This window comes from Drosophila busckii, chromosome X, assembly GCF_011750605.1.
Source record: "Drosophila busckii strain San Diego stock center, stock number 13000-0081.31 chromosome X, ASM1175060v1, whole genome shotgun sequence".
In the NCBI taxonomy this organism is placed as follows: Eukaryota; Metazoa; Arthropoda; class Insecta; order Diptera; family Drosophilidae; genus Drosophila; species Drosophila busckii.
This window is the reverse complement of record NC_046608.1, coordinates 13,086,406-13,229,569: the sequence shown is the minus strand read 5'-3', so window position 1 is coordinate 13,229,569 and position 143,164 is coordinate 13,086,406. Positions and strand designations below refer to the sequence as shown.

At 37.5% G+C, this 143,164-nt stretch overlaps 12 protein-coding genes and 1 long non-coding RNA gene across 20 annotated transcripts in view; 4 read left to right on the top strand and 9 right to left on the bottom strand.

Moving 5' to 3' along the window:
• Positions 1-45,821, top strand: part of LOC108606250 (flotillin-2) — a 94,989-nt gene extending 49,168 nt beyond the window's left edge. For 2 of the 6 annotated variants that reach the window (XM_017996195.1, XM_017996196.1), the window contains exons 3-8: positions 39,958-40,145; positions 40,921-40,959; positions 42,104-42,212; positions 43,913-44,480; positions 45,114-45,297; positions 45,357-45,821. In XM_017996195.1, the coding sequence (XP_017851684.1) occupies positions 39,958-40,145; positions 40,921-40,959; positions 42,104-42,212; positions 43,913-44,480; positions 45,114-45,297; positions 45,357-45,536 (1,268 nt within the window). In that variant the 3' untranslated portion in view covers positions 45,537-45,821. Of the gene's footprint in view, positions 1-39,957; positions 40,146-40,920; positions 40,960-42,073; positions 42,213-43,686; positions 43,817-43,892; positions 44,481-45,113; positions 45,298-45,356 lie in introns of those variants that run through there. The other 4 variants (XM_017996198.1, XM_017996197.1, XM_017996200.2 and 1 more) reach the window with 4 other exon arrangements.
• LOC108606242 (glucose dehydrogenase [FAD, quinone]) lies at positions 676-11,076 on the bottom strand. Its single transcript, XM_017996186.1, has 3 exons — positions 10,415-11,076; positions 3,221-3,471; positions 676-2,575 (listed from the first exon to the last, which is right to left on the bottom strand). The coding sequence occupies exons 1-3, from the start codon at positions 10,870-10,872 to the stop codon at positions 1,200-1,202; spliced, it is 2,085 nt and encodes a 694-aa protein (XP_017851675.1). The 5' UTR covers positions 10,873-11,076; the 3' UTR covers positions 676-1,199.
• LOC108606253 lies at positions 16,331-17,010 on the bottom strand. Its single transcript, XR_001915433.1, has 3 exons — positions 16,970-17,010; positions 16,570-16,910; positions 16,331-16,511 (listed from the first exon to the last, which is right to left on the bottom strand). It is a non-coding gene; the product is annotated as an uncharacterized LOC108606253 (long non-coding RNA).
• On the bottom strand, positions 17,320-19,982 carry LOC108606248 (glucose dehydrogenase [FAD, quinone]). Its single transcript, XM_017996193.1, has 2 exons — positions 18,969-19,982; positions 17,320-18,269 (listed from the first exon to the last, which is right to left on the bottom strand). The coding sequence occupies exons 1-2, from the start codon at positions 19,939-19,941 to the stop codon at positions 17,377-17,379; spliced, it is 1,866 nt and encodes a 621-aa protein (XP_017851682.1). The 5' UTR covers positions 19,942-19,982; the 3' UTR covers positions 17,320-17,376.
• LOC108606245 (glucose dehydrogenase [FAD, quinone]) lies at positions 21,682-24,859 on the bottom strand. Its single transcript, XM_017996190.1, has 2 exons — positions 24,510-24,859; positions 21,682-23,496 (listed from the first exon to the last, which is right to left on the bottom strand). The coding sequence occupies exons 1-2, from the start codon at positions 24,825-24,827 to the stop codon at positions 21,880-21,882; spliced, it is 1,935 nt and encodes a 644-aa protein (XP_017851679.1). The 5' UTR covers positions 24,828-24,859; the 3' UTR covers positions 21,682-21,879.
• Positions 26,463-26,867, bottom strand: LOC108606252. The gene is made up of 2 exons (XM_017996201.1): positions 26,701-26,867; positions 26,463-26,640 (listed from the first exon to the last, which is right to left on the bottom strand). Exons 1-2 carry the CDS (start codon positions 26,852-26,854, stop codon positions 26,525-26,527), a joined length of 270 nt encoding a protein of 89 aa, XP_017851690.1. The 5' UTR covers positions 26,855-26,867; the 3' UTR covers positions 26,463-26,524.
• On the bottom strand, positions 28,545-30,632 carry LOC108604915 (glucose dehydrogenase [FAD, quinone]). The gene has a single exon (XM_017994485.1). The coding sequence runs from the start codon at positions 30,471-30,473 to the stop codon at positions 28,545-28,547; it is 1,929 nt and encodes a 642-aa protein (XP_017849974.1). The 5' UTR covers positions 30,474-30,632.
• Positions 32,062-34,147, bottom strand: LOC108606243 (glucose dehydrogenase [FAD, quinone]). Its single transcript, XM_017996187.1, has one exon. The coding sequence runs from the start codon at positions 34,120-34,122 to the stop codon at positions 32,137-32,139; it is 1,986 nt and encodes a 661-aa protein (XP_017851676.1). The 5' UTR covers positions 34,123-34,147; the 3' UTR covers positions 32,062-32,136.
• On the bottom strand, positions 35,502-37,899 carry LOC108606246 (glucose dehydrogenase [FAD, quinone]). Its single transcript, XM_017996191.2, has 2 exons — positions 37,518-37,899; positions 35,502-37,075 (listed from the first exon to the last, which is right to left on the bottom strand). Exons 1-2 carry the CDS (start codon positions 37,897-37,899, stop codon positions 35,577-35,579), a joined length of 1,881 nt encoding a protein of 626 aa, XP_017851680.1. The 3' UTR covers positions 35,502-35,576.
• Positions 45,822-47,294: 1,473 nt separating the features above from the next.
• On the bottom strand, positions 47,295-54,134 carry LOC108607090 (probable 4-coumarate--CoA ligase 3). Its single transcript, XM_017997715.1, has 5 exons — positions 53,643-54,134; positions 49,574-49,784; positions 48,408-48,950; positions 48,239-48,353; positions 47,295-48,170 (listed from the first exon to the last, which is right to left on the bottom strand). The coding sequence occupies exons 1-5, from the start codon at positions 53,910-53,912 to the stop codon at positions 47,528-47,530; spliced, it is 1,782 nt and encodes a 593-aa protein (XP_017853204.1). The 5' UTR covers positions 53,913-54,134; the 3' UTR covers positions 47,295-47,527.
• Positions 54,135-57,247: 3,113 nt separating this feature from the next.
• LOC108606576 (potassium voltage-gated channel protein eag) lies at positions 57,248-119,055 on the top strand. Of its 3 annotated transcripts, XM_017996799.1 has the most exons (17): positions 57,274-57,632; positions 75,740-76,174; positions 95,111-95,231; positions 99,442-99,554; positions 99,932-99,985; positions 104,205-104,336; positions 104,947-105,059; positions 105,200-105,343; positions 108,340-108,436; positions 108,503-108,849; positions 108,911-109,066; positions 109,130-109,202; positions 109,968-110,167; positions 112,891-113,143; positions 113,220-113,632; positions 114,852-115,139; positions 116,350-119,055. In XM_017996799.1, the coding sequence occupies exons 2-17, from the start codon at positions 76,096-76,098 to the stop codon at positions 117,520-117,522; spliced, it is 3,756 nt and encodes a 1,251-aa protein (XP_017852288.1). In that variant the 5' UTR covers positions 57,274-57,632; positions 75,740-76,095; the 3' UTR covers positions 117,523-119,055. The 3 variants fall into 3 exon arrangements, with proteins under 3 accessions (XP_017852286.1, XP_017852287.1, XP_017852288.1); XM_017996797.1 differs by lacking the exons at positions 99,932-99,985; positions 112,891-113,143; positions 113,220-113,632; positions 114,852-115,139; positions 116,350-119,055 and having other exon boundaries at positions 57,248-57,319; positions 57,413-57,430; positions 57,495-57,632; positions 95,111-95,237; positions 109,968-110,402; XM_017996798.1 differs by lacking the exons at positions 99,932-99,985; positions 112,891-113,143; positions 113,220-113,632; positions 114,852-115,139; positions 116,350-119,055 and having other exon boundaries at positions 57,261-57,632; positions 95,111-95,237; positions 104,953-105,059; positions 109,968-110,402.
• Positions 119,056-124,775: 5,720 nt separating this feature from the next.
• Positions 124,776-126,270, top strand: LOC108605888 (glycine, alanine and asparagine-rich protein). The gene has a single exon (XM_017995703.1). The coding sequence runs from the start codon at positions 124,842-124,844 to the stop codon at positions 126,048-126,050; it is 1,209 nt and encodes a 402-aa protein (XP_017851192.1). The 5' UTR covers positions 124,776-124,841; the 3' UTR covers positions 126,051-126,270.
• A 1,564-nt stretch (positions 126,271-127,834) lies between these two features.
• On the top strand, positions 127,835-128,270 carry LOC108605772 (maker303). The gene is made up of 2 exons (XM_017995576.2): positions 127,835-127,930; positions 127,987-128,270. The coding sequence occupies exons 1-2, from the start codon at positions 127,864-127,866 to the stop codon at positions 128,178-128,180; spliced, it is 261 nt and encodes an 86-aa protein (XP_017851065.2). The 5' UTR covers positions 127,835-127,863; the 3' UTR covers positions 128,181-128,270.
• Positions 128,271-143,164: the final 14,894 nt, after the last annotated feature.

Genomic DNA, 143,164 nt, shown 5'->3' with positions numbered 1-143,164 from the left:
TCCGGCAATTAATCAAAAAATCAAATCAAAATCAAAATAATTAAGCTTGCCTATTCTCTTCAATGTTTCCTTAACAAATTTGCAAGTTTTTAGCTTTCACAAAAAGTTTAAATAATAAATAACTATAATACTTATAACAAGTATATCTTAGATACTTTTTGTTTTTCTCACCTGAACTGGAACTGACTACAATTTACTTACCAATATTTATTAAGAATAACAATTTTTGTTATTTCAATTTTATAGTTGGAAAGATTTGATTGCTTAGAATATTTCGAAAAAATGTTTTAAAATGCCTACAAAAAATTATTCTGTGCTGCCTAAAACCAACTCGAAGTTGATTTTGTATTAGTTTGAGGTTGATTTAATAATAAATCTAGCGTTTAATTAAATTTCTTTTGTATTGCACTGACAATTTATAAAATAGTGGGCCAAGCCAATGGGAAGTGTAAGCAAAAATTAATTAATAGTTAATTTGTAGTGCCAAAAATAAAATGTAAGCATTTGATAAAAGTTTCGCGTTTGGTTTTTTTTGCTGCAACATATAAAAGTATATTAAATATGATAAATGCATATTTTTTAAATTTTAACTGAAAAATAAAAATATTCTTAGCTCGTTGTTAACTACGCTATCAACAGTAATTTTATTATTATAAAAAGTTCCACAACTCGTTGTTTATATACAGTTATTTGATGCCTTTATATGCAATTTATTTATTTGTTAAAATATTGGTATGTCAACAAATAAAACTAACTTTTATTTATTCACTTTTTTCATTGCAGGTGAGCTGAGCTAAGCTTTAAGCAAAGGCGCAAACTCTTATGGTTGCTGCATGCGCTAAGTGAGCAAGTGTACACGATCGGTTGGTGTAGCAGCTAAAAAGGTTTGACATTCACTGCGTACAAGTTATGTTTGCATTTATTTCCAAATTCATTTTGGCTTATCAACTAATTGAGGTACTCTAAGTGTTTGCAAAAAAAAAACCTTTAAGCTAGATTATAAACTAAGACAACTGATATACAAAAAAACTATTAATTGATTTAGTATATAATAGTTGCGTGGGTGTAGCATAAATGACTCGATATTTACAAGCAGCGGCGCTTAACTGACTAAGAGAAACGCACAGAGAAGTAGGAGCAAACAGCTTAATAAATTAGAATTTGACGAGAATTGTCTAACTACAGGGCTAAGACTTAAACTACGCGCTGGGCAGCGCCCATTGATGCACTGGCAACGCCTCAGGCTGCGTCATATTGATGGAGCGCTTCTGGCGCCATTGATAGCTTGCCGCCGGCTTAGTGCTGGGCGTTAGCCACAGCTGCTTGATAAGATCGGCGCCCTTCTCGCCAATCATAACCACAGGCGCATGGATGTTGCCGTTGGTTATAGCGGGCATAATGCTGGCATCAATGACACGCAGTCCGGGCACGCCATAGACGCGCAGCTGCGGATCCACCACAGCCCAGGGATCACTGGGTGGTCCCATTTTGGCTGTGCCGCTCATATGATAAATTGTCATCGTATACTGGCGTATATAGCAGTTCCAATACTCATCCGTGAAGAGCGTGAGATGCTTGCAATTGGGCAGCGGCTTGCTCCAGTAGCGTGCGCCAAAGCGTTTCATGGCTGCGGTCTCACCCATGGCCACAGCCGCCTTGACGCCCTCGCGCAGCACATTGACATCGTCGGGATGGGTGAGGTAGTTGTGATAGAGCAGTGGATAGCGCAAGGGATTCTTGGAGGCGAGACGTATGAAGCCGCGACTCTTGGGCCGCAGCATCATGGGAAAGATGCCGAAGACATCGCGATTGGTCACCTCACTGAAAACCTGCTCATAGAACTCATCGGTCAGTCCGTGGGCATTCTTAACCTGCGAGCCACCATCCGACATGACCGAAGCGGAGGTCATCATGAAGTTCATATCAGGCCAATCGTCGCTGGCATTGGCATATTTTGTATTAATGAAGGCGACCGCCTCCAGACCCACGCTCGAGGTCAGCGGACCATCCTCGGTGATGGCATAACGCAGCGCCGTGTTAATGTTCACCATGCGCTTCATCACAATCGAGATGGGATAGTCGATGAGAAAGGCAATGCCGCCCACTGCAATGTGATCCTGTAGATTCTGCCCCACGCCCGGCAAGTGCTGCACCAGCGGCACGCCCACGCGCGCCAGCTCCTCGCCATGCCCAATGCCCGACAGCATCATCAGATGCGGACTGCCAATGGCGCCAGCTGCCAAAATAACTTCACGCGTAGCATAAACATTTTGCAAGTGTCCGTCGCGTATGAACTGCACGCCCGTAGCTCGCTTCGTCTGCGGATCGGTCAGCACCTTGGTCACATGCGAGAAGAGCGCCACATGCAGATTCGGGCGCAGGCGTGCGGGACGCAGAAATGATTTGGCAGTGGAGCTGCGTGAGCCGCGGCGCATGTTGAACTGATAGAAGCCAAAGCCCGTTTGCTGCTCCCCATTGACATCGACAATGTCGTAGCCCATTTCCTCGCCCGCCTGCAAAAAGGCGGGACCCAGTGGCGTATTATACGGCGAGTCCTGCACGGTCCAGGGGCCGCCTGCAAGCAAAATTAAATCATTAGCTGGTGAGTCCAGCAGTTGGTTAAAGAAAAGTTGCGCAGCTTTGCTATTCAGTAAGCGATAATTGATTGACTGCAGATACAACTTCAATATATGCCAAAAGCTATATACATATATATATATATATCATTGCTTCAGCATGTGAAATATGCAAACGAAAAAATTTTTATCTTAAACCAAGCTGCAATTACAATTTTAGCAATTGGTGCTACTTTTTAAATAATAGAAATTTTTAAATAAAACAATTTGCACGGCTATTAATTTAATTGAGTTTAGCACGGCTCAAAATTTATGCAGCTGCTAAATGTGAAAATATTTGCATAGTTTTTACTGCTCAATTGTATTAATTTTATAATTCAGCTATTCAAATTCTATGCATTTTATTTAAGTTCTATTCTATTCTAAAAAAAATCATTTTAAATGCAAATTTTGCTTAGTATTTATATTCAAAATAACAGTTCTAATTGCTAAATTATATAGTACGACGTATAGCTAATTTTTATATTTTCTGCAGTTGTATTTGCAAGTTAAGTCGTGAAATAATTATAAAATGTTTGCTAAGTTTCTTACTCAAATATTTGTATCGCTTAATTGGCAACTTTTGTTAAATTTCAAAAACTCACCCGTGCCATGATAACGCGTATTGCGCGCCAAGTATGGATTACGCTGATCCTCGGATTTGCGGAAGTAGGGCAAGATCTCCTCGTAGCTCCAGCCGGGATTGCCGAATGCGGCCCACTGATCAAAGTCGCGTCGATTGCCGCGTATATAGAGCATCGTATTCAATACGGAGCTGCCGCCAATGACCTTGCCACGTGTCCAGCAGCAGCGCTTGTCCTTCATGGCCTGGCAAGCGGTGGGCTGTGGCTGTGTGCTAAAAGATTCAAGCATTAGGCACAAGCAATTTGCAATATGTAAATGTCAAACTGTAATTTAATACCCCAACATGCAAAACGCTTATGAAAGCGACAATAAAATCTCATTAGCGCCAGCGCCAATAAACAAAATGAGTTTTGTTTTGTTTTGTTCATTATCCAAATTAAACTCTTATGTCTATTGTGATATGACGAATTTGACATTTAAGCGTGCTCGACGCTCATTTTGAACTCCAGTTTAACTTTTATAACGAGTAGCATTTTTTGGGTAAACAGATTTGTTTGTCTTGTCTGCACGTTTTGTTGCAGTTGTTTGGCCTGCAGTTGTTAAACACACAGGAAGCTTTGCCAACTGCAAATTAAATGCCAACTAACAATCAACTGCTCAGCCTCATGACAACACAGGCCAAAGCAAAGAAAAACAAAACGGAAACCAAATGTCAGTGCGGAAAACTCGGCTCGAGCAATGATTAATGCAGCAATCCACAGCAACAACAGCAAAATATAATCAAAGAGAAAATTAGTTGAGACAGCTCGCCAGCAATAGGCAATATTTCTAGTTCTTAAGCAGCAGCTTTAAAAGCAATAAAGAGAGAGAGAGAGAAATGTAGAGATTAGAAATGATTAAAAATTTATTACAAAGGCGCTTAGAGCTCAGAGATGAGCGCGTGAGCTGCTCGTGATTCGTGCATTAGAATGGAAAAAGAAGAAATTATGAGTAAAGCAAGATAATAATAATTTTTAAAAATATTTAATATACAAAGGCCAAAGGCTTCTTCACAAAATCCTCAAACTCAGTGCGTGAAAATAAGCAAAAATTTTTGCAATTGATTAATAAAAAGAGCAACTATAATAATTAAACAAAATGAATAATAATATAACAAATTTAATTTTATGTTGGGACCATACAGAAATGGTGTCAATTGTGTTTGATTCAATTTATATCGATTGATAAAATGTATAATTCATAATAAATAAATTTCTGGCAATTAAAAAAAAATATATTTAATTTGCTTTTAAATATTTCTTCACAAATAACCAAGATTAGCTGCATAAATATTAGAAGCTGCTTTGTCAATTAATTAAATTGATTGATTATATCGATTAATAAAACTTAGGTAATATAAATTGCAATATCGAGTGTGGGTTGGTTCGGCTTTCTTGAGTCTGGTGCGAGCCCTTGCCCATCGCTATTTTTATTAACTGCGATTTCATTCAAGCCAAAGCCTAATTTATTAATTTAATTCATTAGTTTTTGTTGTTGTTTTGTTGTCTGCCTGGAATTTGAAAGTGATATATGCGTGTTAATTTTGTGTTCAATTTGTAGCTGATAATCGGCTAAGCTTATTTATTAACAACGCCTCCTCCATTTGCATTTGACATCGACACCTGTTGACTTTACTATTGTTGTTGTTGTTGTTGTTGTTGTTGCTGCTGCTGATTAATGTGTTGTTGTCTTTCGCTGATTCATTTTCGCACCACTGTGCGGTGGCTTTGTTGGGCTTGGGCGTGTGTCTAGGCTTGAAATTCATAGACAAACTTTCGCTTAACTCATCTTCGCCCTGCTTCAAAGTCAAGACTTTAGTTTAAGGTTTCGGTTTCAGTTTCAGTGACACAATTTTTTGCTTGTGTGTGTGTGCATTTGTCTGTTTATTGGCCATTTGACAGTTGGCGCACATTAATGTTACCAATTATTGTGTTAGCTAATTTTGTAGCTTGGCCCGCTTTTAGTGCAATAATTTTGCACATTACAAATTTATGGGCTTGGGTTGTTGCTAACCCACAAAGCGTTGCAAATTTTAAACGTTTCAAATGCATAAGCAAGACATAGCGATAGCTGAACTTTCATTTAAATAAATTAACTCTCATTATAATTGCAATATTATGTTATAATTAAAATGCAAATGAATATGAATTTATTTCATGCTACATTTTGCTTATTAGAATATTCAAGTGTAGCTAATCTTGAGTCAAGATTCTTAAGAGAACTATTATATTTATATTTATAGCATATACTAGCTAAATGAACAAAGATTTTTTACATAATTTTGCTACGCTTGACGGCTTGACCCATTTAAAAATTTGTATATGCTACACAACTCGTTTATTTTCAGAATAATATTGAAGCTTCGCTCTGAAAATTACGCCGATCTTTGCTACAAAACTAATTAAGTCGCCTTAAAGTTCTATAAAGATTTTAATCTTTGGCTATGTTAAATGCATTTAAGCTGCCTAAGTTTATTATTGTTAAGTTTTTCCCTTTGCTTAATTCTTCTTGTTGATAAGCTAAGTAGCCAACCAAAATATCCAGAGCGTAGCCCGATCTAATATATGAACATAAGTTTTTTGTTTATTGATTAAATTAAAGATGCACTAAAAATTCAAAGTCAAGTCTTCAGCTCGAGCTCGTTCATGCAAGTTTTGACTTTTAAATGCATTTTAAAACAAACTGAAGATACATAAAATAATTATATTAAATAGCTATATGCATAAAAAAAAACAACTAATAGACTTGATTAGCTCATCACTAATATCGGAAAATTTTACGCACCTTAAATTTGAACACGCTTGTGTGCTAAGTCTTTCGTTTTAATATGAATGAATATGAATTTTAAATTTTATATAAATATTTAAAGCAAATGGCTTTATTTATTCATAACTAATATTTGAAAAATTTAATTGTGTGCAAAGTTTTTCAATATTTGATGTGCATTTAATTGAAAGCAAACTGCACAGCTTTAAAATTTCAATAAATATTTTTAAATAAATAGCTAAAATTATAAATAAAATAAAATAGTTTTGATAATCGCAGCATAAAGTTATGAAAAGTTAGCTGTAAAAACTGCTGAGCTTGCGCACGTTTGTGTCCTAAGTCTTTTGAATTGCTATGCTTGAATTGAATTGAATTGACAGCAATTCGCGCGCGCTCTCTCTCATTCCCTCTCTCTGCTGTATAACTCTCACTCTGACTCAGTCAAGCCTGTCAAGCGCCGCTCACCATTGTCTTTGCCTTTTGTTGTTGCTGCTGCTTTTGTTTGCATTTTCTTTTTGGCAATTGTATTCATTGCAATTGGCAAGCGAGCGCGCTGCAACTTTTAATGCTGCCGCTGTTGCAGCAGCAGCAGCAGCAGCAGCTGTTGTTGCCTTTAACTTGGTCTGGTGTGTCTCGTTTTATGCCAAACCTGTGTAACCGATTAACCCACTTAATGCCCGCCGATCCGGTTTGTCTGCTTGCCGACTCAGTGCATTTGTAGGTTGGGAAACCTCTGCCAAGTAGAATCTACTCTCCAGCCAAAATATATTTGCTATATCGATGGCATTCGCGGCACCTTTCAGCGCTAACAATTGTCAGTTGACATTAATGACGTCACGCCCACTCGAGAGTTGCATAAGCCACAGAGTGGGTGGAGTTTGCAATGCTGGGAAATTTCGCTTAATTGATGGTCAATCTTTTGGGTTTGGGCTCTCAGCAGCTTATTACGGCGGGGTCTCCCCTACGGCGCATATGTTAAGTGAGCGCTGCTAAGGTGCTAATGGGCATGCTAAATTAACAGTTAAGCGCAACAAAGGCAAACAACAAAGACTTGTGCAATAAGCTAGCAATCAAAAGTTGGCCTAAGCGCTGCTAACAACATAACCGACTATTATTAATATTAGCTAGCAGTTCAGTTAACAGCCGTCGATTGCAGCTTATAGCAAATTTTAGCATATTAACTGTTAACAGAAACTGTTAGGCAACAGTTTTGTATAAATGTTGTATGTGCTGAATAGAATTTAGCTAAGAAATTTGTTAGCAGCAATGCTCAAAAACTGTTAACAGCAGTCTGTAAAGCCAAATTTTAGCACACATGTTAACAGAAAATGTCAGAAGGCTTTAACAGCAACATAAGAGTAATATAAAAATAATGTTAGTTAGTCAAAAAGAGTTTTAAAATTTTTTTTAAAAATTTGTAATAACTAAGTAAATTTTTTTTAGAATTTATGTCAGTTAAAAACTTTTATAGAATGTTAATTAAACTTAGAAAAAATATTGGGGAAATACAAAAGTAATTTTAATGATTATTTGAAGAAATTAGCTAACAAGTGTTTGTGAATAAAAATTATTAGTTGGCAACTTATTACAGTCAACACTCAGTTAAGTGGTTGGTGAACTTTTCGATGTAGACAAAAATTATTGGGCTAATACATTAAATTGTAAAATGTTGCGTAGTCTAATTTTGTTAAACAAACTGCTGGAACGAATTATTTAAGTGAAGCGTCGGGTCAACTGTTTATGAAAAATGTAAAGAGCATTGAGAAAATGTCATTAAAATAGAAACATTAATTTGAAGAGCATTGCTAACATTAAGTTGAGAGGCTTGCACTTAACTAAATTATAGGTTCAAACGTATTAAGTAAATGTTGAACTTTATGCAAAACACTTTTCAAAGTGTGTGTGTGTGATGCAATTGCAAGCGAGATAAATTTGAGAAGGGAGCGAAAGGCGGCAACACATATGCATATGAGTCGAAGATTGCGGCATGAAATGTGATTAAAAGGCATTTAGAGAGCGAGAGGGAGAGCGAGAGAGTGAGACTGGCCTTAGTGGAGGCTAAGGCAACAGGTTGCAAGTCCGGCATGCATGCCACAGTGCCACAAAGACAAAGATACGGAGCTACAAATGATGCAATGGCGCGGAAAACGGGCGTTGATTGCTACACACTCAACTCAATTTCAATTTAAGTATTCATGTGTGTGTGTGTGTGTGTTTTGTTTTTATTTCGTTTGCATTAGCCGGCAGCAGCGCTCTGTTGCATTCAATTACAAATAGTCTGCGCACAACGAAATGAAATGAAATGAAAAAAATATAAAAAATGTGTATTCAATATGGAAATAGTTATGGCCACATTAGCATTTGGCCAGTCGAACGAAATTCTGTGCACACACAGCAACAAAAGTGAAATTTGTTTTGTTTAGACCCAACGCCCTGTTGAGTTAACTGTTAACTCAGCTTACGGTAGAAGCTACGCTCATGAATAATAAATTGTTAACATTTAGTATCGAAATTGAGTTATAAATTCTTAGCTAACGGTAGCGCGTTCTAATTTAAAGCAGCTCACACAAAAATTATCGAAATTTAAGTCATCAACAGCACAAATTATGTGTTTACATCGTAGGCAGTTTAAAAAAAACTTTCATAACTGTGCACTCGCTTTTATTTGCGTGGCCAACAAATAATTGAACAAGCCGACAGCGCAGCGCAGACTTTGGCTTACTAATTTATCTGGCAAATAGACAGAACTGTTGCCCAATGCTGCAAAGCATTTTTATGCGCACATAACTGTCAACGCAACGTATACGTAATATTGCTTGAACTGCAAATTTAGACAGCTCATTATTCATTTTGTGTTAACTGTTTATCAATTTGTTGTTGTCGTTGTTGTTGTTATTGCTGCTGCGCTGATTAAATTCGATTTGCGGCATATTAAGTGTTAAACTCATTTAATAATTAACAATAAATTATATAACAATGCCTCAGTGTTTATTAATTTCATGCACAATTGAATTGTTGCTGGAATACAATTAGCCGGGCCAGGCCAGGCCGTTGCGGGCCAGAAAAGAAAGTGAATTCGTTGTAGAAATTCGCTCGAGTTGGAGTCTAAAATCTGCTTAAATATCAAATTAAAGCTTGGGCGCATTAAATGTTAACTATGTTGAAATAACAGTTCATTTATGCAAACACTATTGTGTTTAGCCCAAGCTACAGTTATTATTTACTTTTGCAAATATAAAACTTGAAGAAAAAGTAAATAAACATTATTATTGCTGCAAAAATAAAATATGTTGAAAGCCGGAGCGTTGAACAAGTTTTTGAAAATTATTATTTTTTTTTTAAAGCAAGCGTAAGAAGCTTAGCTCAATGCTTTAATTGTAGTTTAAATTAAATTATGTGCAGCAATTTGAATTAGTTATTGTATTTATTTGTTAAGCAAATTCAATGTATTTATCTGTTTAATATTTAAAAAAAAATTCTGGCAGGCTTTTAAAAATATTTGGCAGAACAAAAGCAAAAGAATGATGAACTTAAATATTTTTAAATATTAATTTGAGCTGAGTACACTAGAAAATAATAAAGAGAGAGTAGCAGCAGCTAAAAAAAATATGCCTACAGCATTTCTAAACATTTAATAAAGCTTCAAATGGTAACAGGAGTCATAAAAAAAATGTTAACACGTTATTCATCAATCAATCATTTTGCTACACTTGAAATTAAAACGATTTTTATTTGCAAATAATTGAAGCTTGTGTAATTAGCTTTTATACAAAATACAATCAAAGCTTTGATGGCTCAAAAGCAGTGCAAGTAATTCAAAAAAAATTATTGTTATTATTATTTTTAATATTTAAGCAATCTTACAATGAAAGTTATATATGTTGTATGATTTGCTGCCAAATTTTGTTGGCTAGTGTAATAACAAAAATTACAAAATTAGCATTGCATACTAAACTCGAATATTTTGGATAATTGCATGTTTGTTATATTTGAGGCTATGCAATTAATTTCTTTTGGGTTCAGCACAACACTTGGCTAATTAACATTAAGACGTGCAATTGAAGCAACTAAATTTGTGTGTTAAAGCCAAACGCAAATTGAGCAATTTCAGTTAACTGAAAGTTACGCCGCTCGCTAGTTTGAAATTGATAAAAGGCGCAAAAGCAAAGAAAATAAAGAGTTAAGGCCCAGTTTACTAAAAAAATGGGCAGCGTCATTGGCAAACAACAAAGTGCCAGAGGGCGTGTGTTGTTGGCTATTTGACCGTAAGGTGGCAAAGTGAATGACAATTGTTAGCTTAACGATTACATATGCATGAATAGCATAAATGCCAGTTAGAGACTTTAGTTGGTGACTATGTCACTGCGAAGGTTTATTGCTTTTTTTTTTTTTAGTATTTGTTAGCTCACCGGTACTTCCAGTCCATTTTGCTTTTGTGCAGATAAAGCGAGAGCAGCGGCACATCGGAGATTTCAGTTTCATGTCCGCCCGCTTCGAGCAGCAGCACCTTCCAATGCGGCACCTCGGATAGCCGCGCCGCCAGCACTGTGCCCGCCGAGCCGCCACCAATGATGACAAAATCATACGCCAGCTCCACTTGCTTGACATTGAACGGTCGATTCTCCGGATCAAACAGATCGTAGTTGTAATAAGCTATGGCGGCTATCAAAAATGGCAATATGGCTATTTTGCCCACACCCACAACTGCAGTGGTTAGCTTAATGGCCGTCGTGATGGCCAGTCCCAGTTTGGTGGCACCCACAGCGGCAACGCCGGCGGTTGCTGCCGCCTTCGAAGCGGCGCTCGCCTTAAACAGCAGCCCACCCACCGATGCCGCAGCGGCGCCCAAAGCTGGCACCACAACCATTCTTTTAATTGTTAACTATGCTCTCTCTCTCTTTCTCGCTCTCTTGCTCTTGCATTTAGCAATGCATTGCTTTTTAGGCTTCACGCACTTTCATTCACGTACACACAATTTTTTCTTTTACTTTGGCGCACTTTCATTTAAGCCAAGCTCAAATACTTGAACGATTTTCAAATTAAATTCGATTGAATTGCTTTCGCGCGTCGCACAACAAAAAAAAAAAATATATAGTATGCTGCTTATTTATTTGTTTAAAAAAATATATATATTTATTTCTAATTTGTTACAAAAGGCGCAACCGACTCGTTTGGCAGCCGCTGCGTTTCTGAGCCCCAAAACCAACTCGTGTGCGACGTTTTCGTCTCCGCTTGGATTTTTCTTGCTGCAAGCGGCAGCGACGACGGCGACGTCGCAGTCCACGTTCGCCAGCGACAGTTGCGCATGCGCTCAGCTCAGCTGAGGCCTAAGCAGCTACACGCATGCATTTGTCTGTGTGTGTGTGTGCGTGTGTACCAAGCTGGAGTGAAGCGCGTGCTGCGTGCGTGACACGATTTGAAAGCAAAGCGTGTGAGATTTTGTGCTGCTTGAGGTTTATTTTTGCTGAAGCTATTTTTAATTTAAAAACAAAAGCTTCGAACTTTAGTTCGATTGTTTAATTGCATTTGATATTCCAAAAAGTGTGTTTTCATTTTGTTTAATTTATTATTGAAGTTGCAGCCTGTTTAATTATATTTTTTTTAAATTCAAACATAGTATAGTAACTTAAGCAAAAATGTTTTAAAGCTCTTCACTTTACTTACAAATTTACAAATGAATGAATTAGTTAACACAAATTGCATAAATTAAAATTAGCTGCAATTTGTATTTTGCGAACGTTCTTAATTCTTATTTGTTGCTCAGTTTTTCACAAATTCAGTTATAGCAACAACAACAACAACAACTAAAATAACAACAACACATTTTTCATACAAAAATAAAAAGTAAATGTTGCCGGCGTGAAAATTCTCAATTCGAAATTGCTTTAGAGCATTTTTTTTTAGTATATATCAATTACTGCTTAGATCTTTTGCAGCCATCTTATAATTATTCTTATTATTATTAATAATAAAAACTGCCCTTTTTGCAAAAAAATGTTTGTTGTACAACAATTTAATTTATGTCTTTATTAAAAATTCTAAAAAGTGTGCTTATTATTTATATTAAATATTTATTATTTATTTAATTAATTTATTTATTATCAACAGTCTATTAGGAATATGTTTAAGAGAAGTCTATAACAAGTGTTAAGAATTAATTGAATTAGTTGCAATAGCAAAAGTAATAACATAAATTTGCTATTAAAAAACCAGATATAAAATTGAATTAGCTGTCAGCAGAGTCAAAGTGTCATCGCTAATTTACAAATACATTTGCAACTCTCCGTTGTCCGTTGTCTGTTGCTTGTGCTAAAGACTTGGAATGTGGAGAGCGCACGCGTTCCAGCTTGCTGGTCTCCTTTTGCTGCTGCTGCTGCTCACATAGCGAATGGGAGCGGCAGAGAGGGCGAAATTGCGAAACGGTTTTGGAGATTGCATAGCGGTGAGCGCATAACCGTTTGCCAACCGTTTCGCATGCTCCTGACTGACAATTGTTAAATTCACTTGGCTGCTTGGCGTTTATTTTCAACTATTGCTGCTTTTGCTTTTGAGGCTGTTTGTATCTCTCTCTCTCTCTTTATTGTAGTCACTTAAGCAAACGACCTTCATGCTCAGTTAACAGTTATGTGCACTTAGCTGTCGCTTGTCGCTTGTTCGCTTGTCGCTCTCTGCGGCATCACGTAAGCCAAGGCGCTGACTCAATGGGAAGCTGAGCAGATAAGGAACTGCAGCTAAAGAATGAATATTATTAAATTATAATAAACCTGTTGGTTTAGTTTTTGAGCTCGATTCAGTTGCAACATTTCCTTATGACAGTCGACAATGCAATTTATAAATAAATGTAAATTGTTTGTGTCTTTATTGCATTTAATGTTCAAATTGCGCAAACAAACGACGTTAAGTAAGCATTTGGGCCAACATCTAATGTCGCACTTGTTGTCCCAGTCTTAAAGTTAATAGAGCATCATTCAATGCGACATGAAGCAGACGAGACAAGGTCAATAATTTAATTTGATGTTTGTTTTGTTTGTTTTGCTGTCGAAGCCATGTGAACAGCTTGTCTTGGCCCTTAAACATTTATGACCAAGCTATGTGCTCAAGGGCCATTCGAAACTTGTTGCTAACTGGGCAAAGGACAAAGCCAAGCAGCGTGTGAAATATTTGTATTATTTTTTCTTTTCTAATTAAAAAAGTTATGATTACATTAAATATTTCCGGTAATTAAAAGTGAAATGCACACTCACTCTTCACATTTACTGTGTGTTAATGTTTATAGAGCAAGCATTGGTTAAAATTAAAAAAAAAAGCAGATGAAATCCGGGTGACATAATACGTAATGCCCCAAAGTAATTAAAGCAAGCGCGTCTCTCATTGCGCAGACAAACAATCGCTTGCTCTCTCTCTATATAACAAATACATCAAAATTCAATATGAACTTTATTAAATGACAATAACAATAACAACAAATGACAAGCAACAAGTGTAGCTGTCAAAGTAGCTGAAACCATATAAAAGGCCACGCCAAAGAGCGCAACAACTAATTGAATCAATTTTGAATAGCGACTACTGAATGCGCTTAAAATAAATTAAAAATATGTAAAAATAAATATGTTGAAAACATTTCACATTTCCTTATAATTTATAATTAACTTTTGTCTGCAATTATAGCTATGCTTATCATTTAAATGCATTAATTAATTATATAGATTATTTATTATAATTTCTATATAATTTATTTAATTGCAATGAATTAATTTTTTACTTATTTAATAGACTTGCTAAAATATTAAGAATATATATTGTTGAAAAATAAAATTTTTTGTCTATTTTTCATATTTTCATAATTGTTTCTTCTACATTTGCTAATAAGGTAAATTAAAAATAGTTATTTAACCTCTAAATATGCAGCGCATTACTTTTTAATATAATTTATTAAATATGCTTGTTAAAATATTAAATATAAATATTATGTTATAAAATCTATGCATTAAAAAATAACAAGAAATACAATGAAAACATTTGTTTATAAATATTTATTTTTTGTGTATTCTGTGTATTTTTTTTGCATAATACTTGACTTTTTGGATTTCTTACTTTTAACTAAATTTATATTACATGCATAGTATATTTATTATAAATACAATTTATTTAAAATTAAAATTAAATTAAAATTCTTGGCATACATTTAAAATTTCTGCTGCTTAGTTACAACTTTAGTTAAATTTATATTGCTCACATAATATATTTATTATAGCTACAATTTATTTAATGACTTTTTAAATATTATAAATGATGTGACAAGCCCGCACAGCAGCGTTCAAAGTTAATAAACAAACTACCTAACTGGGCTGGGCGGGCACTCACTCTATGGAGTGAAGTCAGAGACTCTCACGCATGCGCACATGTTTCATATCTCAGTGGCAGTGGAGCATGGCCAAAAGAGTAGCTTCACTCCATTTGTGTGTGTACGTGCCCCAAAGCTGCAAGTCATCGTATGTAGGTTACACACACACACACACACACAGAGCAATAACTGTCAGTGGCTTGTCGTATGCACTACTGTTTGCTATTAACCGGCATCTTTTATTTAATCTATTGCCTAAATGTCTCGCCAGCAATTTTGTTTGGGTTTCTGTGTTTTGTAAATTTATTTTCCATGCCAGCTGCTCATTCGCTTATTCATCGTACTCATAGTTCACTGTCAAATCAGCGTAACGCATCTCTCAATCTCTCAATCTGTTATTTCATTGCTTACTTTCGGTTTTTTACACAGTGCTTGGCCTTATTATTTCATTTCGATTTGTGTTACACTTGCTCACGATGTCTACACCCCCACCGCCCTCCTCCCTGGTGTTTCTAATTTGTGCGGGCTAATTGCTCAACCCTTTTCGGACATAGAGTTTGCCCTTTTTGGCTTAAGCTTAAATTGGTTCCGTAATCTTCAGAGCCTAAGCCCAAGCACACAAGTTGTGAAACTTTTAAGAGATCTTAAATCATTGCCAGGGCGGAAATACTTTTAGTTAAACTATAACATTTAATGGGGAAAGCATTTTTAATTATTAATTGCAGCGTTTTAATAAACGTTAAACAAATAAATAAAGTTCAAATTATGGAGCAAATAAATAAACTAAATTGCTGCTCAATTCATACAAAATTTATAAAGTAAGCAAGTTAATAAAATAAATTAGTATATTTCAGAATTTTTTAGTCGTGTTGCTAGTTTGACAATTGAAAAGCTAAAATTTCTATCTCTGAATTTTTTAATAATTAATTTTAGTTGTACATGCTATTGCCTAAATATATTAACGCTTAGAATTTAATAATAATAAATTTTAGTTTTAGAGATAAAAAATATAAAAATGCTGTCTTAGCAAAATCTGTCATTTTAATAGATATAAATTATTTCTGCAACTATTTCTGCTTGCGTAGCTTTTATTCCGTGTTTACTGTAGCCAAAAATATGATAATTGCTTTCAATCAATTCGCACTTGATCGCTTCATATCGTGGGCGTTTGTTTGAAACACTTGTTTCAGTTTGTTTCCAGCCACTTGGACTGCGCCCACAGTTTTGTATGCACGGCCAGGCCAGGCCAGGCCAGAGGGTTTTCATTGGAGCAACAGCAACAATGAGTGTGCAGCTCCATGGCGCCTCTCTCGGCTCGGTTACATGCATTGCGGCATAATAATGAGCCGAAATTTGTTGTACAAAGCAGCAGCTGTCATCGATTCGAAAGTGAAAGCGATCAATCTCAATCAACAGCATTATCAATGGTCCCGCCCCCAAAAGCCGAAATATGTGCGCATAGCCACTGACCGCAAATAACAGTAATTGGTTTAAATTTTAACCAAAAAAATGTAAACACTAGAGCAAGTTGAAGCTTTTGTTTCAAGTTTAAATTTTTTATATTGCTGCAAAAATAATTCAAATTGCAATTTTATTATATCTAAATAGCCAAAATAATAGCTATAAATATTTTATAGCTAGATACTTTTTTAGCTGATTTTAGCTAGCAATATTTATTTCAGCATAAAATAAATAAATTCTAAAATGCAAACCAAAGTAAGCAAAGTATTAATATTTTGTTTCTACTTAATTTTTTAAAGCAAAAAGTCTGCATAGGCTTTCAATTGTTTATTAAATTAAATACTTTCGCCACTGTAAAATAAATTTACAATATTTTTTGCCGCTTTGACTTTTAACCCAAAAATTTATCTTTACCAAAATGCTGCAAAGAAGTTGAAAGAATTTTTAAATCTAAAATAATTTTCAGCAATTTTTTGTAAGCAATCAATTGCTGCTGCATGAATAATACTATTGATTAATATTAGGTTTTAGCAAGGTTTATATTTATACATTGATGCAAGCATGTTAACAATATTGATAGTGTTTCGATCAACAAACAACAAAGAGTAGAGTAGAACTTGCCCTGGCAGAGTTCAGCAATTGAATTGAATATTGAATGGTGGCGAAATAATCCCCAGGCAACGATAAGAGATATTAATCAGCTGTGAGTAAAAGCGAGCAATATTAATTAAATTAAATAATTATGGGAATATTAGTTACCTTGAGTGAAAAGAATAGAAAATATTTCGCATGGCAAACACAAGCTTCAAAGTGTGCGGAAGCTTGGACCTTGCTGCGAATTTAATCAAAATTGTAAACAAATAGCTAATGTGTTAATCGATTTGATAAATTGATGACTTGATTTGTATTGAATGTGGAAGGGATGTCAGCCCATATGCGAGAAGTGTGCGGAAATTCACATTCAGCATCATTATTTCCTTTTTGATTGCAAAAGAAAAGAAGTATTGAGGTTGATATTGATATTGATTGCATTTTTATGCAATAGCTTAAAACTTCAAAACAATTACGCCATATTTTTTTTTTACTGTGTGGTCCCCATACTGAAAAAAAATATAAAATTTATTTATTGCTTTAATTTTTTAGTAGCTGCAAAACTTACGTGTTTTATGCTTTATTTTGAAAACATTTTTATAGTAAATATTATTCCATTTCATCAAAAAAGAATTTTACACAAACATAATTTTAAATGTTTAAATTGCTTTTACCAAAATATTTTCTATACATGTGTTCACAACAAGATTTGGAAATGGAATGAATAAAATCTAAGTCTGTGCTGAGCAGCTAACGAAATATGCAAACGTCGCTTGCTCAGTTTTATTTTGTTTCAAAAGATTGAAACTGGCAGCAAAACGAGTTGAGCTTGCAGTTTGAGAGCAATTGTGTCTAGGCTAAGCGAAGCCACAAACCGCCAAAGCTGCAGCAGCTGGCAAAGTAAATGGGCACAGACTGTTAGCAAAAAATGCTTTTATTAATTAAAATTACAAAAAAAAAGAATATATATATAGCTTATAGCTCTGTATGCTGCTGATAATCCTGCTTGATCATATCGGCGCCCTTCTCGCCAATCATAATGCAAGCAGCATTTGTATTGGCAGCCACAATATCGGGCATAATGCTGGCATCCATGACGCGCAATCCTTGGGCGCCATGCACACGCAGACGCGCGTCCACCACAGCTGTGGGATCAGTGGCTGGTCCCATGCGTGCTGTGCCCACCGGATGATACACAGTGGTGGTCATGTGGCGTATATAGCAGCGCCAATAGTCGTCCGATTGATAGCTCAGCCCATTGCAGGCCTCCAGATCGAGCTTGTGCAGCGCTGCCTCGCGCTGGCTAAAGGCACGAGTCTCGGGCAGCCGCTTGTAGATGTTCAGCGCTCTTATGTAGGTGTCCACATCGCGCTCGTCGCTCATGTAGCCCGCGTCAATGAGCGGCGCATCGCGATAGTCGCCGCTCTGCAGCGTTAAACTGCCGGCGGAGAAGGGCTTGAGATGCAGCAAGTAAGTAATGTACGTGTTGGAGTGCTCATTGGCTTGGAGTATGCTCTTGGCCACGCGCTCATTGAAGCCCGTGGCGGCGACATAGCCGCGCAGCTCGGGACTCTGCATTAGGCTAAAGAAATTCGTGGTCTGTATATCCGGATTGGGGCCCAGCAGCGACGTTGTATTAATGAATCCCGTCAATGCAGTCGCCTCATGATGCAGCAACTTGCTGTGCCGACCCATCAGCAGATTGTACATGGCATCCACTAGCTCCTGTTCGGTGGGTTTGCGTGCCGTTGACTTGTCGATTTGGAAAATGACAGGCAAGCTGGCATGATCCTTTAGATTGCGTCCAACGGGCAGATCCAGCTTGACGGGCAGGCCCAAGCTGCGCAAATGCTCAGCGGGTCCAATGCCTGAAAAAGTGTAGGCGATTAATTTTGAATCAAACTCAGTTACAAATGCTTGCAAATCAAAGCAACTTAAAGTCAACTAAAATTTTCAATTGCACAAATAAAATAGCAAATTTTTATTTGGCATAAAATATATTTATTCTAATTTCTCCACGCTTGAAACTAAAACAAAAATAAGTGTGCAGAATTTTTTTTTAAAAATTAATTAACTGCCAAATGTTTCTTTAGAGTCTTTTGAGTCATAAAACTTCATTGTTCGATATTTTTTTACTGAATTGCAGCTTATCAAAGCTTGAAATTGAACTAAACTCATGTGTGCAGCATTTTGTCAGTTTAAAATCACAAATATTGTCAAAATAAAGAAATTTTACAAATTTGAATGCATTTTAATCGAGATAAGTAGAAGCTAAAAAGCTCTGGAATCGAACTGCATTTGGCTGAGCTATGGCAACTGATAGTTTGATATTTGCTAAATAATTTTTAATGCAGACAAATGTGCACTCATTTTAGTCGTAAGTGCCACGCCCACATACAGTGGGCAGTCAAATTTCGCTGAGTTTGAAATTGATACGTACAAATTAATCAAATGCTCGAACTGCAACTTGGAATGGCTGATGGAATATTTGGAGCATGGATTGCACCCAAGTTAGTTACAACTGCAAGTTGCCCTCATTGGGATTAGTAATTGGCTGGCGGACTCACCTGAGAGCATCAGAATTTGTGGCGTGCCAATGGCGCCGGCAGCGAGGATAATCTCCTTGCTGGCACGCACCGTGTACTCCTTGCCGCCGCGATGGACAAAGGTGACGCTCTCGGCGCGCTGCTTGGCGTTCAGATTGATGCGCTTGACGTGCGCGTCCCGCACAATGTGCAAATTGGGCGTGTCCTTGCGCAAATGGGAGCGAGCGGTGGTGATGCGACGACCGCCGTCCTGGGTGCCCAGTATATCCATTTGGCCCACATACGAGCCCTCGGTGAAGTCCGGAGCACTGCCATAGCCCAGCTCCTGCATCCCGGCGCGTATGGTGCTGCGGAATTCGTTGTCGGAGACGTAATTGTTGAGACCCATGGGTCCGCCGACGCCGTGATCGCCGACCTTGTAGTCGCTGCGCGTGGAGCGCAGATCCTCGGCCTTACGAAAATGCTGCAGTACGTCATCGTAATCCCAGCCCGGGTTGCCGCGCTGCGCCCAATCGGCAAAGTCCGCGCGTGTGCCGCGTGCATAGATCATGGCGTTCATGCCATTAGTGCCGCCCAGCATCTTGCCACGCGGCCAGTGGCAGCTCTCGCCGCGCATGGCCATGCAGGCGCGTCCATTGGGCTGCGTGTGATACTGCCAATCCCACTTGGAGAACTGTGTGGCCATGTGCCAGGCCACAAACTCTGTTTCCACCGGCGGATCACCGCCCGCCTCCAGCAGCAGCACGCGCCACTTGCTCACCTCCGCCAGGCGTCCGGCAACGACGGCGCCGGCGCTGCCCGCACCCACCACAATAAAGTCATAGTCATGCTTAAAGCCGCCCGCCTGATGCAGCTGCTCGCCATAGTCCGCCGGCCACTGCTGCTCGCCGCTCAGCTCGCAGTACTTGCTCACCAGCGTGCTCAGGAGCAGCGTCATCAGCGTATTCGCCGGACCCGCCGAACGCGCCGCACACTGTGCGCTTAAAAATTCCATTGCAACCTCACTCAACGCCGCACGCAGCGCAACTGTTCGCCGTGGAGCGCTGCTCTACGCCGTTTTGTACGCTGCGGCGTCAACTGTTTGCGCATGCCGTGCGCATAGCCGTAAATCAAAAGCGCTCCAAGCAATTTGCATTGCTAAACAGCGAACAGCGAACAGCGGGCACCGCTCGATTGGGCTTGGGCCTGGGAGTAGGTGCAGCCGCTGGGGTGACATCCAAACTGATAACCTGATAAGCGGTAGTGTCCAAAAATAAACTCGCACTAGCAAATAACTTAATAAGCCCATGACCTCACCTTGGCAGCGATAAGCGCTGCTCACAAAGTCAAGAGCATTCAATTTATTTTGGCTGCCGGTTTGCGTCTGGGCTAACTGTGCGACTTGGGTTGGACTTCGGCTTTGTGGGTTGGGTGCTTGGCTGCTATCCAGATTTGCTGTCAATTGAACGATAAACGCTTTTTAATTTTGTAATCCGCACTCGATTTGATTAACACGCATTGCACGCCTGATATCTGCCTAGATTCTTATATATATTTTATAATTTGTTTACAATTCGCATTATGTCAGCGCTATAACAAAACAACTCAATTGTTTAATTAACAATATAAAGATTACTTAAATTACAAGTAACTAAAAATAAACTTGCGGCATTAAAGATTATGCAATATAATAATTAATATTTATTTCAAATATAGTTAATCAAAATATTTGAAAATTGTTAAGTTTTCTTTTCTAAATTTGCTCAACAATTTGAAATATATTTGGTTATTTGCTATATAATTTTCAATTATTTTTGCTTATTTGCAATAAACTGAAAATAGAATATTTAAATAATTGAGATAACTGAGTGTTGTTAAAATGTTATTTATTTTTAGATAGTTTCACTATTTTTTTGATTATTTTAACTACAAATATATCACAATTTATATACAAAACTTAAATATGACAGTCAAGAAACGTTTTTAAATAAAAATGCTGCTGGAACTCAATTTGGGCATTACCATAGTTATTTTCCACAAATAATTTAATTTATTACTCAATGTTAATGAAAACTTAACAGCTGTGCAATTCAGCAATAAACAAAAAACCAAATAAAATTAGCAATGTCAAGAATGTCATTTATCATTTGATAAAACTGAATACTAAAAACACTTTAGTCGCTACCTTTTAAACAAATAAAGATTAGTTCTGCTTCGCTTGACGATAAGCTTGCAATAAACTTTATCTTTGGCATACATTTGTTTTTTATTTTGCGTTTCTTTTTATACTTAAGGCGTATTGCCTGTCATTAAGGCCTGAGGTTAAAAAATATGAACTGCGTTTGTTTTACAAAAGCAACAAGACAACAAATTTTAATAAGAATTAAAAAGAAAACAACGGAAAAATGGAAGGAAATAAAACATAGTATTCTCTTTCAACTATAATCGAAATTGCAAAAGAAAAGTAAACGCAAGATTTTTTTTTACTTATTTGTTGCTTTTTTAATAAATTTATCATTTTAAGTTGACTGCAAATGAAAAATAATCGATAAGAACATTGATGGATTCCTAATTGCATGGGGTGATCCATGTATATATACAAAAATAGATGGTTATACATATGTAATTGTTAAATTCAAATATATTAAATTAAATTTTTAAATTAAAAAACATTTTTTTATTGCTTTGGTATTCATATAATATAATATAATAATATATATAAAAAAAATAGAAAATTAATGTATTTCTTTTCTCTTTTCTTTTTTATTAGGTATGGCCAATTTTTTGACAATATAAATGGAACTGCGTATATATAGCAAGTGTATTATTTTTATTTCCATATAACTTAGACTAAAAAAAAAAACATAGACAACCAATAAGTAAATTTGATTAGCTGAAGGTCGCACAATGCGGGGGGTAACGACTAGTTATATATATGGGCAAGGAGTGGCTACTAAAGATCCTCATTGAGGCGACGCTTGCTATTGGATGACAACTCGCTTTGCGCCCAATCCTGCGCTATAAACTCCGCAGCCCGCTCGGCAATCATAACGGTGGCTGCATTTGTATTGGCGCTGACTATGTCCGGCATGACGCTGGCATCGGCTACACGCAGATTGCTCATGCCATGCAGCAGCAGACGCGAGTCCACGCAAGCGGCCTCATCAGCCGCTGGACCCATCTTGAGTGTGCCGCACTGATGGTAGCAGGTGACGGTGAAGTGGCGCGCATAGCAGCGCCAGTAGTCGTCGCTGCTGAACTCGTGGGCGGCATCGCAGGCGGCAATGGGCAGATGAACGAGCTGCGCCTGGTGCGAGCGATAGGCGCGCGTTTGTTGCAGCGCTTCGACGTAGCGTATGCCACGCAGCAGCGTTGCCACATCCGCCGGCTGTTGCAAGTAGTTGCTGATCAGCAGCGGCGGCTGCTTGTAGTCCGCGCTCTGCAGTCGCAGCTCGCCCTTGGACTGCGGATGCGAGAGCAGCACAAAGAAGCAAAGCAAATGGGACTGGGCGAGCAGCTGTTGCAAGTGTTGCACGTACTGCGGCTGAAACGAGAAGCCGGCGAGAAACACTTGCAACGTATCGTGGCGTCCACGTTGCACGAATATGTGATGATTCTCCACATCCGGATAGCGCTGATCGCCGCTTGGCTGCGTGCGATTGACAGTGTTGATAAACGACACAAGGCCAGCGGTGCCGGGCGTGGTCAGGCCGCCCTTGCGGCGCAGCAGAAACTCGTAGACTTCATCCAGCATCCCATGCTGGTCAGCGGGCTGCGCTGTGCCCGCATCCAGTTGCATGAACAGCGGCACCAGCACATGATCCTGCAGATTGCGACCCACGCCCGGCAGCTGCAGCACCTGCTCCAGCTGCAGTGCCTCCAGCTGCGCGGCAGCGCCTACGCCGGAGCGCAGCAGCAGCGCTGGCGACCCAATGGCGCCCGCCGACAGCACCGCCTCCTTGGCCACGCCCACGCTGTGCTCACGTCCTTGGCGCACAAAGCTAATGCGCTGCACACGCTCGCCCGCCTCATCGAAGTGCAGCCGGGTGACCTCCGCCTGCTTGATCACCTGCAGATTCGGCCGCTGCGCCACCTTGCCCAGATGCCCCTTGCCCGTGCTCATGCGCTGTCCGGCACGCACCGAGCCCGGCACATGCGCATAGCCCACATAGCTGCCCTCCTTGAATTCCGCCACTGTGGGCACGCCCAGCTCGGCGCCGCCCGCCTTCAGCATCTCCAGCATCTCCGGATCGTTGCGCTCGAACGGGCTGAGCACCAGATAGCCCTGCGGATGCGTCTCATTGCCCACGGGACGCACCGAGCGTTCATAGTACGGCAGCACTTCGTCGTAGCTCCATCCCTCGTTGCCCAGGGCTGCCCAGCTGTCAAAGTCGCGTCGATTGCCACGCAGATAGAGCATCGCATTGGCCGCCCCACTGCCGCCCAGCATCTTGCCCCGCGGCCAGTAGCAGCGTCCGTCCTTCATCGCCTGGCACGAAGTCGCGCTGGGCTCCGTAAAATAATTCCACATTACGTGCGTATGCTGCAGAGCGAGAAACATGGCGGGCAGCTACAGAGAGAGAGAGAGAGAGAGAGATGGAGAGAGAGTTACCAATCGATTCTTAGTTTCGATATAAAACGAAAAACATTTCGATTGATAAACGCAGCGAATTCAATTGAACAACTTTAAATTTTGAAATTGAAATTCGAAAATCTTAAGCATATCTTTTCGAACTTTAAAAGCTTTCGGTGCAGCTCGATCCGCAGCGCAGTCAATTGAACAACTTTAAATTTCGAAATTGAAGTTCGAAAAATGTAAGAATATCTTTTCGAAATTTAAAAGCTTTCGGTTCAGCTCGAAACTCAACATTTTCTTAAGGGGGCCACGCAGCTAAAAAAAATTGTTTATATAAAATTGAATCTTTATCTTATTTAGTTTAATATTTTTGAATTTATGCTTTAAGGCTATGTGAGAAAATTAAATGCTGGCAATTTATGTTATCGATAAGTCTAAAATATAAATGCAGATAATTTAGCAAACGACTTATAAATAAGTCTAAACATAATTTAAGCTTACAATTCTATATAAAGATTTTAACTGCGCTTGAAAATTAGGAAATTCTATTAGCTAGCGCTAACTTTCTTGGCCAATTTCCTAAGCAAAACTATAAAATATCACTTACATTTTATTAAAAACACCAAGTCAACAAATATTTTCAATTGTCCCATAATTAGCGCAAATGCCTTAGCTGAGTTCTTAACTTTTGAAGTGCATCCAACTAATTAAATTCAAATGCGCTGTGCCACTTGAGCTACCCGCTTGCCAAGCTTCAAGTGTGCAAAGTGTATAACGCAGCGAATTCACAGCAGATAAGCGCAATCTGATAGACTCACTTACGCAATGAAACAAGCAAAAAAAAAAACAATAACAAAACAGCAAGCACATATTAAAATCAATACTAGGCTCAATATTTAGTTTTTTTTTTTTTGCTTTGTTTGCATTTTGTGTTTTGAATTGCGAATTCCGCGCGCTTGTTGACATTGCAAATAAGCTAGAGCAAGTGCATTTTAAATTGAACTCACCTCGGACTCAACGGGCGGATCGCCGCCCGCCTCCAGCACCAGCACATTCCAATTGGGATTCTCGCTTAGTCGACTGGCGACCACGGAGCCAGCACTGCCAGCTCCAATTACAACAAAGTCATAATCCTCGATTTGTGTCTGCTTACTGCTCAGCTGTGCGCCGTAGTCCGCTGGCCACAGGCTAGGTGGCGCCACTGCGCACTGCGCTGCCAGCAGCGTTTGGATCAGCAGACTGACCAGGCCGCTCCATATGCCCAGCCCATCCGGCGTGCACTGCTGAGCGGCGGCGGTTGCGTTCAATTGACTCGTGTCCAGCATCTTGCCAGGCTGTCTCAGTTGTGTTTGGACGCGTAAGCGTAAGCGCGACGCTTTTATAGATCAGGCAGCGTCTACATGGTTTACTACAATTGTTAACAAGTGGCCAGTGGCGTAGTCGAAGGGGGTAGCAGTAGTGGAAAGTGTTATAGAGTTTTCTTAAACAAATTATTACAAAATTATTGCAATTAAAAATATATTTAAATATTAAGCTATTTATTTATTTTAAATGCAGCATTTTAATTGCACTTAGCTACAAAATAAAATGTCATAAATAAATAGCTTACACTTATTTAGTTTACTTCAAAAGTAAAACGTATAGAAATTTCATAAAATAAAATAAAATTTGAAATTTTAATACTATAAATTTAATATTTTATTTTAAATGCAAACTAAACTTGTTAAAAAATATTTTGCAAAATAAGCTACAAACTAATTGTAAATTGAATATATATATTGTATATATTTTGCTTGCATATTTATCCCCTGCCTACGCCCCTATTGCCATTACAAGCACTAAACAATGAGCGAGAGAGCAACAGTTAAAGAGAGAGAGAGAGTGCGAATCGTTTATGGTGCGCTCATCGCTAAAGCACGTGCCAGTTACAGTTTAACTTCTATATAAAGAACACAACTGTATGTTTGCCATTTGTTTACATTTCACGTCGTTGTTTTTTGCAATGTCAGCGTTTAAGCTTGTAAAAATTTAAATTATCTCTAGCTATAAACTATATAGACGTTGGCATGCTCTACAAAATGTATGCAGATTTTAAATTGCCATAAGATTTCAAATTTGTATTCCAAATAAAAATTTACGCAGCGCTTACTACGCAACTTTATCTAATCGGCTGTAGTTAGTTGATTACAGCTTTTGGCAATCGTAAGCGACCTCAATATGCGTAATTTCTGCTATCAGCAGTTCGCACTCTACAGACTTGTAGACTGGTCTTCTGATAATAAGAACAGACCAACACAAGTCAACGCTCTCAACTAAAAACTGCACGTGTTTTTTTTTTTGTTCTTTTCCTTCTCAAGTTATTAAACATTGTTTAACAATTTGCTTGGTATGCATATAAAAAGTTGTTAAACAATAAGCTTAAGCTTTCTTTCATTAAACAATTGACACTCAAAGTGAAGTAACAAGAAGTAGAGTATAAAGAAATTTATAATCAGTTAACAAGCGACGTAAAAAAATAATTTACAAGCTGAGCAGTTTTAAAATTGGTCAAATGTTATATAAAATAATTATTTAAGCGATAGAAGTTCTTTCAATCTACCGATTTATAAATTAATTCCTATGCTATATAAATAGTATATAATTTTGGCTTAACACTCTTCAACAAGTTTAAGCAGCTTGGGCTTGTATACATAATTTTTTTGTATATATAAAATTTAAATATTTTTCATCAAAGTTTCCAGCAGTACACAAGACACGAAAATTTCAAATTCTTGAGCTTATGATTGAAAATTTAATTTCATATTTTTTTTATTCACAATTTGAGTTAATTTTATTTATTTATTATAATTTAAATTCCTTTCAGTTTTAATTTCCTTTTAGCTTCACTTGCATTGCAATAAAACAAACTTGAATATTTAACAGTAAATTGTTGCATATTTTATTATTACACAATAGCTTGTTGCACATAAAAAAAAAGTCACTATAAAGTTTAAAAACCATAAAAATAAGCAAAAAAAAAAATTTATAGACCGCTATTCATAGCAACGCGTATGAATTGAACGGGGGCGGGGGGCACAGCGTTGGCGGCAGCGGTAATTAAACTGCCCACAGGCACCAGATTGAGGCCAGCACTTAGATCTGCATATAGCATATATATAATATCGATTTCTATATATATATACAGCTTGGCAAACTTACCGGAGAGATTGTTGAGCGCTGGTGCAGCGGGCGCTTCTTCATCCTGCGGCAAAGGAGCAAAGAAGAGATCCTGTGGCCAGGCTAATATATAGCTAGGCAGCAGTGTTATTAACAACACTGCTAGCAATAGCAACGGAAGCTCACAACGCGTCATTTTCTAAGCAGCAGACAATGCGTACTGAAAGATCTAGCAAAACCTTTTAGAAAAACCTCAAGCGCAGCTCACACACACACAGCTAAGTGTGTGTATGTGTGTGTGTTAACTGGTTTAACTCGTAGGCGCCACTGGCTTACCATAAATACCAGCAAAATTGCCAATGTCGTTGTCGTCGGTACTTGCCACAGCTGCTGCGGCTTGACATTTGCAACGGTTTAAGCCATCAACATATGAAAAAATAAATCAAATATGAAAGGTTGACAAGCTTAACTAATTCTATGAATGAATTGGCAAGCAAAGAGTTAATGCAGAGCAAGTTTAGCAAGCCACAAGTATTAATAGAATAGCTAAAGCAAATAGTAAACATAAAGTCTTAGACTTAATCACAATCTTAGCATAGGAATTTTATAAAGAATTTCATATTCAAAGCAAAGCATTTTCCAAATAAGTTTTGCTGACTTGATTCTTTTATGAAATATTTATAAGGAAAACTATTCATTAATTAGCTTATGTTTGAAAACTAATCGCAGCATAATTTATTATTATCAATTGATTAGAATTACACAGCTAATCAAATAATAAGAATTGGAAATTTTATGTATTTCTTATTTATTTGGTATATTACAAAAATATATATAAATATTTAAAACTTTATATAAAACTTTAATTAGTGATCAACTTTCTCATTAATGTTTTGTTATTTATTCAAAAATAATTTCGATATGAGTATATAAACAAATCATTTGAAGCTATATCAATTTTTGTGTGAATATTTTTAATATTAATAAAAACAATAATTTATTTATATATGAATTTCTTTATGAAATTCTTAACCATATAAATGAAAACGTTGAGGCAACTTCAAAGTTTGTTTATAATAAATATTTCAAAATATGCTGAACGCCTTTCAACATTTTAGAAAATCAAAAAAACCTCAAAAGGTTTAAAATTTGTTGTCTAGTATAATAGATAATCATCCCCACTCTTAACATAATTTATCATATTTCACTTATCATGATTTAAAAGCTCTGCTGTAAACTTCTATATTACATATGTGAAATAAATGAAATGTAGTTTTTATTTAAGCAATTGGCTTGGCAATTATTGTTGCCCAACTGTGAGAACCTTGGGGCTGGCACAGTTATGGAACCATAGAGACCAACTGGTTATGGAGAGAACTTCAATTACCGCAGCGCGTTTGACAATTATCCAAACGAATAGTTTTTGTCATTTATCCAATGACCTTCAAGTTCAGTATAAAGCAAAGGTTGAGGTTACATTTTATTCGCTTTTAAAGGCAAATAACTTTATGCTGCACATAAGTTTGCCAAAAATAGAGCTGCAAACAAATATTTCGTTTACTATTTTAAAAAATATTTATGACATTTTTTCTTTGCTTAGTTGTGCTATAAAAATATTTTAAAATAATAATTAAAAAACATTGGGAGCTTACAAATATTCTGTTATTTGAAAATTTGAAATTTATTTTGTTTGTAGTTTGATTTTAATAATTTTACTTGCATTATTTTTATATAAATTTGAATGCAAGTTTTTAATATAATTTATGCCCATTTGATATAAATTTTGTTTTACATTTATCTAGCTATAATATTGACTTAGAACTCAAAGCCATTTTTTGTTTGCTTATTTACACTTTAATGTTTTTTAATTGTAATTTATTTAAATACTAAAGCCAACCGCCTTGGGGGTAGTGGTGCCAATCCTCCTTGATGATGTCGGCACCACGTTCGGCGATCATAATGGTGGGGGCGTTGGTGTTGCCCGTGGGTATGGTGGGCATGATGCTGGCGTCGATGACGCGCAGGTTGCGCAGACCGCGCACACGCAGGCGGGGATCGACGACGCCCAGGGGATCGGATTGGGGCGCCATTTTGCAGGTGCCGACGGGATGATAAATGGTCTGGGAGTAGTAGCGAGCGAGGCACTCCCAGAAGGCATCGCTCAGATACTCGACCTCGGGGCAGTTGCGCCACTCGTAGATGTTGAGCGTGGCATTGATGCGCTGGAGCGCGGGCGTCTGGGTGAGGCGATGGGCGAGCTTGAGGCCCTCGACCATGATGGCCATGTCCAGCGGATGGTCGTAGTAGTTGGCATGAATGCGCGGATGGACGCGCGCGTCGGCGGAGACGATTTGCAGGTAGCCACGTGAGCGTGGACGCATCAGCAGTGGAGCAATGACAAAGCTGTCCTGGTAGAGAACCGGCTCAAAGGTTTGCGCATAGTTCTCCAGCGTAATGGCGGCGCCACGTCGCCCTACCATGCCGCCATCGGCGCCATAGCCATAGCTGCCCATGAACAGCTGCAGATCGGGCCAATCCTCGCCAGCGCGCCGCTGCTGCTGCTGCTGCTGCTGATAGCGCGAGTGAGCAAATCCCATGACCTCGCTCACGGGCATGGCATAGAAGAAACCTTTGCGGGACTGCACAAAATCCCGCACCGACTGCTCGTTGAGCTGCTCCGGCACAATGAAGCTGAGATGAGTATTCGGCTGAGCGCTCTGCACGGTATAAACGGCGCCCGAGGTGGAGATGTGATCTTGGAGATTGCGCCCAACGCCGGGCAAATGCTGCTGCAGCTGAATGCCCAGCGGCTGCAGCTGCTCCGCCGGCCCAATGCCGCTCACCAGCAGCAGCTGCGGACTGGCCAGCGCGCCCGCTGCCAGCAGCACCTCCTTGCTGGCGCGCACCACATGCCGCAGCGCCGCATGCTCGAAGCGCACGCCCCAGACGCGCTTGCTGGGCGCCGGCTCGACGAGCAGCTGCTCCGCAAACGCCTTGAGCACAATGTCGAGATTGGGTCGCCGCCAGCTGCGACGCATGTAGCCCTTGTTGGCGCTGCAGCGCAGTCCGTCGCGCAATGTGCCATGGGGTGGAGCAAAGCCGCTCTGGGTGCGTCCATTGAAGTCGCCGTCGGGATGCTGCAGTCCCAGCTGCGTCGCCGCCTGCATGAAGATGGGCAGCAGCGGCGACGGCGTGCGATAGCGCTCGACGCTAATGGGACCGCCATGGCCATGATACGGGCTGTGCTGATGCTGCGGATCACGCATGTCCTCCATTTTGCGGAAGTAGTGCAGCACTGTGGCGTAATCCCAGCCAGCGTTGCCCAGCTGCGCCCACTGGTCGTAGTCGTGGCGATTGCCGCGTATGTACATCATGGCATTGATGCTGCTGCAGCCCCCGAGCACCTTGGCGCGTGGCCAGAAGCAGCGCTGATCCTCCATGGCCAGGCAGTAGCGATCCGACGGCTCGACGCTGTACATCCAGTCCCAGGGACTGCGCTGGAACAGCGGATACAGCTGCGGCAGATCGAACAGAAACGGCTCATCGCCGCCCGCTTCGAGCAGCAGCACGCTCCACGCCGGATTCTCCGATAGACGCGCCGCCAGCGCGCAGCCCGCCGAGCCGCCGCCCACGATAACAAAATCGTAGCTCTGCCGCAGCTCCTCGATGCGTATGGAGCGCACGCGATTCGCTTCGTCCACAATATCGGGGCGATAGTCCTTAACGCCATTGTGCAGCATTAGCAGAAACACAGCAGAGGGCGCCAGTGTGAACAGAAACCGCCACATGGTTACAAATGTTGTCATTGTGGTCATTGTTGCCGTTGCCGTTGCCGTTTGCGGCTGCTTGCGCTCCCAGTTAAAGTCAAACTACTGTTGGCCCTTTTCACTGCACATTTGGGTGCTGCTTGCTGAACATTTTGCTGATCTCGGCAAAAGAACTCAGTGCAATGACCAGCGTGCTCTCTCGCTTTTGCCATATTACCAAAACATTGCTCAAGGGCGGACAAGCAGAAAAAGCAATCGGCAACAATTTTTGCATTTGACTTTAGCTGGAATTTTGTTACTAAATAATTAGGTCAATTATAAATTGCTGCTCAGTTTCGGAACCTATTTAAAATAGGCTTGCAACTTATGATTTTATTATATGATTTGCATACAACGATCCAGAATTAGCAGCAAATTCGTTGCGTTCTTGCTTATAGTTTGTATGTTTTAGCTGCCTCTCCAGTGTTATCCTTCTATATGCGCAAAAACAGTTAAATTTTCGTGCTTCTGCATATCGAATCTATCGAACTGTGTACCAGAATATGCTCTATTTTCTCTAGAACAGTTAAAATTTGCTCTTGTTAAGCAGCTGCCTTTGCTGGTATGCAACGTTTTTTTCACTTTGCAACGCCAGTTCTATTTGGTTGTTGTCTTGGCTAAGCTGCTTTTACAAACATGTTACATCATAAAAATATGCAACACATTTTTTAAGCGCTAAGCCAGCGCAATCCTCTAAAGTTAATAAGCCATATCTTGACAGGATCGGCTCGCGTTTGCAAAATTTTTGGTTTGCAGTGCTCACAGCACTAGACTCTATCGATCTGCATCAAAAAAATATGCGGTTATCTAATTGTGCATTAACTTGGAATTTTGCAGCCTGAGGCGCGAGAAAACTGGCCAAAAACACAAAATCCTTAATAACTCCAATACTGAAAGGACCACAAACGTGTCCTTTACACAGTTGATAGTCACTTTAAATACGCATTGTATGGCACTAATTTCGTCCTGCTGCTGCAAAGGATTTAGGAGTTAGAGCCTTTTTTCTGTATACGAAAAATGCTGTTTTTCTCAGCTCCTGTAAGGACTTTCGTCCTTTGAGTAATATATTCTGAAAGCTCTCAAGCAGCACTACCAGTACACCCAAGCACATCCTTGTAGTCCTTGTAGTTTCCGAGTAAAAGGACATTTTGTGTTTTTGGGCCACTTTTTGCGACCTACCACCTGTAAATTTTTTCAAGAAATTTTTTTGTGCAATCCTGAATATTCTGATATGCAGTTCGATAGATTCGATGCCCAGGAGCACGAAAATGCATGTCCTTTTGGTAACGGAAGGATAATCAAGAAGCTGTAGTTAAGAATCTGTGTAATTCTGGCCATGCAATATATAAACAAAAAATGACTTAAGAAACGAACTTGCTGGCTAACTTTATGTGCAATTCAAAAATAAGAAATGCAAACTATTAAACACGGTTTTAATTTAAATTAAATGTACAATTTAAAATGTATAAACTATCTTTTTATATTGCACAAGTTTTTTTTATATTTTTATACATATTAAAATATTACATTGTTGTTAATCATTTGTTAATTATTTGCTTGAATTTCTTACAACAAATATTTTATATGCTAATGCTTATAATAAAAAAAAAAGTGTTGGAGGCTGCAAAGCATTTGGACTTAACTGGGTCAGGTATACAATTGAACTGGCGCATTAGTCATAGAGGGGAATATCGTTGGGCTGCTCAGTTGTCTCTGCTAGCGTCGCTGCTGCTGCTGCTCTGTTGTAATCCTCGCGTATCATGCGCGCTCCCTGCTCGGCAATCATCATCGCGGGCGCATTGGTGTTGCCCGCTGTAATCTCGGGCATAATGCTGGCGTCCACAACGCGCAGTCCTTGAACGCCAAACACACGCAGCCGCTCGTCGACGACGCCACGCGGATCATTGCGTGTGGCCATGCGACAGCTGCCGACGGCATGCCAAGCGCCCAGAAACATGTGGCGTATGTGGCAGAGCCAATAGTCATCCGAGTCGGGGGTGAGAGCGTCGCAGGCGGGCAGCGGTGGCAGCCAAAGCTGCAGACCGCAGCGCTGGAACGCGGGCGTGGTCAGCATAAGTTGCACGTAGCGTATGAAGCGCAGCAGCGTGGCACGATCAGCGGGATCGGCAGCATAGGCGCTGCTGATCAACGGCGGCTGCTGCGGATCGGCGCTGCGCAGCTGCAGCTTGCTGCGTGACTTTGGCAGCAGCAGCGAGCCCATCAGCTGCAGCATTGGCGCCTGAGCCAAAGCAGCGCGCTGAGCTGTCACCAGCTCGGGACGCAGTCCGAGATACTCAAAGCTGCCGGCGCTGCCGCGTGGCATAAACGTGTGCGCCACAATATGCAAGTCGGGCTGACCGTCGCGGCTATGCGGCGCACTCGAGTTGATGAAGCCCATCATGGAGAAGCCAGCAGCCAGCGGTCCACGCTGCTGCTGCAACAAATACTCGGCAACGGAGGCGGGCGCATAGGCGCTGCGACTGCTGCTCGCATTCAGGCCGCAGTCGTTGCCAAAGCGCAGGAACAGCGGCAACATGCCATGATCATGCAGATTGCGTCCCACTGGCAAATCCCGCAGCGGCTGTATGCCCAGCGCGCGCAGCTCGGCAGCTGGACCAATGCCGGAGAGCAGCAGCAGCTTGGCGGAGTTGAGCGCGCCGGCGCTTAGCACCAGCTCGCGTTTGGCCAGCGCACGCAGCGTGCGATTGCCCAAAGTGTATTGCACGCCGGCGGCGCGCTGCCGCTTGAAGAGCAAACGCTGCGCCTGCGCTGCCAGCAGCACGCGCAGATTGGAGCGCGCGCGCACTTGCGGCTGCGCCAGATACTGCCGCGCGCTGCTGCGGCGTCTGCCCTGCTGCACAGTTGCCGGCACATCGTGCGTATAGCCAAAGTCGCTGCCCATGAGCAGCGGCTGACGGGGGCGTGGCAGCTGCAGCTCACGCGCGGCGGCATAAATAAGTTTGGCCAGCTGCGCTTCGAGCGGCTGCAGCGGCAGAAAGTTCAGCTGCAGCTGCTGCTGCAGTCGCCGGTAAGCGACTTGCACCTGCGGCCAGTCCCAGCCCTTGAGTTGCAGCTGCCAGCGCCAGCGTCGAAAGTTTGCTGCGCTGCCGGGCACATAAATGTTGCCGTTCAAGCTGCCGCCGCCGCCCAACATGCGCGCATGCCACCAATTGCAGCCGCTGCCTGCGCGCCGGGCCAAGCAGCAGTTGCCATTCGGCTGCGCCTCATCCAGCCACATGTAGCGCTCGTCGTGATGCAGTGAGCCACTCAACGCATAGATATCCGACTCCAGCGGCGGCTGCGCGCCCGCCTCCAGCAGCAGCACGCTCACATTGCGCTGCTCGCTCAGCCGGCTGGCCACAATGCTGCCCGCGCTGCCGCCGCCCACGACGATGTAGTCATATGACTCGCTCAGCTGTCCAGGCTCATAGCTCGCCGGCCAATCACTGCTGTTGCTTAGCGCTGCTGCTTCGCTTAACAGCGCTGCGCGTGCTGCCTCGATAAGTGCCACGCCCACGCCATTGCTTTGCTGGGCGGCAACGCCGCCGCTGCACGTTGCAAGCAGCAGCAGCAGCCACAAGCTCAATGCAACTCTTTGCTCCGAAGCGCGCATCTTTGACTGATTAGCTCCGCACTGAGGCTCTGAGCGTTCCGACATTCAAATTCACTCGTTTATATGCATTAATATATATAAAATTATCTGTCCGCTGAGCTGTCCGTCCGCGCTGAGCTGCTTTTGTTTACGCAGCGCGTCGCAGCTGCAAAAAAATATTAAAATATAAACAAGTGTGCAGTTAATTGTTGAGCGCAGCCAATGCGCTGATACACTTTGCTACACAAATATTTAATTATGCAAAATATATGTAAATATTAGCAAAGCTATAATTGAAATTTGTGCTGCATTTTTAATAAATTAATTAACAATTGTGTGCTCTGAATACGAAATTATTCAATTGAGTAAAATATAAAATCAATATTAGCCACGCTATATTATTCGAACAGGCTAAAATTTGTGCAGCTGCTTTTTAAATAAATTTGTTAATAATTTGTTTAAATCAACTTAATCTGCAGTATAAATAGTTATGAATACGTATCCTAATTTAATTTAATGTCTTTAGTATATAAAATTTGAGTTATGTTTGCTCATACAGACGGACAGACGAAAACATGATATTTAAAAAATATTTATAGTCGCAGCTTCTAACTTTAACATACATTTGCATCATTTTGATATACCCTACTCCCAAACCTATGACAAGTGTATCAAAAAAGACGTAAATATGCTGAAAGCGACTTAAGCATTGTGTGCAAACCTTTAAAAGCTTAAAGTTATCAAGCGAAAGCTTTCGTTTCATTACTAAATGAAAGTACGCAAATAAATTATAATAGGCTCAGGCACAGATTATTTAAACATTTTATGTGTGTGCAGTTTTTAAAAATGCCAGCAAATATAATATAAAATAAAAGATAAAAATATTAAAGCGAGACAGTACAGTAAAAAAGATTCCAGAGCAAGCATTAATCTTTGCTAATTAAATGTTTAGTGTTAAATTTAATTTTGGCTTAGTTGATTGTGAGACACTCAAAATAAAAGAAATTGCAAATTGCTCGGGCTTGCCAAATGCTACAGAGCTTGCTATATATATCTTCATATATATATATTTGCCTTTGCATTTGAGAAGTTTGCGTGGAAAAAGTTAAGTGTATCGCATAAATAAAAGCTATAGCTTACTATTAGGCTTTTGCCTAGATATTATTTGCAGTTTTAGTCAAGACAACAACCAGCGTATGCAACTTTATTTCTCGAGCTTAATTTCTTTCTGATTTGGCTGTGCGCCTGGTATTTCAGCTTTGCTGGTACAGTTTGCTTTTAGCTGTGTTCATTTATGTATCAATTATTTATTTGTTTGTTTACGAAATACTTGCGTCTTGCTTATTGTCATAAAATTACAATAAATATATAAATAAATCTTAAAAATAACAAAAAAAAAATACAAAAAAAGTAAGAAAGAAAAAAGGAATACATCCATACATTCACACACACATACACATGCACACTTATAGAGAAAGGAATATACAGAGTGAGAGAGAGAGAGAGTGTGGATTCTATTATCAGACTATGGTGTTTTTGATCCAGAACTCTTTGATCATGTCGCTGCCCTTTTCGGCAATCATAATGACAGGCGCATTGGTGTTACCCGAGACCAGCTTGGGCATAATGCTGGCATCGATAACACGCAGTCCACGTACGCCATAGACACGCAGCTTGGCATCCACAACGGCATCCTTGTCCCAGTAGGGACCCATTTTGCAGGTGCCGACGGGATGATAAATGGTCGAAGTGTAGCGACGTATCATGCACTCCCAGTAGGCATCGGTGAAGGGCATCAGCTGCTCACAGCCGGGCCAGTGCAGCTGCGAGAGACGCGAGCCAAAGCGTTGCATCGCTTTGGTGCGTGAGAGCGCGACAGCAATCTTGACGCCCTCGATGAGCGTCTTCATGTCAAAGTCATCCGTCAGATAGTTGGGAAATATATACGGATAGTCGAAGGGATTGCTGCTGCGCAGTCGTATGCTGCCCACGCTGCGAGGTCGCAGCAGCATCGGAATAATGCTCCAAGCATCGCGATTACTGATGGGCTCAAAGACGGCGCGATAGAAGGCGTCGGTCAGGCCATGAGCCTTGCGCAGCTGTGCGCCACCGTCGGAATTGGTTGAGCCCGAAACAAAGTGGAACTCAATGTCCGGCCAGTCGAGCGAGCTATTCGCATATTTGGTATTGACGAAAGCCAATCCCTCAACACCTCCCAGTATAGTAAGTGGTCCTTGGCCAAAGACTGCATATTGCAGCACCGTCGACATGGTATGGAATCGATTCTCCACTATGGACACGGGTTGATTCACCAGAAAAGTCAGTCCACCCAGCGCTACATGATCCTGCAGATTCTCACCCACGCTCAGCTCCTTGATTAGCGGTATGCGATGCTTGGCCAGCTCCTTGCGCGGACCCACGCCGCTCAGCATCAGCAGCTGCGGACTGTTGACGGCGCCACCGGAGAGCACCACCTCCTTGGTGGCGCGCACATGATAAAGCTTCTGATCCTTGACAAACTCCACGCCAAAGGCCAGCTTGCTCACCGGATCGATCATAATGCGCGTCACATGCGAATTCATCGAAATGTGCAGATTGGGGCGCAAGCGTGCGGGTCTTAGAAACGCCTTCGAGGTGGAGCAACGTGAGCCACGTCGTGTGGTGCCTTGGGCTATCATAAATCCGCCCATCTTCTCGCCATTCAAATCACGATTGTCGTAACCCATTTCAACGCCCGCTTCCACAAAGCTCGCAGCCAAGGGTGTGTGATAGGGCGCCTCACCAACTGTCAAATAACCGCCTTGAGCATGGTACGGAGTGCTAGCCAAATAGGGATTCGTATTGTCTTCGGACTTCTTGAAGTAGTACAGCGCATCGCGGTAGCTCCAGCTGGGATTACCCAAGGCCTCCCAGTTGTCATAGTCGTGCTTGGAGCCGCGTAGATACAACATGTAGTTCAGCACGGAACTGCCGCCCAGCACTTTGCCCCGCGGCCAGTTGCAGCGTCCGCCCTGCATAGCTGTAAAGTACAAGTTGAACCTTAGTATGGTGGCGCCATCTACAGAATACGAATACGTTTCCAGCAAAGCTTAGACTTATCACTCTATTCTGCTTGTGTTGCTCATTATGCGAAACAGAAATCTATGCAAATTTTAATAAGGCAATATCTCGATCCAAATAATTAACCTATATGATTAGAAGAAGAATTTTAATCCTACATGGATTTAATGGGAAGATTACTCCTGCCCCGCAAATGGAGAATCTATGTCGCCTGCTCCATCATAAAATAATTTGAACTATTCCACTAAATTAAATCTAATTGGATGGGATTACTCCTTAGCCACAAGATAGGAATCTTTGTCGCCTGCTCCGATTCGAAACTGATTTTAGTTTTGTGAAAGTGTCTATAAGCTTTGCCTTTTCATTTCGCATTTCCTATTTCCTATTTCCCATATAATTACCCAAGCAAGTTGTGCCCGATGGTTCCGTCTTGTACTGCCAGTCGATTTTGGATAACTGCAGATATCCCGCCATGAGCGGCACATCCGTTAGCTCGGTTTCATCCCCGCCCGCCTCCAGCAGCAGTACATTCCAGTTCTCCACTTCGGTTAGACGATTTGCGACCACGGCGCCTGCTGATCCCGCGCCAATGACTATAAAATCATAATGATCTAAAATTTCATCGCTGCTGACATCACTTGGTTTCGATTCGGGATCCATAATCTCCTCATATTGGAAATAGGCCACCGCTGCCATCAGCATGGGTATGAACCAACTGTTGCTCGTCGCCGCCGTCACGGCGCCTCCAATCGCCGACGCAGCGCCCACAATAGCCGAGCTCATGTCTTGCGATTACGTTACGTGTCTGCAATTGAAAATGCTTTCCATGATGAAAACTCAAATCACAATTCACGATCACGCCTCAAGCTGCCACAAGCTTGATTATGTATGTAATAGGGTTATCGATTAATCTGCAGCGCGCTCACGAACAACGGTACTTATATTTTGTTGATCGGTTTCGTAATCTGTGTGCCAAAAAGTCTCGGAACATGTAACCCAGCAACGAACGTTTAATAAATTTAAAGTCAACAAAAAAAGAAGAGAATTTACTTTACTTTAATTGTAGTGGCAAACAGCTGGCAGTGGCAAACTAACTGCTTATTGCGCTCTCGCTCTCTTTACATTGCAGCCGCTCGCTCTCGCTGCATTTTGTGAAATTGAACACGTGTTAAAGAAAAACAACAACAACAACAGCGAGTGTAGTAAAAGGTGTTTGGTTGGCTTTGGGGGCAGCAACTTGACGCCCGCATAAAAGTGAAATCGAAATTATAAAACTTTAAAACTCAACACTTGGAGTTGGGCCCGCCGCCAGTCAGTCAACAATTGTTTGTTAGTACTTTGTACAACTTTGGAAACTTGTTTTTGCTATAGTATTTGCCACGCCTTTCACATGTCGCCTACCCTCTTTGATAATAGACTGTGTGTGTGTGCTGCTGCCAAAAACATTTCCTGCCGCCTGACTTTGCATAATCTCTAAAGTTGTTGCACAAATGTTGCTGTTGTTGTTGTTATTTTTTATTGTTATTGTTGCCTGTTGCGAGCAATTACAAACTTGTTGCATTTGTTTTTAGCTGCTGCTGCTGCGGCTGCTGTTCAAACTGGTTGAGTTGAATGTGCGCTGCGCTCAAGTTCAAGGTACTTAACTACGCGACGCTGGCAGCGCTGCTCTCTGCTGCTGCGGCTGCTGAGTTTTCGTTTTGCTGTTATCGTCTGTATAACGGCGCTAAAGGCTTAAGCAAATAGCAGCGCTAAAGAGAAATGCATAACAGCGAAAAAAAAAATTCAAACGAAAAACGTTTACAGCGAGCGGCGCATGAATCACTTTCGTTGAGAAAGCTTCTCTGCGTAGGCGTCGCGGCGCTGCCGCTGCTGCTGCTGCGCAAGCGCTGTCCGTCAACGTTTAAGTATTTTCGTTGTTGTTGTTGCTATTTATGCGCGTTCTTTTTGAGCCTTGTTCTTTATGGCCGCGCTTACTGTTTTGTTGACTTTGATTTCTTTTTTTGAATTTTGCTTTTGCCGTTGGCACACTTTTGCATTGTTTTTGCTTTTATATTTATGCACACACACATACACTGACACTTACGTAAATTATTTAAATTCTTGACGCTGCCAAGGAGCCGCTATTTAAAGTTAAATATGCTTTTTGTTTGCTTTCGTATAATTATTAAACTTTCTTTCGTTGCGCGATGAATTTGCGGCCGCGCGCTGCGACGTTCGCTGGCCAACTAACCAGCCTGCTGCCCCGTTTGCTGCTAGAAATGGCCACTCCACTCCACTACACACTCTCTTAGTTACGCACTCTCACTCTCCCGCTCTTGCGCTCCAAACTCTACACACACACTTCACTCCACGCGCAGCCGCTGTGTGTGTGCATTTGCAACTGCGCAGTCGGCTTAGCCCTTTACTTATTTTTTTTTGGCGAGAGTGGGAGAGAACTCAAGACCTTCAGCTGCAGTCGTAGGTCATCGCGTGTTTTGCTTTTAACCGTTAGGCTGTGCAACTTAAATGGGCAATTGCTTCCTGCGCTTTGACGTGTTTGCCGGCACGTAGTCAACACAAAATGCTTTCACTCTCTTACTATTTAAGCGACAGTCGCCTGCCAAAAAGTGCGTACACCAGTGGCGCAATTTGTGGGTCAACCTGATTATCATAATCAGCAGCAGTGCTGACATAGTAGCTTATTTCAAGCTAGAGTTAGCATAGAATTCAAGTTTAAATAATTCGACAGTCAAGAGTCACAAAAAATCAATTACTTGCATATAGAATTTTACAGTTGCTAAGTACTAAAAACTCTATATAAGCCATATATATGACTCAGCATGTTCTTTAATATTTTTACAGGTGGCTGCTGTGGCTCTACGAAGAAGCGCACCATAGTCGGCGGCTGGGCATGGGCCTGGTGGTTGGTAACAGATGTGCAACGTCTCTCTTTAAACGTAATGACTCTTAATCCGATGTGCGAGAATGTGGAGACCGCTCAGGGTGTACCGTTAACAGTTACCGGTGTGGCTCAATGCAAGATTATGAAGGTATGTTTTGGATTTGAAAACTGAACTAAGCGCAAAACTCTGCTTAGCTTTTGATCACTATAAAAAATTTTAGCAAACAATATACTGTACTTAACGTTTTCAAATCTCTTTCGTTCATAATAATAATAATAATAATATTATATTATAGTACATGCTCGTATCTAGCGATTATAGAAATATATCTATAACTAAATTCTAGTATTTGATGCTTGCCTTTGAGTTATTTAGTCTCAAATTGAAATATCTATATGTATATTGATCTATCGCATGCAAATATATCTGAACTTTGGCTTGAAATTCCCAATTAATAATTCTCCATATCTTGTTTATTTCCCTATATATGCAATTTCTTATGTGTTTTATTTCCGAGTACTGTACATTTTGATTTCCTTTCGTTGATTTTCGATTTCCACAAGCAACACTTAAATTGATTACTTATTTAGCCTTGCAAGCGCCTTAGAACTGATCCAACAAAAGTAAGTGTAGCTCTCTCCCGGAGCTCTAGCTCTCTATCTCAAATAACGGTTTCAAATTCAAGCACCTAGCAGCTTTATAATTTTCCAAAAATTGATCAAAGCACCTCTGTGTATTACAATCTCAACTCAAGTAGGTTTCTATTCTCTCACTCTCGCCTTATCTATCACACACAATTTCATTATCAACTACAGCAGTTACGCCATCTGTTGTTGTAATTGTTTCCACAATCAACCCAATCATTAACATTAACATTTATGTTCTTCTTTCTTTATATAATTAATTCATTTCATTGTTGCAGTCATCTTCGTATAAAAATAAAGATTACTCTAATGACGAGGTATGTCGATTCAGTTCAAATTTTATATTATTTTCTAGCGGCTGCTTATGGGCTTTTGTATTGGTTTGTTTTACAGTTTTTCGCGCCTACTTTATTTGTTTCATCAACTCAAATCTATTTTGTACTAATTTTGCTCTTTTATTGTTGCTGTAGCGGTTCTGCTCTGTAAATTTATCACTCACACACACACACACACACACATACACCAACACACACAAACCTGCAGTACGGCTCACATTGGTGAAATTACACCAATGAATTCACCAACACTCGCTGCTGCAAGCTGGAATTCAAAATGAATTTATTGTTGAATTCATTCGTATGAAATCTCACCAACAACACATTGGTGAAATTACACCAATCACCTATGAACCAATCACGCACTGCCCCAAGCTGGAATTCATTGTTGTTGTTGCTTTTCATTGTAAAAAATCTCACCAACAATTTCACCAATGACTGATTGCCGTACTGCAGTGAATTTAATCTCAACACTTTAAGCTTGTAGTTTAGTTCTAGTTTAATATGTATAAACTGCAAATACATGCATAGACATAAAAATACAGTTGGAAATTTGTTGACATTTGTGTTTTCTTAACGTTTTTTCTCTACTCTTTCTTTTACTACCACTACCAACCATTTACTACCCTGCGCTCGATCGTTCTCAACTCAACTTCAATCAACTCGACTCATCAACTGAATCCGCAAAAACTAAACAAAACCAATTTGTATATGATATAACAAAAAAAAAACTCAAAATTGTATCGAAACTACATAAATCATTTTTGTATCTGTGTGTGTGTGTGTGTGTGCCATAAAATTAATCGTATTTACATATAAATAAATATATATATTATATATGTTTTTGGCTATGGCTATGGCTTGGATATGTCGCTGTGCTGGGCTGATCTCTCCCTATCTGTATAACTCTGTGTGCTGCGTGTTCGAATCAACAATTAATCAATCAATCAATAACATATATATATATATATATATATATATATCCATCAAACCAACAACAAAATAACAAACAATAACAACACATACATTTAACCAATCAAACACTCACACACACACACATACACTAACACTTCTAACACTAACACACTTTACACAGATGATGAATGTTTATTATTTTCATCATCAGGCCGATGAGCTGCTGGGCACCGCCAGCGAACAATTTCTGGGCAAGAGCGTCAAGGAGATTAAGCAAACCATTTTGCAAACCCTTGAAGGACACTTGCGCGCCATATTGGGTAAGTTGGCATTAACATAAGTCAATACTTTTGGTCTTTGGCTGCATTTGCTGCATACAAATAAAAGCTTCAATAAAATGTTTTCAAATTAAATATAGATAAAAAAACATCAAACACAATTACAACTTTGTCAATTCCTAATACGTAAGGTTCATTTATTCTACTATAACTTCAACTTATTGCTGATATTGCTAATCTTTGCCCGGATCGATAATATCTTTCAATTTGTACGAATGGATAGGTTTTTAAATTACCGCATTATTATTATATAAAAATAATTGAGTATACATTTTTTAATGACTTCCGTAAATTCCAAAGATGATTACACAGATAGTTAAAAATATGCCCCTAGGTCAACACTTACAAATTTAAGTATTCGACTTAGCGCATTTAATAAAGATTAAATCTGTTTTAGAATGAGAGACTATAACATATAAGACTAAGATTTGAAGAACCTTTTAGCTATAACAGCAGTAGACTAGTTCAGAGCTGTAAATTATCGTATGGTATATGATTATATAGAGTACAAATATTGGGCTAATTGCTGCAAGACACTCAATGTAGAGTAAGAATGGCTATATAGCGATTACTATAGTTCAGTAAGAGTTACAAACAAATCTTGAACTTAGATTTTAGACACTCTTTAGACTCTAAGACTGATTGAGAGTAATCGCAGCTTTTCAACGAGCTTAAAGACAGAGCAGAGTCATAAGTGGTGCACACTAGATATTCTAATAAATACAGTGTTCGCCCCCCTAAATGACATTCTGGGCTACGCCCCATAAGCAAAACTAACTGTGCTTTTCATGCCCCACATTACTGAATGCGAAATCGTTTGGGGTTTTTTGTATTTATAAGAGCTCAAGGCTGTTTCTACTTTGTCTAGATTAAACCTTGTTTGTCAATTGGCCATTTAAATTAAACTAGACTTGAGCACACTTTAATGGGTGCATTGAACCAACAATAAAGCAAACGCTAGAGCTGCGACTTTATATGCATAATTGCTTGTTAGTTATAGCTCGAGACACACACAGAAAGACAAACTTGTAGTTGTAATTTAATGAAATGAATGAACGTGTACGACAATCGTTAGGGCTGGTCGGTCGGTCGGTCGTTATATCTGAATCTCAAGGCGTTTTGCCATATTGTTGCGGCTTGAAGCTTTGCAGTCATGTCTACTGTCTGTTCAGTTGTAATTGCGACGGAACAGACAGCAGTCGCAAATAGTTTTCCCGCCCCGATAGAAATTTAATCGCGTGTGAACTCAAACACTTTGTGTGGGGGCCGGGGCTGGGGCTGGTCTTCAACTTGACCTTGTAGTACGGCATACACTTGAGCTCGGTGACGTTGGAGGCGAAGATAAGACCTATCTATTGATAGCGCACTGCGACGTTAGCAGTGACGTCAGCTGCGAGCTTTTCACATTTAATTAAACTTGTAAAAAATTAGTTGATGGTTTGGTTTAAATAAAAACCAGCACGACCAGTCGCGCGTTCGCCAGTTGAGCGATAGGTTTTTAGTTGGTTTGTTGTCATGTCTGTTGTTTGGCTGGGCACTTTTAAGGTGGCCATGATATTAGGCGTCACCTGTTTGGTGGTAAGACGGTAAGCTCAAGCAACCTCCCCACCCCACCAACCTCCATTGATTACAAATTTAGAACTTTTATTGATTTTCGGTTTTGTCGCTCTGTCGCTTTGCAGGAACTCTTACAGTCGAAGAGGTTTACAAAGACCGCGACCAATTCGCTGCGCTGGTGCGCGAGGTGGCCGCCCCTGATGTTGGTCGCATGGGCATCGAGATACTCTCGTTCACCATCAAGGATGTCTACGATGATGTCCAGTACTTGGCCTCGTTGGGCAAGGCCCAGACGGCGGTGGTGAAGCGCGATGCCGACGCGGGCGTGGCCGAGGCCAATCGTGATGCGGGCATACGCGAGGCGGAGTGCGAGAAGAGCGCCATGGATGTCAAGTACTCCACTGACACCAAAATCGAGGATAATACGCGCATGTTCAAGCTGCAGAAGGCGAACTTTGATCAGGAGATTAATACGGCCAAGGCCGAGTCGCAGCTCGCCTATGAACTGCAGGCGGCAAAGATTCGCCAGAAGATACGTAACGAGGAGATTCAAATCGATGTTGTCGAGCGACGCAAACAAATCGAGATTGAGTCACAGGAAGTCCAGCGCAAGGATCGTGAGCTCATTGGCACCGTCAAGCTGCCGGCCGAGGCTGAGGCCTATCGCGTGCAGACCATTGCCCAGGGCAAGCAGTAAGTAGCAAACGAAACTTATATCGCTATCGATAGTATCGATAACAAAGCAATACGTAGAGCAACTAACAATTGTGCTGTAACTAGTTTAGTTTCTTTCTTTCATATCAGTTGCCTTTTCATGTTCAGCATAGATTGAAATCGATAGTATCGATAGATACCCTTTAATTACTGCAATCAGTAATCAATTGACAACTGCTAAAAATTTATAAGCAATATTTTAGTAATGAAACAATTATAAACTATAACAAATATTTATTGAATTTATTGTAGCGTAGACTTTCATATCAGTTTCTCTTCATATTTGCATCAATATGTATTGCAATCGATAGTCAAGCGCAATCGACATAATTGATTAATTACAGAATAGAGTCTACCTTTTGCAATCGATACTATCGCTAAGCATGTTATAAGCGCAATCGATACAATCGATGCCATGCTTAGACTTATTCTATAATTTAAGACTTGGCTTTGCAACTCGCTACCAATAGTTTATAATTTAGTTTCAGCGCAGAGTTTCCCTTTTGCAATCGAGACTATCGATAAGCATGTATTAAGCGCAATCGTTGCCATGCAGGCTCATTCTATTGAATTTTGAACTCTCTACTAAGCTAAGCTCTAACTCCATTTCAGATGCCAGACCATTGAGGGCGCCCGTGCCGAGGCGGAGCGCATACGCAAGATCGGCGCTGCAGAGGCGCACGCCATCGAGCTGGTGGGCAAGGCGGAGGCGGAACGCATGCGCATGAAGGCAAATGTCTATAAGCAGTACGGCGACGCTGCCATCATGAACATTGTGCTCGAGTCACTGCCCAAGGTAAGTTCCCCCATATAATATTAAAGGCAAACACTCACCTGCTTCTCCCTCTTGCATAGATTGCTGCTGAGGTGGCCGCTCCGTTGGCCAAGACGGATGAGATTGTCTTGATTGGCGGCAACGATAATGTGACCAACGATGTGACGCGTCTGGTGGCGCAACTGCCGCCGTCGATTAATGCGCTAACGGGCGTCGATCTGTCCAAGGTGCTGGCGAAAATACCCGGCGCCAAGGCGTGAAATCTGCTGGAATGGGATGTGCAACAAATGGCGGCGATGATGACGAACAACGTAACGTAACGTAAAATGAAAAACGGAATTGTAACTGTAATTGATGGGAGAAATGAGAGAAATGAAAGCGAGCGCTGTATAACGAAAATGACAGAGATGGCCTGACAGTGAAAGCGAGATAGTGACAGTGACAGAGACAGAGACAAAACGCAAGAAAGAAAGAGAGAGAGAGAGAGAGAGAGAGCGAGCAGGCGAGCGAGCAAGCAAATCGAACACAGCATCATCATCAAAAAATTAAAAAAAAAGGAAACGAACGATAATCTTTATATATATTTATATATATATATAGCAAAATGTACTCCGATATTATGTGTATGTGTGTGTGCATTGTGTGTATGTGTAAATCACACACACACAAACGCACGCATTTGCGCACAAAAAAAAACTCACATTTTGTGGCCTTTTTCTCGATTAGTAAGCAAGCAAAGAATATAACAAAATAATTATATATGTATAAAAAATCAGATCTGTGCTGATTCATATGCAATTTTCTCAATGTGCTTGCTGCCATAGATTTTATACCAAAAAATCAAATTAAAATACACAGCACAGATCTTAAAAAGTAAAAAAAAAAACTTAATTAAAATTGCAATGTTGATGTAGCAACTATTAAAAATAACTAAAAAGCGCAGCAGGCATTTGGCTAGAGAGCTTTTGGTACAGTCACGCGCACAAATAAACGCAAATTGTCATGTTTTTATATCAAAATTCAGACTACAGTGCCAAATGCCAGGCAACTTACAAAAAAATCAAATCAAACAGACGACACTTTGTTTCTATATAAAGTTTATAAATTCTAATTCTTGCTCTCAGACCGCTGCTCTTCCACACACACACACACACAGACAGACAGACAGATCGTTCGCATTTATAACTGTATATTTCTATATATACATATGTCTTATATTTGTAACTATTATTATTGTACTCACTACTTTTTTTAAACTATTTTGTTTGTGTTTTGTTCTAGTTTTTTTTTTATATATGCGCACTTGTTTAGTTTATAGTTCAAATAATGTAACAAAAAGAATTCTATGCAATTTAAATTTAGTTAAAGCAATTTCTAAAATTTAATTTGTCAGCTTAAAAACTATATCCTCAAGATATAGCTAATTTTGTTTTGAACTTTTGTAACTGTTTCTAGTATAATTCACTATTAAAATGAAAAAACAATTTCTTGCTGCCCTTAAACAAATGCATTTGTCTAGCAACTGAAACTTAAACTTAAACACAACTATATACAAAAAAAAAACCAAAAAACAAAAAAAAAAAAATACTATATTTTTTTTCTATTGTATGTATAAACAATAAAACATAAATTTAAAATGCAGCCGAGCGAGTTGATTAACAAGTGCAAGAGAAACTAAATAAATCGAATCTACATTTTTGTGTATTTTGTCGTAAATAAATTGATATAAATAAAGAAAATCTATAAAATATAAATAACTTACAATATATTTAATGGGAATTGGTTGCTAATGATAATGATAATGATAATAATAGTTATACCTATGTTTTGGTCAATTAGTTTTTATTATAAAAAACATCAGATACATCAGTTTATAACATACATATAAATATAGATATATAGCATAACATATATAGACTTAACTTAGCCTTAAGAATTTATTCAAAGTATAGACGTATTATAGACAAATACGCTTCGTCAGTTATCAAATAGGTGTAGTTGGGGTTTCTTTTTTTTTATGATTATAAACTATAGTAAAGATTGTTTGGGAATAGGTACACGCAATCCTAAGCTAGCTTAACGACTATGGACCAATCGAGCCTACGATTCTAAGTCTAAATGCAAAATGCGTACTATGCATTTGTAGAAAAAAAAAAACAAAAAAAATTGCATTTGTTTATCAACAAAAGGAGCTTAGCTATACTTACAAACAAGTGTGAGGGGGGAGGTGTGGGAGCGTGGCGACTTTTGCTCAGTCCGAATACTTTGCCTTGAGATCCTTGCGCATAATTTTGCCTGTCGGATTCTTGGGCACCTCATCCACAAAGATGACGCCACCCTCAAGTTTCTTATAATGCGCCACACGCTCGGCCACATAGTTGGCAATCTCTTCGGCTGTGGCCTTTTCATTCTGACGCAGAACGACCAAAGCACGCGGCGCTTCGCCGTTTAGCTCATGCGGAATGCCAAAGACGGCAGCTTCCAGCACTTTGGGATGATCCCGCAGCACTGCCTCCAGCTCAGCGGGCGGCACTTGAAAGCCCTTGACCTTGATCAGCTCCTTCATGCGATCGGTTATATAGAATAGACCATCCTCATCGAAGTAGGCCACATCGCCAGTGCGCAGCCAGCCGCCCGGATAGAAGGTCAACTCATTGGCCTCCTCATTGTTCAAATAGCCGGACATGACCTGCGGCCCACGCACACAAAATTCGCCAGTGCTGCCGGCGCCCACGCCCTTGCTGTCGCCGCCATCCAGTGGCACAATCTTGGCCTCCGTGCTGCCAGGCAAGACGCCGCAAGAGGCGTAGCGCGTGTTGCCCTCGGCCGTCATTAGCACCACCGGTGAAGCCTCCGTCATGCCATAGCCCTGCATAAAACGCACGCGCGGGAATCTGTAAGCAAATGGCAAAAGTTTTAGTTCAAGTTCAAGTGAGAGTTGTCAGTAGGGCATGTGACTTGCTTTTGTAGAAAACGCTCCACATCCTGCTGGCCAATGGGCGCAGCGCCAGTCATAACAACACGCAGCGATGGGCAAAGCTCCGGCGTTAGCTTGGGATTGTTTAGCATGAAGAGCGCTGGAGAAGATTGCAACGTTATTAATATTCATTTTCTTTATTTAGATCTGTTACCTATGGGCGGCACCAGATTGAGTATGCTGCCCTGGTAGTGATCCAGCGACTTGATAAAATCATCTGGCTTGAACGCTGGCATCGTCGCCAGCCGACAGCCCAGACTCAGCTTCGATAGCATCACCACAGTCAGCCCATAAATGTGGAAGAATGGCAGCACCGCCGGCAGCGTATCCTGGAACACCAGCGAATCAATGGGCAGAGCACCCGCCACCTGCTCACAGTTGCTGCCAATGTTATTGTGGGACAAGACGACGCCCTTGGGCAGCCCAGTGGTGCCCGAGCTGAACGGCAGGAAGACCATATCCGTGCCACTGGCATCCTTTGGCACACTCAGCTCATCGTAGCGCACATTCTCGGTGCTAATCAGATCCATGAAGTCAATGGCGCCCGCTGGCAGCGACTCCTGCGCCGTGCTCCGCACCACGGCAATTGGTATTTGCTTCTTGGTCAGCTGGCAAGCCTCACGCAGCGTATTGAAGCCACCCACGCTGCCCACCAGGAACTTGGCCTCGCTAAAGTTTAGCTGACGTGCAATTTCCTCTGCGGCGAAGAATAGAGAGAAGAGAATTAATTTCAGATTTCATATTTACAGAGCAAATAATTGGCAAATTCTTAGTTTATTCTAGATATATAATATAACCTAAACCTAAACCTAGAGCTCGCCTATTAACATTTACATAAGTATTAAAATTATTTTTATAAAAAAAAAAATTTAAATTGTTGCAAGCTTCAAGTTGCTTGTAAATAAAAAGATTTAATTAGAAATATTTATGTTATGCACCAGTTGAAAGTCAGGCACATTACGCATTATGAAACTTTGTATAAATAATAAATAAAGTATCGACTCAGCTGCTCAGTCTGATCAATAATATAAATACTTTATCCGATCTAGCAAAGCTAACTAAATTATAAGACATTTTGCTGTACAGACTCTAATTGTCTTATTTTTATCTAACTTTTCTCTTACAAAGATTAGCAAATTAACATAGCTTAGCCTTATTATCCGTTCTAGTATCATAACTATATACTTTTCATATAGCATTCTTTATCTTTAGACTTTAGATACAAATAAAGATTAATGCGCCCTGCTTTATAAACTTTATTACACTCTCCTGATAAGCCCAACACACTTGTTTACCATTGAGATTAGTCTATCTGCTCACCTGCGGTGTAAACCGGATTGATTGTGGTCACGGCTAGGCCAGCCTCAATGGCGCCCAGTGCGGCGATCGGATACTCCGGCATATTGGGCAGACATATGGCCAGCACATCGGGCTTGGCCAACTTAAACTTGGTCTGCAGCCTTACGGCAAGAGCGGCGCTTGCATCGCGCATCTGGGCAAATGTATACTGGCGATCGGTGATAACGCAGACCTGCAAATGAATATAACAAAAAAAAAAATTAGTGAAATGTAGACACTTTAAATATAATTTAATTAATAACAGAACTAATAACTCACAGCTTAGCAAGTCAAGTCGCTTGTTATTTGCTAAAAATTATATTAATTAAATTAATTGTTGCCATTAATTTACATTAGTCAAAATGAAAACATTTTGACATTTTTTGTTAGCAATATATGCAATATATAGTAACTGGATTTTGAAGAATTTTAGCTTTGCTTACTATCAACATATTCATTATAAATGTATAAATTCACTTAGTGTGCAGCACTTCAAATAAATTGTTAAAATAAATGGAAAATGTTTGCTTTAATCTTTTAAATTTATTTGCGCAAAAACAAAAATTACAGTTAAGTTAAATAAATCGCTTGTTACTAAAATATGTCAAGGTTAGTAAGTTGCTTGTTTAAAGCTAGTTTAATTTAATAATAGAGGATGTCGCCACAACTTAAAAAATTTAAATAAAAATATATAAATAAAATTTAAGAGCAAATCGCATCAAACTTGTTTTGTTTTAATCATAAAAAAAAAACAATCTTTAAATACATTTTTTATATTTTTAATTCAATATTTTGAAACTCAAATTCGCAAAGATTTTGGCTAGCCTTTGATGTCAGATAGCGCTTGGACCAATTTGTTTTTAGGGTACACCCTGTATATATGCAAATGAAATGATTTGTGCAAAACAATATCCGAAATTTGCGCACCCTTTGAGCAAATTCAAAAGTTCACTAGCTCCAGCAGCCCCGTAATTTGCATGAAGTGGGAAACTTTAAAGATCGCAAGCATTACCGTTGCTAATTTAAATGGCAATGAAAATAACAATTTAACAACAATTTACATGCATACATGAATACAAAAATATAAATAATGCGCAACATTTGAAAAAACGGCAGCTTATACGTGAAAACAAGCATTACATGTAGGCAGAAATGTATGCACAAATATTTAAATTGACATTAAATATAAAATTAGCAAATTATAAACAAAGCGGTCAAGAGTCCGCGTAAACAAGCGCCTATACTATAAGCAAATTGCTAAAATTTATTTAAAAGCGTAAAATAATAAAAAATAATAAGAGCAAATAATAAATAATTTGGAGCATTTGACGGCGCTCAGCGTGTTCCGCTCATCAAGTGGCGACAACGAGACCACTGATCAAAGTTCAGTGGGGCAAAGTACAAAGTCTGCAAGAGTCTCAAAACAGAGAGGCGTGTACACTAGTAAATATGTATGTGTGTGTGTGTGTGTGTGTATGTGTGTCGCTCTCCATCGTTTGTTGACTTTTTTTTCGTTGCTTCCAAAGCAAGAGAAACCGGCTCGCGGCTCCCCCGCTCTCTGCTTGAGGCCGTGGCCGAGGCCAGGCCCACAAAATAATACGAATAACAACAACAAAAGAAAACAAAAACAACAGCAGCAGCAGCAGCAGCATAATGTGCTTATGTATGTGCGTAAGTATTTGTGCGTAAATTATTTGCCGGCAGCCTCAACAATCACCGAATTAGCTAATAAACATTTCTATTTATGATCGTATTTTTTTATGTATGTGTGTGCATATATGTGGCTATTATTTGGCAATTAAAACCAAATTATGCTAAATTACTGCGTCAGAAAGACAAAAAAAGGGAGAGTAAAAATAATTTAAAGCGCTCTTCGCTCTCTTCACACGCTGCTGCTTGTAAGATTGAACAGTGCTGCGCATAATTATGTGCATAAAATATGTTTAATTTATGCAAGTAAAGTTTTATTTAATTTATAGCGCTGAACATGTAATACAAATTTGTTTAAAATTAATTAATTTACATTGAACACAAGCCTAAAAACACATGATTAGAATAAAGACTTATAATGATTACGTTGCCTGAATAAAATAATTAAAAAATGCACATACTATATTTATTTACATATAAAAAAATGATAGGCATTGATTAGCATTAATTGAATATTTATAATATACTTGAATATGCAAATACTGATTGCATTTAATAGCAAAATTAAGTAAAAACAGGTACAAAATTTAAAATTTTGTTTCCTGACTGCTTTTATAATTTTAAAATAATAATCATAAATTTTATAGTTTTAGCAAAAAAAAAAAAAGACAAGCTATACAAAATTTGATAACAATAAAACAAAACGATCAAAGTTTATAAATATACTCAAGCAGATTTTGTTAACTGCCTGTCAGTTAAAATATACTTTATACTTTATTTTAGTAATGTTTAAGATTTGGTTTGCGCAAATACTTTTGGCTGGCATTTTATGTAATATTGCAACTGATTTTATCATCACTTGAGTAATTTCTTAACTGCACATGCAATCAAGCATACATATACATATGTATGTAACTGTACGTATGTGTGTATGTATGAACGTGAGCAAAGCAAGTTTTTAGTTTTGTTTTCATTTACGCTTTGTTTTGTCTAACTGGAAATTGGCATTCAATTGGCGCAAGTCGCACTTTGCACCTACACACACATACATACAAACATACGTATATACAGGCAATGCATTTAATTGCATTTAATTCAAGACACTTACACTTACACACCCACATTGTTTACCGGCATTGCTCAGTTACTGCTGCACATACGTACATATATATGTTTGCACATGTGTAATTTAGATAGAGCAGCGCGCCCGTTATGCCCCCGCTTATTGCACAATTGCTGGCAATATAAATTTTAAATACATAGTATATAACATTTGTACTTTGATTTTGTCAGCAAACCAACAACCGTAATAGTGAAAACTAAAAAGTGTCAACAAATCCGCCAGAGGGCGCTCGAAAACGAAAGCAAAGAAGCGGCGGCAACTGCTGTGGGCAAAGCGTGGGCGACGTCAATGCATTTTGGGCTATTTTTATACCCAATGCATGCGCACTCTCTCTCTTGATCCACTCTCGCTCTCGCCTTGCTCTCTCTCCCACGCTTGCTTTGCTTTATTGCTTTTGATTTTGTTTGCCTGCTTGGGCTGTCAGTTATTTTATTTTTGCATGTTTTATGTGCTATTGTTAGGCTTAACAAAGCTTTGCGACGCACATCAATTATACTTTGCCGCTCTCCCGCTCTCGCTCTCCCCCTGCCCCACTCAATCTGTCAGAATGCTTATCAGCTTTGTAGGCAATTTGATGCCATGACTTGAACTTGAGCGGCGCATACAGTTCGCACTGACTAAAAATGTTAGTAGTAAAAGTTAGTAGTAAGCTCCATATAGTATGAACGTAAATTTTTGCTCGTTATCTGGCGCTTATCAGCTTTATCAACATTTTAAATACAGCGAATATGAAGTCATGTTCACTTATCGGTGCGTACATACTTAAGCCTCATTACTTTTACCCATAGAAATCAATGACCCATATACTCCAACCCCATATGTCTGGAAATTCCCAAAGACTTATCAGTTATATGTACATATATGTACATACATATGTCGTACAAATAGCAATGATTTTTGCAAATTGCAGTTGGTGGCTCGTGATCCGCAACTCTTATACTTCTGATAATATTTTTGAAGAGCATTGGCTGGCATAATTGGCATAGGTTCAGGTTCAACGAACAGCCATAAACAACAAAGCGAAAAAAATTTTAAAAGACAGACAGAGAGAGAAAGAGCAGCAATAATAGTATGTGATAACAAATGAATATGGGTGAAGGTATTATCTGGGGTTAGGGTTAATATATGGCAGTGTTTAGTGTGCGGTTCAAATTTCAATAGTTCCAATCGATTAAGTCCCGAAACTAGTTGCTATACAACAAATGTACAGTTTCAAAGTTGTTGATTTGATTTATATAAAAATAAAAATTAAAACAAGTTTCTGCTTCGTTCACTTACCGCTGCAGTTTTGTTTTCCCATTTCTTAAAGTCGCGCCAGACATATTCATGCAACGGTACATTGGGCACCTTGACGGGCTCATAGGGCGAGGTCTTGTAGTAGCCCTCGACGGGACTGTAGAGCAGACACTTGTCGCGCTCTCCAATGCTTGGGGCATGCTCAACGCTGGCCGTGTTCCTCTGCTGCCAACTGGTGGCTATGGAGCGCGTGGCGGCGACAGAGCGCTGGCGTAGGCGTAAGCTGACGGCTGCAGCAGATACGAGGGACATGTTTGCAAAACGGGTTCTCTTTTTCCAATTGAAATTGCACTTGAACGATTCACTTTGTTACACACGCACTTTGATTTGAATTTTATTCGCGTTTACTTTATGGCTATTTGGTTTTCTTTTTAAGCGTCGGTGGGCTGGCTGGCTGGCTGGCTCTCTTCTCTCTCTATGTGTAAGTCTGCACGTCTGTTAGTTTGAAGCGCTGGGACACGACTGCCACCAGTTGGCGTCACAGCAGCAAACGTAGCCGGCTATAGGCATACAGAGATCGCGTTGGTGTTTGCGTCGGCAGCGGCGTCGCATGCAGTGTGTGGTTATTGCGCTTGTCGTTTTCACTTTGCGCTCGCTCTCGCTCTTTTACACATGTACATGTGCTCAGTGCGTTATTTTTGTCGTTGCGCAGCAATAACAACAACCACACTAACTGACGCTGACGCTGGCTCTGGCTCCCTCGTGTGTAAAGTAAACTGTAAAGTTTATGATCTCTGCTTTGCGCTGCTGCTGCTCTCAATGTTGGCGCTCTCTCGCTGCTTTCGGAGTTGGGTTGCATACAGTTACATGCAAAATTTAATTTTAAGCAAGCAGCGTTGTTTATATTTTTGATTTGCGCATCTGTATAAAGTAAATTAAAAACAATGAGCATGAATATGCATGTATACCGATTTATGTGCATGCAATTAATTGCCATATTTTTTAGTTTAGTCAACTAGTAAGAGCTGTTTGCGTTTTAGAAATGTTTGTGTACAGTGCACACATTCAAAGTAAAGTCAAGTCGTTCTCAATCGCAATTGTTTTGCTTTTGCTTTTGGCACTGTGACACCAACTGATTAGTTTGATAAGCTAAATATTTAATGGCCTTGTTTAGCACTTTCTACTTAGTACATACCACTGTTCGTTGTCTTTTGTATAATTTGGCAGAGGGAGCATGACTTGCATGACTGCTTATCAAATTTTATTTGAATAGGCTTAAAAATTATTATTATTAGCTCTGTATACATTTAATAACTGATTGCATTGGCTAGTATTAATAAAAATACGCTTGCACATTATCAAAATCAAGTCGAGTATATGATGCATGCATACCACTGTAGGCATTTGTGTACGCATATGTAGATATGTTTGTATTGAAACCTGACCTGAGTTGGGCCTGAAACTAAGCGCAGTCAGGGCATTCAACTTTTGGAGCTTGGGTAAAATGAGGCATGTGGCAGTGGCGGTAGCAGATACCACATGCGGATCGTGCATTTTATTATAAACATTTAAATGCCAGTCCAAATACAAATACAAAAATGCCTTTGCACGCGCACACTTGGCGGCTCAGCAGTAGCTCAAGGCCAGCCCTTAAAGTATTCGCCTCCCGTACCCCCCTTTTAATTCGCAGCTGTACATTTAATCTGTGTGTTTGCATTTTTGTTACGCTTTGCTCTCTCTTTCTCTCGCTGTCTCAAACAGTTTCTCTACTTTGCCATAAGTTTTATTCAACAGCAAGCTAAAATATAAACTAATACTTTTTCCATATAATTTCAGCGCAGTGTCTGTGACTAACTATGAAACTGATTGTACATAGGCATAGAACTTGTGACAAATTTCTTTTTTGTACAAAAAATAGATAAGACTAGCACTTAGACTACAAGCTGAAATAGTTTTTATCAAACATAGTTTTGGTTATACTACATACACAATTTCACAATTTTATTTGGTTTCATATGATTGCAAGCCAAACAATGAACTTTTGACCACGGTAAGGGTTAGCTCATTGCTCTCAAGCATCGCTTTGCTTTAACTGTTTAACACAGTGTGATTGAAAGTTAAGTTTAATGTACTTGTCAACAAACTAATGCAAATTCAAAGCGATACAATCAATAGTAAACCACGGTAAGCGCTAGAGCATTGCTCTTCTTTGATATAACTGTTTAAACAATGTGTAATTGCAAGTTCAATTTGAAGTGTCAACAAAGCAATAAAAATTCAAGCCATTCAAACAGCTTTTTACCACGGTAAACGCTAGCGCTGCAGTTCTCTTCATCTCTTTGCTCTAACTGTTTAAAAGTGTGTAATTGAGAATTAATTTCAATTGTCAACAAACCAATGCAAATTCACATGATTACAAACAACTTTTGACCACGGTAAACGCTAGCGCTGCAGCTCTCTTTGACTTTTTTATTTTTGAACTCTTTTACGCTCTGCTTTGGTAAGAGCAAACAAAGTGCGTGGTTATTTTACTTTGGTCAAGAGACAGCTGCTTACTTTCTTGTTGTTGCGCTCAACTGTGTATTGTGAACTTTGGACTCAGCTCCAGCGCTCATCTAAATTTTTTAACTTGTGTCCGATTTCAGCGCATTGCAGCAGCTACAACAACCACAAAGAGTAAGAGCAACAACAACAACAATAAAATAAATAGTAATACGAGTCAAAAGGGAACCAGTTTGACTTGCTTAACGTTGTTTTGATTTTATTTATACAGCCTTTTGGTTACTGTTGCCATTTCATATGTTATACTAGATGATGTTTATATATAGACACAAACACAGTTACAGTTACATATAGATTATTTTAATGTTGTTTGATTTGCGGCGTAATTGTTTTTAAATAATTTATTAAGGCTGCTACTTTTCTGTATAACAGGCCACAGGTTTGACACACACACACACACATATACAAACTTGGGTACACATACGCACATGCGTAAATCTGGCGGGTAAAAATTCTAAGCGCTAAATGCGGCGTAGCTTGTTGTCTTCTTACGTTTGGCTTGGAACTGTGGGCCATGCTTGTTGTTTTGAAGTTCAGGGGGTAGTTCAAAAACCTACCCGGATATCCCAAATGGGGGTTGGGCGCTGGCAGTGGGTTTGGCACGCAGACGCCGATTGAAAGTCAGCACTAGATGGCGCTGCTGTGCTGAAGCTTTAAATGGTTGTAAGACCAGAGTGGCTGAGCTTAAAGCTGGCAAAGGAAACTTTGTCAGCTGTTCCTGCAAGTCTACAAACCAAACGCGCGTAAGTGCGAAAGAGAGAGCAGGCAAGCGCGCGTAAGAGAGAGAGAGACAGCGCAACTGTGAGTGAGCCAAAGAGACTGTTGGACGCCGTTGAAGCTCCTAGCGAACTCGTAGTCTACTTATAGGTGCGTAGCCGCGCGCAACAACGACGCATGAACAAAAACTGTGAACAAACAAAAATATTCTCATAAATTTCTAAAATCAAAACTAATAACTTTTGTGTTTGACAACTCATTTTTGTTTTTTGCGGTGGTTTATTTTTTTTATGTGAAAACAAAACATAAGACATAACATAAGTGTATGCCAAACAAAAAGAAAAAAGAGAAGAAACGAAAGTATAAATAAATTATTAAATTCGCAAGCAAGAGCGCGACTTAAGCGCGCAGAGACAAAAGCAAGACTCTGAGTACCAAAAGTCGGCAATTGTTGCATATTTGTTATAGCTAAACTAACGCAGCTTAAAGTGTATATTTTTGGCTCTTCTTTTGTTTGTTCTTTTGTTAAGCAGTGCGAGAAGTGTAAGGTGGTGAGCAACGCGTTAAAAGTAACCGAGAAAAACATTAAGTAAAATCAAATATAAATATCAGCAGCAAAAGAGTGAATACAACAAGACATACAACAACCAAAAAAAAAGTATAAAAACAAAAAACACGGCCAAGCAAACAAAGTAAACAAGGAATACGTTGTACACCACATAGAAGCAATCAAAAAAGCAACAGCAACAAAAGGTAAACCAAAACTAAACTAAACTAAGGAGTCAGCGGCAGCGGCAGCAGCGCTAGCGTAACAGCGACGCTGACAGCGACGCCGCTTATTGTGTAATGAAGTAGAGCTCTTTTTTTTTGTGTGTTGTATTTTTTTGCTCTTCTTGCCTTGTGCCTTTTTGGGTGCCGCGCTGCCGACGCCAAGTGTGCAAATTGATACGCACAGTGGGGCTTGGCAGGCACTCAAGCCACACAGAGCGAGAGCAAAAGGCAAAGGCAACGGGGCAGGCAAGGAGGCTTGTTAGAAGAGAGCGCGCGTATAAGTTTGTATGTAGGCATATAGGTATGTATGTGTGTGTGTATAAGAGCGCGACATAAACAACACTACTAATTGTTGTACGCTGGCTGTCTGTCGTCGTCGACGTCGACGTCGGCATTGTTATAAGTGTAGAGTTCTTCTTGTTGTGCTTACTCCTCTATTGTATGGAAAACGAAATTTTGCATGCGCCTCTGCTGCTTCTTCTTCTTTTTTATTTGTTGTGTTGTTCTTGTTGCTTTTACTGGTTTGAGGCATTGAAATGTGTGTCATTGGGTTCGCCCCCCCCCTCGCCACAGCTTTGCGCAATTATGTCAGCGTGAACAACTAAAAAAATATATATAACAATAACAATAAAACTAGCAAAGGCAACAGCCAAAGCTTTGCATTTCAAGTGCAGGCAACAGCAACAGCAAAAAAAAAGAAACTAACAAGAAAATCAAATCAAAAACAGTAACAAAAACAACAACAACAACAAAAGGCAGAGTAGCGAAAGAGCTGCGCTGTGGTTGCATAAGTGTCAACCACAAGGCACGCGTACAGTTTGACAGCCATTGATGCCAGAGCAGCGCGCCCCATAGTGTTGTTCAAAAATTGCGTGGCTTTAAAGTTATTAAAAGGCTTGCGCCAACAGCAACAACAATAACAATATAAGCAACAAAAACCAAACGCTTGTGTGTGTGTGTGCGTGTGTGTGTGTGTGTTGGAGCTATGGGGGGATAAGAGCAGCGACCCTGCGGTTTTAGCTTCGCACCACAAATTTGTTTTAGCTCAGAATCTCTCTAGTTCATTGCCTTATCCACAGTGGTGGCATAGCCATTGTCCAGTCAATGTTGAAGTTTTTCAAGATTGTTATTAGTTGTTCCACTGTGGACAAAGTTGGATGCTGGTTGCATGGCAAGAACGATAAGCGTTTTTCTGCTTTTTATGCTCTTTAAAGAGTTGGTTGGGCTAGGTCGTCGTCGTCGTCTGTTTCAGTTGTTCATTTTCAAAGGTCGTTGGCTTCAATACTGTAAAGGGAACGGTTAAATAGATTTGAGCAACTATATTTCTATAATACTTAGTTTAGTCATAGTTCCGAATTACTTTTTCTAATTGAAATACAAACTATTAAAGCTCAGTCAGTCGATTCAAGAATTTTTTTCTCGTCGTAAATACTAATGCTTAGTTTTCTCTTCTTGGTCCATTCTAGTGAGAGTAAAAAATATTAACACTTCTTGGTCTTTCGTTTCGTCCATTCAGAGATGTCTATATTTACAGATATAAGAATTTTTCTAACCTAACTAACTAACTAACTTCATACGTTCGAATTAGTAGTGAGAATAAAAAATATTAAAATGGTTTTTTCTCATTAGCACTGAAAATACTTAATTTTACTTACTCAGCTCAGTTACAAGAACTGGTCTCTACTTGCTCCATTCAGATGTCCGAATTAGTTCTTCCAGTTAAAATGAAAAATACCTAAGCGACCAAATTTGATCTTCTTATTAGCATACAAAATACTTCATTTTACTTACTCCTTGTTCCATTCAGACGTCCATTCGGTCGTCCATTTGGACGTCCGTTCGGACTAAGTTATGTTGTTTTAATATCAGTTCATATTTCACCAATTAGACTAGTCGTATCACTAAGCTTAGTTCGCCTACAGAACCGCAGGGAAGTAAAAGGCGACATGACACATACAGACAGTCTGTCTGTACTCTTGTCCGTCCGCCTCTCCGTCCGCCTGTCTGTTTTTGTGTTTTTGAGAGCGCAACAAAGGAGTAAGTGAAACAGCAAACTACTTAAATATTTAAAGCAATTGCAAAAAAGGACGCACCACACACACACAGCTGCTCAACTATGCATATGTGTGTGTTTGTGTGTTGCTGTCTCTGTGTATGTGTGTGTGTGTGTGACAAACACAATGACAAAAAAGAATAAAAGCAAAAAAGCAAATGACAAGCAAATCTATATAGCAACAACATGAACGACAGAAACAGAAACAGAAACAACAACGGGCAATGCAAATAAAGCAAACAAACATATAAAAGAGAATAAGCGTAAGCGGCTGGTGTAGGTTATTTTTTGCCTTTACTGTTAACATCAAAATAAATAAAATAAAATATGTCACATGCTGTTTTGCCTTTTCACGAAAAATGGAAAATGAATGGAAAATGTTCTCTTCGTTTATTATTATTGTAAATTTATATCATCTTGCCTGCGTTTTTCTTATGATGACTGACTTTGACAGCTTTGGCTTTTCACTCGTTTTGCATGCAGTTAAACTATTGAATGCTTCACCCCCCCCTCCAGCACATCTGAATGCATCAAAGAGTTTATTCAATAAGACAAACATTTAATAAAGCGTCCACATATCTCTCGCAAAAATAGTTCACAGCATACAATATTGAAAAATATTTCGCCAATGGAAAATGGAACAATGGGCTTACTTTTTTTTGTAAAACAGGTGGCAAAAATATTTAATAAATGTACTTTTGATTTTTAATATTTGTCGCCAGCATAAAAGAAAATCGCACAATGAAATTCCAAACAGCAGCAAAAGGAAGAATTGTAAAAATTCTTAATAAATATATTTTTTATTATTATTTAATACGCAACTCGCTGTATGCGAAAATAATAATAATATGTATTGAATATCAATAGCAATTGAATAATATGTACGTATACGTAATATTTATAATTTAGTTATTATATTTTTATTATAATTTAATGCTCAACTCGCTGTTAAAAGCACAAATAATTTTAATATGTATTTATTTTATTTTTTATTGAATTTCAATAGCAACAAATATTTAACGTATACATAATATGAAGAAATGAGCTATTAGTTATTATATTTTTATTATTATTCAATGCTCAGCTCGCTGTTAAAAGCAAAAATAATTGTATTATGTATTTATATTCATATTTTCGTGCGTATACGTAATATTTAGAGTTTAGCTTTTAGCTATTACACATATCTAATATTGTTAAGGCCTTTTAAGCAGCCAGTCATGCGGACTGTCGGTCAATTAGTCAGTCAGTCAGTTGGGACAAACATCTATCCATACATACATAAATTTTAGCTGACAAATCGCAAATTAGCTGCGAGAGTGTGCGACAGTTGCCTTTGCCTAATGAAGTGTAGCTTACGCTTATTGCTTGACTGACGCTGCTAAAATCACACACACACACACACGTATACTTAGGCCTTGTGTGTGTGTCTGCTTGTTGGACATGTTTATTTATTGCATAACCCGAAACGTATGCAGTAGCCGCAGCTTGTTCAGTCGTAGGCAGATTCTCATTTGACTGGTTTTAAGTCCGAAACCAATGCCAAAGACTCAAAGCAGTGCACAGTGGGTAATTTAGATGCGTTTATGTAACAAATTATTGGAATCTATAATAAAATATTATATTGTTAATAATTAAATTAATAAGCAAATAAGTTTAAAATGATCATTAATTAAATTGAAAATTATTTCTTTATGCCATTGCTAAAGCGCTTAAATCAAGTTTGTAATAAAATATTATATTATTAAAAAATGCAGATCAAATATTAATCATTTTTCAATCTATAGCAATGATTTTGCTTATAAAGTAAATGAAATTAATTAATTCTGTATTCAATTGCTAAAAATTCAATGCAACTAAATGAGCAAAATATGTTTTGATTACATTATAAGAATATATGTTAATTATTTGCAGTCTAAGCACTTGAGCAACTTTCAGTCTTATCTAACTAACCTTTGACCTGTGCTGCTCTAAACTTTGCCATTTAACTTAAAATGCCACTGCAAACAAACAAAAAGCAAAAACAAAAAAAGTAAAAGCAAAAACTTTAACCACAGTGCACCACTAAGCAAAAGCCAATCAATCAGCATTGTAGGCTAGCCAGGGGGTGGGCTGGGGGCTTTTGGGAAATCCGCAAAAGCAATTTGTGCATTCATCTACGATGACTTGACTGTGAGAAATGTGTCCGAGAGCTTACATTTATTTTTTTGCTTGCCTTGCCTTTGGCCACTCGCCGCGCAGTTAATTTAAGTCATAGCTGGGACTGGGACTGGGGCTGGGGCTGGGGCCAGGCAGCGAGCAGGTGAACCCAGGCCAGGTGTTTTTACTCCAAAGGATACTAATCAATGTTAGCCTGTAACTTGCCACAAACAAAAAGCGTTGCACAAGCTTGGGGAACACTTTGCGCTCGTGTCGCGAAATTGCAACTGCAATCGCCTGTGTGTGTGTGTGTGTGTGGCAAGTGTGGTAAGTGGCACGACCACCTGCTGACCTCCGCACACTTTTTGTTTGTTTTCGACGTTGCCGTTTTTTTTTTTTTGCATATACTTGTCCTTGTTGACCTTGTGTCAAACGCTGTGGCTGAAGATATTGTCGGGGCTGCTGTTGGCCCGTATCAAAACAAGTTTATTAACAGTTGGCCCACACACATTGCTGCTGTTACATGTGTGTGTGTGTGTGTGCCCAGTTGATTTTATTACTCCAGCGGGATGGCAGCGCCCAGCGCCCCATTTAGATCGACGACTCTGACACAGTTTGAGCAGCACTGATGAACGCGCGCGACGTCCTGTCGCCTTAGGCAAACAATTTCTGTTTTGTTGAGCGACGCTCGCTCGGTCAAGCACGTGCGCGATATGTAAATTTTTGGCAGATTTTTTTTTTTTTCTTCTACACATTATTTGGCTGCCTGCTGTGCTGCTGATTCTCGCTTTATATAAATAAAAATATTCGTACACTGCCAATCAGTTGAATAGGAACAAACCAATTGCTAAGCATAAATAATAACAAATAAACATTAAAGCGCCTATATAATTTATTTTTTAGTCTGTTTTGTTTTTATAAATTACTTAAATTTAATAAAATGACAAAAAAAAATTATTTTTGAAGTTTTCAATAATATCAAGCCATAGAAAATTGTTAAAAAAAAAAATAAATTTGAACACTTTTCTAACAGTAAATTAAGCTAATATTTGTTTTAAATGCCAAAGCTTTAATGTTTGATATATAAATTTTAATACTAATGCTAAAGCAACATAAGACATGAAATTTTTTAATCTTAACTCTTATTTTTGCACTGTATAAAACAAATGATAAATAAAAATTATTATTTAAATTTTAAATAAATGCAAGCCATAGTAAATTGTTAAAAAAAATTAAATTTTAACATTTTTCTAACAGTAAATTAAGCTAATAATTGTTTTAAATGCTAAAGCTTAAAATTTTGATATATAAATTTTAATACTATTAATAAAAAAAAAAAAACATAAAATATTTTAGTCAAATAGATTTTTGTGCTTTCTAGCTTTGGGTCTATTGTAAAGATTTAGATATTATTTAATAAATAATTGTTAATATACAAAAAAATTCAATTAAATAGCTGCATAAATTATCTTAGAAATCTAAAAGAGTTTCGTACTATTGCTAATGCTGCTAAATCTTGAAAAATTCTAACAAATATTTATAATAATAATAATAATAGGCTTGCAGCATAGAATTGTTTCAATTGAAATTAATATTGATTGCAAAAATCAAATAAATAATAACTTTTTGTATTAACAATGCTATAGCTTTTAAAAAAGTTTAGCTCCGGTAATGAAATTTGTGCATTAAAATGACTTAAAACAAATTTTCTTGCTTTAAGCTTGAGTCAACTTGTTTCAATCGCAGCTCATAAGCTGCATTCAAATTATTTAGTTTATTGCGTCTTGTTTTTTATGAATTTAAAGCTTTACCAAATTTGTGTTGCTTGTGTCAATTCTCATTGAAGGGAAATGAAAGAATTTCCGTTTTTATCATTTAAATTTATGCTATGCCCCATTGATAGCATCTAAATCTTTGAAATGTCTGCCAAAAGTTATAAATCGAGAAAAAGAAAATGTTGCTGCCGCTTGAATTCAATTGATTTTTTTGTTGTTTGTTGCTGCTTTTCATGAATTTAAAGCGCGCGCTGGTTTCCAGTCAAATGTAGGGGAGTGTTGTGTTCGCCTGCTGATGTTGTTTTTATGGAAATGCGTATGCTATCACTCTGTCTGTGTGTGTGTGTTTGTGTGTGTGTCTCTGTGTGTGTGTTAGTGGCTTTCTAAGCAGCTTGTACGCTCTCATGCGCTCGCTTGCTCATTGCTTTTAATAGCCAACAACACGCTACGCATTAATTTATGAGTTTCGTGTTTGAACTTGTGCCCATAGTTGGGCTGAAGCGCAAAAGCTTTTAACATTTTCGCCTGCATTGTTGTGTAATTAAAAATTAAAGCAGCAGCAGCAGCACCAGCAGCAGCATTGCCAGTGACTGCCAAACTGTTGACGCCGCCACTTTGGCGTCTGCCTAAAAGTATGCTGTGCTAGTTTTTAGAGCAAAAACTAGCAACAGCCAAAGCACAGCCCAAGTCAAAATCAAGTCGTTTGCTATTTTCAGTGGGCGTGTCTGCTGCCCATTGTTTGCTTTTCTCTTCTCTTTTTTGCCTGCAGCCTTACTCTATGTCAATATTTTTTGGCGTGAGCCTTTGCTTTTAGCCACATGACAAGTAAATATGTGACAGCAAACCAAAACCAGCAGCAGCAGCAGCAGCAGCAGCAGCAGCAGCAGCAGCTGAAGCTAAAACAAAGGCACCAAAAATTGAGCCCGAGTGTGTGGCTGTCCGTCCGCTTGTCCTGTTTGCTACAATAGATTTTATTATATTCCAAGTTCTTGCTGCTCTCGCGTCGCGTCGCGCCGCGCAATGGAAAAAGTTTTTATGACACAATTTGCCATTGTTGCCTTTAGCTTCAGCGACGTCTTTTTGGCACACTTTCGATTTTCGATTTGGGATGACTCACATACAATCAACCCAAGTTGGAAAAACAAAAAAAATAAAAGTTTTCATTTTTGGGCTGCTGCAGTTCGCCGCTGCTATTTTTAGCTTTGACTTGGCGGCGTCATAACTGGGCGTGGCAGTGGCACAAGGACTGCAGCACAAGTTGCACATGCAACCGACAAAAAAAAAAAAAGAAATAAAGAAAAAACTCAAGAGAAAATTATGTGTTGCATACTTACGTGCGCCGCCAGCGTTGCTGACCTTGCGTGCTAACCGTAGCAGACGCCGACGCCGACGTTGACGTATGTGGACTACGCCAGCTGCTTGCTCACCTCTCTGCCTACCTATGTGTGCATGTGTGTGTGTGTGTTTTATTGCTTTGCACGTTTTGGACACAGTTCTAATTGGATAGGGAGACGACGCTGATGTTGCTGCTGCTGCTGCTGCCTTTAGACCCAAAAAGCGAATCAATAAGCAGCAGAGAACGCAAGAGAGAGCAACGCAGAGAACACGCAAGTTGCTTCGCAGGGTCATGCAGCGAATGCAGTCAAGCGTATTGGCCTTAAGGCTGATAAGCTGCCGCAACAATAAAATCAAATCAAATGAAATCAAATCACGTTTCTAACCCAAGCGCCACCCACCCACCCACTATTCATTACTTAATCCACAAATGCGCGCATTCAAGTACGCTCAATAGCTGTATATATATATACTATATATGATTGATATAAAAGTCTTGCCAATCTTTGCAAAAAAATATTTAAGCAACTTTATTTGAGCTGCTTCAGTTTTCTTCGTTCGTTATTGCGAACTAATATTGACAGCAAATAATTACGCCAAACTCAACTTTCAGCAACAAAATTAATTTAGTTAGTTGCTTTTATTTTGATTGACATTAACTTTGTTGCGAGAGAAAGTAAATGAAAGTTGAATTCTTATTTATTTACTATTCAATTATATTTTAATATGAAATTGCTTATTTTATTTGATTATTTATTTTATTGTGCTATTAACTTTAAAAAGTATTTTTTTATTATAACAAACATTTGTCTATTTATTTTCAATTATTTTCACAAATTAAATATTAAAAAAAAGTTCACAGCTATTATAATTAGCATACAATATTTAATATATTATTTATTATAAATAAAAATTGCTTACAAATTAATTTATTTATTAACTTTCGTTTATATGCATTTTATTGAATTTTAATTTGGTAAGAATAGTTGTTTATTCAGCTGAAAAGTTAACATATTTTTCTTTGTTAATAATACAATACAAAATTTGTATCTAATTTGGAAAAAAAATGCAATAAGGATTCAAAATATGCAAATAATAGTTGGGCCTTTTGTGAAACTAATTAACTGACTCTTATGCGCTGTTTCGCTTTTTCAAGCGAATAATAAAATTTGCATAAAATTGTTCGCACTCAGTCAAACGTGAAATTCCACAAAATTGTAATTACGCAAATTTTTGATCTGCTCGAGCACTTTTCGCCTTAAAATGGCATTTATATATTATATTAGCTTACAAAAGTTTTTAATTAGCCTCACACACACACACACACACACATAAGCAGCTAAAAAGTTATGCAGGCAAAGGCAGCAGCTGCAAGGAAATTTGTTACAATGGCAAATTGGTAAAAGGTTCGCAAAAATTCACAGTAAATGGCTCGAATGCAGTTTTTACACTTGTTGAGCAATTTCAAGCGAAAGAGCTTGTGGCTCATTAATTGACGAGCCCAGCTGTTTATTTGTTGTTTGACCAACTGTCGCACTTCATTAGCCACAACACATATGCGAATTGCATTAAAAATGAGAATTAAATGAAATGAAAGAGCAAAAATTGCAGTCGAAGCTCAAAGTAAAAGAAAATCGAGCAATATATCGAACAATTGCAAACTCTGCTTAATGAATTTTTATATGTTGTATAACTATATGCTCTAGCTAATATATAACTGAATAGTTATATGAATTTAAAAGAAAAAAAACTTTGAAGCCAGCAGTTCAGCAAAAATTGCAGCCAATGCTGAAATTAAATAAAAGAAATTCTTTGCTTAATACGTCAAGTATTTAAATCTTATTTATTTTATTAATTTGTTTTCTATTTTATTTTATTATGCACAAAATCTGCTAAGATGCATTTTAATAAAATAAAACAAGCAAATATTACAGAAAATGTTCATAATTAATAATAAGAATTCAATATTTTTTATTTTTATATTATTCTTATATATTATTTACTTTATTTTACATTTATTATATTTTATTTCATATTTATTTATTACAAAAAAGAATTGCTAAAAATTTCTAACAATTTGCTTAACATATTTATTTACTTTCAAACGCTTTTAAATCAATTTCGATATTTTTGTTTAACTTTATTCCCTTGCTAATAAATTTCTGATATAGATATTTCGCTATATATTTTTGTATTATGTTTACTATTTTATATTATTATACATAAAATCTGCTAAAATGTATTTTAATAAAATAAAACAAAAGCATAATTAATAATAAGAATTCAATATTTTGAATATTTATATTTATATTTATTTAATTTTATTTTATATTTATTATATTTTATTTATTTTATTTTATATTTTTTTATTACAAACAAAAATTGCTTACAATTATTTGTTTACTTTCAAACGCTTTTAAATGAATTTCGATATTTTTGTTTAACTTTATTCCCTTGCTAATACATTTCTGATATAGATATTTCTCTATATATTGAAATACGAGCTATGCTAATTTTTTGTGGCACTTTGACCCACTTTGCTAACAAATTTAGGCCAGCTTGGGGTTTTCTTATTTCCTTCTTTTTTGGCAACATGCACGCAGCGTTACCTCAAACCATAAAAACATAATAATCAAATACCCAAAGGTAGTACCAATGGCACCAAAGTCCCCAAACGCAATGTCGTGACATATATATATATATATAGAGTCAATTCTATATGCTGCTGCTGCTGTTGTCGATTTGTTAGTCAGTCAGTCTGTTTGACGCATATGCATAAATTAAATATTCAAGTTTGGCAGTAAACTTTCTTTTGAACTGCAAATTGTAATTCAATTTCGTAAAATTTAGCTGGCATGTATTTTATATTTATATAAAATTTATTAGGGTGCGCTCTTGACAAATGAAGATGAAACGAATTGAATTATTCAATTGATAAATATTTTATATAAAGTTACATTAAATTGCAATCAAGTTATACATTTTAGCTATTTATTTATTTATGTGCGCGCTCTCTCTCTCTCTCGCTCAGCCTTGTGCTTTTTAAAATCTATTTTATCCTATTTAGTTTATAACTATTAACAGCCAACGAGCTGATTGGATTTTTGGGCTTCACTAATCCGCTTAAAGGATTTTTTCTCTACAAAATAATTTTAAATTTTCTTTGTGCATTTTTTTCTTTGAAGCAGGCACTTTGCCAAGAATCACAGATTTCGATTTACAAAAAATAAACAAAAGCAACGGCAACAATGATTGTAGGGTTGCCACAGCAGGGTTGTGTGCGCAAGCTGAATTTTTAACTTGAATTGTGCGAGCAAAAAAATTTGCAATATTATTTAATGTCACACAGTTGTATGTTTATTAATTTATTATGCAGCACATTTTTAATTAAATTATTTATGCATTTACAATAATTTAATGTATGCAATCAGCATGCGAGATGCACTGAAAAAAAATCGTCTGTGGATGCTTGAAAATTAATTAAGTTATTAAGAGATATTAATAAAATTAAAATAATTAGGCGTATGGATTAAATTTTAAATGAATTAATAATTAATTCATTTATTGAAAATATAAAATAAAATGTTTAATTATAATATTGAACTTAATTTCATTAGTAAAATAAAAATAAGATTTATTAATTATTTATTATTATTATAAATAATAGTTATTAATAATTATTAAAATTTAATTTTAATTTTTAAATTAATTTATCAAATGAAATACAAATATAAAACAATTTCTTTAGCAAAATAAAAAAAAAATAATAATTAAATAATTAGTTATTTAAACAAACGTAACAATAATAATTTGAAAATCAATAATAATAATGCTTAAAAATTATTAAGCAAACGTTGCTTAATTTTTTTAACTGCCAACTGCTGCATATAATTGAAAAGTTAAAAGCGCTGAATACAAATAAATTTTGTGTGCGGTTTGTTGTTGTAATCAAAATTGCTTGAAATATTTAACGCTTGCTGGGCTGAATTTTAAAATTGCTTTGGCTGCTGCTTATCAATCAATCAATCAATTAGTTGAGTCGCGCCGCAGCTTCTCGCTTAACGCTGGCGACAGTTGCTCGTCCCAGTTTGAGCGACAGCTACGAGGCAAGCAAATGGGGCAAATGGGGCAGCTGGCCCCGCAGCTTGCCCCTTTGTGGAGGCGATGCTGAGTGGCATTGTCTTTGTGGGCGCTTTTGTTGCTCTGTTTGTGTAATTGTTGCAACAATTGTGTTTATGTTTCTATATATAGCTATGTGTGTGTGTGTGTGTGACATGGCCAAAACAAATAAGCAAAGCATATTATGCGGCACTAGTATTTGTATTTGTATTTGTATTTGTGTATTACATTGCCACTGGCAGCAGCAGCAGCAGCAACAACAACAACAATGCAGTTTTAGTTGGAACTGAAAAATGTTTTGATTGTTCAGGCGAATTACGCGCGGCAGGACGAACTTGCAAACAGGACACACTATGCCAGCCAACAACACAACACACCCCACCCCACCCCACCCCCCTTAGCTACATTTTGCTGCATGCTCAATGCTGTGTTCTTTTTTGTTCTCGATTGTTGTGGTTTTTTATATTTTCCCATTGCAACTACAGCGCATCTGAACTGAACTGGCCACTCTCACCCCCACCCCCACTCCCTCGCCCTTGCTCTCTCTCCTGTTCACATTTCACACACAACGCACTTAATTGAATGTCACAAACATTGACAGAGCGACAACCTGAGCGTCGCTAGAGATAAATACTGCCAGGCAATAAACTGAACGCTGCCCAGAGCGAACTGCACGAAAGCTTTGGCATTACAGCTGTTAACTACATAGAGCATTGTTATACTAAGGATACAGATCGATAGTTAGGCTAGGCTATGTGCAGCTATGTGTGTGTGTGTGTGTGTGTGTGTCGGACTTTAGCCTGTAAGCCTTGAGTGCCAAAGCAAAAGTGCAAAGAGTAAAATGCTTTGGCAGTTTTATCTAATTTCCAGCTAGCTACATTTACAGTAAACGCTGGCTAAGCGCGTCTAAGCTTTAAATAATGCTTAAGCAAACTCATAAAACTTATATAGTATCACAATATTTTACAATTTATTTCTCATTACTTATTTATTACTAAAACTAAAACTTCCATTCATTAAAAATTTATTTTTATATATATTAGCTATGATTTATTTATGCTAATATTAATTTTATTTATATTTCATTTTATTTTAAAAATTATGTCTTATTATAAGTTTAATTTTTAGCTATTTTAATGCTAAAAAAAAGGCTAATATTAATTTTATTTATTAGCATTTATTAAATATTTCTTTATATATATATTAGTTATAATTTATTTAAAGCTAAAAAAGATTAATATTAATTATTTATTTGCATTCATTAAATATTTAAAATTTAGTCTTATTATAATTTTTATTTATAGCTTTTTTAATGCTTAGCATTTATTAAATATTTAAAAATTATTTCTTTTTTTATATTTATTATTTCTAACGTATTTATTGCTATTGCAGCAATTAAAGTATTTATATTAAGTTTCTGCTAAGTTTGTTTGACTGTTTTTAAATTTTGCATTTGAAACTATCGGCCTACTGAGCGTATGCGTAACTTTAACACGTATACGCCGTGGCAGTTAAAGCTAGTCGAGTCAAGAGTTGTGCGCCTTGCAGCTAGCAAAGCAGCAGCTTATACATTTTTAAGTCGCTTGCCCCAGCAGCAGCAGCAGCCAAAGGTAGCAAATGAAATGGGCAAGGAGCTGGCAGTTGGGATTGGGATTGGGATTGCCAGTTGGTTGCTTCATTTAGTTGATGACACTGTCTTATGAATAATGCAAGTGCTCTATTAATATTTGAAGTCGCAATGCTGCGCACCGGAAATTAAATGTGTGTGTGTGTGTGTGTGTGTGTGTCTGTGTGTGTATGTGCCACTAAATCTGCGGCAACTTCAGCGCAATTTGTAGTCCATTCAAACACTCGGCCTTGCCGCTCTTCTGTTAATTTTTATGACGCACTTTAAATGCGGCTATAAAAAAACAGCAAAAGGGGCAAACTGCAGACAAACAAAAGCAAGCGGCGGCGCCACAGGCAGTCGCAGCCGCAGCCACAAGGTGGCATATTAAGGGTTCAAGCAGTAACAAATTAAAGTGTCCTGTTGTTGCTGTTGTTGTTGTTGCTGCCATTTTGTGTTGCAAGGTAAACGCGTCAGGCATTGACGCGTGGTTGGCTGCTGCTGTCGCCAGACGCTCTGCGGTTGGTCATATCGTCAGCGTCAGCGTCAGCGCCCGAACGTCAGCGTCAGCGTCTGGATCAACGTCAACGTGGGTTAAGTAGCAGCTGCTGCGGTTTTGCACACACAGCTTCCTGTCCTGCCTTAAAGCCAAGCTGTCACTCTCTCTCTCTCTTTATCTCTCCCACTGTGTGTGTGTAAAATATTGACAAGCACTGTATATGGCTATGGCACTTTTTATGCCTCGGGCTCAAGCATTAGCCTGCATTAAGTATCAGCAGCTTTTTGCAGCCCAAAATCTCTGGTGCATGCAACATTTTTGTTTTTCCCAATTTTTTCTCTCTCCCTCTCTCTGTCTTGAATTTTTAAACACTCTTAAGCGCTTATAAAGTTTTCGCTCGATTGCATTCGGCTTTGACATATTTTGTGCACTTTTAATTTTTGTTTAATTTACGCTAAAAGCAAAAGCTTGTTTTTCTTTTAGCAACAACTACTAGAGAGAGAGAGAGAGAGCACCAGATTGCCTTGAATACTAAACTCTTGTAAAAATAATTCATGCAGTTTGCTTGAGCTGAAATTCTTATGCAATTTTAATTTTATACATGTTAACTTATAGTCAATTGTTAGCTTTGAATTAGCGCAAATTTACAATCTACAAATTAAAGCATTAATGACTAGTTAATAACTAATAAATAAATAGCAAATTTAGCTTGGAGCAGCAACTTGGCACTTTAATTTTAAAGCTAAATATGCAAAATAAATTTCAAGAAATAAAAAACAGGCAACTAATTTTAAAAGTTTTTAGAGCTGAAAAAAATGTGTTATAGGAAAATATTTTAAATATTTTTTAATTATAGCAAAGATATAAAAAGATTTTTTAATATAGATTTCAAGTTCAATAGCAAAAATGTCTTTTGGATAAATTACAAATAAGAAAAAAATCTTTAAAAATTGTTGTTTGTATAGGTTAATAAACAAAAAAATTTTAAGATTTATTTGCTTACATGTCATTCATTTTTTTTTAAATTTTATTGTATTAGTTACAAAAACAAGCTTCGAAAAAATATTCAAACTATGTTTTTATTTATGCTACGCAGCAGCGACAACAATTTAAAGTTATTAGTTAAAACAAAGCAAGACAGCAACATTAACTACTTTGTTGCTTATGCTATAATATAAACAAAAGCAATATTTAATTGTTAGTTCACACGAAGCACAGAGCAAGCAATGAAATGCTTTTGTTAAATGAATAAAATGTCGCTTGTCATCAAACGGATTAAAATATTTAAGCCAATTATAAATGTTGCTAACATGTGTTAGCTTTTAATATGGCAAATTACACTTAATTACGCAGATTTATTAATAAACATTCAATCGACAGTTATTGCTAATAGCTGCAGCTTCGTCCTGTCTCGAGGGCGCTGTAAGCAAATTAAATAAATAAATACAAACAGCAGCAGCAGCAGCAGCGTCGCAGTCATTGGCAAGCTTAATTAACTCTTATTGCTTATGAGTTAATTACATAGCGTTGTGCTTATTATGACTTAAGCACCTGTGTAATTAAATTCTATTTTTAATTATCTCAAGTGGTTCGCTCTTTTTTTCAAAACCTAACGCGCGGCCAGCTACGCTCAATGAGCTTATTTGTCTTACTCTTTTTAATTGCTCGTTAGGCAGTTGAGAATGCAAGCGATGGAGCGTTAATTGGCTTTTTTTAACTAATCTAACTTGTAAAAATTTGAGCAGTTGCTATTCAAAAATGCGCGTTGAGCTTGAAATCCACAGCGTTGATTAAATTCTTTAAAAGTCAGCAGAGTTAGCTAACTTATAATATTAGCACTAATAATATTAAGCTAAGACTCGAATCGTAGCTTAAATTTTAATACAAATTTTAGTGAATAATAAACGTGCGAATAATTTTATCTTAACTTTTTATTATCGAGCCATTAAGCAAGATTTATAGGCCCGTAATTAATTTACAATGGGAAAATATTCGAGCTCGAGTTCGGCTATTAAAATATTCGAGTTCGACTGTTAAAATATGCGCGTTCGAGTTCGACTGTTAAAATATTCGAGTTTGAGTTCGACTATTAAAATATGCGCGTTCGAGTTCGACTGTTAAAATATTCGAGTTTGATTTTGGCTGGAGAGTCAAACTAATTATAAAATAAAATAATTATTAAAATATACCGCGAGCTAATTAAATATATTTTGTTGCTATAAAAATGTTTGCTATTAAATTAAATTATTAAATGTTGACTATGCACAATCGACGGCAAAAGAAAATGAAAATAAATACAATGAAGCGAGATACTTTACATAGCTGCGGGGCAATAATAAATGCTGGGTTGGAGTATTATTAACATAATAATTAGCAATTGATTAAGCACTTAATGCAAATGGTATCAAGTTGCTTATAATAGCTGCTCGATTAAAAAGTGGGTGGCAGGCCCAGAGCAGCGTCAACTGCTTTCTTCATATTGCAATGTCGCTGACCGCAGCGCATGACGTCAGAGTTGAAGCTGCAGTGGCAGTTGCAGTTGCAGTTGCTTAAAGTTAAAGCTTATACTATATGCGCTGCTTTGTTAAGTAGTAGTTCATTAAGTTTATAATATGTGGTATGCTACGCGTAGCTGTGAAGTGAAAGTTGCACGAACTGGGTCATGTTGCATGCAACTTTATCAGCTTGAGGCAATTTGCTTTTGCTTTTGCTTTTGTTGTGGCCCACAACGCACTAAGCCAGAAATTCATGAATGCCTGAGAGCATTTCACTAAAGTGCGCTCTCTACTAATAAGGCACTAACTAAAGCAACAACAACAACAATAGCTAACAACAATAACATTAAGCGTAGCCTCTTGTCTGTTCCTCGCTGTGTGTGTGTTGCTTGAATTTTAATGAAATTAAAGATTACTGAGCAGCGCTCTCCCACTCAAGTTCGCTCGCTCTCGCCCTCATCAGCATAAGTAGCAAGAACAACAAGCAGAACAAAGGTTTAGTCTTCGGTCCAGCAGCAGCAGCAGTAGCAAACAAATGAACTGCGAATAATGCCAAAGCCAAAGGCAGCAACGATAGAGAATTACATACAAACGATTTACGAATTTTTAAATAATTTCTAAATTGAAAATTCTTTATTGATAACAACAAAAAATTTCATCAGCGTGTGGGCGAGAGCAATAAAAAAATTTAAGCTGCGGCCTTTCCAAAAATTAAATAAAAAATTATTATTATACGCTAAGCATTGTATAGAATTTTTAAGTGGCGTTCATTTGGCCGCTTGACTAGCGTTAACTTGGCGTATACGTGTTGAAGTTACGCATACGCCTTGTATGCTATACTACCTTTTTGTACGATTTATGCGTTACTTATGCACAATGCTTTGGGCTGCTAATGCATTGTATGAAATATTTTATTTATTAAATTGCAACTTGCTTTGCTCGTTTTATTTTAAAATTCAATTAAAATACTTTTGCAGTTAAACTTTTAAATCTAAAATTAATATATCTTTTATATAGCTTATTTGTAAGTAAAATTACAGCACGCGCTTTATAATTTTTTTTTGAAAACTGCTTAATTCAACTAGAAATATTTTTAAAAACTAAATCTACAAAGATTAAAAAAAAATGTTCTTCTTACAAAAATAATTTTCTTGCTTCGCTAAAAGAAAAATGTAGCCAGCTTCGTTAGTCATTCTTGTTCTAATTTCATATATGAATCGATTGTGTATTTTCTTTCACTTCTTTCTGTTTTTAAGCTCTTATTATAACAAATTTTTAGAGCTACAAAATGTTATAATGTATCGCTGAAAGCAATTTTATGCGCTCTAAAATTGTGTTAAGCTTTAAATTTGTTGATAAGTTTTATTTATTTCTTCACTACTAGCGCAGTCGCTTGTCAGCTGAGCGACTTAACGAGCGTGCAAGAATTTACTTTCACTCAACTATTACTAGACGCTATTGAATTTGTATTGTGCGTCTAAATTGAGCGACAGCACAAAAAGCTAAAATAATCCTTTTCTATATTATTAAGCTGTTATTTAAATAATGAGCTTGGCTATTGAGTTACTGACTGCATTGAAATGGGCTTTAGTCTATTGTGGCAAAAATGGCAAATTATAAGCGAAGCTGAGCAGCGTTAAATTTCGTTGAAATTTTCTGCAGCGCACTTTTCAGCTGAAATTATAATTGACAATGGCCGTGAAATTTGTACGAAATGTAATCTCATTAAAATGCATTGGAAATGACATTGACAATGAAAAGTAAAATTAATGACATTTTCTATGAAATATATTTTGCTATTAACTGACACTTTGCATATGGTTAACAAGTTGAACACGCACTGTTGGGCCTACGTCAATTGTTTGCTTGTGTGTGTGGGTGCAAATTGCGTATACGAACTGTTTGCCTGATTACATAATTAATGACACATACAATTTGTGTGTGTGCAGCAGCTGAAGCATGAAATGCAATCAAATCAATAAAGGGCGAGGCCGTGTCATGCAGCAAATCGAATCTCAATGCTAATTAATGTGCGCCATATAAATTAATAAATTCTTCTTCTTCTTTGCAGTGCCATATGCAACCGATAAGACTGCAAGGCAGCAGCACAACTTAAGCGTGTGTGTGTGTGTGTGTGCTGGTTAAAATGGCGTTTGACGAGTGCCAAGCCGCGCTGCTGCTGCTCAGCAAACTTCACGCGTTGAACACGCATGTTCATGTCTAAATGACCAGCCCAGCCCAAGCCCAACATTCAATACGCGTTTAGCACAAGCCAACAACAGCCAACGGATCTAGCAAGTCATTCAGCTCCCAGCGCCAGCTCCACACACACAACACGCTCAGCACACTCAGTAAGGAGCGAGCGCAACGCTGAAACTCACACACACTTTGGCGTAAGCAGCGCAGCAGCAGAGCAGCAGCAGCAAAATGCCGGGCGGACGACGTGGACTGGTTGCGCCCCAGAATACATTTCTCGAGAACATCATACGGCGTTCCAATTCCCAGCGTAAGTACAACATAAATTCTATCAAAAAAAAAAAAAAAACATAGCATGCAAAATGAAATTAGTCAGCCCAAAGTTTCTTAACTTTATCTTGGGCTGGCTTGGGGAGGGGGGGCAGCTAGCTAGTTGAATGATAAGCATTTAAGCCGAGACTGATTATGTCAGCTAATCTATTGCACAATAGCTTTGAAGTGGCTTCGACTTTGCAACAGCTTTAAGTTTAATTGCGCGCCCAGCAAGGCAAAAGATAATGCAAGATATAGCGAAAGAGAGTTAGCGTGCCAAGCAAACTTTTTATTAACTGCCAGCACTTTAGCTAGCCAGCAATTAAATATAAATTCAAAATTTTAATTGTAACTTATTAACAAAATTTAAAGCTGATTTAATAAAGAGAAATAGTTTGACATTATATACTAACAATATATATAAGCTAATGACTTAAGCAACCGAATTCCCGCCAGCTGCAAGCTTATGGCGGGAAAAACTCAGCTTCATATTTATTGCTAAACATTTTATTGCTTAAACCTATTAGAAGTGAGCAAAAGCTAAATTTACGCTTAAGCTAGAACTAGCTTGTTTTTTTTTTTTTGGACACTTTTTTTTATATTCGAAGGCAGAATTCCCGCTAAGCGCAAAGTTAACAACAATTTGAAAGAAACAATGGCACAGCTTAAATAAATAAGTAGTGAAAAAAGCTAAAATAATGTTAAAGACGCTTAGCAAATTTTAAAAGCAAATACGCCAAAACTTAAAGCTAGAATTCCCGCTAAGCGGGAGTAAATGAACAAAGATTTGACAGAAAATTTGGCAGCTCATTTTAATTGTAATGTTATTTTATAAATAACAATGTTTAAGCTATAAAACGAGCCTTTTTATATTTTGCTGCGCGCAAGAATTCCCGCTAAGCGGGTTTATTTGAGCGCAGAAAGTTTGAACTAAACTAAACTTATATAATGCTATAGCTTGCTGCAATTTATTGTAAGCCACATTTGAAAACTATAATTAAAGTATTGTTATTTATTTACTTTGAGTGCAGCAGACACGTCAAGTGCAATTCACCTGCGTTTTGACGGGAAAGCAGAAACAAAGAACTTGAAGCTAGCAACACTTCTAAACAGAACTGTAACTGCAACAGCTGGCGCTTGATTCATGCCGTGCCAAACAGATTTGTGGTCAGCTGGGCACGTAGAGTGGGTGGCTGGGTGGGTGGGTGGTTGGGCTTGAAACTTCTGTGGTTGCCACTGTGAATGGCCAAATGTCGAAATGCCTGATGCCAAACAGCATGTGAAATGATTTTCCGGCTAGGCTGTCAACGCGAACGGTCCATCAAAGGTTAAGGCCAAGCAAAAGGGTGTGATGGGGGGTGTTACACACAATTGGCGCTATTTATAGCTGGTTGTGGTCGCCAGGCCAGGCCAGGTCGCTATAATGCGCTTTGTCAGCTGCAATTGCTGCCGAGCATTTGGTTCATTGGGATGCTTTGTGTGCCAATTAAAGCGTCCGGGTCTGGCAACCTGTTGGCCAACGCTACCAGCAGCACTTGAGTGTTGCTGCCCATGCATAAATTAGCTGCAGCAAAATGTTAGTCCCCAATTAGTTGACATAACATTGCGTTCGGGGTTACACATTTTTATTTTTGGAGTCTCGACTGTGCATAAGATTCACATGTTTTGACTTATTCTTGTGCTTTATATAATTTTCAATTTTAGATTAGCGTCTGCATTTAGCTTTGACTAGTACTTTGTATTATTAATATATTCATTTTTTTTATATATCAACTCTCTATATATATTTTTTATGTTGCTCAACACTTTAAACTGTTTTGAATTCAAAATAAATCACAGTTTTCTCTATGGTTTTAGCATAAATTTAATGGCTTCTAACAAAAATTCTTTCATAAATGTTGCCAATAAATTTGTACGATTATTTACCAAATAGCATTATTTTTAAATGTTAAATAGCAGCTTTTATTTATTTTGTACCAGTCGCTAGCCTAAGATGCGTTAATTTCAAAGCTTTCTTTTATTGCTATTATTATTGCTTTGATTGCTATTATTATTATTATTGCTGATTTGATTACTGCACTAAAATTATTATTATTATGATTATTTTTGCTATTTGCAAATGTTGATTTATCAAAATCAAAGAGAAAACAATCAAAATTCAACAACAATTCTAACAGTTATTTTTATATGAAACGTATACGTTATTTTCATAGCAAAATAAAGTTAATAAATTATATTTTTATTGTACTATTTAATTGCACATAAAATCTATAACTAAACAAAAATAGCAGCTATTGAAAAATGCACTTCCAAAAAAAAATTGTTGCTATAGCAATTAATGTTGCTAGTGCTTAGTGTTACTATTATTATTATTTATTTAGTATTATTATTACATTATTGCAGCTTTTTCTATTTTCTGCTGCGATCAGCTTGTTGGCTTTAATTTTTGAATTGACTGCTCATTGCTCTCTCCTCTCTCTCTCGCTCTCTCTCGCTCTCTCTCTCTCACTCTCTGTCTCATTAAAGATCTAATGTTAACATGGCATGTTAATTGCAATGCGTAATTATCCAGCAGCTGAATCGACAGAGAGAGCGAAACTGAGACTCACATTTGCCCTCAAACGCACATGAAGCTAACGAGCTTGTAAGCTCGTCTAATGTGCTTGTTGTTGTTGTTGTCGATGTTGTTGATGTAACTGTAACAGTTGCTGTTCGTTGGCTGTCAAATCATTAGGAGAGTAAATCCAAGCAACTGCAGCTTGTTTTGTAGTTGCGGCTTGCTTCAAGCCGAAAGCCAATCCCAATTAGAGTGAATTTAAAACAAAAGTGGAGCTTGTTAGCCCCACAGAATGTGGACCTGTGTCTGTGTGTTTTCAATGGAAGGAAGTCGATGTTGGGATAGATTTCATATGCGAGTGACTCTAACGTGAGTCAATCAGCTCTGGCGCTGCCTAAAGCGGATTACCCAGCAGCCAAATCAGACATTAAGCCCTTTGCCAAAGGATTTTGTAGCTGTGCTGAGTGCTGCCTGACTAAATGCAAAAAGGACCAGGGAATAAAAAAATATGTGAAAAGCGGACTGATGATGGCGCAAGCTATTTTCCATTTTCCTAAGAGCGCCTAAGAGTGTAAATGCCATAAACGAAATGCACACACACACACACAGAGTGAGTGAGCGAGAGAGCGAGAGTGGCAAATTGAAAGCGAATGACAAGACGCAGTCTAGGGCGAGAAAATTGCGTTTGCCGTAGAGCCGGAAACTGTAGCCAAAGTGCCATAGATTCTAATGTGATTTTCATGCCAAAGACAAATAAAAAGTTTTGCAAATAAATGTGCAAAAAAGGCAACAACAAAAACAACAAACAAAAGCAAAGGCAAAGGCAAAGGCATGCTAGACGAATAGTCGCGTTTGGTTTACATAACCTCAACATATATATACATATATACATACATTATATATTCGCTTGTTTAGGCTAACCTCGAAGCCAACGTTCCGGCACATAACTCACCAGCCAAAACAATCCGATTGCTTCCTGCTGTTTAGCAGCAAACCCCACCCCACCCCACCCCACCCATTGCCACAATGTGCCGCTGCCTCTTTAAGTAATTCAATTCAAGTTTACTTGCTGCTGCTTTTGCCTTTGTCGCTTGCCCAAAAATACATTTGCATATCCGTAATCGCATGTTGAAATTTTACTTTGTACAGTGCAGAGGCAGCACACTACACTATATTACGCATACGTCCTGTTTGCCACAACAAAACTCAACGCTTTTTCAATCACAAATGGGCAGCCAGCCATTCGCTCTCGCTCTCGCTCTCGCTCTCACTCTCACTCTTGTTTGCCTCCATTTCGTGGCTACGTTAACAAATTTTTGCTGCCAAAGATTAACTGCTTGACGTTGTTTTCGTTATAAATTGCTTACGTCACATTCTACGAAATTTGTTTACATTCCTATGGGCTATGGATTTTTCCCAAGCTGAATACACTTATTAGCCCCGTTTGGACTTTATAGTGTGTTTTAAGTGCGCTTGAGACTCTTAAGTATAAATCAATTCTTCGTTTTAAAAAAGTTTGTTTTAAATACAAATGAAATGTAGGCGTAAGTATTGAGTTTGAAAGTTACTTGAGTCAAAAAATAAACGTTAAGCTGATCTATTGTTCAAAAACTTTCATTTGATCTTGCGATATTTTCAAGTTGGGTCAACAACACGTTACTCAACACTTCGCTTATTAAGCAAAACTTTAATTTGTAAAAGCCAAAAATGTTTTATTATATTTTAATAATTAGCTACGTTTTTTAAAAATTTATAAATCGACTTATTAAGTTATTTTCTAGCAGAAAACATAAAACCTCAGTAAGCTACAAAATAAGTTAATAAGCTCTAAATATATTAAAAATGCTTAGACTAATTATACACCGAGTCTCTTGTTTAAGCTGCAGCTATGTGTAATTTTGTATAGCGTCTGCTGCTGTCGTCTGTGCCCAACTTTATTGGCGCTCTAACTTTTAAATAGTATCAAGTGCAAGATACAAAAGCTTGCGGCGTTGCATGTTTTATTAATTGCTAAACTGTGATTTCGATTTGTAGCCAATTACAAGCTTACACACACACACACACACACACATGCATACGTATGCGTATATGCGAGCTTGCAAGTTTGTTTGTTAGCAGCAAACTCATTAAATTTTGAAATTGCTACCACACACACACACACACACACATTTGTGCCCCAAAAGCTAAGCTAACCCCAAAGCATTTTTGTCAGCGGTTTATCTGCTGACACACACACACACACTGACAAATGCTTAAACGGTTACGTTTTGTGCTGGGCCAAACATTTTTGTTTTGGCTCTAAGCAAATGTTTGTTGTCGCCTTTTTGCGGTGCACCTCGCACGTTTATCTTGCCACGAGCAGGCGGGTCGGGTCGCCTGTTGTTTGATCTTCTTTGTCAGCAGACAGCAAGTCACGCGGTTCAGAGCGCAAAACAACAACAAGCACAACTTTTTAATACACTTTAACCTAACAGTTGACCCGCCAGCGCCAATTAACGGTAAAGCAGCATCAGCATAAATGCTTAGCTGCTGCACTCGTGTACATGCTAAATTAATTAATTACAAAAGTTAAAGTTCAAGTTAATTATCGGTTTGAACAACTTATTAAAAATTGTTGTTTTTTTTTTTTTTTAAAGTGGATGGGAGTTTAAGCTTTCAAAATACAGTTCAGCTGCTGCTTTTATAGAAGCTCTTGCCGCTTAAGATCTCAAGATCTCAAGATCTTGCCGCTCATACAGTCTAAATGACTCAGTTTCTCTTGCTGCGCACTTTATAGTGCATCTAGTGTGCTTCTTCTTCCTGTGCCCTACAGTTGGCGCAACTTTACTCTTACAGTCTTCAAGATCTTGCCACTCATACAGTCTAAATGACTTATTTTCTCTTGCTGCTCACTTTATAGTGCATCTAGGGTGCTTCTTCTTCCTGTGCCCAACAGTTGGCGCAACTTTACTCTTACAGTCTTCAAGATCTTGTCGCTCATACAGTCTAAATGACTCAGTTTCTCTTGCTGCGCACTTTATAGTGCATCTAGTGTGCTTCTTCTTCCTGTGCCTTACAGTTGGCGCAACTTTACTCTTACAGTCTTCAAGATCTTGCCGCTCATATAGTCTAAATGACTCAGTTTCTCTTGCGGCGCACTTAATTGCGCACTAGTGTGCTTCTTCCTCCTGTGCCCTACAGTTGGCGCAACTTTACTCTTACAGTCTTCAAGATCTTGTCGCTCATACAGTCTAAATGACTTATTTTCTCTTGCTGCTCACTTTATAGTGCATCTAGGGTGCTTCTTCTTCCTGTGCCCTACAGTTGGCGCAACTTTACTCTTACAGTCTTCAAGATCTTGTCGCTCATACAGTCTAAATGACTCAGTTTCTCTTGCTGCGCACTTTATAGGGCACTCAGTGTCATTCTTCTGCCTGTTACATACAGTTGGCACAACTTTGGTATATCCCTTTTCACTTTCTATACACAAATTTCAAAGTGTATGCAAAGCATTCAACAAATAAGAGCCCAGCAGTCATGTAAGCGCGCTTTGAAGTTTTATTTATGTACAGCACATTTTCTGTTGGATTTATATAAATTTTGCAATACTTTAAATATTTTTTGTGATTGTGTTGCTTCAATATTTATTTTGTGCGCCGAGCTACCTCCCTCGCTCTCTCTCGCTTTGTTTGCTTTTTAAATTTGCTGCTAAAATATTTGTTGATGCTGTTCCGTGGGTGCTTAGTTTATTTGTTTGTCAACATTGATTATGTATACGCCATGTGGTCAGCTAACCACAAAATTATCCTTAGCCATATTTGCTGTTCGGCGGTCAGCAACTCTCTCTTAGCTGTGGTCACAGTACTCAACAAGAGTATGCACACGCACAAACAAACAAACATTTTAATTTTCGTGTTGCAAAATTCTAATTAAAATGTATGCGTTTAATATTTAATAACTAGGGCAAATCTATGATGAGCTTAGCAATTTTGAAGCAGAAATTGAAAGCAAATAAATAAATTACAATATAAATGCATTGGCATAATTATAAATAATTCGAAATGACAGTACTTATTAAAAATGCGCAAGTTTCAATATTAAAAATAGATTTGAATAAAAATAAATAAATATTATGCACTAGCAAGTTTGTTAATATTTAAAATACATTTTTAAATGCATTAGCGGAAAATAATAATTTTATTTTATTTATGCATAATATAAATGAAATATAAACAGCAAATTTAATGATTGCTTACATATATAATTAAAATAAATTGCATTTTATAAATGTTGCATTCATTTTTTATAAAGCTTTGCAGACAAAATAAATAAATGACATAATGTAAAAAAATAATATAAATAAATTTAGAATGCTTATTGTCTTAGAACTCAACATATTAAAGAAATTTATTTTATTAATAAATGCATTTGATTTTTCGCATAATATAATTAAAATGTAAATAATAAATTTGGCAATTGCTAATATTTATTTTAACATGTGCTTCTAAAGTTTTGCTAAAATTAAATTAATTTAGAATATGGCTTGACAAATTAAAAAAAATTAAATAAATACCAATTTAAATCAAGAAATGTAAAACGAACTTAAATCTATAAATACGTAAAGGATTTGTTGCTTTTAATATAAACTTAAGCTTATTTATTTGACTCTATATGTATAAACAATGAGATTGCATTTATTTTTATACACTTTATGTACTTACTGCTACTACTACTGACCATGCCACATGCAACACACAAAAAGTAGCGACCGGTGCCATGCTTTTTATTGTTAGTTACAGCAATTTAATTGCATTTCATTTTCGTTGCTTCGTTTCGTGTGTGTCGATGTGTGTGTGTGTGTGTGTGTGTGTGTGTCGATTGGCGACGGTCAAGCAATCAAACAATCAGCAGGCAGCCGTATGTGCAACAAGCGCCAGCGGCGGCGTGCTGCGGTGCATGTTGCTCCATGTTGCATGCAACACAATGCGAGCTCAAAAGGGACAAATGAAACGCAACGGCAGTTAACAATTGCAATTACGATACGGCAACAACAACAACAACAACAACGACCCACTGACCCAACACACTGAGGCAAACACACACACAGACACACACACAGACACACACACACACATGGGAGCAAGTGTAAACCCTTGACTGCCTTTAGCCAGCGAGTTATTGATTTTACTTTTGCTTGCTTTTGTTGTTGCTGCTGTTGTATTTGCGCTCTCGCCGTGTAAATTAACGTTGACTATACGAGGCCGGGGCCATAGCCATAGCCGTTGCCGCTGCTGCCTTCAAGTTGTGCCATTACGGTTTATTGATTTTTTTTTCTACAACGTTGGTGTTGTTGGTGTAATTGTTGGTGTAGCTGTTGTTGTTGCTGCTTGTAACCTTTGCGTTTGCTTTGCTTTGCTTTTGTGACACTTAACTTTTTGACGTTGTTGCGTCTTTGACCCGTTTTGTTGTTTTTTTGCCCGGAAATGCGCGCTCTCTCGCTCTCGCCAGCAATGAAAAGGAAAAAAAAATTTGTAGCTTGCTGACTGGCGAGAAGGTCAAAGCAGCGCAGCAGCGCAGCAGCGACAGCAGCAGCGGCTATAATAAAGGCCAGGCTAACCCGTAGGAGCCGTTTTGGGCTCTCTAATGAGCTGTTTACTGCCCTTGGCGCATTGTTGTTGCCATAAATCATACGCCATGTGAGCCAAACTGCCAGCCAGCCAGCCAGCCCGCAGTAGTAGTCGCAACCTTTTAGGACCGACCGTTCGTCATAACAAAACACAATCAAGATTTCTTGCTAAATATTTTTGCTGCCTGACCTTTGGCATTGTAATGTGGGCGTGGCACACGCCTCTAACGTTAAGCAACTTGCGTAAGTGCATGGAGCAGGGGGCGTGTCAATCATATGCATAAATATCATTCGCATTATTGACAAGCTCGGCGAGCTCGACTTAAATTAGACAGCCAAAGCGCTGTGGGGGGTGGTGGGTGGTGGGTGACAGTTCAAACGACACTTAGCATTAAATAAAAGGCCATTTAAGAGCAGCGCAGCAGCAGAGCAGACGGGCGGGCGGGCGGTCGGTTAGTCGGTCGACTCATCAAACATTAACAGCTCGTGCATGCACCTGCCGGGCCAATCAAATTGGATTAAGTTGTTGCTGCCGCTTTTGTTTTGCTTGCCAGCCCAGCCCAAAGCGGGCTGTGCTGGGGGGTGGGTGGGTGTGTGTGTGTGCATATTATTTGCCTATGCTGGAGCGCACAGCTAGAACAGCTGGCCATAAAACACGCTTGTCATGCGTAAGTGCAACCAGCGACTTATAATGAGGCGCCAACGCCAAGGGCCAGGCCAGGCCAGCCGTGGGCTAAGGCTAAGGCCAATGTCTAGGCGATCTGACTGACAAGTGCGTGCATTATAGAATTTTTATATATACAGTAAACAAATCCAAGTTCAATATGCAGCCTTTTCTTATAATTTTAGACGCATAAACTTTTGTTGCTTTTGTATGATTTCATTTCGTTCGTTGCTTAATTTTAGTTTTCTTTGATTTCTTTTGCCTGCAGCTATTTAAATTTCTGTGTGTAATTTATATGAATTTGTTTGGCTTGGGGCTTAGCAATAAATTTAGTTAATAGCTTAAGGAGCTACTAAAATATAAGTTGGCATTTTCTTATGCGTTAATTCATAGCTGCTATATAATTTATTGATTGCTAGGCATTGTTAATTAGCTACGCTTATAATACGAAATTATTTGAGCGTCGCTTGAGACACATTCGTATAAAATAATGCTTATAAATATTTAAAACAGACTTACAATCTTTGCTATAGATTGTTAGTTTATTTATTGATTATTGCAACTAAACATTTGAAGCAGTTTAACTTTTTATGAATTAAAGTTTATTTTGTAATAACAAATAATATTAGATTAAATGAAAATAAACCTATTAACTTATTGAAGCTTTATTGTGTTTTTGTTTAGTTAAATTTAAAATAAAACTGCAATTTCCTAAATTTTGGGCAATTTCAAATAGTAGTAGGTCATAATTTAATGTAAATTTATATGTAATTATAATGTTAAATTAAAAATATATTTTTGTAAAGTAACGTTAGCAATTTGCCTGTATTGAGTTCAAAAGTGCTTGCTATGTTTATTTTTTTTTATAAATAATTAATTGCTGAGTAATGCTAACAAACAAGTTAACTGCATTGATATGCGTTAACTATATAATTAAAAGTCTGCTGCGTTTCGCTTGCACTCAAATGCAGTTGGTACGCATATTTATGGCTCTAACTGTTTGTCACATGAGCTTGCTGCTTAGGGAGGGGAGTGGGGGGGTGGGTCAGCACGCTGATTCAGTCGCGTATACTTTTCGCACTTTTTTTCATGAGGGGCTGTGGGCGGTCGGTTGGTGGCACCTTCGTGACCAATGTGAAATGTGAATCGCGTGCCAGCGCGTTTGGTTGGCCTTAAAAGCAAACTAAATGCGAGACACACACACCAACACCAACACCAACACACACACACATACATATAAACAGAGCATGCGTGTAAGTGCTGCCTAATTTGGTTAAAAACATTGCAGAGGGCTTAAAGCAGCGTTCAGTGCACGCAACGCGCGCGCAAATAAAAAAAAAAATGCAAAGCACACACACAGACACACACATACACATACACTTGCAGCTGAAATAAGTATTACAATTTTAGCTGGTTTTATTTTTTGGTTTGCTGCTTGGAGTTTGGTTACGCTTTTGCTTTTTTTTGTTGGTGGCAAGCACAAAGTTTACGCAATCAGCTCTATATATACATTATTTTTTGCGGGCCACCACACACACACACACACAGACACATAGACACACACATTTTATGCTGTGGCGCTAGTTGAAGCTGAAAACTTTAATGCGCCATCCAGCCAAAAGCTTTGCCAAGCATGAAAACCAATGGCGCCGCTTGCTTCGCTCTGCATTACACATACGCCGCGTATTACAATAATTCAAGTCGCAACAGCAAATCTTTGACTAGTTTTTGTCTCGTTGATGAGTGGGCGTGGCTTTAAATTAAAATAAATGCCAGCAAATATTTTTGTACATTTTCCGTGTGTGTGTGTGTGTGTGTGTGTGTGTGAATTTATTTATAACTCAGCTTGACTTTAAAATTTCATGCACATACATATTTGATTTTATTTTTGCTTTGCTTGCTTTTGCCTTTTATTTGTTTATGGCCATAAAATATGCAACAGAAATTGCTGCCACAACATCCGCCCCCACCCCTTTTTTTGGGGCGGCTCAGCTGCTTTAATTCATCTAACAAAACTTTCTACAGTTTTCGCCGAATTGTGTCAAAATTCTAATTATGAAAAGGCGCTCGGCGCACTCAGCTCGACGCTATGCGTCACAGCTCGCACTTAATTATGCAAATTTAATAACAAAGCCAAGTACCAGCCACACACACACACACACACAGGTGTGTATATGTGTATTATAAATGCCATTACGCGACAAAGCTACAGCAAAAAAAAAGTTGGTGGCAGCTGTAAGCGAAGAAAAGCAACAGCAACTGCTAAAAGAAATGTGAAGTTCGTTCTACAGCTAAACGTAGTGCGAGTTGGGCTGGGGGCTGGGGGCTGGGGCTGGGGCTTGAGTATTTGGGATTTTGAAACACGAGTTGTGCGGTTGCAATTCATTTGAAGCATGCCCCAAGGAGTTGTCATTGTGGATGTTGCCGCTTACCTTTAACCCTTTCAACTGGAGACTCTCCATGTGTGGCTCTCATATCAGCAATGTGCATTCATATACTATATATATAACAGTGTTGAGTCGACAAAAATAAGTTAGATGCATGCTTATAAAGAAAAGCAAAAAAGAAACTAAAAATTGTTAGACAAAAAGTTGAAAGTCTTAAATTATTTCACATTTTTTATTGCCAAATATTTTAGCTTAAATATTTTAAGCTTGCAACATATAGAATAATGAATAAATAATTATTAAGTATTTTTTTATATATATAAACTATAAATTAGATATATACAAATTTGAACATCAAATAAAATTTCTAGTATATTAAGCGCTCTCAGTTTCTTTTATTTGTTTAATATAGAAATTTTATTTATTATTACTAATACTTAATAATTATTTATACAATAATCGACTATAAATATAAATAAATTAAATATAGAAATTTTTTGACTATCAAATAAAATGTTTAGTATATTAAGCGCTCTCAATTACTTTTATTTTTAATATAGAAATTTTATTTGATTATCAAAAAATTTTTATAATTTACTTTGAACATTTATTAGAATTTTAAAAATACAAAAGCAGCAAATACAATTTGTTTAGTAGCCTAGGCATCCAATATAATCAATTTTATACTTCTATTGATAACTGCGAGCAACTTCTACTTACATTTCTAACTCACTACATATCACTTTGAACAGCAAAAGAAAAAGCTAAATAGTCAAAAATTTGGCTAAATTTGCGTCTTCATTTTTCTTGCTAACTGCAGCAAGGTCAAGTCTAAGCGATAAAAAGACTAAAGCGACAACACTGTTTGCTACACATGTTCCACTATCTGTAGCCAGGTAACTCTGCTGCTGCACCTGAACTGAATGTGTGTGCCTCTAATGTAATTAAATCGCATTGCCTAAAAGGGTTAGGCTTTGTCTTTGGCTTTTAGTTTGTTTTTTTTTTTTGTGTTTCGCTCTGCTCTGCGCTGCTCAACAATAAAATGTATGCACTCGACTGTGTGTTGTGTGGTCGGCAAAGCAGGCTAAGTACACTGAAAAAAAAAAAAAACAAAAGCATATGACAACAGTTTATGGCTATAAATTATTTATAGCTGCCATAACTTTTTTAACATAAGCAATGACTACAAAAATAAAGAATGAATTCTTAAAGCTAAAAATAAATAATAAAGTTGCAACATTTTGAATTTTAAATATAAAAAAAGCTTTTAGAGTAGCAATATTATTTTCTTTTAAACCAAAAAAATTAAATAATTAAAAGAAAAATGTATTTTAGCCTTTTTTAGTTTAAAATAGTTGCAGTAATTTATTTTATTAAAAACATTATGTCTTAATTAATAGCTTAATAAAATATATAGCATACTTATGTGCTAATTTTTTTGATGCCACTTTAAGCATAAACTAAATAGAAACATACAAAATCTAAAAAAAATCTATTAAATTTTATTTTAAGCGCATAAAATAATATATAAATTACAATATTTAATTACTATGCGTTCAGGCAAATTATTTCTAATCAATAGCTAACATTTATATAAAATAAAAATTTGTATTTATTGTCGAGAAATTCACTTGATTTAGTTCAGTTTAGTTTGCAAGTTAATAAACAAAACTATTTAGCTTGCTGCCTTGCTTTTCTTACAGTGTATGTGCTACACTGGACACTGGTGTGGGCTTGGGTTGGGCTTTGCTTTTGGTTTTGGGGTGTGGCAACAATGCACAACTAAATGACATGCCCGGCTGGCAATCTGTTGCCTAATCGCAAGCTCGCGCGCCAGGCACTGGGGGCAGGCAGCTTGCCATTGTTTCTGCCCACTTGTGTGGCATAAAAATGTGTGTGTGTGTGTGTGTGTGTGTCCCTGCATAAAAGGATAATTGTGAGGCACGTGCTGTGTGTGGTGGCAGCAGAGGAACGAATGCTCGCTAATGTCATTAATACCAACTGTGCCTGTGCCTGTGTGTGCTCGTTCGTGTGTGAGTGCATTGTAAGGTGTGTGTGTGTGTGTGCGCGTGTGTGTGTGTGAAACAAAAGGCAACGACGACAAGATGGAAAATGCAAGACCACACAAAATAATGACACAAAATGGCTTTAACAGGCGCAAGCAGGATGAGGGCAACTAAAAGCGTCAGCGAGAGAGTGAGCGTAAGCATGAGAGAGTGAGAGAGTGAGAGAGTGAGAGCGTGTGCGAGCGAGAGCGCGCTAGTCCGCACTGTAGGGAGATAGCAGCGCGGCCAAGCGGAAATGAAAGTTTTTTTACCAAAATTTGTTGCCACATTTGCATGTGTGTTTGTCTCCCATCTCCCTCTCTCTTTTTCTCTCTCACTCTCTCTCGCTCCAGCTGTGCATTTAGTTAATGGACTAGTTTTGTTTTATATTGCGCTTTAGGGCCAAGCCACTGTTTTCTCTCTTGCCACAGCCACTTAGATTGCCCCAATATCCTAAACCAAATCAATCAACAAACTGCTCTGCATGTATGTGTGTGTGTTTGCCCCAAGTTTGTGGCATGAGAGGCACCCAAAACTCTTGTGGCAATTGCGGTGGCCAATTCAGTGGCCAGCAGGTAGCTCATCAATCATCTTGGCAAACAGCAAGTGGCACGTGCCACGCCCCGTCTCAGTCCAGCCCTGACATTTCAACAAACTTGTCACATTGCTGCAATTTCACACTGTGCACAGTGTGCCCACACACACACACACGCACAGTGGGTGGCAAGCTTAGCTTAAGTTATAACTATTACAGCTAATCGTAGTTTTTATTGCTTTTTAGCCTTTTTTATTCACATAGTACAATTCAAATCTTTATTTTAATATTAAAAAGCGTTGTCTACATTTTTGTTTTTATTTTAATTATTTTAAGCTTAAATATTTATTTGCTTTAAAGTTTCAAATTAATTATTATTATGTAATTACTAGTATAACATTTATTTATTTTTGTTTATTTATCAATTATTTGAAATTAATATTTATTTACTTTAAATTTATTATTTATTATATTATATTTTATTTACTAAAAATTTATTTTAATTATTTTGAATTTAAGAATTGCATAACTATGCAACTTTAACTTTTAATCTTTATCATAATTTTTTCTTATATTTTTGTCTTATATTTTTGCTTACTAAATATTTATTTACTTTAACTTACTTTGAACATTACGCAGTCTTTGGAATTTATTTTAAATTATTTTCAGAAATTATTTATTTTGACATTTTTTTTTCAAAATATATCTTTCTATATTTTGTTTTTATTTAAATTTTAATTAGTATGCTTTTAAATATTTTAATGTTATAAATTTATTGCTGTGTCTTACATTTTTTTACGTTTAATTCTAAATTATGCCATTTTAAATATTTATCTATCTATTTGTGCTATATTTGCTTCACTGTGCGCTACTTGCGCCAAGGTGGTCAAAGCTGCTGCTACTGGCTGCAAATTAATCACAAAATGATTGCCTTGCTTTTGCTTTTATGTGTTTTATGAATCAACAGCTTTTTGTTATTGTTTGTGTGTGTGTGTGGCGTTTTTTATTCGCAAATCAAATACACATTAATTAGGCTTGTTGGCTCAACAGTTGACCTTTTGTGGCAGCAAGGCGAGCCCTTCCAGTTGCCAATTATTCATTCGTTTTTTATTCGTGCCACACTGTTGACATTTATGTAATCATCTTAATAATAATAAAAGTGTACAAAGAAATGAAAATATGCGTTAAATTTATTGCAAAGCATAGTGAAATGAATATTGATAGCATCAAAAATTATATTTTAAAAATTTAGTTCACGCTCTTTGCATTATTTTTATATTAAACTTTAAGCTTATATATGCCAAACATTTTTTTTATAAATTTTAAATATAAAATATAAATAAGTACTTAAATAAAATATTTAGGATATTTAGTGCAGAATTTAATTTTAAATAACACACATATGCAAATTAAATACGCAAACGCGCTAAAGTTTCACTTGGCTTTGAATATACTACGGTTAAAATTAATTTTTAATATATGCTCATGAAACATAAATAAATTTTGTATTATTATTTCGTACGTGTTCATACTACTTTTCAAATATGTGTAGGCTAGCAATTTATTTTTGTTAGCTAGTGTAGTGCTCATGCTTGTCCTATAATTACACTAGCAATAAGCTGAAATAAAAAATATTGTGTATATATATTTTATTGAAATATAGCCGCTTCTCGCTGCTGATATGAACGAAATCGCGCGAGCAAATGGGGCCGTAAACAAATTCAAATCTTTAGCTGCCCCGGACATGGAAAGCCATTAAGACTACCCCAACCCTCAGACCCCCAAGCCCCAAACCCACACCCAGTCAGCAGCCCCAATTAAAGCTTTGGCTCAGTCAACATGGCTGTCTCTCTGTAGAATATAGTGACGTTGACATAATGGCAAAATCAAACTCACACACACACAATGCCACACACACACATGTGTAGCGCTCTTGGCTGAAGTGTGTGAGCGAGTGCGCACTCTTGGAACAATATGCAAAGCGGCTACATTTAGAGAGATACGAGAGACAACCACATCAAAGTGACACGAACACGCTCCTGTCACACATATGAGTCCATATCACGCTTATAAAATATTTATGCAATCAGCTCTAGACGTTAGGAGCAGCAGCAGCAGGATCTATCTCAGTCTGCAAGTTTCTTAGCCAAATAATTGGCTTTTAATATTTATTTTATTGTCCCTCGACTTTCGCTTAGAGTTTTAATTAAATTCTGCGCTTTCATTAATAAGACAAAACGTTTGCGTAAATAAATGATTTTTTCGGCGCTGACTCATTGCTGAGCAACAGCAAAAGCTCGAATGCGCAGTTTGCCTTACAATTTTTAATATTTATGTTAAGAAGTTTAAACAATTTATTTAGTTGATAAGTTAGACGCACACATTGAGACGTATTAAAATAAAATTTGCAACTATATTTAATTTTAGTACTTTAAGTATATTTAAAACAAATAATTATTTAAATTTGGTAACTATTTAATATATAATATTAAAGCGCCATTAATATAATTTAATTGTTGCATTAATTAATAAAATATATTATGCATTAATATTGCGTAATTTTGTAAGCTGAAGAGCATAAGATTTAAAACAAAATAATTTGAGATATAAAAGAATTAACTAAACTAATTTAATTTTGAGAAACTTTATCAATTAAAATTCTAATATGTGAGTTAATCAAATTATATTAATCCTAATGTGCATGTTTTAAAATTACAAATTGGAGAATATAAATAAAAAACTAAACCAAACTAAAATTCGTACTCTAATACATTTAATTTTCGTCTCTTGTTGGCATCAAGTTACGTTTTAATGGTGATTACATTACACTTAAAGAATATTAATTAAAAACAATGCACATATATATTAAAGCACAATTTGCGTATTTGAGTTAAAATAATTATTAAAATATGCAAAATTAACAAATTAATTTGCAATTAAAAATATTGCTAGTGGAAAACTTAGTTCCTAGCAATTATGAGCTAACTTTTATAAATTTGTAGTTAACTAAATTCAAATTAATTATTTAAATGTACTAATATGTATATAACTTTATTATAAGAGCTGGCTATTTCAAAGCTCATATTATAATAATGCAATAAAGAATCTTTATTTGTAGTTTGCTAAACATTTTGATATGCAGCAAGTTAATTTAAAATTTATATTCAATTACTGCAGCAACTGTTGTTTGTTGTTTGCAGTTGTTGCTATTGATTGCTGCTGCTGAAACAAGTTTACAGTACAGGTTACAGTTAGTTCCCAGCGCCAAACGGCAATAGCCCCATAGTTAACGCTTTGCTGCAAAGCTCTAAGCCCAGGCAGCAACAACTGTTGACATAACAAAGTAGCAACTGTTGTTGTTGCTGCTGTTGCTTTTTATATTGCTGTTGTGCTGGTTGTTGTTGTTGTTGTTGTGGCAAAAGCGCAAGTGTAGAGCAGCGTATCGCATAAATATGCATTTGCCCATTTGGTTGAGTCAAGCGATTGATGCGGACATTTAATTACACACAGCTGTGTATGTTGTGTGTATTTATGCATGTGTGTGTGTATGTAATGTGTTGGCATTGTGTAGCTTTGGCAGCATTCATTGCATACGACAGTGAAAAAAAGGGGGGCCCCACATTTTTGGGGCCAAGCCTACTCTTAAAAACCCTTAAATTTTACACTCAAAACTGGGCTTCAAAATCAGCATTACCTTGAGCTTAATTTCCCATCCAAAAGCAGACCCAGTGCATTTATTGTCATTACCCCAATATAATGTGTGCTAGTATGTGTGCGTGTATATATGGACCTACTACATACACATAGGCATGTTAACGTCAACGTCAGTTATTCACATGTCGGCATGTCGAAATATTGTGCATTTACTGAAGTTTTTACCTATGGGCAGTTCGCTTCGTAGCTAGCTCAGAACAGCTCTGCTCAGTGTATGCGAAATGAAATAGGTTCTTTTTTGTAATGACAATTTAAATATACAGCAAGCTATACTTAAAGTCACAGCTATCAATGAGCGATTGTAGCAAAAGTTTTGTTTATAAATGATATAATAAATAAACTAAATATTTTTTTATTATTTTGGTTATGGCAAGAAATTTGCAGTATAAATTTTATAATGGTCAGCGATAAGCGCAACCTAAATGAATTTGTTATATTTAGTAAATTAAATAGAAAAATATTGAAAATATAAAAGCTACTCATTGTGTTTTGTAATATTTTTTTAAGCTTATTTTGTATTGCGTTTTCCAAATTCCAATGTAAATAATTAAATAATAAATAAAATTATTATATTATTCAGATGTGTATATTGCTGTTAAATTAGTTTGCTATTACCTATGTGGGAACTGTACCTAATTATAATAGTTTAAGTTTTAAAATCAAAGCATTTTTCTTTAATTATTAAATAATGACAATGTATCGAGCGCTTTTTAATATTATTGATAGCACTACTTGAATGTTTAGTTAAAGAATTGTGTATACAAAATCAAGTTGAACGATTTAGATCTAGAATTATCAATTTATTAGCTTTTTGCACACCCAAAGCTTTCCTAACATATTTAAGCAATCTAATTTAAACAAAAACACAACGCAGCAACTATAAATAGAATTTTAAATTCGCTGCTGGCTTAATTACCCAATTATCGAATATGCGCGCATGTTTAAAAAAAAAAAAGTAAGCTATGCTTTGTTGGACAAACTAGTTCCAGGCAAGAGTCACAACAGCGAAGCAATTACCCGGCATAACGCTAACAATAACAATAACAACATTGGCCCCAAAAGGCAAACAAGCAGTCAGCTAATGCCACCAGGTGGTTTACACATGTTTCGAGCATTCAATGGGCTGCGACTGGGACTGCGACTGGTGCTGGGGCAACTTTAGATATGCGTGTAAGCTTGTGGAATTTCAAACTGCATTTGCTATGGCGGGCTTACCGCCATTAGTTGAACTGAACTGTGCGAGGGGCACTTTGTTTTTATTATGAATGACAACATTTGAAATGTTGCAATTACGCGCAAATATATTTTGATGGCAGCGCATTTGTTCTAAACTGACAGCTTATGGCTTGCAATAAATCAAATAAGCTGATGAGCTGTTTAAGCTTAAGCTGCATACTAATCAATTGTTTATAATTCTTATTTTACAGCGGACAGTTCGTTTCTGTTGGCCAACGCACAAATTGTTGATTTTCCAATTGTTTACTGCAATGAGTCCTTCTGCAAGATCAGCGGCTATAATCGAGCCGAGGTCATGCAGAAGTCCTGCAGGTATGTGTACGTATTGCCCATTTATTCTCAAATGCTCTTCTTGTTCTTTCTCTCTCTCTATATCTCTTTTTATAAATATATATCTATATATAAATGTATAAATATATATTAAAAGCTTAATTTAACGATGCTGCGCAGCGCTAACACAAACTAATTCACTTTACTAATACACACACACATAACATGTGCATGTGTGTGTGTCTAACAATTTTTACATCGAAAACTCATTAGAAAACTTTTTGGTGTTGCGCTTAGTTTGACAAAGTATTTAAATTAATTGAGTAATCTATGCATGTGAAACTCTCATAGTTTGTGCACAAAAAAAGTTTTACATTGAAAATAACAAAATATTAGTTGTACGCACATAACATGCATAAAACATTCATTGGCTTTTGCTTCAAGTATAAAATGCTTCTCACATGCCCCAAAATGTATGCTACGAAAATAGTTTTGTGTCAGCAGCAACAGCAAAATGTGAAATGTTGTCAAGTTAATTCGCATAAAAACATAATTTTTAGCTCAAGCTCAAGCTCTTTAAAAATATTTATTTATTTATTTATTATTTTAGGCTGCAATGCTGAGTTTATGTTTGCAAAATTTCGCTTATAAAATGTAAACTTGCATTAATTATTTTTGCAATATTATTTATACAATTTGACACACATTTTGCTAAGACTAAAGCAATGCTTTAAGATTGAAAACTAAAAGTTCAAACATTTCTTTAATATTTTTCTTTTTCAATTTTTAATTGCTTATTTTAGTAAGAAATTTGTTTAATATTTTGTTTTTCAATTTTTGTTTGCTTATTTTAGTAAGAAATTGCTATAAAATATTTTAGGCAACTAGCGCTAAATTTAAAGCAACGTGTTTGAGCTAAAGCTGCAGCTATTAAGCGAATTGTTAAGCGTGTGCGCTCAACTGCTTTGAATATTTGTTGCCAAGCAGCATTAGTTGCACTTGCTGATTAAGTTTTAGTCATGCGCCTTACTCATAAGAATAAACAGGAAACGCTCTTTTAATTATTGGCCACATTTGCTGGCGCTTGCATATTTCATAGCAGGTTATTTATTTTAACAATAAGCAACTTGTTTTCGCGTAATTCTTCCATCGAATACATTACTCATCAACTGAGTACTGAGCCATGTACGATTCGTAATCATTAAACGACTTATTGTGTTGCTTATTTACCAAAATGAACTTTCAACTGTTGTGACGAGCGCACAACGCTGCGTATAATTAATGCGAACCGAACGAAACAAAAGAATGCCTTCGAAGTGGTGCGCGTCTTCAATTGCCCACGTTTGAGCTGCTGCTCGCTTCCCCCCTCTTGTTGCGGCGTTAACAAGCGCATTAAACTTTAATTAAAAACCCAAGCAGGCGACGTTAATGAAGTTCATTGTGTCAGCGTTTGCAATTATGATAAACGGCGGTGTGTTTTTAATGGGGCTTTGTCTAGCAGGACATGTTAAGCCTTTAGATGTGTGCAGTGTGCATGTGTGTGACCTTTTGTAAATAGCTGGTAATGCAGAGCAAATTAATTTGTTAGCAACGGGCGGCAACGTGGCCATAATAAATCAGCAAACAGTGCTTGTCAAACTGCAACTGAGGCAATAGGCAATCTCTAGCGAATTGCTTTGTAATTTGCAACACACACACACACACACACACATACACACATACACAGACGTAGCATAGTAGCAAGTTGAGGCCAAAGTTTTGTTATGCTAAACTCAGGCGCTTAGCTAACGGCCCCGTATCTCTGCCGCCCCCCCACTTGCCACACCCACTCGACTGCAGCTATCTCTATTGCACTTGGGTGCACTATGCTGCGCTTTGACCTACTTTGGCCATAGAGCTCTATAGCCGCGTATAAAAAGCAAAGCCAAGCTAAAGGTTGACCAACCACAAAAAAAAAAAAAAACGAAACTGCACTGAACTGAAAAGAAAAAACTGCTGAAAATGATTTTGTTATTGTTGCTGGCGCTACTGTTGCTTACTTTTTAGTTAGTTTGTTGTTGTTGTTTGTTTAACAGCGCGCACTTTCTGTCAATTTGCCATTACTGCTGTTTGTGGCGCCACAAAAGCAGCAGCAGCGGTAGCAAAAAAAAAAAAGGAAAACGAAATTTGGCCAGGCAAGCTGCAAAATATTGAGCAGACTGCGGCCATTTATGTTTGCTTTGTAACCTAATTTAGTGTGCCTGCTAAGCTAAACACACACACACACACACATACAAGCAGTTCATTGCACAAAATGGCCGCGCGGCGCTAGCGGAAATGAGAACACTTGCGCCTGTGACGTTGCAGTTTGTTGAACTTTTGTCATGGCATAAATACAAGAGCAACGCTGTAGCTGTGTCTGTGTGTGTGTGTGTGTTTGGCAACACAAATTAACAGTTTTTATTGTGTCTGCAATGCATTTGCATGCGGCGCTGCTCATTGCTGACGTCATAGCGCCAAATGGGCGCGCGCCTCTTGCTCACTACTTTGTAGCCCTTAAAAGCATGCAACACTTTTTTGTATTTTATAATTCTTTGCATATTTTTTTTTGCTTTTTTTTTTCTTGCTTTGGGGCATGCAGCACGTGCGCGCGCGCTGCCTTAGCAACGCTTTTTCTTTTTTTTTTTTGGCTAATATATGAGCTTATGCTTTGCTGCTTTATATTTCTTCTTCTTGCTTTTGCTTTGCTGTGTCTGCTGCTGCATTTCTTAGTGCCTTTTCGTAAGTTATTTTTACAGCACTGGCGCCCAACTTAAAGTAGCATACACACACACATGCATATGGGTGTGTGTGTGTGTGTGTAAGCGATATGGTAATTTCCATCATCACTCGTGCCTGCAGGCCATGCAGTGTCAACGTGACAAGCAGCCAAAGAATTAATGACTGCTTGCCAAGCAAACAGACAACGGCCTACTTTATATATCGTACATACGTATATAGCTACATCGTACTTGCATAGCAGTTGCTATAGAGCAGTTTGTTTGGCGACTAAAGTTGTGCAAAAATTATAAACAAAAATTATAGTCAAGTGCCAAGGCAAAGTGGCCAAGTTATAGATTTTTGCATTTCAATTGCTTCTTTTTTTTTTTTGAGCAGTAACTGAGCCAAACTGCGCGCTAGCTGTTTAAAAAGTTAGTAACTACTTAGACTAGCAGCTGCTTAAAAAATTTGCGTTTTCGTCTAGTCAACTTGGCGTTGATTTCAAATCCTTTCCACTTTAATTTTCATATCAAATTCGTTAACTTATATATTAAATTAATAAGTTATTATGCTGCTTAGGCAACTTAATTAGTTCGAGATTCATTTATTTCTATTCTTCAACTAATTAGTCGCTTTTTATTTTACTGACCATTTATTTGGCTCTTTGAGCCACGCAAACTTAACAAGCTGAATAGGCAAAGCTTAAGCAGTCAAAGTTAAAGCATCGACAAAGAGTTAAGCATGCAGTCAACTTGACTAGTTTGTAATTTAAACACTGTGCTGATTAACAAAAATATCTAAAGTAGACTGCAAACTTCTTCTTCATTTAACTTCTTATCTTAGAAGCTGAAACTCAAGAATCATTCAATTCTATTATTACCAAAGCTGAGCGATTAAACAGCAGCTAACTGAATTAAATCTTTGAGGCTTTAGCCGCTGAAGTATTCATTTCATTATAACATATTTAATATTACTTTACTCATAATTCTTGCTTATTTTAACTCAAGACTGTTTGCAGCGCATCATTAGTTAAATATTTGTTAAGCATTAGAATAGCATTAGAATTTCTTGCAGCTCTAGAGCTAGCAAAGTTTTTTTTTAGCTAAAGTTGAACTACAGTTGAGTCGCTCAAGCTGCTTTATGGCCACAAAGATTTGCAGCAATTGAAAATGCGTCAAAGTAAAACGTTACAGACAACCACTCCCTACCCCCCTACCCCACCCCTCACACACCTGTGCACAGGTAAGGTTATGCTTACGTTTACGCTTATGCAGCAAGTTCAAAGTTGCTTTTTAACTTGCGCTACTTTGTCATTTGTTTTAAGCATGTTACAAAAAAAAACAGAAAAATATGCGCTTGATATTTTAGTCGTCACTGCTAAGTGTAGTAGTTATATATATATATGTGTATGTGTGTAAGCTTGATGTGTAGCTGTGTATGTGTGTGGCTAATCAAGAATAATACCTCGTGACATTTCTGCTTTTGTTTATTCACAAAAAATAAAAAAATACAGATGCGGCTTTATGTACGGCGAGCTGACAGACAAGGAGACTGTTGGTCGACTGGAGTACACACTGGAGAATCAACAGCAGGATCAATTCGAAATATTGCTCTACAAAAAGAACAGTAAGTTGCACACATTTTAATCATAGCCTTAATTATAGCTAAGCCAGCTTTGTGGCTTGTCTGGGGCTCGAACTGAAAGCAGATTTGTTATTAGAGTTGTGGCTTGTAATAAATTGCTAGCCCACCTTGCCCCACCCCCCACCTGACCCAACTCTCGCTTAAGTACAAAATTTGTCTGTGCACTGGGCGCACAATTTTTGACTGGCGACCATCAATCAGTCAACCCAAACCGCAGCACTAATGCTACCCACCCCAAAAAAAAAAAAACATTCATCAGCTTTGCAGCTAACCCAACTCGCTCCTCTCACATGCAGTTGTTGCTCGCCAAGCTTCACTGTCGCCGTCGCCAATTAACGCCTTTGAGTATCAATTTACAGATACGCAATGTGGCTGCAGTCTAACGGCACCCTTTGGCAAGGCACAAACCCAAGGTACATATCGAACGATATATATATATATATATATAGTGTATGCCAACTGTTGACTCAGTGACCCCCAAATGGCAGCCTGGCCATGATATTGGCTCTTGGCATAATCAGAGCTTGGGAGTAATCAACATCAAATATGCACAACTCGATTGCTTGTCAATCTGGCTGCGCCTACACTGGCAAAAAAAACGTGCTAATGCCAGCAACTGAGTTTGGAAAGTTAAGCGCTGAATTTTCAAATAGAATTTAGAGACTCAAGCTTATAAAAGCCACAGATACTTGTACAGAACTTTAGTTTGAACTATTTTTAACCAAAGCGTAGAATAATTAGTGTAGAAAATTATTATTGGAAATAAATATGAGCGTGATTAGTATTTAGAAGTTTATAAACAGCAATAAAATCTTTAAAGAATTAAGTTTGAAATATTGTAAGCCAAATCGTAGAGCTGTGCGCATAAAAATTGCTACGATTTATAAAAATATGTCTTTATATATAAAAAAGAGAAACTCAACAAACTGCAAACAGCTTGAAATTGATTAAGGATTAATTGAACTGGAATTCTGGAAGAGATGGGCACAAGCCTAAAACAAAAAATATTTAAGACACAGTTAAGTCTGTACATATTTATATATATACTTATTGTATTTTGAATTTTTGTTTAATTTGCACAAAATTTGTTATGCTCTTTTAATTTTCAAATAGAATTGGCTACGAACTTTTTGCTTAGCAGGGAAAATGCAAAATAATTATTAATTATGCAAAATTTCTACAACTTGAGCAACTATTTTTTTTTTTTTTAGTGTAGCCAGCGAAGAGCCAAACTAATCGATTTGCATTCATTATGCATGATTAAATCAGAAAAGTCCAATGATTCAATTGATTAATCTACAGCTTGATATGGGGGCACACAGCAGCAAATAGCGCTGCATACTTTTCTGCGCTTTAATTGTTGCTTTTACATAAGAATTTTGTTTGTGTAAATATTTCAACTGCTCTGAGAGCTGAGCAGCTGCAGCAAACAATTGTTATTTGCTTGGCCTTTTGGCTGCTTTGGGCCAATATTTCATTACGCTAGCTACAGCTCAGAGCCAGCTGTCAGCCAAATGCATATTGAAATAAATTCGATGATTTCGAGCAGCGACAGGTGTCTCCAAGGCGTTATTTCGCCTGTCAGCTTATACAACTTAACGTAGTAGACCACACACACACACACACACACATATGTATGTGCTTGATTGTTATACAGTAACTATAGTATAACGGTAAAGCTTTTAAGCGCAACCGCAACGGAACTGAATGTGGCCATGAAAATCGAAACAAGAAATAAGCGCAAAAACTGCCGCGTCTATAATTATGCTTTTAGTAAGGGGTCGTGGGTCGGGGGCGGTCACGTAATGAAATGAAATGCACGCAAAACGCGTAACGGCGAACGGAATGAGCACATTGCGTATACGCCATGTGTGTGTGTGTGTGCGAGAGCGTGGGTAACATTAACGTCAGCGATACATAAGCAAATTGAATTGCAATTATTGCTGATTGGAGAGACGGGTTGACGGACTGACTGACTGACAGACTGACAGGCAACACTTTCAAACACAAACAGCAACGCGCATAGGTGAGCAACTCGATGTGTCTGTGTGTGTGTGTGTGAGAAATTAATTTTATCGAGGCAAGCAGGCGCGCTCTTAAAGCTGCGTGCACGTAATATCAGTAATTGCTTTCAAGCTCTTCATACATGCGTATCGTCTGTCTGTTCGTCTGTCTGTCTGTCCCGGCGTCGACCTCAATTCAACTTAACTGCACTACAAATTCGTTAATCGTTTGTGAATTGCATGGCCGAGCACTTGCCCTAAATCGAGAGAGAACAAAAAAAAAAAAAAAATACACATGTTAAATTGTATGCTACTGACACTAACACTTCAATAACAATTATCTGGCATTTGCTTTGTATTTAATTTAAAGGTTGCCTACCATAAAATGCATAAACGCATTTGCCCACACACACTCAAAGTCAATTAAATGCAAGTGACTGTCTTACTTATTTGTTATAATTATAGCGCATTGAAGCGTACGGCACTTTAATTAATTGCTGCCCACTCAGTTTTCAATTTGGCTTAGAGCTGCTGCTCCAGCTGCTCTTTTTTTTTAGCTTAGATAAGATTGAATAAAAAATTCAACAGCATTTTACCTTTCATGCTAGAATTTATTGCATTTGTTCTTGGAATTTTTTATGCGTTTGAAATTGCAGCTGCCGCCCACCGCTTTGAGCCAGAGTAAGCCCCAATTAAAGGCACTAAGCTCTACCTCAATGTTTTCTACACAAGCTTTCCATATTGTTGGGTTAGAAAAACTACGTTAAAAATTCTAAGAAGCAGATTGATTGCAAAAATACAAATTGAGCCCAAGGCTTGGAATTCATCACAAGCAACCAACAAATATTAAAGCTCATGCATATCGTACATACTTGGCTCATACTAAAAACGCATTTAATTGAGTTATTTTACAAGCGATTTGTATGCAAAATATTTGCCGCAAGCAAATATAACGCTCAGAAATATTTTATTGAATTCAGTTCACAAGAAAAGCAGCAATTAAGTTATGTTTCAAGTAAGAAATAATATTTTACTTATTGTGTACTACAATACTCAATGCAAACTTGCACAATGGGCACGTAGGCTGCAATGCTTTGATCAAAATGAAATCATTAGCCAAACCTTAAGGCAGTCCACGTGCCTACCTCAACACTCACAACAAAAGCCACTCACTCCCATTGTACGATGCACAGTGAGCGACCAACATAACGGTGACTCTCAAGCTTAGTCGCAGCAGCGCTGAGTGATTAGCCAATAGTCAAAGCAAAACGCACTCACGCTCTCACTCATCGTACGGTGCTTAGCGAGCGACGCTCTCTATGCAATGAAACCGCGACGCTCTCATTCGAACCCAGCAGCGCTGAGTGATAAGTAAATATTCAAAGCAGAACGCACTCACGCTCTCACTTATCGGATGCTTAGCGAGCGACGCACTCTAACCAATGAGCTTCTTAATGAGCTCCGTAACTTCATCAAATGTTACTGGCTTGGCTGGCAAGCACATTTGAAATGGCTCTTCCATTCGCATTTCCACTGCTCTTCTGACGTCTGGCGTTGTAAGGCCAAAAGGCTTAAATCTCTCTTCTAGGCTGCTAGCAAAAGCTTCCGCCTTCTGCACGTTTGAGAAGCACCATCTCCTTGAGTGGGGCCTTTGGGACGACAATCCTTTTAAAGCGGCTTGTGAGCTTCCATAAGGAGTAGTTAAAGGATGCATCGGGTCCACGATACACAAGGGCTTTTTGCAAACGGTTTGCCAGTCTCACATAGATTTGGTGGATTCTAGCGTCACCTGTTCTAGCGTACTCTTTACGTGCTTTCCTTTTTAGCCGCAATAGTGCGCTTACGTTTGGGGGAAGTGAAGCTTGAGGAGTTGGCGAGCGTTGTCTAGCTTGTGCGGTGGTGGATGCGGCAATTTTTATATTGTTCATGAAGGTCAAGATAGCTTCTTCGACAGTAGCGCTGAGTGATCGAGCGCAAGCAGCGCTGCTCTCATTAGTAAACGAGCAGAGGTATTGTATGAGAAGAATGTTGGTTCGCCCGTGGCAATTATTTGGCAGCTACTGTTGGCAATGGCCTCTTGTAAGCGTCGTCCTCGTGGGCACGTGCTTATGTTACCCCACCATGGGTGCTTTGCATTAAAATCGCCTCCTGCAATAAATTTGTCTCCTAGGTTGGCCAGAACTTGTTCAAAATAAGACGGCGAGCAAAGGCGTCACTTAGCTCAGTTGTGCTTGCACTGTTGACAATTAATCAAGCAGTGGGAGTGTCGCGCAATTTTTATCGTTATATATAAATTGGTGTTTACTTTGGTTTGCAACAGTAAGTGCGTTTACCGTAAGCTGCTGCATTTGATAGAAATACAAACATCTAAGCAGAGGGATTATTTTAATTTTGATATGTAGCTGTGAATTTAAAGAGCTCTGATGCTGAAAAAAAAAAAAATAAAACTGTGCAGCCAACAGCAGCTGCAGGCGATTTTTATATGAGTGTTTAACTAATATTTACAGTACATAAAAAAACGTTAATATAAAGTAATACATAATAAGAATATAAGGAAGCCAAATTGAATTGAATTGCAAACTGATGAGTAAATAAATATTAATTAATATAATTTTGCTCTGCGCTACAGAAACTCCGTTATGGCTACTGCTACAGGTTGCGCCCATACGCAACGAACGGGATTTGGTTGTGTTATTCCTTTTGACGTTTCGAGATATAACGGCGCTCAAGCAGCCCATCGACAGCGAGGACACCAAAGGTGGTAAGTCATTGGGCCACAAACTTCAAAAACTCAACATATGGTGTGTATATATAGCAGCCACTATCATTGCACCTCCCCCCCCCACACACACCACGCCTCTGCGCTAAAACTGCAAACGATTAAATTTGAGCGCAATGCAATTGGCAAAACTCACACACACACACACCAACAACAACAACTATTTAAATCTCTCCTCCCTCTCTCTTTCTCTCTGTCTTTGCATGTTTTATTTACTACTCTACACCATTTCACTCTTTAACTTTAACTCTCTTTATCTCTATCTCTGTTCTCTCCCACATATTCCAACATCCAAACTGCATAACATGCACACACGCTTACGCATTGTATATAATAATATATATATATATATATATGTATATATATAAACCGATCTCTTCTGTATATACTATATACTAATAAATACTGAATCTATTAACAAAACTTTTCTTTACCATTTATCGCTTGTCTTCTGTTTCTTTTGCGGTAAAAACTTATGATATATATCTTTTACTTTTCGTATCTCTTTCTTTTTTCGTATACTTTTTTTTCTTTATGCTTGTTCTCGTCTCTGTGTCTGTCCATATCGTAGCAGTTAATCTATTCCTTCCAGTTTTAGGTCTCTCGAAATTCGCAAAACTTGCTCGCTCCGTAACGCGCAGTCGGCAATTCAGCGCCCATCTGCCCACACTAAAGGATCCAACAAAGCAATCCAATCTGGCGCATGTAAGTTAAATCGATCGATTGATCGAACGATCTATAACTACTATATGTTCTACGTATTGTAAGTTTGTCGAGAGCTCTATAACTCTCTTTAGTGCAGCTGTTACTATAAGTTGCTCATTTGCTTTCTATTCCCATTCCAGATGATGTCACTGAGCGCCGATATTATGCCACAGTACAGACAAGAAGCGCCAAAGACGCCGCCACACATTCTATTGCATTATTGTGCATTTAAAGCCATCTGGGACTGGGTTATATTGTGCTTAACATTTTATACAGCCATCATGGTGAGTTGCCAAATTTGTACTTCAATTGAATTCCGAACTGATTGTCAAATCCAAAATCAGATATAAGTAAAAAAGCATGCAGCTCCAATAAAGAATTACCTTAGATATATTATTATTAGTTATTAGTTTAGTTAGCAATCAAAGTTGATATAAGTAAAAAAGAACGAGCATAAAAAAGCGACGAAATTACATTTTCAAATCAAAAATCAGTATTGAAGCTAATGCAGCTATAATAAAGACTCATTATATAAGTAACTATTAGTTATTAGTAACTTTAAGTCTAAGCGTATTGAAGTATTTAAGTTGATATATGTAAGTAAAAAACGACGTGGATTAAACAAAGCAAAAAGCGACGAATATGCATTTCACCGGTTTTCATTTTTAAGCGAGCAACTATTTATAAGCCATTGAATATTAATTCTGACAACTATCTATCAGTTATGATTATTACATTAAGCTTAAGAGTAAGACTCTTTAACTGTTTATTTATTTACTATTGTTATTGTAGCTAAAATACCAAGTAAATTAGTAAAGCTACAACTACAACTTTTGAATGTTTTACTTTTGTAAGTTGATCACGATGCTGAGTATAAAGTTGCAACAAAACATGTACAAAATAAAGGCTTTCATTTTATTTCATTGCATTTCACCGAAGTGAAAAATTTTCCGATTGTTGTAGATTTGCGTAATATTCTTTTCACCTATAAAATCTGCTGAATTTCTGTCATGTTCATTTGTTTTGTGTGGGGGCCAACACTTGTGCAATTGTTGGGGGCAACTAAGCAGCTTGTGGCATTGTTGCTCGCAGCAACAGTTATCTGTCTAGTGTGTGCAACAAATGCTGGGCGACGATGCCATCAAGTGGCAGTTACAAGCCTCTTAGCCCAGCTAGCATGTTACATAAAATGCTACTTAGCCCCCCCACTCGCTCTCTCTCTCTCTCTCTGTCTCGTTTTGTTGCATATTAATTTAAGCACATAAACCAGAACGGAGCGGGTGGCGCTGGCAAAGGGCAGAGATCAGAGCACTTGGTCATGTAAATTTGTGTGTGTGTGTGTGTGTTTGCACTTGTTGCGACCTCAACGAGAGCAAAAGCAAGGAAGCAAGCCAGACGATTATCTGATTTCTTGACTTGTACTTTGCTTTTATCTGGCGCATGAGAGACTCAAGTGTGTGCTTAATGCCTTCAACTGAAACTGACTGCAACCTGGCCAAAATGTCTTGTCACAAGTCCACACTAATCGCTTCAGCAGCTGCAAGTCAACATAAGCCTGGCATAATATAAATCAGTGTCTTAATAATGACAACACCACGAGAGCTCAAATCGCTGCTGTTGTTGTTGTTGCTATTCAATTAGCAGACAGTGTACTGCGTAATCTGCAGTTCATTTGCTCATAAGTGCAACATTATTTCTATAATTTTATATTTAGCCAGAAGTTAGCTTAGCAGTTTTTGATTCATGGTCAACTTAGTCTTTCGATATGCAATTGCATATGATTGAATATCATAATTCAGCAACAGCTCACACAACTACAATATGCACTTTAGTTTTATATAGATATTCAGCAGAGCGGCCACTAGATCAGTTCTTAATCAGCTACACACATTATCAATTATCAAATTAATTTTGATTCTAGGTTACAACTTATTTGCTTATAATACAACAACAGCTCACTCGACTACAATATACACTTTAGTTGCATATTTCTTTTTGATTCCTAGTGCTTGTCGCATCTGCTACATTCTCAAATGAATATTATTTCTACGCTAAGCAGCCTGAAAGGTTGAAAATTAAAGCTTGGCGCCCAACGTGCTCTAAGTAGGTTTCAAGTCAAACTCTTGCACGACCTTAAATGTTTAAAGTTTAAATGTGTTAAACGCTTTAATGCAACTCAAGCAGCCGCAGCCGCAGTCGCTGTTTAGCTTTGAGCTTAGCCGCAGCCAAAGCATTCTATAACACTTGCTTTGTTGTTGTTTTCACTTAAGCTGCATAATCCAGGCTAAGGCTATGGCTTGGCAATTACAAGTATGTGTGTGTGTGTGTGTGTGTGTGTGTGTTTGTGTGTATTTTGTTGTGTGTGTCGAGAGCAACGCGCAGCCAAAAACTTTACATCAAACTCCAAACTAACAACTTTTGAAAAACTCGCTAAACCAACTAAAACAGACTCGTAATACAATCGCTATATAGTCTGCATGTGCATATGTGTGTTTGTTCGTGTGTGTGTGTGCTTGAGTCAAGTTTGTTCGGTGCGGAATTGAAGCGTAGATGTTAACATGTTGTTGACGGAAATGAGCAAGAGCCTGACATTGTGTAAAAGCAATTCAATATGTTTTGATTGTTCAGACAATGTTAAGCTATGATAGCAAATTAGGCAGTTAATGCTGAAAAACCTAGTCATGTATTTAGCCAATATATTTACTAAGTTAGTTATTATGCAAAATAATATAATAACTAAGGTAGAGAGTTCTAGCTGCTAACGCCATCGACTCAGATCGCATATTACAATATTTAATGAAAAACGACTTTCAATATTTTGTTTTTAATTTAATTTCTAAAATTTTGGCCTTATCTATTTTAAAGTAAGTAAGAGTGCTAAATAAAAATCTATAAATTTTTAGCGTTTAGCAATATATTAGAATCTTATAGCCTAGAGCTTGAATTCCAGAACATTTCTTGAGACTTAATTAAATGTTAAATGATCAAATAGCGAAATTCAAGAAACAAAATTATATTCAAAGTTTTTAATAAATCGTTTCATTGTATGATTATATACGCATTAGCATTGACAACAAATTTAGAATCTTTGAGTTTGAAAGATTTTAGACTTAAGGGTAAGCCAAGGATTTTTAATTGATATTTAGCTAATTCATAAATTCAATATTCAGCTAACCATTTGAATTTTATGCAAAATTTTAGGTAAGGCTTAACTCTGCTTAATTCGCAAGTCTTCTAATTATTTATTTATTATATAATCAATTCATATTTCTCTTTTCAGGTGCCATACAATGTAGCGTTTAAAAATAAAACCTCTGAGGATGTCTCACTGCTCGTTGTGGATTCAATAGTTGATGTCATCTTCTTTATAGACATAGGTAAGTCTCGAAACTCTCTCGCTGACGGCTGTTAACTGATAACTATGTTGCTTTCTCATTCGACAGTATTGAATTTTCACACCACATTTGTGGGTCCGGGCGGTGAGGTGGTCAGCGATCCGAAAGTTATACGCATGAACTATTTAAAGTCGTGGTTCATTATCGATCTGCTCAGCTGCCTGCCGTACGATGTATTCAATGCATTCGATCGGGATGAGGACGGCATTGGCTCGTTGTTTAGTGCACTGAAGGTGGTGCGACTGCTGCGCCTGGGTCGAGTGGTGCGCAAGTTGGATCGCTATCTGGAGTATGGTGCGGCCATGTTGATATTGCTGCTGTGCTTCTATATGCTGGTGGCGCATTGGCTGGCATGCATTTGGTACTCCATAGGTCGCAGTGATGCCGACAATGGCGTAAGTGAACAATAGATGGCGCTTTGCCCATGGGTTTCTATTTGCTTCTGTCGCTCTCTAGATCCAATACAGCTGGCTATGGAAGCTGGCGAATGTTACGCAATCGCCGTACTCGTATATTTGGAGCAATGATACGGGCCCCGAGCTAGTGAATGGTCCATCTAGGAAAAGCATGTATGTAACTGCTTTATATTTTACCATGACCTGCATGACCTCGGTAAGTAGCTGTGCCAATTTTCTTTTTGCAAGAATTTCGTTTAATTGAACGCTTCGTTTGCAGGTTGGCTTCGGCAATGTGGCAGCGGAGACAGACAACGAGAAGGTGTTCACCATCTGCATGATGATCATTGCAGGTGCTGTGTCCAAACACGTTCCGTTGCCGCGTCTAAATATTGAAATTTCAATACAAGAATGAATCCCACCAACCACCAAAAGCACGCGCAATTCGCTAGAGAAAAACACTTAGCGTCGCTAGAACTAATAAATTGCTCATATTGGTTGTAGCCAAGCAGATGTCCGCCTCCCAAACCCACACACACACACACACACATACATACACTTAGCGCAAATATTTAACTAATTAACTTAGCAACAAGTTAAAGTTTACACTTGTTTCTTTAAACTTTAACCGTTCATAGTTGTTGCACAATTCGTCGCCATGTGTGAGTTGCATTGCGTTTCCTCCTAAACTGTCTTAAGTAATCAATGTTAAGTCGCTCGCCGAGCCCAACACACGCTCATTAACTCTCTCCTTTCTCTCTTAAAGAGCACATTGCATATATTGCGCATACGCAGCGTTTACATTTGATTAAAGCCAAGTAGCCTCAAAGCTGCGTCTGCTACGCTTGCGTTTGCGTAATATACTATGTTTGTCTCCCTCTCTTTTTCTCTCTCTCTCTCTCTCTCTCTGTAAACTGCTCGTCCGATTCGCTGCATTTATTACCGTTCTAGCTGCGTTATTCATCATTTACACATTTGTCAACATTTTGTAAGCGTTTGACTCATAGACTGACGTTTAAGTTGTCTCGCTACGTTTTGATTGTCTCGCTACATTTTTAGTGTTTAGCTCTAAACTCTTCTCGTTTGTTTATCGTTCAATGTCTCTTAACCACCTTTAGCTCTGCTTTATGCAACGATCTTTGGTCATGTGACCACCATCATACAACAGATGACCTCGGCCACCGCCAAGTACCACGACATGCTCAACAATGTGCGCGAATTTATGAAGCTGCACGAGGTGCCCAAGGCGCTCAGCGAGCGTGTCATGGACTACGTTGTCTCCACCTGGGCCATGACCAAAGGCCTCGATACCGAAAAGGTAAGTGCGCCGCTCTCGCTAAGCAATTTATAAGTACAGTATGTCGACGATAAGAAGGAAACTGCGCACACCAAAGGATTCATGGAACTGTTCAAGTTTTTATTTTCATTTTAAGCTAAACAGAGCTTCTAGTGCTTAACTATAATAGTCGTTCGGTCAACCGAATATTCAACTGTCTGTTAAATAAAGGTTCTTAGCACGGCAAGGATGCCAACAAAACTTCTAATTATTCAGTCTAGCGCTATTAGCTTGCGATACTTTGAAATAAAAGTACATAATTATTATAAAATTTAAAATGAAATCGCTTAAAGCATTATTTAGTACTAAATTTATAAATTTGTCAAGCATTTAGCATTTAATAGTATAATTGATTCGCTTTAATTTAATTTTATTTTTTAATTTAATTCATTTTTATTTTTTTTTTCATTTCAGAATTCTGTATATTTACATGCATAATATCTTATTATATTATATTAATTTAATAAAATTCAATTTCAATCATGAATCGTAATTTTAATTCTAATTATTTACTTACATAATATTTTATTATATTAAGTTCAAATGTTAACTCATGCACTTGCTATGGCTAACTCGCTACTCTTCACTTTGCTACTTATGATTACTAAATGAATTCACTCATTTCTAGCTAACTCGCTAATCGTTACTCGCTACTTTGTCAACGTATTAAATCTTTAAAGTATCGCTCACTTTTAAACAAACGCGACTCATACATACTCGCTAATCGCTACTCGCTACTTTTCACATTCGTTGCTCTAGCTCAGCTTCAATTTTCTAACATCAATTGCTTACTTTAGTGTCTCACTTAGCTGCTTCTCACTTGCCAAGTGCCAATAAAGTCGCCGCTAGCTTTCACATACGCACACCCACACACACATACACTCACACACACACACACACACTTATGTACATTGACAGACAAACACATGCTCACTTACTAAACTCGTATCTATAGACAAGTTCTCCTCACATCTTTCTCAAGTGCCTATCGACAGAGTCTATGGCGGCAAATCTGCTTAACATTTGAAGCTGCTACTCGCTACTGTTTGCTTTATTCTTTGTTTGTTTTTCCATTGTTATGCGCTTCTAGAATTTCCGAATATCGAAAATCGAAAAGAATTTATTTAGCAGTGCTTGTAGTTAAGCATAAGCAAACAAAAAAAAATATATAAAAAAAACAACTTTTATTTGCAAAACTATTAAACTGAACTCAGAGCTACTTGAGCACGTCGATGAGTAGCGCTTGAGTTTCCCCATCAAAGGTACCGAGTCCATGGGGTCCAGGAGGTAAGCTGTGTGTGTGTGTGTGTGGGTAACCAAAAACTAATTGAAAACAAATTCTTTTTGCAAAAAATACTTAACATGCATTTGTGTTATATTTTATTCGTTTCGATTCGATTGCGTGGGAGATCAATAATCCGTGCCAAAACGAAAAGCGTCCGTCAAATTCATGCCTTTAGATGAACCTAAACCAAACGCAGTCGCCACCACAGCTGTCCGCACAGCCTAAGACTGTGTGGCTGACTGTGTGCTAAGGCTGTTCGCATCAAGAAATTGAATGCATGTTTGGTTTAAAATATACAAGAACAACAAGTGATGAAACAAGTTTACGCATTCATTTAAACGAGAGCAAAAACTAACCTTTATACCTATTTCGTTGACTGTAGTTTATGCCGCAATTAGTCAAAGTCATTACCAGGCAGCTTCAGCTCCAGCTCCAGATACAGCTCTTGCCTCTTCAGCTTCAGTTTTAATGCCAAAACACTTTAAAGCTTACAAGCCAAATACACACAACCAACAAACATACACACACACACACACACAAATATTATAACACACACTGTTCAATGTTGTATGTGTAGTCGTGTATGTGTGCGTGCCTGTGTATGTGTGTCCCAATTGTCGCCATAACTATATGCTTATATACCAACAACAGGAGACACTCGACAAGTAGAAGAGCACTCTTGTATTCTTTTTCTATTTAAAGTAAAATCATCAGTTATCAGTTGGCAGTGCTTAAGTAATTTTAATATATCTCTTCTTCTTCTGAATCGAACTTCAAAGTCTGCAATAAAGTCAAAAGATTATATAGTCAAATTTTGTATCCAATTATAAAATATGCCAATATATTTTTGAGCTTACACATTATTTAATTTTTACTAAAAGTTATCAAGCTCTTAAATTTTTATATCAAATTCTTCTTTGAAAACCTCTTTTTTTCTATTCTAGTCAGCCTTTAAATAAAACACCCTAATCTGAAATAATATTTTAATGAAGTCTACTATATATACTATATCAAATTCTTCTTTTGAAAATCCATTCCGAAACTCCAATCTCTACAAGCTTAAACTGAAATACCCTGCTCCGAAATAATACTTTGTTCAAGTCTTTGGTCCCTACTATTCCAAATTCTTGCTTTCCAAAACTCAATTCCATCCAAGCTTCAACTGAAACAACCTGCTACAAAATAATACTCATTCAACTATATGTTGAAGCTTAGAAGATTAGATAGACAAATTTGTCTGCGGCAAGGACTGCGGCTTACTGGTTTTGATAAAGAAACAAACAAAAGAAACACACAGACACTCACACACATAAAAGAGATAAAACCTACACGCAGATAGAGAAGAGTAGAGTCAAAAAAAGATAATGAAAAGTAGCTGAGCAGACAAGGCAACTCGCAAAACTCAATTCACAATTCGCAGGTACTAAACTATTGTCCGAAAGATATGAAGGCTGACATATGTGTTCATCTAAATCGCAAAGTATTTAACGAGCATCCAGCATTTCGTCTGGCTTCGGATGGTTGTCTACGCGCTTTAGCGATGCACTTCATGATGTCGCATTCAGCACCAGGAGACTTGCTCTATCACACCGGCGAGAGCATCGATAGTCTCTGCTTCATTGTGACTGGCAGTCTGGAAGTAATACAGGACGATGAGGTTGTGGCAATATTGGGTAAGATATCAGCATTAGCAAATAGCGTATTATTGATCCGTCGTTTGGGCGCTTTCGTTTCGTTTCGTTTTGTCAGGCAAGGGCGACGTCTTCGGCGATCAATTCTGGAAGGACTCGGCCGTCGGCCAGAGTGCCGCGAATGTGCGTGCTTTGACCTATTGTGATTTGCATGCCATCAAACGTGATAAATTGCTCGAAGTCCTCGATTTCTATTCGGCATTTGCGAATAGCTTTGCACGCAATCTGGTGCTCACCTACAATCTCAGACATCGACTGATTTTTCGCAAGGTGGCCGATGTGAAGCGCGAAAAAGAATTGGCCGAACGGCGTAAGAACGAGCCGCAATTGCCCCAGAATCAGGATCATCTGGTGCGGAAAATCTTTTCGAAATTCCGACGCACACCGCAAGTCACAGCGGGCAGCAAGGAACTCGTCGGCTCCGGTCAAAGCGATGTTGAGAAAGGCGACGGCGAGGTCGAGCGCACCAAGGTGAGTCCCATTGGGTTCAATTTTTTTCCCAAAGAAAAAGAGCCGCCTCAGCTAATTGTTACGCTTGTGTTACATGTTCAACTTGTTAAGTAATTTGTGTGCGTGTGTGCGTGCGTGCGTGTATGTGTGTGTGTTCAGTTAGACATAATCTCACGCTTCTTTTGTTCAGAACGTTGATCCATTCTTTATAAATTGAGAATTATTTGTAGTCGCCTCTCAGTGATTGACGTTTTCATTTGTTTATTGTGCGTATGTATGTGTCTGTGCCTACTAACTAACTATTATTAGCAACTAACTAACTAACTGTTAATTAATCGTAACCTAAACTAATTACTTACTTTGAAGCATTATAGTTAATTGTTCACACACAGCAATAAAAACAAAACAGCTCAGCCACAGCCACAGCTCAGGTTTGTTGGGCCAATTGTGGCCGCGCTGGCACCCTCGTTAAGCGTTTACTGTTAAACCCGTTAACCGTTAACCGTTTTACTGTTATCTAACATACTCTTCTTTTTTTAAATATATATAAATATATATATATATGTGTAACAACTGCATACAAAAGTGACTTATGCTCGTTTGTATATCTTTTTCTTTATATCTTCCTTTAACATGCTTACGCTCTCTTTAACTATCAACTGTCATTAAATGTGTCTCTCTCGCTCTCATACGAAACATACTATATGTGTCTCACTCTCTATGCACGTATGATCTCTCTCTCCATCCTCTCACACGCTTTGGCAATCGCTCTCTCTCTCTCTTTTACACTTACTGTTATGCTTTGAATTTCTTAAACTTTTACTGTTAAATATTTGTTCCGAATTTGGCTGAATTTGATAAAACGAAAATTCTCTAAACGAAATTACTAACGAAAAATTGTACATTTTTTTCCTTCCCCCTCAACCCGCTCTCTCAACTCAACTCACAACACACTAAAAAAATTTCCTAAAAAATAATTTTAAACTTGCTTAAATGTCTACTACCTATAAATTCCATAACTAAATTATTTGCTTGACCTTGCATCCGCTAAAAACCACACACCAACGCTCTCTCCTACTCTCTCTCTCTCTCTCTCCCTCTCTTTCTATCTATCTTTTTCTATTTCTTGCGGCTTGTGCTTGAATAAAACGCAACTCAACTCAATTGGTGTTACTCTATTGAATGCTCGTACCCAAAAAAACCTAAAAAAAAAAAACCTGAAAAAAACCCACCCAAGAAGCTACCAGCTAAGCTTACATTAACCGAGGACTCACGCATCCTAACAACCGCCGCCGTACCCTCACCATCGCCATCACCCTCGCCCTCATCGGGTCCACCATCTGCACGTAGTACCCGTGCTAGTAAATGGGGACGCCTTCTGGGCAGTTCAAGTGTCGATTCGGCTAGCGATACTAGCGCCAAGGTAGCAGTCTCGAGAAGTTTGAGCGCCCGCGAAAGTCTGCGTGAGAGCACTGCCCAAGCGAGGCAGAGTAGTACTTCGAGTAGCAATGGTGGACAAGGCAATAAAGTAATTACCGTTAACCAATCAAATCAATCAAATCAATTGCAAAAGCGTTAAAGCAACAACAACAATTACAATTACAACAACAACAGCTACAAACTTTACTTGAAAAAGCACAAAAATCCGCACAAGTCAAGCGATTCGAATCGATTATCGATTGGCTTATCGATTAGCTTGTAAGGATTTTTGGCACTTGGTTTTTAACTTGAATACTCACTCGTTTTTCGTTTCGTTCTTTCTTCTCGATGCGCCATTTTGCTTTCATTTCGTTCGTATTCGATTTGTTATCGACTTTTACTTAAACAAATACATAAAATTTACGCTCAACCAAAAGCATTTACAATTAAGCAAAGTAAGTTTCAATCAATGCTAACATTTGTGTTTAAGTTTAAGTTCAAATAGTAAAAAAAAAAACAAAAAAAAACCAAAACACACACAAGCTTAAGTAATTAGTTGCAATTCAAACGCTTGGAGCTAACGGTAGTCACTTCTGTGTGTGTGTTTATCGATAAGCGCACCAGTAGGCCAGGACTATCGATTAAGCAAAGTGTGTGCAAACGCTTTAGTCGCTTCTTTAATTTAACACGCAATCCATAAATGTTTGCAAAGTACAGTGGCTAATTACTACTACAGTGGACACTCGCGTATAAGTAACTGCGTTCTGTTCTGATTGTATTTTGTAGCGAGTGTCTGCTGTACTGTCTGAGCATTCGCACTGAACACTTTAGACTCCACTACTAGTGCCTAACTTAGAGCTGTTTTTAGCAAGTTAACTTTCCAAATGAATTAAACAATTTTCTATTTTCTGCTTTGTTCAACACACCAACAACAACAACAACAACAACTTTGCTTGCCTTGCTACCACCACAACAACTACAACAACAATAAATATTTCTAATTGGATGCCAAACGAAATTCTCGAAATTGGAAAACCAACTGCACCACCAACCACTGAATGAATGCGACACCTACCCCCGAAAATCACCAACACCAATAAAAAAAAAAAAAAACACCAACAACTATTACTGCAACCTCTAAACTCTAAACTTTAAACTTTTGACTGCGCTGTTTATTGACTATCAATCCAAAAACTTTTCTCACTCTTTTCCTACAAAACTAAATATAAACAAAAAACTTAAATCTAATGCTCCTGCCTGAAACCTTCGCCCTCGCCTCTACATTTCGCCCTGCATCCATAATATACATCACTCTTCAGGTATTCCCCAAGGCGCCCAAGCTGCAGGCAAGTCAAGCGACCTTGGCACGCCAGGACACCATCGACGAGGGCGGCGAGGTGGACTCCTCACCACCCAGCCGGGACAGCCGTGTGGTCATCGATGGCGGCGCAGCCAGCGGCACCACATCCACAACGGTGGCGCTGGTCCCAAGCACTGCAGCGAGCAGCCAAGCGGTAGCCAAGGAGCCGCTATCAACCAAGGAGCGCAATCTAGCGCTGGAGCGTGAGCGCCAAATCGAGATGGCCAGCTCGCGGGCCACCACCTCGGATACGTATGATACGGGACTGCGGGAGACGCCACCGACACTGGCGCAACGGGATCTGATTGCCACCGTGCTGGACATGAAGGTGGATGTGCGATTGGAGCTGCAGCGCATGCAGCAGCGCATTGGACGCATTGAGGATTTGTTGGGGCAGCTGGTGAAGTGCATGGGGCCGGGAACGGCAATGGCAGCGGGAGCGGGAGCGGCGCCTGACAGCAGCGGCCAGACAACGCCGGGCGATGAGATATGCGCTGGCTGTGGCGTGACCACGCCCACAACGCCAGGCACAGCGACGATAGCAAGCACAGCCACAATTGCAGTCACCACGCCCGTGGATACAGTGATTACGATCTCATCGCCCACAGGTGGAGGCAGCGGCGGCGGCGGCAGCGGAGCAAGCACATCCGATGCAACATCAAGCGCGGGCGCGGGCGCGGGCGCTGGCGCTGGCAGCGGTCTACTAAATCCAAGTGTCCAGATTGTGACGAGCGCAGGAGGCAATGGCCTGGGGCCACTGATGCTCAAGAAGCGACGCTCGAAGAGCAGGAAAGCACCGGCGCCACCCAAGCAGACGCATTCAACACATGGTGGTCCGATGGGCACAGCGACGACTGCTTTGGGTACTGTGGTGACCACAACTGGAACTGGATCTGGTACGGCCAGCATGACAGCCTCAGCGTCGGCGCTGCAGCTGCGTCTGCTCGAGGAGGACTTTACGGCGGCGCAGCAGCAGCAGCAGCAGCAGCGGCCAACCAGCGCGGCAAGCACGCCGACGGCAACAACCACGCCCACAACGCCGCCGGGTATGATGACGCCGACGACATCGGCAAGCGCTACGACCACGCCCACTGGCAGCTTGCGCAGCGGCGTTAAGCGTGAGTTCCTTTAACCAAGAATACTGGTGCGTCATCTATCGACGGATAGCAGCAACAGCCTGGAGCAGTAGGCTTCACTCACTGATACACACACACACACACACACACAATCTCGCTATCTCGCTCTCTCGCAGACTGAGCCAAACCAAAAAAAACAACACTCTATGTTACGCTTAGCTTTAGTCTATAAAAAAAAGAAATCTAAGCATATACTAAATATACAGCTAGAGTTAAAACCTAGGATCTAAGTAAATAAATTATATATGTATACAAAAGCAGCTATTTATATGCATACTATATATGTTATATGTATATGTATGTGTGTATGTAATAACGACTCAACACGCTCTTATGCTCTTAAATAACTACGCGCTACCTTAAGCTCGCTCTCTCGCTCTCTTTCACTCTCTGTCTGTCCGTCAGTCTGTCTACTTAAAACTCACTCGCTCGCTAACTCATGATGCAATAATATAAGAGAGCGGCTTGTGCTCTTGGGTTCCGTATTCCTTTTTGCTGCTTGCTTGCTCTTGCTCTTATCGTGTGAGCGAGAGCCACTGAAGCTAAGCACTCGAAGCATCCGAAACCAAGAGCACAATCCGCTAGCTTATATTATGACTGTGCTGATCACTCTCTCTCTCTCTCTGTGCTACATTACTGTACTGTCTCTCGTTCAACTCTCTCTCTCTCTCTCTCTTTCATCTCTGTATCTGTCTATTGCCCGGGCTAGCTTTGCCAACGGTACAAATTTTATTGCACTTTCTGCAAACACAGCACGTATTGAAGAAGAAGAAGAAGAAGAGCTGGGCAATTAGTAAGCTTGGCTCATTTTTATGATTACGATTAACGATAACGAGTAACGATAACTATAGCGTTACTGATAACGATTAAGGCAAAAGCATATTGCTTACGAATTTGCTACATTTATTGCAATTATTTACCTTTATATACAAACAAATACTGTAGTCGAACAACAAAATGAAAAAAACTAACTAGCTATATATACTATATACATATGTAAATCAATGTTTTTGTGATAAACGCTAAGCAGGCAAGCTAAGAGAACAAAAATGAAAACCAACAAAATATAAGAATACATTTATAAAAATGAATGCCAGTGAATTGTATATAGCAATGTGAAAAAAATTATAAAATAACTGCAAGTCATGCTTAGTTCCAGCTGAAAACAGTTTTTAAATATTGATATTGAAAACCGTTGAAAATTGTTTATTTGTTTATAGGTTTAGTACAGTGCTGATTTTATGCCTTACGAACCACTGACAAAGGCAGTTAGAGTTAGTCTACAAACAAACAAAAAATAACAAACAAAATAAAAAAAAAAACATTTTTTTGCATAGTTCCATTAGAAATTCAATTGCTTAGGCTTTGTTAGTAGGTGTATGAACTCATGATACCCGTCCTACACACACACACACACACACACATACACATACACATTCATACAAATAACAGTTACTCAACTAAGCAACAACATAAAAAATACAAATAAAGTTGCCGCAAACAAAACGACAATCGATAAACTTATAAAAAAATAAAATACAGTTACTAAACAAATATATGAAAAAAAGTTTAATTAAACGCATTTTAATGTGTAACATAAATATTTGTATTTCAATTAAATGCATGTAAATAAATATTTAAGCTGCGGTCAGCAACAAAGTCTCATTAAAAAAATAAACATTAACTAACGCAAAGATTGTTTAATACACACAAACAAACACACACACTCACACACGGATATACTTTGTGATAAATATATATTTATATATATATATAAATTGATTGTACATATTGAAATTGTTATAAATGAAAAGGCTTGGCAATTGCCCACATAAATTATTGCGCATTGTTTAAATTAGTTTGAAATTTAAATTCACAGCCAGGTTTCATTAAATATTTAAGCGCTTGCCTAATTTTCGCAGCCACTTGAATCAATGAACAGTTACTTGGACTAGTTTGTGTTTTTAGTAAGCAAAGCAATATGTCTTCCCGTTATGCATTGCAGTTGCGAGCAGGAGTTAGTTGGTAGCTAGTAGCGTAGCTAGTGTTGGGAGTTAGCTAACGGGTGTTAGTTTTAGTTGTAGTTATAGTTTTAGTTTGTAGTCAATGCTCAAGTCCTTTAGTTTCTTCGAACGCAAAGCAATTCAAGTGGTATTAATATAAAGTTAAATTACTCGTACATTAAAAACAAATTTAAATTAAATACTATATTAAATAAATACACAAAAACAAGTTGCATAATTCTAATATTTACAAAAGACTCATACATACACTACACTAAAACTTCAGTAGCGGGCGCCCACTGTACATAACTACATGACGTTATAACTAAAGTTTTTTATATGTGTATAAAATTAGAAACTAAGCCAAGCATAAACTCATAATTTTTGTGACAAAAATTCTAATCGAATTCCTACAGCTTGCAAATATATTTTTATTTCATTTTTTCTTTTTCAAAGAGAGCCTTAACTATAAACATAGACAGTTATTCATAGATACATATAGAGCAAAGTAAAATTATTCAGAGATGGTGCAATTAATGAAAAATTTTAGAACATAATTTAATCAAAATTTATATGTTATATTTATGCAAATGAAATAATAGTTAAAATGCAGCGCAGTTATTTACATTAAGTAGGCAAACAATAGATACATACAAGCTATAGTTCGATTTCAATATTTTAGTTCAACTTTCAGAACTTTCAAGCATTTGCACAACATTCATTTTTACATGTACAGTCTACAGTTAAATGTATATATAATATAACTACATATACATAAATAGCAGCTGCTGATAAACTAATAAGCCAGTTACAAATATTGAAACACACTTGAAAGCTTCAACTGTCTAAAAATGAAATTATATATACATATATATAGTATAAGCTACTTAGCCAGCTTTTATACGCCAGCAGTTTTTTTTCTAAATACAAAACAAATAACAAAACACACAGCAAGAAAAAAAAATAACTTAAATCAAATAATTCACTTAAGCGTAACGTAAAGTTAAAGCAACAAAAATAAAATGAAACAATATGTCTATAAGGCTAAATGCAATTATACATGTAATATGTACATATAGTAATTATATATATCTACCTACTATATACAAGCATATATATACACTTAAACAAAAGCCTTAACACTACAATACGAAAAACAAACTAGCACGCCTCATTTTTTTATAATCCCACTGCAAGTACTAAAAGTAAATCAAAATTATAAAAAAAATAGCTGCAAAAATAAGCAAAACAAATTTAAGCAACTAAATTTATAAACAAATTACTAAGCGTCAAGCTCTTAACTCTTGTTTCTAGTCTCTAGACGAAAAAGAACCAACATTTTACAAAAAAAAAACCAAAAAAAAAGAGAAAGCAACCAAAAGTTAAATTCAATTTATGAAAACAATGTTAAACATTTTCCACCAATTTGACAAAACTATACAAACAAATATTTAACAAAAAAAAAAAAATTGCAGATAAATATTCAATTATGCAAACCAAATGAGTAAAAGCTGCCTATTTATATATTTACAAACTTAACGAACAAGTTTTAGAGCCAGAACACCCCAAAGACATTTTCTTTAATTCCATTTCGATTGCAGCTCGAAAATTTAGACATAAAGCTTGCCAATTTACAACTTCACACACACACACACAAACAAATCTAGGTAGTACTATATACATATATACATACATACACATACAAAAATGCTTGAACAGAATATCGGGCTTATGGCTCGAAAGCTGAACTTATGAACAAACTGATTAAAATACAAATATTGAAAACTATTCAAAAAACAAAAAAAAAAAACAAAAATACAATGAGAATCTCAAAGAAAAGCAAATGACATTATTAACATAACAGTAAAATATATAGTTGTAAAATTTATTTGAAGAAATCAATTAATTATTGCTGTAATTAATGTGTATAGTTAATTATTTATTAATGACATTGACATTGATATTGAAACACACACAGACACAAACAAAAACACAATGGAACTCATATTAATAAATCTTTGAATTTGTTGAGAAAAAAAATGCATAAATAAAAACCAAAAACAAATTTAAAAAAAAAAAACAATTGTTTTACAATTTGAGAAGGGAAAATTCTACGAATTGTCAGCAAATTATTATTGAAATAAATTTTTATTTCCAATTATTTAAAAAAAAATGTTTTGATGAATAAAAAACTTTTACTTTTTTAATTATAATAAATATTATAAAATTTTTATATAAAACTTAATATCTAATAACTTTTATTTGAAATTTTTATAATATAAATAAGCAAGTATTTTTATTTTGAAATTTAATTTTTCTGCAATATTATTTTTATTTTAGTATATAAAGAGAGTTTATTTATTTATTGCTTATTTTTATTGTATCCATGGCCTACTAAAGCTTTAGCACATACAGCAACCAATCTGTGCTCTATGCAGTTGAGACACACACCTATGGCTTGCAAATTTGCAAATAAATATTTTGCAATTGCTGACTGATTTGGCTTAATCAGCAACAATACAATAAATTCCATTGTTTGCTCGAAATTTGACTTTGGCACCTGCAGACCATAAATAAATATGCATGTTTTAGAGCCATGTATATTAGCCATGTTTATTGGCTTAATCCGGCAACGAGGGGCCCACGCCCTTTGCAAACAATCAAGTTAATAAAATATTTCAAGCTCGTCTCGTCTGTGTTGAGAGCAGCCACGACCTGTTTGTTTGACTATTTTTCTTTTTGTTTGTGATTTATGCCTATGAACTATGGTTGCTTTATTGTTTGCCCAAGCCGAAGCCACGCGCTTCGATTCGTGCGTGCTGTAAAAATTGAAAGCTGGCTCAAAGAACTTCAAATTCGCTTAGCTGAAGCTGAAGCTTTGGCTGAGCTGCTCTTGGAGCTTAGAGGCTTCCCGGCTGTGCGTCCGGAACGAACCCAAGCGCTGCTTTTCTAACTGATTATACATAAGCATATGCATACATGGCTATAACTATTGGCATGTCTATTTGCATAACAGATGTGTGAGAAGAGTCGCATCAAAGAAACTTAAACAGTCCGACGCACGCAATTAGCAGCTGCTAACGTGGCTCAAGGGCATTTCGATTTCGAATAGTACTAACTGCGAGGGGGAGTCAATGAGTTTAACTGGAGAACGAGGCGAACCATTTAATAACATTCATGGTTTATTTTTTATTTAAATACAATTAATTGTAGTAAAATTCTAGGCAAGACTTAATATATATAATATTAATACTTATATTTAATTATTCTTATTTAATATTATTATTATAATTAGTTTTCTTGCTTAAGTTTTGAAATAATCAAAAAATGATTTGGCGCATTTCCCGCTCTCTCTCTCTCTTTCTTTTACTCCAAGTCAAACTCAACTTACAAATTCATTATTATTTATGCTAAACAGATTATTTTAAAACTGTCAGGTAGGCTGTCAAATTTTATTGGCTGTTAATAACAAACGTGGCAACTAACAAGCTCTTCAATCCCACACGATCGTGTAAAATATTTAATTTATTCTTTACGACAACAAAGCTAAGTTTGAGCTACTTGTTGCTAGTTGCTAATTCAGCTAAAAATATTGCTCATAGTTGTAATGCTAGCTCAACAATTTGTAATCTAATTCTTTCTAGAATATTCCTGTGCGCTGTCGATATGAAAAATAATTTTTTTTTAAATTTTTCATGGCACAGTTCTTTTGTTCTTTAAAATTTTTTCTAAACAAGTTTTGGCTTCAAGTGCTGCTTATCGTTAAGTTAATCGCAGCTTATAATATTTTACATAAATTAAATGGGCTTTTGTTAGTCAAAAAGTTTATGCATAAATTATAAATTTAGAATTTATTTGAGGGCTTTGAAATTTACAGGATTATAGCTAAAGAGTTTGCAATAAACTCGTTTCATCTATAACTTGAATTTATAATAATTAAAAATTTTATTATAAATTTAATTTAGCATTTTGAGAACTTGATCGAGAACTTATAAATTGCCTAAAATGTTTAAAAGAATTAATTCCTTTATATTTATACAATGCGTTTATATGTTTTATTTATTTTATTCTTAAAACATTTAATTTCAATTTTTTACCAATGTATTCTTTATATATTTATTTTCAATTGACAATAGGCTCAGCATAATAAAATGTTTATAAATTAATGCATTCATTTATATGTGGTAAACTACAATTAGCGCATAAATTGAGTGTCTACTGTATTACATAATCGTCAGCATTCTATAAGCTTGAAACATTTAATTTTAGTCTTGTTATAATTATTTCCACTTGTTACTAAGCACAACAAAATGCTAATAAATGAATTTGCTCACTTAAGCTATACACTGAGTTTCTTCTGCGCGAGTGTCCACTGTATTACACAATCGACAGAATTTATATTCGCGCCTAACAAAGCGGCGCATGTGTTAAGTTTCGGTTTTCGTTGAATAATGCTGAGCATGCCAAAATTAGGAAGCTGCGCATTTGTAAATAAATAAAATACTTATGCGCATGTATATGTATATTACTATAGTTAGTAAATATTAAAAATGTATACAGCAAATATTGCAAGCGTTGAATGTTGACTGAAGTGATTTAAATTGATTGCGGCGCTGCTTTGCTTGAGTTGGAGCTTGAAATGTGAAAATGCGTGAAAAGCAATGAAAGCAATGAATTTAATTAAAAAACAATTGTTTGAAAATTAAAATTGTTGCTCATTTTGCGCAGTGTAGGTTTTGGGAATTACCTAAACTTCTTGACGGATCTGACGGATTGGGTACATCAGTTGAATTTGAATTTGAATTCGTCGTATGTCGAATATTTGCGCAGAGAGGTGAGAAAATCTCGCAGTTTACGGTTAAGTAGTTGGCAGTTGGGATAAAATTGAATACACAGACAGGTAGCTGAATAGACAGTTGGGCCAACATGCGTATAACCAGTTACGAGAGTGGGGCCGGAGCATGGCCCCGCCTTAGTTTTCGGCATTTTGTGTGGTGTGGCCCATAAGTAACTATTTATGAATTAAGCAAACAGCAGCTTGTCAGCTCGACAAGCTGCGGCCAAGCTACGGCCAAGCCAAGCCAAGTGTCTCTCCGAGCTGCGAGGCTGAGCAAAAGATCTCGGGCCGTTTTATTTATTAGAACAACAAATATAACGCTCAAGGGTTTGGCTACAGCGACGTCGGCGCTGCGACTATAAATTTGTCTGTACGGCCGATTGGCAGCATCAGTTGAGTTTGGTCCACACAACCAAAGCCACAATAACCAAAGAGAGATCGTCACCGAGTGTGAGAAAGAGATAGCAATAGAGAGATGAAGCTGTTCGTTTGCATAACTGTTGCCCTTTTGGCATTGAGTGCGCCTGCTCAGGCGCTGTTGGGCGCTAAGCTGGCGCTGCTGAAGGCTCTAAGCGGTGGCGGCGGCGGCGGACTTGGTGGTGGCAGCAGCAGCTCCAGCTCCGGCTATGGCGGCAGCTCTGGCTATGGCAGCGGCTACGGCAGCGGCGGCTACAGCGGCGGTGGCTACAACCAGGGCTACTACACTCAGCCCAGTCGTCCCGTCTACAGCGGCAGCAACTACGGCGGTGGCTACAGCGGTGGCTACACTGGTGGCTATAGCGGTGGCTATAGCAGCGGCGGCTATTCTGGCGGCGGCTATGGCGGCGGCAACGAGCAAATCATCAAGGTCATCAAGGTGGTTGAGCAGCCTCAGAGCTATGCCCGCTCCGGCGGCTATGCCAACAGCTATGCCAATAGCTATGCCTCTGCCGGCAGCTACTCTGGCGCTGTTTCCGCTCCCGTTAGCTACTCCGCCCCAGCACCCGCTCCCATCAGCTATAGCGCACCTGCTCCCGCTGTTACCTACACCGCTCCCGCTCCAGCACCCGCACCCATCACCTACTCCGTGCCCGCTCCAGCGCCCGCACCCATCACTTACTCCGTACCCGCTCCAGCGCCCGCACCCATCACCTACTCCGTGCCCGCTCCAGCGCCCGCACCCGTGGTGCGTGTAGCGCCTGCACCAGCGCCCATCACCTACTCCGTGCCCGCTCCCGCTCCCGCTCCAGCGCCTGTTGTGCGTGTTCAGGCCGCTCCAGCACCACAGCCCATTTCTTACTCCGTGCCCGCTCCTCAGCCCGCACCACAGCAGATTTCCTACTCCGTGCCCGCCCCTCAGCCCGCACCACAGCAGATTTCCTACTCCGTGCCCGCTCCACAGCCCGCACCACAGCAGTATGTGAAGACCATCAAGGTCATTGTGGATGAGGACAGCAGTGCTGGTGCCGATCGTGTGCCCGCCCAGGTCTATGGCCCACCCGCTCCACTCAGCAGCTCCTTCAGCACCACCTCCTCGGGCAGCGCCTGGGGCAATGCCGATGCTGGCTACACCAACGGTGGTTACTCCAATGGTGGTTACACCAATGGTGGTTACAACAACGGTGGCTACACCAACGGTGGCTTCAACAATGGTGGCTGGAACAAGGCCGGCGGCGGCATCTGGGAGAAGCTCATTGGCTGCTAATTGCCACGCCCACAGCACCCCTTTTAGCTCTGAACTGCCTTTGGATCAACACGCAAACTCTACTCAACTGATATTTTTTTTGTTTTTTTTTTAATTTACTTTAACATATTTTTATTATTTTTTTTGTGTAGTTCTAATCATCGAAACATCTTGTCCTATTTTATTTTTTATGTTTGTTTCTCCAACGCTGTGTACATACGAAATTATCGAGCTTACTATATAAACGAATTCTTTCAAAAACAAAACACAAGCTGAATTATTTAATAATTAAAGAACTCAAATTATTTCGACCTTACATAATCGAGAAAGAGAGAGAGAGAGAGAGAGAGCGAGAGAACTTGAATCGCTGGCGTTGTCTAAAATTTTATTTTTGGGTTTTTTTTTGGGTTCATTGTGTTCTATTTGCTTAACACCTAGTTGCTAACTAGCATTAAGTTTTGGGCCTGCTAATGAATCAACAGCAATGACACTGACTCCAACTACTAAACACACGATTTGAACTTGAATTTGTTGTTAGCTATTTGGTTTAATATTAAATTGATGCACTCAGTCAAGTGCCAAAGATAAATATAAAAAGTTAAGCAATAGCTTAGGCTTGGGCAAAAGCAAACTCTAAACTATTGTTTTAATAATATAATATAATATAATAATAATGTTAATATTTGCATTTTTATGATAAGCAGTTAATCAATTTGATCAGTACTGTTATCAAAATCAAGCCACAGCTTTAGCTATAAATAATTAAACTTCAATTTTCAGCAGTGTAGAAAAAATTCAGTTCATAGCCTAAATAAAATAATAGCTCAATAAAATAAAACTACTTAAGTTTTATAAATATTTAAATTAAAAGCTGAGCTTTGTCGCTTGTAAAATTCTTACAAAAAAATAGAATTTAAAAACAACATATACAGTTGTAAAACTAAGAAAATTTTACTTAACACAAAATATGTGTAAATGTAAATTTTTATGCTTCTTTAAATTTATAAACGCTAACTGCTAATCGCTCATAAAGTCAACGAAATTGACATAAGCGATTATTTATATAATTAGTAAGCGAGTTAAGTTCATTTGAATTTTTGCACATTTTAATTGGCATGCATAATATTAAATAGTATTATTTATTAAACATAAGTTTTGGCAGCAAAGTATTAAACTTAAAAAGACTTGAGCCAGCTACAATTGTTGTCATTAGTTTAGTTATTTTTAATACAGGTAAATATGCTTATAAAAATATTTTAATTAAACAAGTTTCATTAATTAATGTACGCTTGTAATATTTAAAATAAAAATGCTACAAGAAAATTTCAGCAATTGTCAGCGCTCATTTTAGAGCCAAAAAAAGCTTCGAGTTGAAATATTCTTATAATTTATCGTAGATTAAAATGTTGCTATAGCATTTTAGCAAGAATAAATATTTAGTTATTTACAAGCTTAAAATATAATTAAAACTAGCATATTAAACTAAAGCTAATTACATAACAAATCGTCTTAATATATGACGTTACCATAAATAAAACTCATTGAAAGCGAAACCATTGCCGTAGCATTTAATTGAGATTAGAGCTTAAGCACGAACTGCTTTTAAATTGTAAGCAAACATGTTAAGATCTAGACGCTTATCTATTATCTATTATCTAAGCTTTGTGGCTTGAGTGCCCCACTGAAGGTTCAACATGTGTCGCCCCGTTGAGCGCTGAGGCTTAACGCTCAACATCCGCTGGCTGAAATGTATAAATAAACATGAAATAAACATGAAAATGACAATTGCTTAGTTTGCTGTAGAATGCGCAGACGTGACGGCTTCTTGATTTATATGCTGCTTTGGCTGGCAGCGACAGCGACAGCGGCAGAGCAGCGAGAACGTGAGGCTGCCGTCAATGGTGCGTATGCTTAATGTTTTCAAAAATAGACTCAACTCTCAGTGACTTTGCTGCAGACTATGGTCCGGTGTTGCATATAAGCTCAAGCGTGTTGCAGCTGCTGCCCCCCGGTGAGCAAACGCAGCTGCTGCTGCTGCCCGTTTATGCAGCGCAGTCGACAACGCCAGCGTCGAATAAGAAGCCGCCGCCACGCCTCACAATTGGCAACAATTTGGACTTTGAAACGCACTACATCCATTCAAATGGTTAAGCTGCAATGTGAATCAAAAGATTTACCGATCGCTTAGCTGGGCATAAATATTGTCTCATTTGAGCCGCAATAAACTTCATCTGTGCAATAAAAACCCATTAAATTTTCTGTTTCATTCTTTTTATTCGACAGTAAATAAATTATATGTTAAGCTTAGATTTTCTTAGTTTCAATGTTTATTTATTAGTAGACAATTGTTCGCATAAATTTGATGATAATGCCACAGCTTTGACTTGCCCTTGGCATCAATTTCAATAATTGTATGTAGTTATTTTAAATTTACTTAGATTTTATTTATTACACTTATTTATATATTTTTTGTATTTTAGTGGTAGTGACCTTGCATGTGAAAAATAATCTATATTGCTTTAAACATGATAGGAAAATTAGTGCAAGATATAATGTTAGCGATTTATATACCAATGGAATTCTCGACTTGGCTCAATTCTTCCACAGGCTTGAAACGCAAGCCGGTATAAATAAAATCAGCCAACTGAAAGTGGCACCGTGGGACAATATCTTTGAACACGTTTCCATCGATAATTTCAAAAATATGGGCAATAAAATATTAATTTCATTGAGAGTAGCGCTACTCAGCCGGGTGACCCAAATAGAAAAATTATCTCTATTGTCTACTGTAGTATGCACATATAGAGAACACACTGTACTCAGTGTAGTTAAAATATATAAACCTGCAACCTATCACATGGCGACCGTGATAAATGTCATAAATACAAATAAAATAATAAAAACACAGCCGAGAGAACTACCCAAGATGATAAAAAAGTGCCCAGCCGACTGCCCAGGACCGTTAACAGTCCATACTGCGAGGGAAACCGCAAACACTGCTCTACAAACTGTGCGAAGACCGGTACCGGTTCCGCCTGAGCCAATAGGCCCACTATCCGCCACAATCCGCCTAGCAGCAGCAGAAACATCCTAAATATCTTGCACAGCGTTGCATTTTTTTTTCAAGTGTACTACGATGAACTTTATTATTACACAAAATATTGTAATACTGAGCGGAATCTTCTCTGCCCAGTAAACCAGTGTGGCCCGTAAAGTCACACGACCAATAGGTGGGACTCATGAAAATAGGGTACTAGGTAGGCAGGTAGACTTGCACAAGATTCATGAGTATATGTACAAACAAGATAGAAAAAACGAAGACACTAGACCCATGTAATAGCTTAAATAATACACATGATATTGAAATACGAAAAAGCATTACAGCAAAAATGGGCCTAGTTGGTATAAAAACAGTGGACTCCACTGCAAATGTAATTAACAAAATAGAAGTAGAAAACAAAGAGTTAGGAGTAGTTATAATTCTTTTAATTGTCATTGTTGTCATCATGACAGCAAATATACTTTTTAAAATATATAAATTGCACAGCAAGTGCTTAAAAAAGAGATATTTGAGCAAAGCAAATGACCTTGACAAAATTAAAAAATAAAAAATAAATATATTTATATATATTATATATAAATATAAAAAGTTCGCTGAATGAAGCTACTTTCTAGTCACTTATCATCCGATAGGCCTAGAGGCGTTTGACAAATTATACAAACAAACGTATGGCCTGGATAAATCACCTTTAGCGTACCTAGCAAAGGTAACAAAAAAGGAAGTTCTAGAAGCAGTACCAGGTGTAGAAGCTAGGCCAGTTTTTGATGCAAAGCATCGCGTAAAGACCTACGAAGTATTCAAATACTAATAGTAATGAATACTTTAGAAATAGTAGAACAGGTCTACAGAAGGGATGCTCAATTTAAAGAACGAGTTCAAGGAACTGTCTCAACGACACCCATGAGCATCAGTACCTTCGAATATGAATACATTCAAAAAAAACAAACACAAAAAGGGATAGAATTAACAACAGTCCCAGGTGTACAGATGAAGTCGATCATTGATGATAACGAAATTCTAGGCAGGATAATGCAAATTCTACCATCGCACCCAGCAGAAAGCTATCGCAGTGACTTTAGCTTTCAATTGTGCGCAACGAAGGAAATCCCTCTCCGCAGTCCAACTGGTTCAAGTACCAGTTGCGACGATCACAAGTAGCCAGTGTATGTACTGGATACTAACTCTTACAAACAAACAGTTGTATTCAGAAAAAATTAAATATCTGCAACAGCAAGAAACGCCTATGGAATGGCCACAAATAGCTGCCACCATATAAGACTTTAGAGTGGAATTCGATAAGTCTTTCAAATGCCTTAATAAAAGCGCACCAATATCGATTGCAACTAAAATTAAGCAAGTTGAAATTCTAATTGAGAATTTCAACAAGGTTATAGATTATCTTAATGATAAACTAATAATAAAACCGCACTCTCTAAATTACCAAATTCACGTACCACTGTTACACAATGATATTGACAACTCCATATTGTTACCAGCAAGGTCAGAAGTGATGAGAATAATAACACTTCCAACCAGCGAAGATACTGTATTAATACCAAACCAGGAAATTCATCCTGGCGTATTTATAGCAAACAGTATCGTTACAAGTAACAGTGCAATTATCCGTATTATGAATACGACCAATAGCCACCTACATATAAAAGAACCTAACATAAAGTACGAATGCGTAAAAAATTACGAATTTAAAACATTTGACTCAAGAGATAGCAATAGAACAAATTAAGTTTTAGATAAATTAAAATTTCCCTACCAATTTAATACAAAGCTTACTGAACTATGCACCAAATACAGTGACATATTTGGCTTAGAAACAGAAGCTATCAGTTGCAACAACTTCTATAAACAAAAGTTGCGTCTTGCTGATAAAACTCCAGTATACATTAAGAACTATAGAAATGCAGAGACAGAAAAGCACCTGAAATAATAGGCAAGTAGAAAATTAAATAAGGAATGCATGTCGAACCATCAATATCGTAGTAATTAAACCAGTCAGTTATTAGTTATAGCCAAAAAAGTCTATTAACACAATAAGAGACAAAAAAGTCGATTGGTAGTAGATTATACGTTGGCAAATAGATGAAAAAACTATTTCTAATAGCCGACTAATACCTCAAATATCGCCGAGAGATAAATAAGCATAATACTTTGGATTATTGCAAAACTACTTATAGATATTATGCCAAAACATGCACTTTTTTCTGGCCTAGACCATCCAGCAAATTCAGGAGGCATTTATTCCTCTATTATTGAGAAATCGAAGCATATAAGTTATCATTGGTCTTGGTTCTTTGAAAAACAAAAAATATATGTTCAAAAATTTAACAAGCATATTCGAGCTTTGTAAAAAACACAACCTTAAACTAAATCCAGAAAAATGTTCATTCTTTGTGCACGAGGTAACATTCCTTGGACATAAATGCACAGACCATGGCATCCTCCCTGATGACAAAAAATATGATGTTATAAAAAACTATCCTACACCCACTGATGCGGATAGTGCACGACGTTTCGTCGCATTCTGTAATTATTACAGAAGATTCATAAATAACTTTGCGCAATACTCACGTCATTTGACAAGATTGTGCAAGAATATTGTTGAATTTAAATGGACTATTGAATGCGAAGAAGCATTCAAATACTTAAAGAAGGCATTAATGAAGCCTACTTTATTACAATACCCTGACTTCAACAAAGAATTCTGCATAACCACAGATGCAAGTAAACATACAACAGAGCAGGAGTTAGCAGCCATACATTGGGCAATAAAACATTTCAGACCCTATGTAAATGGCAGGCATTTCTTAGTTAAAACAGATCATAGACCACTAATATATTTGTTCTCAATGAAAAATCCATCATCGAAACTTACTAGAATGAGATTAGATTTAGAAGAATATCAATTTACAATAGAATATCTCAAGGGGAAGGACAATCATGTCGCGGATGCATTATCCCGCATTAACGTTGAAGACCTTATACAAATGAATAGAAACATTTTAATGGTCGAGACAAGTTCATCAAAAAGACAGCAAAACATCTGCGCAGATGAAAAACCAAAATTGCAAAAAGAAATAAATGAGCCCACACGAGAAGCCCTAAAATAAAAAATGTACATTAATTGATAAAAGATTAAATTTTATAATTCTAACGAATTTTTTTCTTAAATTGTTGAATACATTTATTTTCTTTATTTATTTCACCTTATAATACGATTTAAATTAATTTTTTCAAAGGCTTATTTCAGAAATGTTTACAAATGTCACTAAGTGAACAAATTTCGAATTTGTCACAATAAATGAGTTCAAAAATAAGGGCAATCAAAGATTAACTCAAATAAAAATAGCGCTATTGAACAAAGTGACAATAATAGACAAAAATGACGAAAGTCAAATAAAGCATACTGTCTAGATACCAATGATTGATCCAATAGAGGGAGGCCATACAGGGATCACGCGTACCCTGTTAAAAATAAAAAATTCTATTACTGGCCACAAATGACAAAATCCATTACAAAGTATGTGAAAACGTGTGTTAAATGCCAACAAGCAAAAACCACTACACATACAAAAGCGCCACTGATAATAACAAATACTCCCAACACAGCATTTGACACTGTTTTAATCGACACAATTGGTCCATTACTTCGAACATAGAATGGAAATGAGTACGCAAAAACAATAATTTGCGATCTCACAAAATATCTAGTTACTGTACCAGTACCAGATAAAAGTGCCAAAACAGTTGCTAAGGGAATATTCGAATCGACCGTGACATGGTCCGGACAGCAACTCTAACAAGAACAATGGCAAACGTATGATCACTGCTAATGTAATTAATATGAAAAACAGAATATGAAAGTAAATGATCTAAAGCTAGATACTGGAGAAAAGTTAGAAAATAAATACTTAGGTCCATATAAAGTTATAGAAATTGAAGATAGGAATAATATAAAGATAGATGTGGGTAAAAAGAAACCACAAATAGTAAATAAATAGTTAATAAACTCAATAGTAAGCTTAAATTTAGAAGGAAGCTTAGGATATAACTAGGTCTGATCAGCCATAACAAAAACAAACAATAATTAAATAAAATATAACACAAACAAAATTATAAATAAAATCAAATTTTTGGAAACATATTAAGAATTATATATACATATATAATAAATTTTAAGTTTAAAATATTTTTTTTAAGACAACAACTAAACGAAAAAAAAATATATATATAAAATTAAATATATAATTAGGTAAAAAACTAAATAATACAACGTTATTTTTAAAAAAATGGGAGAGTGTAGTATGTCACAATTTATCAAGAACACAAGTATCCAGTGAAGTTTCAAAATATTTAAGCCCACAACACTTTGTTGCTAGAATAATTTGATTAACTAACACAACGACACTTTGTCGTCAGCCCTTACTGCAGCACATTTCAAGTGCGCAAATAATTTGATCCCTTAGGAACATAGCGGGCGCTATTGAGTCGCGTCAGCATTATGATGCACTGACCGCTCAATACATATATGTGCAGTAGATTCCCATATATATTCTTATACATATATACCTAAACATATATATATAAGACAACTTATGACATAAGACTTCTTATGTCGAAGCAGCGACTTTTAGATTTTAATATTCAGATATAAAATAAAAGTTGATCTGTTTATGTATATGTATATCCTAAAGTCTTATGTGTGTGTCTAGGACACAACGAGCCTAAAACACCGCGTGGGTGGATTGAATATTTCTTAATTCTTAACGGTTTTACATTTTTTCCTACCTAATGTTTCGCATTGCTTTACGGGCAATGCTGCAAATTGAGCAACATTGGCGTCGCGCAATTTTACATTTATTATTATATTATTATTATATTATATATGAGCTATGGGCTATGGGCAATGTGGCTGCTGCTGCTGCTGATTATGAAGTCCTGCCGTAGGATAAACTGCTCCAGCGCAATGTTCTGGGCACTGCTTCGGCCTCTTTGGCATCGGCTTTGGGGTCTGCAGGTTTTATTATTATTATATTTTATTTTAATGCTTGTATATTAAGTTTTACTTACTCTGAGTTTTTCTGCATTTATTTTAATTTCCAGTTTATTTTCGTTGTTGTTCTAATTAATCTGTTGTTGCTTTTATTAATTTTGAATTGCAGCATTTGTTGTTATTGTTGCACATGCAGTGTTGTTTTTATTATTTAATTTAATTTATTATTTAATTTATTTAATTCTTTGCACATTTAGAATGCAGCCAGCGTAGACTTGCATTTGTTTTTGTTGCTTAGCACATTCATTTATTATTGTTGCTTTTTATAATTTGAAATATTCCCATGCACATTTAATTTAATTTAATTTGCATTTGCTGTTGCACATTTAACTATTTGTGTTGTTTTTATTAACTTTCATTTTATTATTATTTATTTTATTTGCACATAAAAAAATTCAGCATTGTTAGCTTGCGTTTGTTTTATTTTGCTTAGCACATTCAAGTTTTTAAGTTTCAAAAACAATTTCACAAATTTATTTAAATTTTCCTCAAATTGTTGATAAAAATAGTTTTGTTTTGCACAAATACACAAAAATATTTTAAACTTTGTTCGCAAAGCGACTTGTCGCTTTGCTGGTCTTTATACGAATGATTCTTTGATTTTAACGCCGCTTATGGCCATATGCCATATATCTATATGTATGTTGTGTATATTAATATATATAAGGAGAGCATGTATTATGTTCTCAGGTCGCGCATGCCCGAACTGCGGACTCAGCACTGAGACTGCCCATTGCATTCTTGTGTGGTCAAATTACTGGTCACTTTAGATATGCGCGGGACTTTGTTTAATGCAAACATTGTGGTAAAGTACTTGATATTTTATTTATGCATAACACTGACTACAGTCTGCATTTGTTTATGCATATGTAAGCATATTGAAACTTGATTTCATTTTACCTTAAAGTGTCTATGCAAGTTTTGTTTGCTATAAAAATTTGTTGTTGCTGCATAGCTTATATTACATTTTATGAATGAGCTGAGTTTGTATGGCTGTTAATAGAAATGTATATGTAAATATTAAAATATATAAAGGCTTTGCATATTGCAATGAAATTCTTTAAATTTCTCTATAGAAAAACTTTTGCTGCCTTGCTGATTTTTTTCCCAATAAATTTGTATTTGTTTCTACTGGTTGTTGTCATGGCTAAGTCACTTATCGTATGCAACTTAGCCAAGACAACAAGCTCACACAAGTCAACGAAAGCTCCGCCCCCCATTCAATACAAATCTTAACGAACACATTTGCAACAAACAAAAATAAATTGCGAAAATGGCGCATACCTTATTGTTGCAAATAAAGCTGTGATTGATAAATTTCATTTTTGTGTATTTTTAATAAATATAAATAAAGAGCAGCGGACATAATTACATATTATAATTGGCGGCCCAACCAAGAAACCCACATACAATTCTATATTCTTTCAAATAAATATATAATAAATTCAAATGAACTCATTTAGAAAATAAATCGAACCTTAATCGATTTTAAGAACTTTATTTTGGGATATCAGCGAGTAAATCAAAGCAACACATTGTAATTTCTAGAAGCAACGGCAGTTGAAATTTATAAAACAAAGCATGCGCTTAAATCTCAGTGACAAACAAAAAATTCATTAAAGCAAATAAAAAGTGAAATCTTTGCGAGAGCTGTGTAAAAAATTAATAAATAAGTGAGTTCAAACATTGAGTGTTAGGTGCAGTTGGAGACTTTTTCTAATTTAAATTAACTTCTTTAACAGGCCGGTACACAAATTTATTAAATAAAGTACGCCGTAACTTGCAATCCAATTAATTATTCTGCAAATACATAAGAACATTTCATTTAAAGTTTCAATGCAAACTTGCACGCAGGCCAATGCTTTGAAGAAAATAATATGAGATGATGTTTAGCTCAAGTCTGCAGACATCAATCGTTAAAACAAAATCCACTCATGCTCACCATAGGATGTACAGTTATCTGAGAGCTCTCTGAGAAAATTGAGCTGAGCAATATATCGCAAGGAAAGAAACGAAAGACGCAAGCAGCAAAACACACTCACCGCACATCGTACGATGGCAAAGTTGCAGAGTGAGCGACGCTCTCTAAGCAACGAAACGGCGGCGCTCAAGTTCAGCCGCAGCAGCAGCGCTGCGCGATCGAGCGCAAGCAAACGAACGAAAGAGGCGAGCAGCGAAGAGCAGCAAAGCAGCGACGCTTTCATTTGTGTGGGAGGCTGAGCGAATAAGAACGCACGTAGGCCACTCAGGTCAGTTGCGTTTGGACTCTTGGCGATTGAACATGCAGTGCGCGTGTTATCTGTGCAAATAATAATTCATCATTTCAACCTACTTATTTACAAAACAATCTGTGGAGCTGCTTCTACCAAGTAAGTTTTTAACTATTGTTCTCAATGCTCTAACTGACAATTAACAAGTGTCTAATGATTGAAAATGCAACTTTCGCTGCAACATTTTCATTCATTTGCTTATCTTATGCACTTATCTCTCTGTGCTTTTACAACTAACTGTTCCTTGCATGAGCCTCTGTGAGCCTCTTATTATTGTTGTTGTTGTTATTGTAGTTGTTGTGGTTGTTGTTCTTGTAGTTGTTGTTGTTGTTGTTGTTATAATTGTTGTTGTTGTTATTGTTGTTGTTGTTTTTTTCAAGAAATTTTTTTGTTCAATCCTGGACATCCTGGTCCAAAATGTCAACAAAAAAGACTTAAGCAGCGAACTTGCTGCATTTTTTCGTCCTGCGACTAGTCCTTCCATCTAAACTGAAAAGCCTGAAAGCCTATACACCCCCAAAACAAGAAGAAGAAGTCATGTCTTGGTATAATAATTGTTTATTTACTGCCAAAGCGTTTTGTTAATAATACTACAATTTATCAGCTAAACCTTACTGCAATTAAAAACATTGTATAAGCATACATAACTGTTGTTATCGCAAATAGTAATAAGCACATAATACAAATAAAGAAACATTAACAGAACAATTTTAACGTTAAGCCTTTATAAATAATTAAAAATACAAAGAATGTATTAATGCATTAATTTAAATAAAATCAACTGATTCAGCATCCCCTCGGACAGGACGAGCAGCTATTGATGTTGCCTCCGTAATCATTCCAGGATATAGCCACATTTCGTGTATGATGAAGATAACTTTGTTTGTTAGATGTAACCAATCTCTGACTGACTATCCTGTTTATGTGGCTGTCTGTCTGGGAGTGTGTGTGTGTGTTGGATGTAACCACATTTCGTGTGTGATGAAGTCCTGCCTATGCTGCAGGGACAAACCCAGAAGCTGCAAAATAAAACAGATAATTAGATAAATTAATTTTCAAAAAGCTAATAATATAGAAAACAGACCATTAACTTTAAAGGACTGCCACTTGGCCAAGCTAGCCACGACCAGCCACGACCAATCGTTCAATATAACAGCAGCGAGCAGCATTTCGTACCCAATTCAATATGAAAGCCATAACAATTATACTCTTGGTGCTCCTATTGGGCACCTGCCAGCAACTGCAGGCGCTTCATTGCTACATCTGCATTGGCTGTGTGCGCAAGGCGCTGAAGAAGGAGGTAAAGGAGATCACCGAGCTGCTAAACGCCTGCACCAAATATGTGGATGCCATTGGCGCTTGGGACACGCAGGTGTCCAAGGATGTGCCCGCCATTGCCAACTCCTGCAAGTCCATGATCGGCATGTGCAACAAGATCATCCATCTGAACAGACTCTGGCAAGTGGTTCTCCAAAAAGTGCAGCTGGCAGCTGGTCAAGGCCGGCATTGGAGCAACCAGGCGAAAAGTTGGCCGCCAGCACCAGTCCCTGCGTCATGGGCGCCAGCAACGAGGTCAAGGCCAGATCCGAAGCCCAACGTCAACGTCTGTGTGGACAACAAAAATGTAATTAAATAATTATAAAATAAATCAAACTTTACAAACACTATAGCAAATGTTTTCTTACTTAGTTCTCAAGCTAGAATTTGTTTCGAATTGTTTGTAATGTGGCTAAAGTTTTTGGAGCTGAAACACGCCGCCTGCTTACAAAATCATTTGTTTATTTAATGACGATTTGAGGTACACTAAATGCATAGGAGTAATTAAATTGAATTAAGCGCAACATTTAGAATTGAATGAACTTTAAAAAGAAAAAGAAACAAGATGTATATTATGGCAGTGTGCAAGAGCTGAGGAAAACAGAAAGAAACTCAAGGTAGATATGCGTTAGTGTTAGTTCAATAAAAAAAAAACACGGTGCTTAAGAGTCAATGCTGAGCTTTCTCTTACAATTAGTTGAATACACACTTAAGAGTCTGTTAAGTACTCAGAGAGGCTCATGCAAGGAACAGTTAGTTGTAAAAGCGCAGAGAGATAAGTGCATAAGATAAGCAAATGAATGAAAATGTTGCGGCGAAAGTTGCATTTTCAATCATTAGACACTTGTTAATTGTCAGTTAGAGCATTGAGAACAATAATTAAAAACTTACTTGGTAGAAGCAGCTCCACAGATTGTTTTGTAAATAAGCAGGTTGAAATGATGAATTATTATTTTCACTGGTAACACGCGCACTGCGTGTTCAATCGCCAAGAGTCCAAACGCAACTGACCTGAGTGGCCTACGTGCGTTCTTATTCGCTCAGCCTCCCACACGAATGAAAGCGTCGCTGCTTTGCTGCTCTTCGCTGCTCGCCTCTTTCGTTCGTTTGCTTGCGCTTATCGCGCAGCGCTGCTGCTGCGGCTGAACTTGAGCGCCGCCGTTTCGTTGCTTAGAGAGCGTCGCTCACTCTGCATCTTTGCCATCGTACGATGTGCGGTGAGTGTGTTTTGCTGCTCGCGTCTTTCGCTTCTTTGCTTGCGATCACTTGCTCAGCTCAATTTTTTTAGAGGGCACTCAGTTAACTGTACATCCTACGATGAGTGAGAGCGTGAGTGGGTTTTGCTTTGACTATTGGTGTGTCTCTCAAGTTCTCTTGATCGAATTCCTCCAGTGTGAGCTGCAACAAGGCCGGCGACAATTTGAGCAATGGGCTTAAGTTGTTGCCAGGCTTTGCTTACCTGGAATCGTAGCTTATAATCCTGCGGCGGCAGTATCTGTTCAGTTCAAGCGTATCTAGAATATCCTGTGCACCAGGCAGTTTAGATAGCACCTGTCGAAGAGAAAAAGAGTGTCAGCATGTGAGAGAAAGAGAGAGAGAGAGAGAGAGAGAGAGAGAGAAAGAGAGTCTCTTACCTGTATGAGTTTCTGAAACTTTGAGTGGCTATAACTAACAAAAAATAGTATAAAGACATTTAATGACAACAAAACAATCAAATATTAATTACACTCTTCATTTATTTCATTCATGTTTTGTTTTGTTTTTGTATTTTTTTTTTTTGTAATTTTTTGTTTTTATTAATCAATAATGTCTGCATAGGTTTATTCATTCATATACATATGGTATGTAGTTTTCCAAATTGTTTGGATTACAATATGCCTTAAGGAAATTGATTTTGTTTTTGCTTTTGCTTTTGCTTTTGTTTTTTGAAATTTTTCGTCGGGGTTCTCTGGTTGTTTTTGTGGCTTGATCACCAACTGAATTCTAATCATTTGTATGCCGATTCGTTTTAGGGTTAATTTAAAGCACATATAGCTGCAGATATATACTCTCGACTATAATACTGTGTATATATGAGCAACTTATGTGCGACAAGTAGAGACAAAAAAACCATAGTACACAGTTATTACATTTATTTATAAAGTTTATAATATATATATTTGTTTTGCTTGCTTGTTGTTAGTTTTGCTCTTTCTTTCATTTGTTTGCGACTCTTAAGTATTAGCCCTAATACGCCTGATGTAATTCAGTGGTAAGTTTCACACTTATTAGATACTTGTAGATCCTTTGCAGGATTTCATTTGCTTAACTCTCTCAACTCGTTTAGCTTTTACACTTTGACTTGGCATTGCTCTAACTTCAAGCGCAATCGTATATTTGTTTTCTTTTCTTTTTTATTATCGAGACTACTTATATTCGGTTCACATTCACATTCACATTCGATATTCGATTTCTTCAGTTGTGTATTTAACTTTCTGTGTGTCTCTCTATGTGTATTTGTTGTAAGTTGTAAATTGTAATTTGTGTGTCCTGTGTCCGTTCGTCTGTTTTGTATATATTAAAAAAAAAAAACACATATGTATATATATGTATGTCTAACTGCTTCACATGTAACGGCCAGCGTTACATAGCTTATATATGCAAACTGTATATAGTTCGTATATAACTCTGCTTGCATTTTAATAACTTTCAATTTTCTGCCTGTGTATTTCCAACTTTACAACCCTCAACTGTGCACATAACTTCCTAAACATTCCAAATTCGGCTGCTTCTATAATGTTTAACCATAGGGTTTTTGTTTAGTTTATTATATATTATAGTATGTATATATATATGTATATATATATATTCTTGCTTGGTGTTTCACATTCCCACTTGACTCGGTTTATGCATTTTTTGCTTTGCTTGCTTCTCGTACAATTTGATAATTTTTCAATGGTTTTTCTTTATACCCATATACACATAATTAGCTATTAAATATTTAACTGTCATGCTAAAAAAAAAAAACAAACAATTACGATTTGCAGCTCAGCACAATTTAAAAACTGAAAATAGAAAACAAATTCTACTGCTTCGTTTTCTGCGCAGATTTTGCTTTTGTGCTTAATTGCGCTGCTCGGTTTAGACATTTAAGTTATATATGTATATGTATGTATATGTATTATTACTAGCCACGAAAAAATAATTTCTTGATGTATATTTATGTAATACTGTTTATATATATACACTGATATTACTACACGCATCAAACAGAGCAAGGTAGACAGTTAGAGTGAGATAGAGTTTCGGCCATGCTTCTTGCCCCATATATTATCTCATAATACATAAATATATCTAAAGTTTGCACATACTTCGTTCATGTTTTAAATATATTATTAATATTATTACTTTTAAATATATGTATATGTGTATATATATTTTTTTTTGCTTTCAGTTGTTCTGCTTTATAAATTGCTTTTGGTTTACCAATATAAGAGGTTTCATATCTGCGGGAAGGGGGGGAGTGAGGGCTTTTTTTTTGTTTACATTTTCTTGTTTTATTGAATTAAATATTGTTGTTAACGAGTAAATTCTTCAATTACATGTGACACACACAATACGTTTAGATAGTTAAATGTACTACGCACATATATATACATATATGCATATGTATATAATCATATACATAAACATTATTTACATGCAATGCAAATTTCTTACGGCGTAAAAACTAAAGTCTATACACACATATATATATATATATATATATATAGATAACTTTGTAGTTCGTTGGGAATGTAACCAAATCTCTGACTGCCTGTCGCTGTTTCGTTGTGTTGTGTTACTATATCTAAATTTTATATAACAACAGTCTGGCAAGTAAACGTCGCCTCGTACAGCAATAACATGAAAATGTTTTAGATCTGCCGGACTTTGAATATTTTATAACCCAATTACTAAAATTTATATAAACTTATTAACTATTTTTATTACAATCGCTACACTATACATAGTCTTTATTTTTATATATATATATATATATATATATATATATATAGGCTTGTAGAGAAAAAGAAGTCATTCGGTTTTTGTTTGTTTCATTTATTTGTAATTACATTTCACTCAATTGTTAAAGTAGCTTTCAGTTTTGTTTTCTGTTTGTTTGCTTGTTTCATTTTGCCATGGACTGCTGCCAACTATTGTTTAATTGTATTTGTAATTATTTTCCATTTAAAATTCATTTGTGTGATGCATTTAAATAAATTGCCCGTCTCTCCTCACAGTTTTCAGTTTCAATTGATTTCAAAAGTAAATCGAAAATCGAAAGCGTTCATTTACAATGCTGCCTTAAATTGCTATAAAGTATGCATGATTTACATTTATCCTGTGGGGATTTTTCATAGCTCTTTGCTTTGCTTTGCTTTTGCTTTTGTTTTTACAATTTTGCTGCCCACAACTTAAACAATAAATCTATGCGCTGCTTGCTTGCATGTATATGAATATATGTACATATATATATATATGTATATGTATATATATTATTTTGTATGCATATTTATAATTTTTCTTGTATTTCTCATAGTGCATAATAAATTTAATGATATTTTAGACCATCAAGGTTCGATTTCATTTCATTTTCTTTATATATATGTATGTATATAGATAGGTATGTTTATATTTAATTAAAACGAATAAAAAAAAAACAATTTCACGGATCCTGCCCGCTTAAACACAAAATAAAATAGTTTATATGTATGTAGCATACAGAGTGCCTTTTTGGGTTTTAAAAAACAAAATAATAAATTAATAACAATAAACATAATAAATTATGCGCGCTTCTTCTTCTTCTTCTTATATAACGACTACTTCTGCTTCTCATTCAACTCTCGTTTGTTTTAACTTCTCTTTTTGGCCTGCCACTTGATTTGGATCACGCACCAGCATGATATACATATCTATATATAGTTATGTGACTGTGTTTGTATACATAGATTTCTCTAAGTGTAAGTGCCCTATGCAAAATATGACTTTTTTCGATCACGCTTGCATTACAAATTTCTTCTTCGTGTTCTCTTTTATCTTTTGGCGTCCTAAATAATTATGAAATTAACCTTTGTTTGTGCTTTAGAAGAAACTGTAAATTGTTTATAGTATATTGTGAAAATAGTTTGCGAAGACAGCGTTTTACATGGAAGCAAAGTTTCAACACAAACAAATTAATTCCATCTTTAGCTAATTGTACAATAGTTAAATCTTAAATAACATTAAACTTCATTTTATTTATATAATTTTCTTTTTTTTTTGGGTGCTTTTCTTATATTTTTGGCCTAGTAATGTTTTTTTTTAGTGTATTTTTAGCTTTTTATGCTTGTTTTTAAATTCGAGTCCAACTTTAAAATTATGTACAAATAATATATATGAAAAATTAAAAACAATATGT

What these genes read in the sequence shown, in the direction of transcription:
- LOC108606246 (XM_017996191.2), bottom strand. Translation starts at nt 37,899, where the DNA reads ATGAGCTCGGCTATTGTGGGCGCTGCGTCGGCGATTGGAGGCGCCGTG. An exon ending in ATCGGGCACAACTTGCTTGG is followed by an intron (nt 37,076 to 37,517) that starts GTAATTATATGG and finishes TGTACTTTACAG; the next exon opens with CTATGCAGGGCGGACGCTGC.
- LOC108606248 (XM_017996193.1), bottom strand. Translation starts at nt 19,941, where the DNA reads ATGGAATTTTTAAGCGCACAGTGTGCGGCGCGTTCGGCGGGTCCGGCG. An exon ending in ACAAATTCTGATGCTCTCAG is followed by an intron (nt 18,270 to 18,968) that starts GTGAGTCCGCCA and finishes ACACTTTTTCAG; the next exon opens with GCATTGGACCCGCTGAGCAT.
- LOC108606242 (XM_017996186.1), bottom strand. Translation starts at nt 10,872, where the DNA reads ATGGTTGTGGTGCCAGCTTTGGGCGCCGCTGCGGCATCGGTGGGTGGG. An exon ending in AAAATGGACTGGAAGTACCG is followed by an intron (nt 3,472 to 10,414) that starts GTGAGCTAACAA and finishes TGAATCTTTTAG; the next exon opens with CACACAGCCACAGCCCACCG. An exon ending in TACGCGTTATCATGGCACGG is followed by an intron (nt 2,576 to 3,220) that starts GTGAGTTTTTGA and finishes TTTTGCTTGCAG; the next exon opens with GCGGCCCCTGGACCGTGCAG.
- LOC108606243 (XM_017996187.1), bottom strand. Translation starts at nt 34,122, where the DNA reads ATGTCGGAACGCTCAGAGCCTCAGTGCGGAGCTAATCAGTCAAAGATG.
- LOC108606576 (XM_017996799.1), top strand. Translation starts at nt 76,096, where the DNA reads ATGCCGGGCGGACGACGTGGACTGGTTGCGCCCCAGAATACATTTCTC. An exon ending in ATTGCTCTACAAAAAGAACA is followed by an intron (nt 99,555 to 99,931) that starts GTAAGTTGCACA and finishes ATCAATTTACAG; the next exon opens with ATACGCAATGTGGCTGCAGT. An exon ending in CAGCGAGGACACCAAAGGTG is followed by an intron (nt 104,337 to 104,946) that starts GTAAGTCATTGG and finishes TATTCCTTCCAG; the next exon opens with TTTTAGGTCTCTCGAAATTC.
- LOC108605772 (XM_017995576.2), top strand. Translation starts at nt 127,864, where the DNA reads ATGCTGCTTTGGCTGGCAGCGACAGCGACAGCGGCAGAGCAGCGAGAA. An exon ending in ACGTGAGGCTGCCGTCAATG is followed by an intron (nt 127,931 to 127,986) that starts GTGCGTATGCTT and finishes ACTTTGCTGCAG; the next exon opens with ACTATGGTCCGGTGTTGCAT.
- LOC108606245 (XM_017996190.1), bottom strand. Translation starts at nt 24,827, where the DNA reads ATGCTGGACACGAGTCAATTGAACGCAACCGCCGCCGCTCAGCAGTGC. An exon ending in ATCCGCCCGTTGAGTCCGAG is followed by an intron (nt 23,497 to 24,509) that starts GTGAGTTCAATT and finishes CTCTCTCTGTAG; the next exon opens with CTGCCCGCCATGTTTCTCGC.
- LOC108606252 (XM_017996201.1), bottom strand. Translation starts at nt 26,854, where the DNA reads ATGACGCGTTGTGAGCTTCCGTTGCTATTGCTAGCAGTGTTGTTAATA. An exon ending in AGCGCTCAACAATCTCTCCG is followed by an intron (nt 26,641 to 26,700) that starts GTAAGTTTGCCA and finishes TGCTATATGCAG; the next exon opens with ATCTAAGTGCTGGCCTCAAT.
- LOC108604915 (XM_017994485.1), bottom strand. Translation starts at nt 30,473, where the DNA reads ATGACCACAATGACAACATTTGTAACCATGTGGCGGTTTCTGTTCACA.
- LOC108605888 (XM_017995703.1), top strand. Translation starts at nt 124,842, where the DNA reads ATGAAGCTGTTCGTTTGCATAACTGTTGCCCTTTTGGCATTGAGTGCG.
- LOC108607090 (XM_017997715.1), bottom strand. Translation starts at nt 53,912, where the DNA reads ATGTCCCTCGTATCTGCTGCAGCCGTCAGCTTACGCCTACGCCAGCGC. An exon ending in CAATCCGGTTTACACCGCAG is followed by an intron (nt 48,951 to 49,573) that starts GTGAGCAGATAG and finishes TCTTCGCCGCAG; the next exon opens with AGGAAATTGCACGTCAGCTA. An exon ending in GTGGAGCGTTTTCTACAAAA is followed by an intron (nt 48,171 to 48,238) that starts GCAAGTCACATG and finishes ATTTGCTTACAG; the next exon opens with ATTCCCGCGCGTGCGTTTTA.